The sequence below is a fragment of the Mesocricetus auratus genome, unplaced genomic scaffold, assembly GCF_017639785.1.
Source record: "Mesocricetus auratus isolate SY011 unplaced genomic scaffold, BCM_Maur_2.0 Super-Scaffold_100007, whole genome shotgun sequence".
NCBI classification, from domain to species: domain Eukaryota; kingdom Metazoa; phylum Chordata; class Mammalia; order Rodentia; family Cricetidae; genus Mesocricetus; species Mesocricetus auratus.
In genome coordinates, this window is record NW_024429191.1 from 34291741 (window position 1) to 34409359 (window position 117619).

A 117619-nucleotide genomic window follows, 5' to 3' on the forward strand; every position below is an offset into this window, starting at 1 on the left:
GCCTCATGTGCTGGTGAATCTCGTGTCAGCTTCACTGGATTTCCGAGTCCCTAGGAGAGACAACTCTGGGTGTGCCTGTGAAGCCCTTTCCAGAGAGGTTTCCCTGAAGAGGGAAGACCCACCCTGAATGCGGACAGCTGTCCCAGGGGCCGGGGTTCCAGGCTGAATAAAAAAAGGAGAAACAGAGAAAGTCGGTCAAGTAGCATTTTCCACTTTCTCTGCTTCCCCGATCCACTAGAAGTGAGCAGGCAGCCGAATGCACCCCAGAGTCACTTCCCTAGCATGGTGGGCTGCGTCCCCTCAAACTGGGGGCCAAAGTAACCCCTCCTCAAGATGCAGCTTGTTAGCATTTTGTCACCACAACGAGTAAAGTGGCTAACACGCTCACCTGTTACCCACCCAGCCCCACCTCACCCACCCTCACATCCACTGTGGGGAAACTGAGTCCTGCTCTGATTTCACCTATTCTACAGAGGCCAAAAGATGATTTGCAACCATCACTTGTAAACCACTGATTAAATACATAGAGTCTCTGCCATTCAGTACCTGCTGCAAGGATGCTGGGGGGTGGGGGATAGGAGGGTGAGAGAGACTTTTTTCTTTTTCCTTCTTTCCTTCTTTCATTCCTTCCTTCCTTCCTTCCTTCCTCCCTTCCTTCCTTCCTTCCTTCCTTCCTGCTTCCCTCCCACCCCCCTTTTGAGACAGGGTTTTTTTCTGTGTAACATTCCTGACTGTCCTGGAACTCTCTTTGTAGACCAGACTGGCCTTGAACTCACAGAGATCCACCTGCTTCTGCCTCCCGAGTGCTGGGATTAAAGGTGTGCGCCACTGCCACCCAACTTAAAGAGGCTCTTAATCATTCCTAGTTCTGGTATGACAGCAACTGAGGACACAGGAATACACAAATCCAATCAGCTCTCTGTCCCCCAAAGTTCATAGATACCAAGGCTCTCCTGTCCAATTGAGTGACCACTATCCGTATATGGGGGATCAAATGTAAGTTAATTAAGCTTAAATAAAAGCAATAATTTAGGAGCTGAGGAGATAGTTCAGTGGGGAAAGGGTTTACTGCCCAAGCATGATGATTTGCATTTGAGCCCCAGGATCTGAGCAAGAAGTCTGGTGTGCTACTCATACAATCCCAGTGATGGGAAGGCAGAGACCGGAGGATTCCCAGGACTTGCTAGTCAGCAAGTCTAGCTAAACTGGCCAGTGAGAGAATCTATCTCAAAAAGCAAGATGGATAACATCCGAGGAACAACTCCTGAGGTTAACTGCTGGGCTCCATACACTTGCACATGCATATACATGCACATGCGCATGCACATGCACTACACACAGAGACAGAGACAGAGACAGAGACAGAGCGAGAGAGAGAGAGAGAAACTCAATTCCTCAGTAGCATTAGCCACATTTCACTGTGATGTATAGCCAGGGTTACAGCTGCTCCTACATGGAACTTGAGGTTACATGTGTGCATCACCGTGTCCTGCTCTATGTGTGACTTTTGAGCCCTTGAAGAGTGGCCAATGAAAGGGGTCAGGAGGCCCCCCCATCTTAATTCACTCAGAAACCATTTTTTTCCTGTCTGGACTTCAGTTCCTGGCTACCACGTGATACTGCAAGTCAGAGAGGGTGCTGTTGGGTAGCACTGCTCTGGTGGCCGTGGCACGTGAATGGATGGTTACAATGAAAGGTGGGAAAGATGTTTTGGCAGGGAAAAAAATGCAGGGAGCTGTAGGTACCAGGTCAAATATTTAGATGGGACTTGGGGTCCTGGGAAGTCGTCCTCGGGAAATGACTTCTCCGCTGACACCTAGAAGTATCCAAGCAAGAGCACAAGGAAAGGTGTTCACCACAAAGGGAATAACGTGTGCACAGAAAAGAGTCCATGCGAAGTACTGGCAAATGCTCACCCCAAGTGTGGCCTGGAATTTGAAGAAGGGGGAACTGGAGTCACAGGTACAGGGGCCACACAAAACCCATGTAGAAGGTTGGGCCCGAGGGTGATCTGGGGCAGACTTTGCAGAATTCACTCCTCTACTGTGTCTGTGCCCTTGAGGTTGGGTCTGCGCAGGGAACAATGGAGGAGCCTCTTGGACCATTGCATCACTTTGCAGCAGGAAGTAAAGGCCAGACAGGGGAAGTGACTTCTCCCTGAGTAAGTTGGGGCCTTCCTGACTCCTTATCCAGTGCTCTACCCCACACCATACTCTCTTCCTCGTGACACTGGCCACTTGTCAAGAGCTCAGTAGTCACTTGTCCAGAGCAGGATGGTGCACATCTTTAATCCCAACGCCAGGGAGGCTAAAGCAGGAGGAAGTATGAGGCCAACCTGGCTACATAGTAAGATTCTGTCTCAAAAATTAAACATGGGGCTGGGAGAAGGCTCAGTGGTTAAGAGTGTCTGCTACGCCGGGCGGTGGTGGCGCACGCCTTTAATCCCAGCACTCGGGAGGCAGAGGCAGGTGGATCTCTGTGAGTTCGAGGCCAGGCTTGACCGACAGCCTCCAAAACAATACAGAGAAACCCTGTCTTGTAAAAACCAAAAAAAAAAAAAAAAAAAAAAAAAAAGAGTGTCTGCTGCTCTTGTGGAAGATCAGAGTTCAGTTCCCAGTATCCATATTGGGGACAGTTCTCATAACTGCCTGTCCAGTCCTGGGGGAGTCAGCAGCTCTGGCCTCCAAAAACACATTCAAACGTGTGTGTGTGTGTGTGTGTGTGTGTGTGTGTGTAAGTGTGTGTGTGTGTGTAAGTGTGTGTGTGTAAATATATACATACACGTGCATGCAAACACACACACACACTTACAAATAAATTAAAATCTCAAAAAAAATTAAACAAATAGCAACAACAACAACAACAAAACCCCCTCAAAGCAACAAGAAGTCTTATGTAAAAGCAGCTGCCATATTGGGCTATGTTGATATTTTTAATATCTCCAGGAGTTCTGCTGGACCAGAGGCAAAGAGCACAGTACATTTCCTTGGGCATAGACCTTCCCGTCAATAGAGAGTTTCGTGTTACTTGGTTCAGGTGTTCTTTTTTTTTTTTTCCTTTTTTCTTCCGAGAGAGTTCTCTGTATTGTTTTGGAGGCTGTCCTGGAACTGGCTCTGTAGACCAGGCTGGTCTCAAACTCACAGAGATCCACCTGCCTCTGCCTCCCAAGTGCTGGGATTATAGGCATGTGCCACCAATGGCTGGCCTGTTCTGGTGTTCTTATAAATGTAATATTTTCTACAAACATGGCCACAATAACTGTGAATTCATGGAACCTGGATTGCACCAGCACCTGACCATCAAGTTGCGGGGGGCCTTGAAAGGACAGGGAAGTTCAAGGAACTGGGCCAGCATGGGCCTTTGGCCTACACTATGTGGGAGATTGGTATGGTCTGTCCACGATGACGTGTTGGTCAGCTTCCCCAGCCTCTACCCACACCTCTTCCCTCTTCCCAGCCTGAAATTCTCCATCCCTTTCAGGCTGTGAGATGGGCACCAGGAGGAAGTAGTACTTGGGCTGAGAATTAGAAGAGCTGAGCTTGAGTCTTGGCTCTGAAACGTGACCCCAGGCAAATCCTTTCCCCTCTTGGATCCTCAGCTTTTCCTTCTACAACGTGCAGGCATCACACTAAACACTCACAGAGGGACATTCCATTCTGACATATAAGGAAATGTGAAAATTTAGAGGAATAAAAGGCAAGGCGGCCAAGTGGCAGGGAACACTGTCACTAGTGGCCCCTTTACCCACTCAGTGGACTCTCATGTAGACCAGGCCGACTCCCTATGAAACCAAGGGTGACCCTGGACTTCCAATCCTCACACTCCACCTTCCAAAAGCTGGGATGACAGGTATGCACCACCAGGTCATCTTTAAATTCTTTTGAATGAATTACTTCATGTGCCTCTGTAAGAAATGATTCATTATGGTCCGTTTCCAGCGCTTTGAAGGCTCAATATTGAATCACAAATCACTAATGATCCTGTCTTCCTGTCTTCCCTAGCTGGCAGCTGTGCCTGCATATCTAGGCACTCTCAATTCATTCTAGGTTTGAAAAGTTAGAGGCAGTCAGCTATAGGATCCAGCCCACATATTAGAAAGGGAGGGACTCTGGAAATCCAGGGTATGTATGAGATGAGGTTTTATTTCCTGAACCTGTAGGGTGGGGCATTTAGAGAGTGGGAAATACTAGACACAGGGAAGAACTCACTGTTTTGCACCATATAGTCTTGCCAGTTTCTGGCTCTGGACTTTAAAAACCAAAACCAAACAAAAAGCCCTGCCCCCACTTTCACTACTCCCAAGATTTTGATTATGAAGTGATGATCTTTGTTTCTCAAACACCTTGTAAGAACCCTAGGAGAGGCCGGGCATGGTGGTGCACGCCTTTAATCCCAGCACTTGGGAGGCAGAGGCAGATGGATCTCTGTGAGTTCGAGGCCAGCCTGGTCTACAAAGTTAGTTCCAGGACAGCCTCCATAGCCACAGAGAAACCCTGTCTTGAAAAACCAAAAAAACAAAAAAGAACCCTAGGAGACCAGTACTGGTATTTTACAAATGAGGAAACTGAGGCTTGTAGAGGCTTAAATTCAGTAGTATTGGGTGGTGGTGGTGCACACCTTTAATCCTAGCACTTGGGAGGCAGAGGCAGGCAGATTTCTGTGAGCTCAAGACCAGCCTGGTCTACAATAGTTCGCTCCAGGACAGGCTCCAAAGCTACAGAGAAATCCTGCCTCGAAAAACCAAAAACAAGCAAACAAACAAACAAACAAAAAACCAACCAGTAGTAAGAGGCACAGCTGGGGTGTTGACTCTGGTGCAGTTAGTATCCATGGGTTCTGCATCTGTGGATTCAACTAAATGTGAATGGAAAGTATGTCGGAAAAAATTTGCCTCTCTGCTTCACACGTGCAGAATTTGTGTATCATCACTCCCACCACAGAACCATGTGATGGCCTTTTACACAACATTGGCATTGTATTAAGTATAATGAGTCACCCAGGGCTGGTTTGGCAGCCACTGTGTTTCCCTGGATTTTAATATCTGAGCAGGTAACCAGTCCCCTGTAGACACCAAGGGCTGTCTATACTGCTTCTATCCTCACTTGAAGATAGAACAAGCTAGAACTCAAAAGTCAGATGAAGGCCTGGAGAAATGCTTCCAGGTAAGAGTGTTTGCTGCTCTTACAGGGGACCCACATCAGGTCCCTAGCACTACTTACACACTCATACTCTGTATCTTACAATCACCAGTAACTCCAGTTCCTAGGGATCCAACAATACCCTCCTCTGGCTCCATGGGCCCCTGCATGCACGTGCACCTACCACAGACACACATGAATGCACACAATTAAAAACAAAAACATCCAGGTATGGTGGCACCTGTCTTTAATCTCAGCACTCATGAGGCAGAGGTAGGCAGATCTCTGTGAGTTCAAGGCCAGCCAGGTCTGCATAGTGAGACCCTGCCTCAAAATATAGAAATAAACAAACAAACAAGCAGACAGGATATATTTAATTAGCCCAGTATGTTACAGTTTGAATATGAAAGATACTCTCACAGGTTCGTTGAGTGCTTGATACAGAGTGACACTCTTTTACAAGGTTCTGGAAATCTGAGCAGGTAGTTGGAGGAAGCAGATCTCTTTTGGGTGTGACTTTGAAGGTCAAACCTGGCCTCACCCCACTCCATCCCCTTCCCCTAGTGACTGCTTTCCGTCTGCTGGTCTGCTATGAGGTGAGCAGCCTCCCCCACACTCTCTTTCCTCCATGATGTTTGGCCTCATCACAGACCCAGAGCCAACAGAGCCAAAGACTGTGAACTAAAATTTCTGAATCACTTCAAAACTAAATTCTTCCTCCCTTAAGTTGTTCGTGTGGGTTTGCTGCTATACGCTTATGTGTGGCTCTTAAGCCTTTGGAACTGATTTGCAGGAAGGAAAGTTGACATGCAAGCAAAAGAAATCCCAGTATGCTATTAGCGTAACTTAATGGGTGATGCTAGCGAAGCAGGGAAAACCAGAATGCTGATGGGAGCACAGACAGTGAGGACAAGGCTCTGGACGGGCATTCAGATGGGATGAGGTCTCTATTGTGAACTGGACTGGAGGCCATGCATTTACATCTGAAAAAGAGCTTGTCTACACTTTCTCCATGCAAGCCCTGAGTCTGAATGAGCCTGAGTATGAAGGTGATGGGTTAATTCATTAATCTGGTGGATTTCAGCTGTGGACATTCAGGCTGCGGGGCAGTTATTGCTAGCTGCTTTTAGACAAGTTTAGGGTGAAATTTGGGTAGAAAGATTTTTTTTTTCAGACAGGGTTTCTCTGTGGCTTTGGAGGCTGTCCTGGAACTAGCTCTTGTAGACCAGTCTGGTCTCGAACTCACAGAGATCCGCCTGCCTCTGCCTCCTGAGTGCTGGGATTAAAGGCGTGCGCCACCACAATCCAGCAAGCAGAAAGACTTAAAAGCTGTAGTTTAGTCAGAAAAGCCCGCATAAAGTAGGGAATGAAGCAATTGTTTCTGAAGAGTTCAGCACAATTAAAAAGAGCTAGACACTTCATAGTGGGAGACTCAGAAAGAAGCCTTGAGGGTATCTCAGCTGTGAGCCAGACTCTGCTCATCCCAGATGAGGCTTATAACCAAGTACACTCAATGAAAAAAAATATTTTCCTTCAGAACAGAGGACCAACAGGCTAACACAGGGCAACATGGGAAATGCCTGCTCATTGCTATTGTATATTGGAAGCATGTAATGTCCTCTTTGATTCTCTAGGAACTCACAGTAAAGAGTCTACCTTTAATCTCTGAATGGACTCTGAATTTGAATTTACAGATAACGCTTGGATTACTAAGACTTCAGGGACTCTTGGAGACTTACTGAAAGCAGTTTGCACTATGAGGCGATATAGATATTGAGAACCAGATCTGGGATGTTACAGTTGAAATATCTAATGTCCCCTACAGGCTCATGTGTCAAGTGCTTGGTCACCAACTCTGTTGAAAAGCCCCTGAAAGACACAGCTACTCCTGCTTTTAGGACTGAGCCTGGATGAGGCAGGTTTCTGGGCCCTTCCAGAACCACACAGCATCAGACGTTGCAAGGTAGAAACTCAGAAGCAGAATCTTAAATATGATCCCAGGGGTCACCTGGGGATTAGGAGAGTTTGAGAGGTCCAAGCTCTCTGAGATGAGTTTTCAAAGTGAGAGTTATCTGTTTGTATATAGGTAGTCAACTTAACACAAACTAGGGTCTTGGGAGACTTCCTAGACGAAGAGAACCTCAGCTGAGGAAGTGTTTCCATTTGACTGATCTGTGGGCATGCCTGTGGGAGAGTCTTTACTGTGGGTGGGGCTACCCTTGGGCAGGTGGTCATGAGAGGACTAAGAAAGCAAACTACCAAGTCATGGAGCACTTCTCCATGTTCTCTGTGTCAGTTCCTGTCTCCAGGTTCTTGCCCTGACTTCCCTCAATGATGGACTGGGATCAATCTGAGTGCATAAGCCAAACAAACCCTTTGGTCTCTGAGTTGCTTCCTGTCCATGTTTTGTTTTAACAACAAAGAACCAAACTGGGAGCCAGGCGTTGGTTGCACCCGCCTTTAGTCCCAGCACTCGGGAGGCAGAGGCAGGCGGATCTCTGTGAGTTCGAGGCCAGCCTGGTCTACAGAGCGAGTTCCAGAACAGCCTCCAAAACAATACAGAGAAACCCTGTCTTGAAACAAACAAACAAACAAACAAAAAGAACCAAACTGGGCCAGTCAACTGTGGAGAACAAGAGTGTGTTTATGCTTGGTGGAGTCAGCTAAGTATCAAATCCTCAGCTTTGAAAAGGTTCTGTAGCAGCTGGCACTGTTACTGCCCCCTACCCCACTTGAGACAGGGTCTCTTTGTGTAGCTCTGGAAGTATGGAATTCACTACATACATCAAGCTGGTCTTGAACTCACAGAGATCTACCTCTGGCTCACTTGTGCTGGCATGTGCAACACCATACCAAGCTGTCATTTTTATCTGACATGGGAGCACGGTATCGAGAAGTAATAGAATCATACGCTGTCTGATATTCATTGGTCTAGTGCCCACCTGAGGTGAGTGTTTCTGCCTCCTTGTTCCAAGTCCCATGTATATTTAACAGTGATGGGGAACAAACTGCCCCACAGGGGATCTGATACCTTGTTAGGTTGGCTCTCCTTTACATAAGGCATGGGTCTGTCTCCCAAGATAAGATCTTAAGTAGCCTAGGCTAGCCCAAAACTCACTTTGTAGTGGGAGATGATGAACTTGTGATCCTCTTGCCTTCATGTCCCATGTGCTGGGATTACAGGCATGCCAAGTTTTATTTTTTCCCACTCTCAGTTTCATACAGTGCTGGGGATGGGACCCAGGGCCTCATGCGTGTAAGGCAAGCACTGTATCAACTAAGCTACATCCCTCCCCTGAGTGAAAATTTGTTGAGGATGAAAATGACTTGGTTCAATAAATGCTGTAGAGACATGAAGATGGTGACAGGTGTGTCTTGAGGAGGAAGAGTGGCTAGGGACAGAGTAACCATTTGAATCCACAGACTATCCCTCCCTATGCTATGGGCACACCTTGAACACTCTGGCTGCACTGAGGAGCTGCGAGCAAACGTTTCCAGACTCTGAGCAGACAGACAGACATCCCAAACCTCGTTGAGTCTACATGCACCTGTGCACCTGCTACATGTCAGACCTACGACTGTGTCTGACTCATCCCGTGACCAGCCCAGTCTCTGTCCTCCCCTATGAGAGGCAGCTTTCCTTATCTTTTCAGAGATCTTGGAATGGTTGTTGTGCACACATGGAATACAATGGGGGTTCGTTCATAAAGGACATGATTGGCCAGGGTCTCTCAGCCTCAGTGGTCTTTCAGATTATTGGGACCTGCAGTTTTGGCCAGAGTTTAGGTCGGCAACTCTCCTCCATTGCTTTCTCTGTGTCTCTCTGCCTCTCTAGATCTAGCTGTTTGTCTCTTTTTCTGAGACAGAGTCTCATGTATCCCACTCTGGCTTTGAATTCTCTGAATAGTCAGAGATGATCTTCAACTCCTGATCCTCCTGTCTCTACCGCTCACATGCTGGAATTACAGGTGTGTATCACCGGGTTTATGTAGGGCTTTGGACCAAACCAAATTCATGAGTTCTGAGCAAGTTTCCTATTAATTGCACTATATCCCCAGCTCTGGAAGCTCACCTTTTAATCGATTCTGATAAAGGAGTCCCAGGAACTGAGGGTTGACGCCCCCTGATCTTCAGTCTTAGACCACTTTTTGTACCAGGGAGGTGCCTTCTCAGAGCCAGGTCACAGACTAAGGGCATCAGATAATGCAGTCTGAGAGAAGAGAGCTCAGTTCCTCTGGAGGAGACTTTGTTGCTCCTTTCTGGGCCACAGAGCATCATGCATGATGGATATATAAGGAAAACTAAAACTCAAAGTCACTTCAAGGAAGTGGGGTATGTGTAATCCTGTCAGGATTTGAAAACTGGGATTCAGGGATGAGTTTTGCAAAATGGTACTTTCCAAGGAAACAGATACAAAGGGCTGTGTTGAAAGATGTTTTGTTAAAGGAGAGGATCCAAGGACAGATGTTGCAAGGCCATGCTGTCAAAGGAAGTGGCTTCGTAGCCCTCAGGTCTGGAACAAAGGTGCAAAATGAGCCTGGTGGTGGTGGCACACACCTTTAGTCACAGCACTTAGGAGGCAGAGGCAGGTGAATTTCTGAGTTCGAGGCCAGCCTGGTCTACAGAATGAGTTCCAGGACAGCCAGACTACACAGAGAAACCCTATCTGGAAAAACAAAAAACAAAGGGTTCAAAATGATTTTTATCAATGTTCTCACCGGGCAGAAGGGGAAACTGAGGCTCATGAAGGGGAAGGCGAGGCGCCAGGGCGCAGGGAGCTGTTGAGGAGTTGGGTGGGTCCCTCCATTCCTTCTGTGCCTTTATTTGCCCCTCAAGGGTGTAATATCTTGATATCTTTGTTCCAGGTCCTTGGGACATGTCCCAAGGTTAAAGACTGAGACTAAATCTGTGTGCCACACCTGCCAGACAGCAGGGGCTGCAGCCTGCGGGTGGCTGGGGTACATCAGAGAGGAAGGAGCAGTGTGATGATGTGGCCTAACCTCAGAAAGGAAGCCTGGTCACTGGGGAAATTCCCTGGTGAGGTCGCAAGTCTATGTAAATAACTAACGCCCAGTAGCCTGGACTTCGGGATGGGTGAGAGAGAGAAAAGAGGACAGACAGACAGGGTATGAAAAAGATGGAGAGGGGAGAGGGCCTGGATATACCTAGGGGTCCAGCAGCCTGCTAGGCTTCTGAAAGGCTTTATCTCATAGTCCCTGTAGCATCTTCTTGGGTCAGAGACTTGGAGCCTATGACCTGAGCCTTTGGCTCAGTGAGACAGTCCTTGCCTAGGAGAAAGTGTATCCTAGTTCCAGGGAGACCGGATCTAGAGCAGGTGGCATGATAATGATGATCACAATGACAGATTTGCTGCAATTGCTGACAAAGGTGACAGAGATGAGGCTTGAGTCTGAGAAGTCTTAGCAGTTTCATTTTGGGTTTTCATCTCACTCACTGGGGAATTTTATTTTGGGAATAGCCCAAAGGCATGAGACAGGTAGGTAGTGACCTTGACTCACCTTGGGCAAATCCCCAGCATGTTGCATTTTCTAGGCTCCTTGGGGGTTGTCAAAGACTGTTAACCTTCCTGGAACCCTCCTGGCGAGGTGTCTAGAATGGGAACATCTCTCTGGTCTTTGTAAATCTCTCTCACCTTGGGCCTTAAGCCTCTTTGGGAAGGGAAAACTTACCCAGGACTCCACTTCTTTCTTAGGTTTGGGACCACACACTACCTGGCTTCCAGGGGCTGGCCTGTTGGACAGAGAGCAACTGTCCTGACTGTCGGGCACTACATGGGACATACAAGACTCTCCTGCAGAACTTGCACAAGACCAGGCAGGTGCCCAGGACCAGGCTGTATGTAGTACACACTAGGATTGTGCAGCAAAGGGAAGTTGAATAAGCGCCAGTGTGTATGTGAATAGCAACTTTGGAGAGCTGGCTAGGTGTTTCCCATGTGGCCAGGGATGATATACTTCTGGTGTGCTTGTGGGCCTAATCAATTCGGTTTTATGTGGTTAACAATGTGCTTCTGGGTGTTCCGGCAGCTTGTCTAACCATGGCTAGTAGCATGCATCTGCCCCTGGGGGAATGGCTGGCAGTGATCTGGCTTTCTGTGTGACCTGTGGGGAATGGGACCAGGTATATACAGGGGAAACTGTGGAGTGGAGTGTCCCTGTCCTTCCTCCTTGTTTTATTGGGCCCTCCCAGGTCAAAGTCCAGGGCTCTTTCGCTGGGTGCCAGGGAGGGGTTTTTAGCTGGCACCATCGCAGACAGATGGTGATAGCTGAGAGGAAGGGGTGGGACCATCTACGGGAGGAAATGCATGTGCTAGAAGCTTCTGAGAACAGCTGGGTCTGGGGGAGGGGCCCACTCCCAGATAGCTGGAACTAGTCCTTACACAGGCTGTTTGGCCTCCATGGGGGCTCTAGTCTCACACTCCTGCCCCAACCCCACCGCTGGGTTCCAGGTAATGATACCTGGCTTCCTGTCTCCAGTCCCTCCTGAATTCATAGCAGGATGGGGGTGTGTCCTTTCTTCTGGTCACCCCTCCCTCTCATCTTCCTTCCCCCTGCACCCCAACCTGCCTCTTTGAGACAGGGTTAGCAGCTTCAATCGCTTTTCACCTTACTTGAGACAGGCTCGCTGAATATGGAGCTCACTGATTCAGCTAAGTCAGCCCACTAGCAAGTCCCAGGGATGCCTGTCTCCATCCCTAGCTCTCACAGTGCCACACCAAGCTTTCCTTTATCTTTTTTCTCTTTCATGTGAGTGCTAGGGATCCGAACTCAGGACTTCACTGACTGAAGCCACTTCCCAGTCTTTTTTTGTTTTGTTTTGTTTTGGTCTTTTTTGCTTTGTGTTTTGTTTTTTTGTGACAGGCTTTCTCTGTGGCTTTGGAGGCTGTCCTGGAACTAGCTCTTGTAGACCAGGCTGGTCTCGAACTCACAGAGATCTGCCTGCCTCTGCCTCCCGAGTGCTGGGATTAAAGGCGTGCGCCACCACGGCCCGGCTGAGCATGTCCATTATTAACAATGAAGAGCTAATATCATGGAGTCCGTCTTCTGGTACGAACAGTACTCTCAGAGATATACATGCATCAGTTTAACTTCACAACTCTGAGGAAGGCACACTTTTGCTGCCCCCTCTCAGAGAAAGAAAATAAGGTATAGGAAGATTAATGAATTCCCTACTGCTAGTGGTTTGACTGGGTCTTGAACCCACATCTACAGCCCAAGATGGAAGCTGTGGTATAGCTAGAATTTCCCTCTAGCCTCCCTCCAACTGTGAAATGAGGAAGTTTTCTCTGCTAGCCCTGCTGAGATGTCATCTTCAGGCAAGACATCCTACCAATAGGAACCTCGCCTTAGTTGCCTTACAGTGTCAGGAGAGCCCTGCAAAAGAGACAGTGGCTACTGGGATGAAGCTTCTCCTGTGGGCTTTGCTGTGGCTTGGCTCTGGCTTCAGTTGAGCTGGGAAAAGAAAACACCAGGAATTTCATAGCAGCCAACAGTTCCCTCACTGCTGTCTGTTAGCAGAAGTGTGAGCAGATACAGGGCTCTGCTCTAGGCAGGGCAACCCCCTCCCAAGCTGCCACTTCCTTCAGGTGTTTCCTTGCGGTTCTGAAGACGGTGGCTTCTGCAAAGGACTTTCCTGAAGGGAAAATGCATAGTCCAGTGAAAGTGACTAGGGGACCAGGGATGCAGGCATATAGCTTAGTTGGCAGAGGGCTTGCCTGGCAGGCACAAAGCCCTGGGTTGAGGCCCAGCATGGCAGAAACTATGAATGGTGGTACCTGCCTGTACTTTGTGAGGGGGACAAAAGTTCAAGGTCATTCTTAGTTACATAGAGAGTTTGAGGCTAGCCTGTGGTACAAGAGACCCTGTTTTAAAAACAAATGGGTTGGAGAGCTGGCACTTGTGGCTCTTGCAGAGGGCCTGGATTTGTTTCACAGCTTCTACACGGTAACTATAGCTCCAGGGGATCTAATGTCCTCTTCTGGTGTCTAAGGGGACCACGCACAGGTGTTGACGCACATACATACACATAAGAACCCCCCAACTCAACACATCTCCAGCCTTGAAGCTCATCTCAGAGGGTGACTTAGATGCTACAAGGTATGGGATGCTTATTAGAACCTCAGACCTGGGAGGGACTGTGGAGTTCCCATTCTAATTCCTGTGATGGCCAAGCACTTCCTCTCTTTGAAGTGATGGTTGCCTCATGGGCTACCAAGGGGGAGCTGAGAATTTCTGAGGCCCTTTCAGCTCCTAGAACCCCAAAGCCATCCTCCTCCAACTTTGAACTGCTGCCACTTTCCTTTTAGTTTAATCCCCATCATTTTTGTGCCTTGAACTTAGGCCAGAAGTGCAATCTCCAATGCTGTTATGGAGCAAATCACACAGAAGAGGCATTCACTGAAGCCCTGTAAAGACTAGAACCATCACTGTTCATAGCTCTAACTCCTAGCACTCAGCATAGTACACAACAGGTATCAGTAAGTATAAGGTAATAAATGAATGAATAATTAATGAACAAGTTGCTTCAGATTCAGAATGGCTGACTTTTGTATACGTTAGTTTGTGGGAGTTGGTGGTCCATGCCTACAATCTAGCACTCAGAGGCAGAAGCAGGAGGATCAGGTTATCTCCATCTCCATAGCAAGTCTGAGGCCAGCCTGGGCTACATCATGAAACCCAGCTTCAAGAAAAAAAAAAAGAAGCCAGGCAGTAGTGGCACACGACTTTAATCCCAGCACTTGAGAGGCAGAGGCAGGTGGATCTCTGTAAGTTCGAGACCAGCCTGGATAGGCTCCAAAGCCACAGAGAAACCCTGCCTTTAAAACCAAAAAGAAAGAAAGAAAGAAAGAGAAGAGAGAGAGAGAGAGAGAGAGAGAGAGAGAGAGAGAGAGAGAGAGAGAGAGAGAGAGAGAGAGAGAGAGAGAGAGAGAAGGATTAGGAAGGAAGAGAGGGAGGAAGGGAGGCTGTTGGCTGGCTGACGGGCTGGCTTGTTCTTGTTCTTCATACACAAGAATGCCTCACCACCCCCATGCCCACAAGCCTTAAAGACTTGCCTGGAACCTAGGAAAATCCTGACATTTCAGGCCCTCTGGGAATGGATACAAACCTCCATTTCTGTCACAACCACTTCATCCTATAAACACAGGAACCCTCCCTCCTATGAGCAATCCTTGAAGGGTGATTCACTTCAGCTGAAGAGAGCATGAAGTCGGTGGCAGGGTGGGATGGGGTGGGGAGGAGCAGGGCAGAGAAGGGCAGTTGGGCTCCATCTTGGATTGATGGCTGGCTCAGTTTACTGGCTTGTTATCATCTTAATTTTTCTTTCTTTTATCAGAGTTGGGGGAAGTAGGGGTTTCCACAGGCAGTAGTAGAATATAGACGGTAGAAGTAACTAGTAGGTAGGAGGTAGGTAGGTTGTTTGGGCAGCTTTAAGGGGTTTTCATGGGCAGTCGTGGAATGTAGGTGGTAGGTAGATGGTAGGTCTGTGCTATTAACTGGGCAGCTTTAAGGGGTTTTCATGGGCAGTCGTGGAATGTAGGTGGTATTCGTGGGGCGGCTTTACTCACATCAGCTTGTTTTTATTAGCAGACAACATAACCATCTTCTGGGCTTAAGAGGTTCACATTTTGTGGTAGGAAAGGCTTTTTTGCCATTGTCCTCATCACACATCTGCTGAGTTTGTGTAGTGTACCTGGTTAGCTTCTCCACAGTGCGTTCTCAGCCAGGTCTCTGTTGATAGACATCAAGGTTGTTTCTTTTTTCACACTAATAAAAATGTCACTGCAAACTGGGCGGTGGTGGCACACACCTTTAGTCCCGGCACTTGGGAGGCAGATGCAGTGTCTCTTACTGAACTTGGAGCCCCAGAGATCATTCTATCTTGATTCCATCTTTCCTATCAGCTGGGGTTACAGGAATTCACAGCCATAAACTGCTTTTTAAAAATTATTTTTATTTTATCTTATGTGTATGAGTGTTTTGCCTGTGTGTTTGTGTACCACTTCGTGCTTGGTGTCTGAAGACAGAAGAGGGCATTAGATCTGCTGGAACTGAAATTCTAGATGGCTGTGAAGGGCAGCCAGTTTTCCTAACCACTGAGCCATCTCTCTAAGTTCCCATGCACACAGATTTTTACCCATATGCTGGAGACTTGGATTTAGGTCTTCACCAGTATGTAGAAAATACCACTACCTGCTGAACCATCCCTTCAGCCCTGTTTTAAGGGTCTTGACATGTAACCTAGGCTCACTTCAAACCTTCTGTCCTCTTGCCTTGGTTTCCTACAGTCTGAGATCACAGCTGGCCAGTGACCAGCTGTACATGTGTCTATTAGGGTGTCATTCTTCTTTGATTTGGGAGTCTCTATGATCCAGGGCTGACCCACTTCTTGGGGTCCAAGCTCAAAGACATCATGGAGTCACCTCTTAGCTCCTGCCACTGAGCCTGGCTCAAGGTAGATGGTGACAAGAGCTGCCTTCAAGCCAAGTAGATGCTTGGTGGAACACTTCAGAGAATGTCTCACTGGATTCCCACAGTGCTATGAGAGAAGAATTGGAAGCCCATGCTATAGGTAAGAAAACAGAGACCCTGTCTCTGAAAAAAAAGTCTGACTGGAAAACCACTATCCGTTTTGTTAATTGTTAAATTGGCCAAATAAATACCCCACAGCACTCTTAGCTGACCCTCCCCAGCACCTGGACTCTGGCCTGCTAGGAGACGGGAAGATTTGACAAGCAAAGTACTCTTAGTTTCAGCCTCATCATGTCCAACCCTTCCTTATATAAACGGGAAAACTGAGGCCCAGTGAGGCCACTGAACAATGGCTGCAAGGTCACCCAGTAAGAGAATGACAAAAAACCAGACCCAGGATCTCCCAACTGTCCACACAGACAGCTTCTACCACCAATACCCTGAGTGCAAATACCTCGATGCCCTCTGCCCAGCGGACAGTCTCCCATCACAGTCCCTGGAAAATCTCAGATCCCAGTGCAGAGCAGAAGATAGCTGTGCAAAGAGGACAGAGAAGCAGCCGGGCGCTGGTGGCGCATGCCTTTAATCCCAGCACTCGGGAGGCAGAGGCAGGCGGATCTCTGTGAGTTCGAGGCCAGCCTGGTCTACAAGAGCTAGTTCCAGGACAGCCTCCAAAGCCGCAGAGAAACCCTGTCTCGAAAAACCAAAAAAAAAAAAAAAAAAAAAAAAAAAAGAGGACAGAGAAGCTGCTATGGGGCCTCACGGCGTATCTCCACCCTGTCTCTAGATGAATCTCCTGACGCCGTCATGTCCTTGAGGAGGTCAGAGAGGAAGTATGGGTTGGTTGTAAGGGGAGGGCATTTAGGGGGCAAGGATTGGGGGTCTGAGCCCCAAGGAAGCTGGGACTTCCCGGGCTTGCAGCAGGCTCCCACTCTGTATCTTCCCAAGAAGCAGGAGGAAGTAAAGTCCCATGATCCTCCAGTCTCCATCTCCCAGCACTGAGATTATAAATATACAATGCGCTTGGTTTTTTTGTTTGTTTATACATGCTTGCTTGCTTGTTTTCACACAGGCTCTTGGTATAGATCCCTGGATGGTTTGAACTTGTTATGTAGACCAGAATGGCCTTGCACCCATAGATATCTGTCTGCTTCTGTCTCCCTAGTGCTGGGTTTAAAGGCGTGCACCACCATGTCTTGTGGGTACCCAACTTTTTTTTTTTTTCCTGTTTTTCCGAGACAGGGTTTCTCTGTGGCTTTGGAGGCTGTCCTGGAACTAGTTCTTGTAGACCAGGCCGTTCTCGAACTCACAGAGATCCACCTGCCTCTGCCTCCCAAGTGCTGGGATTAAAGGTGTGTGCCACCACTGCTGCCACCGCCACCACCACCACCCGGTGGTACCCAGATTTTTAAAATGGGTTCTGGAGGGCTGAAGAGATGGCTCAGTGGTTAAGAGCACTGTCTGCTCTTCCAGACGTCCTGAGTTCAATTCCCAGCAACCACATGGGAGCTCACAACCATCTGTAATGAGATCTGGTGCCTTCTTCTGGCCCACAGGGTTACATGCAGACAGAAAATTGTGTACATAATAAATAAATCTTTAAAAAAAATATTAAGTGCCGGGTGGTGGTGGTGCATGCCTTTAATCCCAGCACTTGGGAGGCAGAGGCAGGTGGATCTCTGTGAGTTCGAGACCAGCCTGGTCTACAAGAGCTAGTTCCAGGACAGTCTCCAAAGTCACAGAGAAACCCTGTCTCAAAAAACAAAAAATAAATAAATAAAATAAAATGAATAAAAATAAATGGGTTCTGGAGATTGAACTCAGGTCCTCATGCTTATACAGAATTTGTTCTAAAGTTAGCCCTGTTTCTTCCCCTTTTTAAAAGAATGAGTAAGATTCAAGCTGCAGGCTCAGTCTAGAAGGGTAGTGTTATAAGGATACTTTGATCTCTCATTTTGTAGATAACAAAACAGAGGCCAGAGAAGGGAAGGGATGGGCCCGAGGTCTGAAGTCCAGAGTGTCATAGACACAAAGTGAAACTCCTAGCTCAGTCCTTTGCGGATTAGATGGCAACAGTGGGGAAGATCATCACTCTATCAAATTAATCCATCTCCTTTATCACGGAATGCTCACCTGGCACCAGTCACCACAGCCCGCCCTTCAAAGCATACACATCACTCATTTTATAGCCAGAGGCTTGGTATGTTTTGAGATGTGACAAAGCTTGAATCGGGGTAGGGGTTATGTCGGGGGATGGAAGCGAGGGAGGGCTGAGGGGGAGGTAGAAGGGGAGCAGGGGTGAATGTGACATGTGGCTGTGGTTCTCCAGCCACTCGGCCATGAGCAGGAGGGATAACAGAAGGGACAGCCTGGGACCCTCGATGGCTAAAGAGAGCCCCAGCTGAATGACAGCTTAACTCCACTCCTCACTCCTCCTTCTTAGTCTCTGAAGCTGGAACAATGGCTTGGTCAGGTCACGGCGGCTGGTGCTGCTGGCCACTGCTTGGCAGAGGGGCCACCAAGACCAGTTGCTCTAATCCTCTCCGCCACAGAGAGCTAGTAAAGCCTTCAGGAAGTCTCCAGAAGTGTCATCCTGGCATGGCAGAGAGAAAGCAGAGTGAGAAAGGAATAATTCTGGTCTAAATGCCCCAGCCTGCTAGTGGCCATCAGCCTAGACATGATCCACAGCATCTCCCTGTCACCAACACAGTTGCTGTACCAGGGCCAGAGAGACCTCTCCAGACACACACCTGTGACCCCCAGCAATCAGCGCTTTAGAACCTGACCTTGCAGAGCTGCAAGTCATCAGTGTCCTCTCTCCTGGGTGCAGCGTGGATCCCATCTGCCATCCCAGCTCCTCCTGGCCAGACAGCCCTGCTGCTTCCCACTGAAGGGCCTGAGGCCTCCATCTTGCCTCAGGAAACCAGGCACATTCCTTAGCCCATGGTGCCCACTGCTATGTGGCTATCATCTGAGAGAGAGCCACAGTGCACCAAGGCACAGGCCAGCAGCAAATCTGGTACCCCTCTTCTGGTACACCACAAGGGTCTGTCTGTAGTCAGGTCAGGGAGCCAGACTCTCTCCAGTGGCACCGACCAATCCCATTAGAGGGTTTCTATTACTTACAATGATTTTGGTTTTAGAGACAAGATTTTATGTAGTCCAGGCTCGCATCCAACTCACTATAGCCAAGAATGACCTTGATCTATCCATACTTCCAGATTATAGGATATCTGGCTACTTGGAAAATTCTGAGCTGGGAATATAGCTCAATGATAGTGTGCTCGCTTAGGATGCACAAAACCCCAGCTTCAATTCAGAGCACTATATCAAATAAATGAATAAAAACTTTAGGGCTAGAGAGATGGCTCAAAGGTTAAGTACTGACTGTTCTTCCAGAAGTCCTGAGTTCAATTCCCAGCACCCACATGCAGTTTACAATATAACAGGGTCTTATGCCCTCTTCAGGTGTGCAGGCAAAACACCCACATACATTAAATAAATCCTTTTTTTTTTTTTTCGAGACAGGGTTTCTCTGTGGCTTTGGAGGCTATCCTGGAACTTGCTTGGTAGTCCAGGCTGGTCTCGAACTTACAGAGATCCACCTGCCTCTGCCTCCCGAGTGCTGGGATTAAAGGCGTGCTCCACCAACGCCTGGCTTTAAATAAATCTTAAAAGAAAAAAAACTTTAAGGGATGTGGCTCAGTTAGCAGACTGCTTGTCGACCAAGCATGAAACCCTGGGTTTGGTCCCCAGCACTGGATGAGCCAGGTATGGTGGGACACACTTGTAATTCCAGCAAATAGGAGGCATAGGCGAAAGCATGGCAAGTTCAACATCAGTGTGCACTACAAAGTGACTTTAAGGCCTGGGTGACACAGTGACTCTGTCTCAAAATAAGAAATTTCTTTTTTTCTTTTCTTGTTTTTGTTTGTTTTGTTTTTCAAGACCGGGTTTCTCTGTATTGTTTAGAGGCTGTCCTGGAACTGGATCTTTAGTCCAAGCTAGTCCCAAACCCACAGAGATCTGCCTGCCTCTGCCTCTAAACACCCGGCTTTTTTTTTTTTTTTTTTTGAGACAGGGTTTCTTTATGTAACCCTGGCTATCCTGAAACTCACTAGTCTACAGAGTGAGTTAAGGCTAGTCTCAGACTCAGGGATCTGCCTGACTCTACTTCCTGAATGCTGGGATTAAAGGCATGCACTACCATACCCGCTTAATAAGAGATTTCTTAAGAAGGATTGGTATTATAGCTCAGTTATACTTAGCATGTGTTTCAATCCCCATTACCAACAAATAAAAAATAAATATTGAATTGTGTTCTTAAAAAAGATCAGCTTTAGTTGGGTGGTGGTGACATATGCCTTTAGTCCCAGCACTCGGGAAGCAGAGGCAGGCAGATCTCTGTGAGCTCGAGACCAGCCTGGTTTACAAGAGCTAGTTCCAGGACAGCCTCCAAAACCACAGAGAAACCCTGTCTTGGAAAACAAACAAACAAACAAAAAACCAAAAGCAAAACAACATGCAGGCAAACACACATACACGTAAAATAATTATTTTCATAGCGAAGACAATGAGGCAGGTCTCCCTTTATTTAGCAGTTCTCTGGATTTCATGATAATCCAAGAGCCCACTGAGCCTTACCTCAATGGCCTGGTGTAGAGACTTGTCATATTTCTCAATGAATTCCCTCCGAATGTTGAGCAGATCTATCTCGCTCCGGGAGATCATCACCCTGGTGAGGGTCTTCTCATCTGTGCCAGCACCCTGATGGAGCCGGGAAGGAGATACATGGGGCATGAGGAAGAGGCAGAGCTAGGTCAGCAGATGTCTGCCTGCCCGATGCTTCTGCCCTCCCAAACCAGGTGGGCTATTCCATTGCTATCTTCCACAGACAGTACCAATCAAAATCCCTTGTGTTGAGGACTGGCCAGACAGAGAGGTGGAGAGGGCCTGTGTGGGATGATCAGGCCCTGCTAAAACTCAACATCCTATTGGAACCTTAGAATGTAACCTTGGGAAAAGAGTCTTTGTGTTGTTGTGGTTTGGAGGATGTATCCTTCTCCAAATTCATGCATTGAAGGCTTGGTCCCCGATGCAGTGTTCAGAGCTAGAGATTTGGGGAAGTGGATCTTAAGGTTTCTGACTTCCTTGACAGGTCAGTGCATCGATGTATATACAATCTGGTGGCATTAGTGGGAAATGGTGAGGATGAAGTAAGTCCTGGGGGTGTTGGAGGATACACTTTGTCTCTAGTCCCTTCCTCCCTCTCTGCTCTAGGCTACCAGGAAGTGAGCAGCTCTGCCCTGCCATGTCCTCCTTGCCATGACATTCTACATCACCACAAGCTCAAAGGCAATGGACCAGAAGACCATGGACTGAAGCTTCTGAGACTGTAAGCCCAAAACCAGTTTTTCACCCTTTAATTTGATTTTCCTCCCAGATACTGTATCACAGAGATGGAAAGCTAATTACCACATCACTGTAATGAGTTAAAATGAAGTCATGTTGGATTAGGGCCCTAAACCCACTGGGTGGCATCTAAGAAGAGCGGCAGGACACAGGCATAGACACACAGATGAAGGTAGAGGCTGGAGCAGCGCAAACCCCAAGATACACAGGGATTCCTGGCAATCCCCAGGAGGCAGGGAGGGGTATGAGGAACAGGATAAGAAGGAGCGGACCTTGCTGATGATGCCTTGATTTTAGAACCATCAGAGATTATGTTCCAGTCATTCAGTTGTGGAAACTCCTTAGAGAAGTCTTGAAAACTAACATAGGATCTGGAATATGTGAGCACCAGGGCCCCCTCTCCTCTCTCCAGCTTTGCCACTTATCAGGTATATAGACATGGGCCAAGTGTAACTGCCCTGTACTGTTAGTTCTTTGTTCTTCTATGAAATAAGGGGTTACCATGGGCCCATAGAACTGCCATGGGATTCAACTGTGGCCTTGGCACACAGGGAGTTCTCCAGCAGTTGGACTGGATCATTCTTTGATATAGGGATCTACCTTGTGTACAACAGGGCATATTAACATTCCTGTTCACTCCCACCAGAAATTTGTTTGAATATTGCAAATATCCCCCGGGGGGGGGAGAGGGGCACAAAAATCACCTCTGATTGAGAAAGACAGGTCAATGCATTGATGCTGATAAACAGCAAAGCAGGGAAACAGCAGCCTGAAGTCCTCATCTGGGGATGGCACACATCTGTGCCTGTAGGTCTGGGAAAGACAGTGCTCCTAAACAGGTTAGATACCATACCTTCATGGACTTGTACAGTTTATCAGCAAAGAAGAGAGGCTTGTTCTTGACACTCTGAACTGTAGGGAAAGAGAAGAGAGAAGCAGGGAATCTGGTCAGAGGCTGTGTGCAGCTCTGCAGGGTCTGTAGGTCACTGCTAACTTCCATGCTTGGAGATGTCACTTCATATCCCCTCCACAATGCTGCTCCCTTTCCTGGCCCCTAAGTCCATCTCTTCCTCTCTCTCTGCCAAGTGTTGCATCTTTCCTACAGTGAAGATGCTTGAAGCTGACAGGGGCCAGCAGAATATGTAAATGGGATTTAAGCCCTAATGGATGTTGGATGCAGGACCACCAGTATAGAGTGCACTAGAAGCATGTTCTGGGAAGATGATTGAAAACTGAGTTTCAGGGTCTGGAGCGATAGCTCAGTGGTTAAGAGCACTTATTGCTGTCCCAAAAGACCCAAGTTTTCTTCCCAACACTTCCTTTGGGCAACTTACAACTGCCTATTAACTCCAGTTTCAGGGGCCACAACAACTTCTGGATTTCACAGGGTACTACACATGTGTGTTGCAAAACCAAACCAAAACAAACCCCCCAAAACAAAACAAAAAACCAAAACCCCAAAATAACACCTGAGTTTTAAACCCCACTCTAGAAATTCATATTCTAGAGACATTTTGAGTAGGAATGGGATGTGTATGTGGGGTTAACAGCTTCTGTGCCACTTGAGGACTAGGTAGAAAGGCCAGTTTCCACATCCTGTCACGGAGACAGAAGCTGAGACAGGTTCTGTGTTCTGCCCAGGGTCACACAGAAATTAAGTGGCAGCTTCTACTTAGCTCCCCATCTTCTAATCACTGTGCTGTCCTGTCTCTCTAGTGTTGCTCTTGGTGGTAAAGAGACACTGTAAGCAATACCTCCATTGATCTATTTTTTAAAATAAATAACTCTTTTAAAAAATATTTTATGTATTTATTGTATATACAAGTCTTCTGCCTGCATGCCAGCAGAAGGCACCAGATCTCATTCAAGGTGGTTGTGCCACCATGTGGTTGCCAGGAATTGAACTCAGGACCACTGGAAGAACAGTCAGTGCTCTTAACCGCTGAGCCATCTCTCCAGCCCCGATCTAATCTTTTTTAAAATATCTAAATAACTAAATATTTAGTTATTTTTATTTTATTTGCATTGGTGTTTTGCCTGCATGTCTGTCTGTGTGAGGCTGTATGAATTGAACCCGAGTCCTCTAGAAGAGAGGCCGGTGCTTTAACCACTGAGCCATCTCCCCAGCCCCCATTGATCTAATCTAAAACACTGTTCCTCCACATTTTAGAATTCCTGAAATTCAAGATGCATTTTGCAGCCGGGCGTTGGTGGTACATGCCTTTAATCCCAGCACTTGGGAGGCAGAGGCAGGCGGATCTCTGTGAGTTTGAGGCCAGCCTGGTCTACAGAGCGAGTTCCAGAACAGCCTCCAAAACAATACAGAGAAACCCTTTCTGGAAAAAACAAACAAACAAACAAACAAAAAAAAAAAAAAAAAAACCCAAAACAAGATGCATTTTGCAGTTGATGGAGAGAATTTGAAAGCTTTCTATCGCCACCTGCTGCTACAATAAGGTATATACAGAATGCAATATTACCCTTAGCTCTGTATGTATCCATATTTACACAGTGAGAAATGAGACCCAAAGGGGAAAGAGACCCTTCCAAAGTCAAGATTTTTGGGCTGTGAGGTGACTCAGTAGGCTAATGTATTTGAAACCAAGCCTAAGGACTTGACTGCAATCCCCAGGAACCGCATAGTGACGAGAACCAATTCTCTATAAAGTTTTCCTGTGATCTCCATACACATGCTATGGTATGTACACACCTGTGCATGTAAATAATAAATTGTAACAAAAAATCCTAAAAAACAAAAGCCCAGAGAAAGGAGGTAGCTCAGTGGCAGAATGTGGTGTAAGAGAACACACTTAAGGTGTGTCTAGGTGTATGCCCTGTGAATGAATGCATCTTGCACTCTATGTATGCATGTCCTGTGAGTCTCACAGGTGCATATATGGCATGTCTAGTGTGTGGTATACATGTATACACACACTCGAGTCCTGCAGAGCACTGCCCTTCTCTGCTGTCCTGGTCCTTTCACTGGAATGCCCGTTTCTCACCCAGTCCCTAGAGCCTTGAAGATGTTCTCAGGCTATCCCCCACAATCACCTTGGCAGGGGAGGTGATCTGAGGCAGGGTTTAGTTCCCAGTAACAGCAGCATAGAATGAGGCTAAGGCTACATTCCTCTAGGGAACCTGCCACATTCCCAGCAATGACCCAGTCCCTTCCCCTGGTTCCTGCCCATTACCGATAGCCACAAATGCATCCTTGACATCCCCAGACATCTCCTTCTTGATGACGTGCTCTATGTCATAGTTGGTCATCTTGATGAACTCCTGGAAGACTGGCCAAGAGAAATGAGGGGGACGTGAACACCAGCTAGGCAGGGTCACCTGACCTACCCCATGAGTCCTCATAGTACATTCACAGCACATGTTGGGCACTGGGCAGGGCTGGGGTGACAGGCAGGTTCTGGCCTCAGGGCTGTCATAAGGCTTGAAGCCAACTAGGCCATACCAGCACCTCCAGGTCTGGACAATAACCCCAGGTCTTGGCAAGTTCTGTTATCCCAGGTTGATGTGTAAAAGGAACTATACCTGGACCATCCAAGGTCGCCTTCCTCTCTGGGTTCCCTCTTATTCCTGGACAGGCTGGGGTGGCACTTACTACATAATAATCAAAATGACACCCAGGGGCTTTGGATGCCTCGCACAGGCCAACTACTTTATGTTTATTGTAGGTTTTGTATCCTGGCAACCATGTGAGGTACATGAAAACCCCAATTTTCAGATAAGGGGATCAGGGTACAGAGACACAGTCGCCTGCTCAGTCACACAGCTGATAAGTGGGGGACTGGAGTCAAGGCAACCAAGTGTCTGAGTATTGATAGATACACATGAGGCAGTAAAAGGCCCAGTGACAGGGGACTTCAGGATTGCCACTGCACAATGCCACTGTGGTAGCCTGCCCGTGCCATGCCATCCTCGCCCCCTCTGCTTTGTTACTGGCAAGCATCCCCAATGGATCACAACAGCACCCCTCAGAATCCTTAATACTGCATGTTTCTGAGGTGACATTGGCTGGCCATTCCTTATCCTAGGTGTTCTATCTGCTTTGGTATGGTGGGGAAGGCAGTAGGCTGAGAACAGGCTAGGACTCTGGAGCCCCTACCACTCTGCCACTGGAGGAGAAGGAACTAGGCATGTAGCTGCTCTGCTCTTCACAGAGGGCTGGGGTGCTCAGGTCAGATTTGGGGCTTCCGCTGCCATACTGGAAGTGGGGGCGGTACTCTGTAGGCTCACCTCTGCGGAGGTGGGGATAGCTGCGAGTGCACAGGACCGTCATGAAGCGAGTCTCCAAGGAAGTTTTGTCTCCACTGGGAGTGTCAGCTATTTCCTGCAGAGCCCAGGTGGGGCGAGGGTTTGGTGGGAGACAAGAGAAAGCCATGGTAAGTACCGACTGTCTGTGCCGAGGCTCAGGGCAGGCAGGGAGGGGTTAGGCCAGCTATCCAAGGGGATGCAGGCTGGTCCCTTCTGTCCTCAACTCTGGAGCACAATGGTTATCCCATCTCCCTTTGAAGCCTTCAGGACCCAGAGATGGGGCTGGAGCTGGGCACAGGGCCTTGGTCCTCCTACCCAGCCACAAGAGAATCCCTCTGGGGAGCATGGACAGGTATGTGAACAAGCAAAAATGTCCTAGCTGGTTTCCCCTAGTTAGGGTCAAGGGCAAACGCATCTTACTCTACCACAAAAGTTTCCACAATCCCCTAGCCAGCTATGATGCTATTTGAATTGTCTTTTAAAAACTCACTTTGGGTTTAAAAAGAAAATTAAAATGAGTCAACCTAAAGCCATAGCTGGTGATAATACAGTGTAAGTCATGTTTGAAATGAATGGCTAAAGCATGGGAAACACTTGCTTTGCTCTTGACTCCCGTTTTTGAGATTGGGTCACATGTAGTCCAGGCCAGCCTCAAACTCTCTATGAAGCTGAGGATGACATTGAACCACCGACCTTCTAATCTCCACTTGCCAAGTGTTGGGATTATAACCGTGCACTATCACAACTGGCCCTTTTAAAACTGAGTCCTCAAAAGGCCCGGAAGGGGAGAGAGAGAAGCTGTGAGGGAAGCCCCCGGGGTTGCCCAATCCTGTCCCACTCAGCCCCCAGCCCGAGCACAGCAGGACTCAGAAGCTGGCAAATCCCCATGGAGAACAGAACACTCACCAAGATCTCAGCAGCAACCTGAGAGCGGGGAGGAGAGAGAGAAGGGAGAGAGGGGAGGCAAGAGTCAGAGGCTGGAGTGATTGGCTGGAGGACCCTGGAGCCCCAAGGCCTGGCTCAGAGGGGTAGAGGTCCCAAGAGACCCCAGAGTCACGGTAAAGGACTGGGAGGGGTATCTCTTTTTCTGTAACCTCTGGGCTAGAACTCAGAAGACAGGCCTGGGAATTTGTTTTTCTGAGACAGGGTTTCTCTGTGTAACAGCCCTGGCTCTCCTGGCACTCACTCTGCAGACCAGGCTGGGCTCAAACTCACAGAGATCCCCCTACCTCTGCCTCCCAAATGCTGGGATTAAAGGCATGCACCATTATTGCCCAGCAGGAATAATTTAATTTTAAAGTGTGGTTCTCAGAGGGGAATGACACCTTCATGCTCAGTAACCAAGGGAAGCCCGAAGGCCCCAGTTTGTCTGACATCTGGGAGAAGGAAAACCCCCTTCACTAGCCTACAGAACCACCAGGAAGGGGGCAGGGGCAGGCACAGATTCTCTGTAGAGAATCAGTATCAGACTCTATCCTCCTCAGGTCATAGACAGGAAGGCAGGACAGCTGAGGCCTGGGAGTCACAGGCACGCAGCATAGGTGGACACTGCAAACATTCTCCTTAAGAAGAATGGTCAGTGGAGCAGACTCTGTGGCCAGGACTTTTGTGAGCCAAGATGCTCTGACCCAGAATGTCTGGGAATAAATCCAGCTAGTCTCAATGTGCCTGAACTGTCTTTAGACTTTTCCCCAGCATCCTACCAACCATCTAATTCTCCTGCATAGACCAAGATCCTAGTCTTTATTTAGTTTTGAGACAAGGTCTCACTATGTAGTCCTGGTTAGCCTGGAACCCACTATGTAGACCAGGCTGCCTACACCATTAAAAAAAAGACATCTATATGATTTACACAACCCAATATGTACATATGTATTGTATATATTAGTGCTTCTTTTATCTAGATAAAAAATACGAATACTAGGCTGGGTGTTGGTGGCGCACGCCTTTAATCCCAGCACTCAGGAGGCAGAGGCAGGTGGATCTCTGAGACTTCGAGGCCAGCCTGGTCTACAGAGTGAGTGCCAGGATAGGCTCCAAAGCGACACAGAGAAACCCTGTCTCGAAAAACAAACAAATAAAAAAATACTGATATTCTCCAGGAGGTACATACATGGACGATGTAGCTCTCAAGTGTCCAACTCATGAGGTCAGAGTTAGGTGGTTTCTTTACCCACCCTGGAATTTTAGGATCATATTCCCCATTGTAGAAATACTTTATTTCACTTTAAGTGTCAAGCAATGATGATCCCATTTATAAGGCTTATAAAGGGTTACTCTGGGTTTTCAATACTTTGTCACCTAGATGAATCAAGGGTAGGGGCATTGTGCAGAGTGAAGTAAGTCAGCTACAAGCAGACAAGCCTGTAGCATGATGTTTGCAGAGGGGTCAAATCCAGAGACAGAAAGCAGACTGCTCTGGGTTAGAGGGAGAGGAACCACTGGCTCATGGTCATGGGCTCAGAGTTTCAGTTTGATCAAAAGAAGAGTTCTAGGGGGCGGGGTAGCAGCGCTGGCTGTGCACTGTGAGTGTATTTGATGCCGCTGAAGATTGTAACTGGGGCCAGGGAGAGGGCTCAGCTGGTCAAAGCACTTGCCAAGAGAACCTGCTGAGTTTGCCTGGAGCTCATGTGATGGTGCACATCTGTAATCCCAACACTTTCATAGTGAGAGCAGGAGAAAGCTTGCAGGGCCGGTAGCAGTGCACAGACAGGAGAGCTCTGCCTTGACGACGCAGGAGGAGAGAACTCATTCCTGAAAGCCGCCTCTGACCCCTAGGCATCACTTCCCTCCCCCTTCTTTCTTTCAATAGGGCCTTTGAAACTCACCATGCAAAACAGGTTGGCCTAGAACTTGGCACCTATGCTGGGATGACAGGTGAGGTTTATTCTGCTTATCTTAACTGCCATAAGCAGGAAAACTATTTATATATACAAAAAGAAGGCCCAATTTGAATATCTATATTGAGTGATTACTACAGGGGAAGGGTAGATTTTTTTCTTAAGCTCTATTTTCTAAAGTCCTATGAAAGAATACATATTCCTTATGAAACGTAAACTTGCTGGTTGTCAGAAAATGAGCTGACACTGTCTCAGGATCTGCTCCTTATTTATGGAGAAGCTACTGAGCCTCTGTCAGTGCAGGGCTGTGGTTCAAAGGGTCCCTCCACTGCCTCCACCCAGGTTTTCTCTCTCTCCTCTTCCCTTGCAAAGCAGTTGCTGGGCCAGGACCACCACTGCCCCGCTGGCATCCAAGGCAGACCAGGCACCAGGTGGCAGCATTCCCTAGAGATGGTGTCAGGGTACAGGATGGATGCTGATGAAATCTAAGATCGAAAGCCCTTTGTTACACCATGAGGCTTCTCATGAATTTTAAATAAACACCTGTTGGATGTGTGTGTAAAATGTGGGCTCAATAAATGACGGTGGGTGGGGTTACTCCACGGCTAGCACCTATAAATGTGCTTGAATATAACTGAAAATACCCTGTTGACTGGGACCCTGGAGCGTCTATTCTGGAACAGGACTGGACAACTGGACCACAGTTTCTTGAGTAAGGAGCTATATGGGAGATGGTGGTGCTGGGTCCTGGAGGGTATTGTAGAAGCCAGACTGGAGTCAGTTGGACCTGTGTGTCAATCAAACTGAAGCCATTCAGAAACTGTCCCTGTGGGCAGGCTAAGGCTGCTTTTCTCCCCAGGAAAAACAACATGGTACACAGAAGAGTGTCAATGCCTGCTCAACACAGGGCACACCTGCTAAACTCTGTGACAAGGGTTTGGGGGGTTGCTGGTTTTTTGTTGTTCTTTGGAGACAGGGTCTCGGGGAGCTGAGGCTAGGCTCCTGCTCTTCCTGCATCAGCACCCCCATTGTTGGGGCATGCCTAACTCTGCAGTTTCGGTTTTGTCAGGCTACCCCAGGGATTGCTGAGCTGACACTGGTGTCTCAGCCCATGTCTGCTGGTGAAGCTGGGGGCTCAGCAGCTGGGACTCTGGGTTTGTCAATGCTCTTTCTAGTGACCTTCTGTAACCTCCGGATGCTAGCGTTAGAGTTGGTGGCATCTGTGCCCATCTCCAGCATGGGGCAGCTCTTGCAGCAGGTGGGGATGGGGCAGTCAGAACAGATGGAGACCTGGCTCGGGTCCATGGGGACAGTAGTGAGGGCCTCAGCGGGGGCTGTGCAGCCATAGTGCTCTCAGGGAAAATGACTTGTGGTTGCCCAGCCTCTAAGAGCAGCTTCAGAGAAGCCCGAGAAGCAGAGTGGCCAGGAACCCTGGTGACCCCTCTGTTATCCGGTCATCACTGGACACAGGATACCTGGGATACATCATCGGTGAGTGACAGAAGCGCCAGCCTTCAGGAGCTTGCTAAACTTTGCCAAGTCACTCCCTTTGACTTGGGTCTCATTTTTCAGACAGGAAACCCAGACATTTGGTTCTGAGGCCTCTTTCCCAGCAAGATTCCAAACCTACTCCTTCTGGGCCAGTTATCCCTGGGCCTGATCTGCTGTGTGACTTGAGAAAGCAGTCACCCTCTTGGCTTCCACTTCCCACTGTAGGCTGAGAGGTTTGACCTGAGTGCTGTATGATTGCCTTACAGTTCCCAGGGTCCCACTATCCACATGGGAAGGGCTGGTGATACAAGCTCTACCCTCCCAAGCTCACTTTGAAAGCCCTCAAGCATTTGCTTCCGACCTAACCATGTGTCAGTCAAACCAGCCATGTCTCAGCCAGGAGCCAGTCCCACCTGACAGCCATTGACTGCCAGGGACCAGCCAGCCGTCCAGTAGAGATGGGCGGGGGTCTCACCTGAGCATCTTCCCGGGCCTGGTCTCGGTTTTCTCCTCCTTCCTCGCGATTCCCCTGTCACAGGACCATCCAGAAGTCAGTCCCCAAACATTCCCCCATGAGCACCCTTCAGTCACCCATGGGTGACTTGCTTAGTCACCTCCATGTACCCCTTTCCATTTTTTGCAACACAGAAACAATTCCAAGGTAGGCCACGTGGTCCCTGGGTTATAGGATTACTATTACTTTGATCTATACAAAGGAGACCAAAAAAGTCAAAATACCAGCCATCAAAAAGGGATTCTCAGGTTGGCAAGATGGCTCAGTGGTTAAGAACACTAGTTGGGCTTCTAGAGGTCCTGAGTTCAATTCCCAGCAACCACATGGGAATTGTGGAACTCTAACGAGATTTGGTGCCCTCTTCTGGTCTGTAGGGATGCATACACAGAACACTGTATATATGATAAATAAATCTTAAAAAAAAAAAAAGAAAAAAGGAATTCTCACAGCACTTGGGAGGCAGGGGCAGGCGGATCTCTGTGAGTTCGAGGCCAGCCTGGTCTACAAGAGTTAGTTCCAGGACAGCCTCCAAAGCCACAGAGAAACCCTGTCTCGAAAAACCAAAAAACAAAACAAAACAAAACAAACAAAAAGGCGAACAACAGAGAGTTTTGAGGTGGATCCCTGAGGAGGCAAGGGGGTGGATTCTGCGGATGAATGGGCGTCGGAACCATGAATTCACTCACCGTGGCCAGAGAAATGAGTATTCTTCTGAAGTGGCCAGATGTGTCTGAGCTCAGGGCATCCTCCAGGGATTTGTGATAATCTGAGATAGGAAGAAAGGTGTGAGCAGCTGCAGGCTGGGGGGCTTGGATAGTGAGAGTCACACCCGAGCCAGGGCCATGTCAGCAGGAGAGGTAGGGATGGAGTGTGCAATCAGTTCTTAAGGCATCCGTCTTCCTGCTGATTTCAGGAGGCAGCTGGCATTGGTACCTACCCCTCCATACTCCTGTGCCAGCTCCCCATCTCTCCCATTCACTATCCATTCATTTTGTTGCATTGTTGGGAATTGAACCCAGGACCTTATGCATGCTAGGCAGGGATCTAGAGCTATTCCCCCAGCCCTCAACACCTTCCAGTGAAACCTCCCTTTTTTCCCTTACTCTCCACCATCCCTGCTACACAGCAGCCACTGAACCCCAAAGTATATCTGCGACTTCTCCCCCACTTAAAATGACTGTTGTCTCAAAGCCCTGCAAGAGAAAAGCTGTTCCTAGGTCTGACCAGAAGCCATAGCGTTTCAGAATGAAAATCCAGGACCACTTGATCAAAGCTTAAGGATCTGAAGACAATAGTAGTGTAGGGTACAACGAGTCAGGAGAGACTCCCTTTCATTAGCAGGCTAAATGCTCTCTCTGTTCCCCGAATTCTATCTAAATTATCTACCACCAGGACTACTCTTTTGGGACAGCCAACTTTCCCTAGATGCAGGGCACACTAAGAGACTTGCTAAAGCCCCATAGAAGGGCCGGAGAGACAGCCCAGTCAGTAAAGGGCTTGTCACACAAGCATGAGGACCTGAGTTGGATCCTCAGACCCACATTTCAAAGACAAAACAGGCATGGGAGTGCATACTTGTCATCCTACAGCTGGTAAGGGGAAAAATGAGGCTGGGGCTCCTTGGCCATCAACCTTGCCAAACTGGCAACCCCTAGGCCAGTAAGACACCCTGTCTCAAAAAGCAAGTTGAGGCCAATGACAGATCAACAGGTTAGGATGCTTGTTGCAAGCAGTCCTGATGATTCAATTCTTGGATCCCACACAGTAGAAAGAGAATTGATTCCCACAAGTCGTCCTTTGACCTACACATGCATGTGTATGCACATGCGTGCATACACGCGCATACACACACACACACACACACACACACACACACACATACACACAAGGTGGATGGTACCTGAAGACACACCTGAGATTGAACCCTAGTCTCCATCCATACACATATATATCCCTGCACACACACACAAAGCTTCATGGAGGCAGCAGGTCAGAGTTATGGCCTGATACTGACAGCTGGGGTACTCCCTGTTGCCCAGCAGCACTGGGCCGGCCCTCCCACACTCACCCTCCTTGTAGGCCTCATTGATGGCCCGGATTTCGGCATTGGTCCGAGTAGCCAGGATTTCAATAAGAGTCTTTTCATCCGTGCCAGCTCCCTAGAAAGCCCACACAAAGACATGACCACTGCAGTTCTGACCCTGAGTACCAGGACCCCCTACCCCCATCCTCTAGTATGTGCACGGTACCTCCATAGCTTTCTTCAGCTGCTTAGCATCATAATGGGCTGGTGGCATCATGAGCCCCAGGATCAGCCTTGCCAAATCTCCAGAGATCTCGGACTTCAGGTCGGCCATTAAATCCTGCAAGGTCAGAACCAAGGTCACACTAGTCTCAGATCCACACAGAAACTGTCACCATCTTTGACTTTGTCTCCACCAAGGCATCTCACATGCATATCACTCACTGATCACAAAAAAACCTGGGACACAGAGTGACCTAAGGGCAGAACATTCCAAGATGCCACAACCAGGTGGTGGTCTCATTACCATGAAACCCCTGGTGCCTAACTGTACAGAGCTGGCAGTGACAGGCTGAGCTTCACTAGGAGGCCAGACCAAGATTAGGGAGGAAGGACTCTTACCCGGCCAAAGTGAGATTTGAAGGTCTGTTGGATCTGCTGCCGCTGGGCGTTGCTACGGTGTGTGATGATGTCGATGATGGTGGCCTCGTCAGTTCCTGGGTCACCAAACCCACATGCCTCAGAGGAGGTTCTGTGGCTCAGTTTTCCCAGCATCCCCCCCACTGATAGTTCCCATCAATCTTTGTCAGGGTAAAGGCCTGGGTCGGATGCCAGGTGCTCCTGGCCCCTGTGGGCTCCTTGCCCTAGGCTCTGTCATGCCACTGAATGAGATAAAACTACAACCAGGAAGGTGGCAGGCACTGGGTGATGAGCACCTAGTTGGCAGTTGGGGTGGCAGTTATAGGTTGGGTATCGAATCCTGGCTCTGGCAATGGCTGCCTACCTTGGGAAGATCCCTTTCTCTTTCTGGGACTCTTTCCACATCTCTAACATGAACAGGACCCTTCCAACCTGTAACTTCAGCACAGTTGTCTTCAACTCCTTGACTGTGGCTTCTAGGTAGCCCTCTAAGCATACCAGGCTGGCTGAAGGCATTAGGACAGTACCTCCAGACTGTCAGGTCTGGCACGGGGATCAAAGCATTTGCCCCTGTAGTCTCACAGTCATAAAGATGCTAGGCAGGCATTAGTCTCATGAGAAGAACTCACTGAGACCCAGGAGGTGCAGGACCCCTTGGGAGTTGCTGCTGGGCATATGGAAGGAGAAAGGACAACAGAAGCACCTGCCGCCAATTCTCCCTCCCAGCAAGGGCTTTCCAAGCACAGGCCCAGTTGAGTACAGACAGCTGACTGTCCCCTTATGCAGTGGCTTTTCCTACAGTCAGCAAACACAGCCTAGAAGGGTCAACAACTGAGGTGCTCTCACCCCAGCACTGGAGTTTGGGTTCTTAAAAATCAAAGGACCTCATTTTACAAGCTGGAAAGCAAGTCCCAGAGCTGTTTAATGACTTATTCAGAGTCATACTGGGTCAATACCTAATGCTCAATGACCAGTACTTTCTTCCACACCAGGAGCCTGCTCAGAAGCTGTAGGATGGACACATAGGTGTCCAGGAAGAACCCAGTTCAAGTTCATTCAAACCCTCTTCTATCCCTCTCTCCCACCTGAGGTGGAGGGAGCTCCCATACACTCCTCCTCATCCTGCAGAGTCTAGCTGGAGGCTTCCTCCCTAGCCCCTTACTGCCAAGTCTGCCAGGCTGCTGCCTGCAGGCCTTCTCTGGTCCTTGTCATCCTTACCAATCCCCTTCATGGCTTTCCGCAGGGCCTTGGCATCAGCATCCGGATTGAAATCATTGGCTGCACACACGGTACCCCGCAGCTGTGAGGAGGGGAAAGAGGTTCAGCAGGTGTCTGGGGGCCCCTGGGGAGCCAGGTCCAGAGAAGAGCATGCAGAGTGTCAGGGGCTTTCCAGGCTGAGTCCCAAGCCAAGCAGCCTGGAGAAGGAGGCCAAGCGGACAAAGCCCACCCAGGGCTGAGAGAGCAGAGAGTCTCAGGCCTGGGGAGAGGTGAGTGCTGGACAGAGAAGTGGGCAGCTCCTGGCTCAGTCTCAGCTCCAGAGGCTGGGGCCCCTCAGTATCCCAGCCACCCTGCCCTGGTGACCTGATGCCTAGTGTAGCCATGGTTCCTCAGTAAGGAGGCAAAACACTCAGAAGCGAAATAGTTTCCAAATTTTAGTCATCACTCAGTGACATTCATGCTGTTTCCCGTATTTGCTCTTTCTTAATTATTTCTTTTTTGCTTCAATAGTTTTTGGGTTTTACTGTTGTTTTATTTTGTGTAGAGACAGGGTCTCACTAAGTAGGCCTGCCTGGTCTGGAATCCCCTAAAGAGACCAGGATGATCTCAAACTCAGAGATCTGCCTGCCTCTGCCTCTCTGAATGCTAGGATTAAAGTGTGCATTTTCATGCCCGATCTTTGCTTAAACAGTTTTAATTAGAATAATTTGGGGGAGGGGTGCTTGACATACTAAGCAAAATCTCAGCCCCGACAGATTTACCTTGAAGTGCATTTAAACGGACCAGGCTGATCTTAAACTTATAGAGATCTGTCTCTGCTTCCTGAGTACTGGGTTTGAAAGCATGTACCACCATGCCTATACTTTTGTATATACTTTTTATATTCTCTTATGCAAACAAGTATCTGACACATAACATTTAAAAAATACTTAACAAATTAATAAAAATATTTTTCAATGGTGGCAACTAAACTGAAAGCCTCACTCTTGCCAGGAGCATATTCTACTACTGAGCTATATTCCCCAGCTTTGAGATAAAAAATTATTTTATACTTTATATACCATTTCACACTAGGGAGAATGTATCCTATTTCATTAACACATGATCACCCATAAAAATAAATGTATTGCCTGCCCCCGTTCAGGTTAAAGGCCACCAAATCTAAGATGTTATTGCTTGCCAAGACCTAGGCTCTCTGTGTAAAAGGGCAGCCGGCTTCTACAACACAGATGTAGTATCAAGCCTTGCCAGAAGTACTGGACTTGAGGCCAGCTCCCCCGGCTCTCTGTGTAAAAGGGTAGTCAGCTCGCACAGCACCAATGTGGCATCAAGGCGATTTCTATTTACTTATCAGAAAGGCTGGTGGAACTGAAAAGGAGGAGATGGTCTTTGTGATGCTGGGTGTTAATTAATGCCTGCACCTCCATTTGCCAAGCCAAGCTCATTCTTCACCTGAGCTCTCCTGAGTGCTAGCATTTGCCTTCGAATTTAGGGAAGACTAGAACATCAGTGTTCAAGAGCCTTTAGGTCACCAGGACTGCCATGGATAAGCCCCTCATTCGAAAGGTTCAGGCATAGATGCCACCAGAAGGGTGAGGACCCAACAGTGTCTAGACTGGTTTGCCAGGAGCCTCTGTGAAACCTCTCATCCTGTCCTCTGTGAACCCCCAAGTGTGAGGGTGCTCAGGAGAACATCCCTGAAGCCTTAGTAATATGACCAGGGGTACCCTCTGTTTTTACTGAGGGCAGCTCAGTATGTGAAGCCCAGCTGCCAGGCCCAGGATGCAGAGGCTCCCATGGAACCAGCCCAGTCCCACTGGAGAAAGCCCTGTTAGTAGAGAGCAGGCAGAACACTTCCGGGCAATTAGAACCAAGGCAGGGATCTGGAAGCTTCAGGTGTAAGACGCATCAGCTCAGGTTAGCCACCAGGGGGCAGCTGGGGGCCAACCAGCTTCGCGGGACAGGTGCAAGCACAAGTGAAAGCCAGTGGTCAAGAGGTCAAGCAGGAAGTGGGGAGGGTCTGACCTCGACTCGGGCCACTGCACTAAGTTCCCACATCTGATAGGCCACCTGTGCTGCCTCCGGGAAAAACTGGCCAGCCGCACTGGAAGGGAGGGGTTCGGTGAGAGGATGGGAGGGAATGTCATCATGGGCAACACTCCACGCTTCCAGAACAGTCTTATGCCCAACACACACATGTAATCAACACACACACATACGTGCAAACAACATAGGGTGAGATACCACATATATTCTAACACAAAGACACTCGGGAACACTTGGTGACATCACAATGTACACCCTAATACGCATGCACGAACACACCTAACCCCAACACAAACCTATCTGGCTTTATTTCTTCTCCAGTATGAGTCCATTAAAGGACCCTCTAGTCCAGTGATTCTCTGTCCTCCCTTGAGATCCCCCTAACTTAGGCAGTGGAGTTTTTCCTAGCAGCCTCGTTGGTCTCAGATCCAAGTAGAAGAGTCCCTTCATCTCCTCTTTCTTCCTAATAACATGGGTGACTTTTGTCCAAATCACCTCTCAAATAAGCCAAGGGCAGGATATGGCTTCAAAACTCCCATATCTCTTTGTGTGTGTGGTATGGGATATTTGTGGCCTCTGTGGCTTGAGCATAGTCAACAGAAAGCTTTCATGTCCCTTCCTTAACTGGTCACTGAACCCTGGAGAAGGAAGTCAAAGCACCCACAATTTTCTTGGTATAGAGTTGGTCATGTCATGACATAGATTAATATTCCAGGAAGGGCCTCTGTAGCCCACCTGCCACCTCGACTCTTCCCCAGCTATCCACAGAATACATTGGCAGTTACAGAAAGAAGCCAGGCCAGTCTTCATCACCAGGCCTTCTCAGAGGTGGCTTCTCAAGACCCTCTCCTCCCAGCTTCCCCTTCCTTTCATAAAAAAAATACTTATTATGTATATAGTGTTTTGTCTGCATGTACCTCTGCCAGCCAGAAGAGGGCACCAGATCTCATTACAGATGGTTGTGACCCATCATGTGGTTGATGGGAATTCTGAAAGACCAGTTAGTGTTTTTAACCACTGAGGCATCTCTCCAGTCCTATCTCTCTCCTTTCACTTCTTTTTTTTTTCTCCTTTCACTTCTTGAGACAAGGTCTCACTATGCAGTCCCAGCTGGCCTGGAATTTGTTACATAGACCAGAATGGACTCACAGAGATCTGCCTGCCTCTGGTATGTGCCACCATGCCCAGCTTAAATCCCAAGTTCTAATTCTTGGTCCAGATAGCAGACTGACTTCCAAGTTCATACAGCAGAGGGTTCCACGAATAGTAGACCGCACTTGTTCAGACACACAGACCCCAAGACAGCAGAGACCGGAATGACGAAAGCCACATTCATCCTCGTTTGGCATGCCAGTCTCAGAGGAGACGAAAGCTCATTCAATCTGCCCGTCCACTAGGGACGGTCACCAGCAGAGTCAGGTCATCCTTCCATCCTGGGCCCGGAACCCACTTACTCATCATCTCCTCCACACAGCTTCAGCAGAGCCTTCTTGTATTCACCAGAGGTATCATTCTGGGGAAAGAGGAGGAAAGGTGACCTCAAGCACAGCCCTGTCTCTTCTTGGAGGGTGGTGCAGAACACTCACTCACACCAGCCCTGCCTCTCCTCCTGCCTGCAGTGGTTGAGGCCACCAAACAGTGCAGTGCCGGTCACTATCCAGCAATCAGCTCACTGGGAAAGACAGGAAGGAACAAGTCTCTGGAGTATGTCATTTGTCACATTTCCTGAGGTATAAATACTTCCAGTAATAACAATTCATTGCTATACTGACTTCATTAATGGGATTCCCAGATGTTTGCTGTTCTCCCATGGCCCTGGCATTCCACTGTCCCAGGTGCAGCACATCCAAGGGAAACATTTCATGGAAGTACAGGTCCATGAACAAACCCATGGGAAAACGCTCAAAGTGAAACAAATATTTGATCAAGCCACATGATGAGATAGATGTCTTATCCCTTGAGGCTTTGGAATGGACCTCAAAATATTAGCAGTTATGAGAATTTCCAAGGTAAAGACCCTGTGCAACAGCATCCTTGATTTTTCTAGATTTTTGCAAACTTATTTCTCCATGGGATGTCCAGTGCATGGCACTCATAAAAATCCTTGTTGGGCACCATTTAGGAGTACAAATTGGATCTTTTTCTCTGTTGGCTTATAAAACTACTACGTCTGATGATCTCTTGGTAAGGCCTCATGGGATGGCCACCCCTGAGATAGCACTAATCACCTAGCAGGCTCCAGGGTTCTCTAATTAATACTCACTTGTGGTCTTCAATGAACTTCTCTGCAGAGACTGTGGAAAGCCCCTGCTCTTGGGACAGCATCCTGGCCCTTAAATCTATTTACAAGCCCTGTAGGATCCAGCCAAGTCTTACTTTTTAAAGTTTTATTTATTTTTACATGTATATATAGCTGTTTGCCTGTATGTATGTATACCATATGGGTGCAGTGCCTGGGAGGCCAGAAGAAGGCATTAGATCCCCTAGAACTGGAATTATAGATAGTTGTGAACCCTCATGTGGGTGCTGGGAACTGAACCTGGCTGGAAGAACAGCCAGTACTCTTAACAGCTGAGCCATCTCTCCAGGCTCCATGCCTTCCTTTCTAGTTGCTCCTGTTACCAGCTACCCTGGTGCTTCTGCAGAAATGCCCTAAAGCAAGAGCTCTTGGGATGCCCAAGACCCATATGCTCCTATGTAGAGGTTCCCAAGACCAAGGTGGTGATTGTAGAAGAGCTCCCCTCCCCCCTCCCCACCACCCACTCACCTTGATCATGTTGTATAGGGACTTCTCGTACTTAGTACGGAAGATCTCCCGAATGTCAAGCATGTCCAGCTCACTCCTGGAGACCATAATGCGGATCAGGGTGTTGTCTCGAGTCCCCAGGCCCTGGAGGACACGAGGGCATGAGGGGCAGTACTCATGGGGGAATGTCTGACCATCTATCTGCCTTGCACTCTTGGAGTAGCCAAGAAGGGCCGGGCAATCTATGCTCTGAAATCTCTCACAGCAAATATTCATTTACTTCAATGTGTCATGGAATTATCACAGGTATCATCGGTGTCATATGGAAGAAACCCTGGGAAAGGCCGTCCTTTGGAACTCACCTAGAGGGAAACCAGCTGCCTAGTCACAATGACCTGCATTATGATTGTGGAGGACAGACGCCAAGGTGTTTTCTAAAGTGGTTTGATATAGGAATATTCTAGTTTGTTACTTATTTTTATGATTTAAAATTTTTCAGAGACTTATTTTACTTATATTTATGTATCTACTTGTATGTACGCCATATGTGTGCAGGTGGGATTAAAGTGGTGCGCCACCACCGCCCGGCTTAGCCAGTGCTCTTAACCCCTGTGGGACGCACCACTTCCTACACAGGTGGCCCGGGGCTATATGAGAAAGCTAGCTGAGCATGAACCCGAGTGAGCCGGCATGAACCCGAGTGAGCCGGCATGAACCCGAGTGAGCCGGCAGGCAGCATCCTCCATGATCTCCAGTTCTGTCCTAACTGTCCTCAGTGATGGACAGAAGGGTAAGCCAATAAATCCCTTCCTCCCTAAGTTGCTTTTGGTCAGAATCTTTTTTGTTATCTTGTCCACCCCCCACCCTACTCCACCCCTGGTCACAGTATTCTATCACAGCAGCAAAAATCAAACCACAGCAGGCTCTTTCTGGACACCAAGGATTTCGTAAAATTCCGGCAGTGTTGAGGGAGTAGGCAGAAGTTTCTCTCCCTCAACCTCATTCCCACTAACCCAGTACATACCTTCATGGCCTTGAATAGCCTATCAGCAAAATATTCCGGGGTACTGCGGATGCACTTAACTAAAAAAAAAAAAAAAAAAAGAGGGAAGGGGAGATCAGGAATAGTTCCCTCCCCTTCTCCCTTCCCTCCCACTTCTCTTCCCTCCTTCTCTAGCCTTGGATGTGTTTGGAATTACCCCACAACTGAGATATGTCCCACATTCTTTCATTACTTTTTATTTTTGAAACAATATTTGCTAAATTGCCCAGGCTAGCCTCAGATTTCCTCTTGTAGCCCAGGCAGGCCTTAAACTTGCAGTGTTACTACCCCAGCCTTCCCTGGTGATGGGATTGCATGCACCTGTGTGCTACCAGTTGTTCCTAACTCTTGGGGGCCACCAAGTTCAAAGGCAGGAAGACTCCTGGCTTCTGATGGCCCTCAGCCTCAGAGTACCTCTAGCTTTAAACACAAGGGAAGTGCGCGCACATGTGCGCCCGTGTGTGTGTGTGTGTGTGTGTGTGTGTGTCTGTGTGTGTGTGTGTGTGTGGTTGGGAGTGATGCACACTCAATAAATCCCAGCACTCTAGAGATGGAGGCAGGAGGATCAGAAATTCAAGGACATCTTTGGCTACACAGTGAGTTGGGGCCAGCGTGGGATATAGGAGATCCTGCCTCATGAAGGAAGGAAGGAAGGAGGGAAGGAAGGAAGGAAGGAAGGGGGCTGGAGAGATGGCTCAGTGGTTAAAAACGCCTACTCCAGCTGAGTGGGATACCAGGGAGAGGTCCGGGGTTTGAATCTGGACTCATCAGCTCCTAGCTTATCCTATAATCAAGGAAACTGTGATCCATTACAAAGCCATTCCTTGACAAGGGACTCAGCCTCTATGCAACCCAGTTTCTTCATCTGCTAAATGGCGATGGTGGTGTTAGGACCTGGCTTCTAAAGACTTAATACAGCGTGGTGCCTGGCAAGAAGACCCTCCAAGGTCTTTGATGACTATTATCTCAACCTGAGGTGGGTGTTTTCCACCCTTATCACACAGGACATTAATATGTAAGGCTGAATTCCTTCCCATCCCCAGCCTCAGCCATGCTGCTGGAATAAGCCTCTACCACCTGCTCTTCTATATTCTAACTCCACCCCATTGAAATCCCTTTCATTCCTATGCCCTTACTTCTGGGATAACATCCCAGACACCTTTGTGGCCCCCAGTACATACCTACGGCTAACATCAGCTTCTCAAAGTCTCCAGACAGCTCCCCTCGGATACTGGCTTCAATTGGCTTCCCCGTGGTCTTCAGATACTCATCAAACACTGAGAAAGACAGACAGACATGACCTCTAACAATGTTGCCATGACAACAACAAAAAAGAACAGAGACTTTTGAAGGGGATGACAAGATAGCCAAGAGTCAAATGCTAGCGGAAGTCTAGGGTGTGGTGGCTGGGAGGTGACACAGCTGTCATTTTCTGTTGTGCAGGACTGTATCTTGAGACAGGGTTAGTACTGACCTGGTAGTGACTCAGGTGAGGAACTACACGACCCACAACAGGACTAGTATTTGGTTTGGAGATGAAGTGGCTTCAGTACCATCAGTAGAAAAGAGTAGAGAAAGGGGTTCTCGGCGTCACCTGAGGAGGTGTCACAGTTTGGGAACTCACCCAGGCGGAGGTGCTGTTTGCTGCGATTTCCCAAGATATAAATGAACTGAGCCTCGTCTGTTCCCCATTTCAGCTCCCCCGCTTCGTACAGGTCCTGAGAAGGAAGAAGTGAGACGTAGGAAAGGACAAACCCCAGGAGACAGGACACACTGGCTAAGCCACTCTGAACAGCTGCCAGATCCTCAAGTTTCTGGTGACCTCTTGACCTTTGCACACTCCCGTCTTCCTTTCTGTGGAAGCTGTCACTCAGCCTTCACTGCCCAGATCAGACATGCCTCCTTCTTCCACAAATACCCCCGTGGTCTGTTAGATGAATGCTCTTTCCTTCTCTTCCTTTCCATAGCTCCCATAGTTTCCTCTTTCTGTGTGTGTGTGGAGGGTGGAGGGGTGTCAGAGGGTCAGCTCGGGTGTTGTTCCTCAGGAACTGTCCACCTTATTTGTTTTTGAGGTGGTGTCTTCAGCTTTTTACATGGGTGCTGGGGATTAAACACAGGCTACCTTTTCACTCCAACACACTCGCTACCCCTGAAAGAAGCCTACATCTTTTCTCTGATGAAACCCGATGAAAACCACACCGACTCAGGGACTTCTGGTGCTTGATACAAAAGACTTCATCCCTACCCCACCCCAAGGCCTCTGACCTCTCCCCTCCCATCAGGCTCTTGCCTGGGTCATAGAGACCTCCATCAGCATCATTTACCTGGACATCCTGTTGCACCAAGTCCTCGCTCACAACATCGTCATTCTCTCGGGTTCCCTGGATGGAAAGACAAAGGAGTGTGTTTCCAATATATGGTACCAAGGTGAGGCCCAGGAGAGTGACTGAACAGGAGAAATTCCCAGTGTCTATTTTGTAGAGTTGTACGAAGCCTCTCCCTGACCAAACAGGAGCCCTGGGAATGACTGAGGTTCTCCTGGTACCTCCACCCCAGACAAAAGTCCTGTACTTTGAAGACAGAGCTCTAGATAGCAAGGCCACAGGTCTTGGCACTCTCCGGGTCACTTCATGACAATAATGCCCAAGGGATAAAGGATGGTACAGGGTCTTACTATGTAGCCTTGGCTGACCCAGAACTTACTACGTAGACTAGGTAGCCTAGAACTTACACTGATCCTTTCGCCTCTACCTCTTGAGCACTGGAAATCTAGGCATACAATCACGTTCAGGCTAGAAGTGCATATTTGTGTGCTAATATTGTGGTCTCTCATCCTCCTAAACCAAGAATTTACCCATGAGGATTTGGGACTTGAATTCTAAGGTCCAGAAGGGAGTTTGACGTACATAAGGAGGGGAAGGATGCTGTGAATGAGGCATTTGGCTCTCCACAGGGCATAAGCCCTGTGTAAAGCAGAGTGTTGGGACAAAGCCTGGGCTTCAGAGTGGCCTCTTGGGCTCCAAAGGATGAAACAAATGGGGATGGGCAGTAAAGAAGACACAGCCTACAGGAAAGCCTTATACCCTGAAGTCATCTTAGGCTGCTTTTTTTGAGAAACAGTGAAAGGAACCTGTGGCTCTCATGAGGAGAGCTGTAGAAAAGGATATATGTCTGCACATAGACCTACCTGGAGCAGTACCACCAGCATCTTCTGAAAATGGCCTGAAGTGTCTCCCATGATGTCAGACTCCAGATCTCGTTCATAGGCTGTAGAAGGAACACAGGGGCTCTAGTCTCATCCCCCCCAAAGCCTCTGGGATCCAGAACAGAGGTCTTTTGCTCCCCCCACATGATTAGCTTTTTTTTTTTATAAACCCCAATCCAATCTGAATGGCTACCATGGCAACTGTCTCTTCACAGCTGCTAGGACTGGGACACATGAAATGGATTCTTCCTACTTCCATCCCCTTCCATCCCACCATATCATCATCCTCACCTGGACAGAGGGTTCTTCTACCCACAATGACAAGGCAATTGTCACAAAGTTCATATCTGATTGCAATACTCCTGACTTGTCACTGGACTCTGAGTAAAACATCAGTGCTCTTTTGGCTACAAAGTCTGCTGTGATGCTAACCCACCCTCTACCTCTCTAGCCTTATTTGGGCCACCTAACTCACTTCTGCATAAGACTTTATATACTGCTGTCCCTCTGCCAGAAGGACCATCTGTCATCCCATTCTCCATACAACAAGCTCATTTCCTCCTAAGATAGGTTTTCTGACAAAGGTCTTATCTTGGGAAAGTCTAGTTCTTGTTCATTTCTTTTGTAAAATCTGACCACTCTGTGTCATCATTATTTTTCTCTGAGATTCATGGTTCTTTCACAAGGCTCCAAGTTCCAGATACCAGAGACCACATTGTTTTTATTTATCACCATCTGCTGAGAACCTGTACACTGTCCAGTATAGAACAGGTACTGACAGCATGGATGGTGGATAGAGAGATATATATAGACGGGAAGTTTGATATGGATGAGTAGATGGATAGATGAGTGAGTGGATAGATGGATTGATGAGTGTATGCACAGGAAGATAGATTGGCGTTAGATGGATAAATGGTATATAGATGGGTGGGTGGATGATGGATAGAAGGATGGGTGGATGGGTAGGTGGTAAATGGATGGACAGATGGATGGATGGGTAAGTGGGTAGATGGATGATGGGTAGATAGATGAATAGATGAATGGTAATTAATGGGTTGATGGATAGTGAATGGATGATGGGTAAATAGATGGGAAGATGAATGAATGGTAGGTGGATGGGTTGATGGATGATGGATGAATAGGTGGGTGTTGAATGGATGGATGTTGGGTGGATGTATGAGAGGACAGATATATGTTGGATGGAGGGATGGTAGATGGGTGGGTAGTGTGATGATGAATGGAAGGATGGCTGGATAGGTGGATGAGTGGATGGATAACAGATGGTTAGAGAGATGGATAGGTCAGAGGGAAGGGAGATGGTTACTCTTTTAAAAATAATTTATTTCTATTGATGTTTTGCCTGCATGTATGTCTGTCTGTGTGAGGCTGTCAGATCTTGGAGTTGCAGACAGTTGTGAGCTGCCATGTGGGTGCTGGGAATTGAACCCAGGTCCTCTGGAAGAGCAGTCAGTGCCCTTAATGGCCGAGCCATTTCTCCAGCCCCCAGATAGTTACTCTTAATGTCCCCACCCTTGCAATCTGCGTATTCTTCCTGCCCATCTCACCATCTTTGTATGCAGCCACCAGTTGGTGCATCTGCTCATTGGTCCGGGAAGCCAAAATCTCAATGAGGCACTTCTCATCTGTGCCAATGCCCTGAAGGAGAGAAGGAACATGCTGGGTAGAGCAGAATGAGAAGCCTTAGCCACAAGGGGACCCTGGAGCAGCCTGAGCTATGACTATGACACCTCCTGCAGTCATGGTGCCTTTGGCTCAGCTTTTAAACATCATGTGGGAGATGTCATCCTAAAACTCCAGGCATGGGTTCTAGTCCCACCTGTACAGCAACTCTCATGGCTTCTCATTAAGATGAGTAATCTTAGGACTAAGGATGTGGCTCAGTTGGTATAATTCTTACCTGGCATGCAATAAGGGTGTGGGTTCGACCCAGCACTGCATAAAGCCAGGCTTGGTAGGCACAAAGCTCGAGTCTCAGTACTTGGGAGATAGAGGCAGAAGGCTTAGGAGTTTAAGGCCAGCCTGGGCTACATGATACCCTGACTCAATAACTAAATAAAAATTCAGAAATCAACACAATCCTGCATTCTTTTCCTCCTAGAATCATCACTGAAAGCAAGATGGGCCATTAGCAACTTTGCTGGAACAGTAAAGTTGACAGCAGAGATTATACCAGAATTGTCATTCCTGAACAAATCCTCACAGCCTGAGGGGAAAACAGAGTATGTGCCCTGCCAGAGTTCCATACCTAGAGAACATGGTGTTCATTAAGTCAGACTGAGTGACCTTTGAATTTACCCAAAGGAGGAAGCATGCTAGCACTTTGTACATAAAATGAACATTTATAAAACCTTCAGCAACAACAACAATGATGCCATCTTTCTGGCCACAACTTTCTCATCTATACATTAGGAAAGCTCTTTGTTGCGCTAAACTCTAAGGCTGGCTGGAAAGGTAGTATATTCTCACATGGTCAAGTGTATCCACTCATGAATTGAATCTATGTGTAGGAACTCAATGATGGCAAAGGTCATAGACTTTATAAACTGTAAAGTGCCAGGTATAATCAAGGGCTCTGTGTATACTTTTTAGGGGCTAGGGATGGAACCCAGAGATTTAAAGCAGGCATTCTACCACTGAGTCACACACCCTGAATCGGGGGGCTTTGTGTGTATATACACACACAAAAGTATATGCAAGCAGAGGTCAGAGGTTAACTTCAGGTGTCTTCTTTATCACTCTCCATTTTAGTTTTTCAAACAGGTGTTACTATACCTAGAGCTTGCTGTTTTGGCTAGACTGACTAACCAGTAGGCCCTGGTGATCACCTGTTCCCACTCCAACAACACAAGGGTTACCGGTCCCTGGCTTTTATGGGGGGTTTGAAGTCAGGTCTTCATGCTTGCAATAGCAAGCACTTACCTATGGAGCCACCTTCCCAGTGCCCCCCCCACCCCTACTTTTTCTGGGTCTTTTCTATAATCTAGGCTATGGCCTCAAACTTATCATCCTCTTGCCTCCACACCCCAGTGCTGTGATTGCTAGCCTGCACTACCATACTAATCAAGGGCTTCTTGTCCCTATTCCTAGAGGGCATCTCTCTGCCTTAAGCAGGTAAGTCTTGCTCATACCCGAACACACAGCCCCCAGGCTGCAACACTCCTACCTACCAGAGCCTCTGCAGACTTCTGGGTTTAACTTGGTCCTCTTGCAATAATTAGTTTTTATTGTGCCCTCAGCTTCTAGTGTGTTGGACAGCATTTGTCTCCACTTTCTCAGGACTATAACTCTTGGCATGGAGATCAGAACCAAGTACCCATTTTATAGGGTTGAAATTTCCCTAACATCTGTCCACATCTGTCAGGCTGGAGAAGACTAGGAAACCCATCTGGGACAGGCTGCCTCTTAAAGCAGGACACACGTGCTGGGTGGGAAGGGGCTGAGCACAAGCTTGTGGCAAAGCCCAGAACTTATCACCCACATCTGCACCCCCAGTGCACACTTAGACCCATGCTTCTTACCGAGATGGCGTCTTTAATTTCTTTGGCATCGCAATAGGCAAGCGGCCTCATCAGGTTCACAATCAGTCGCTCAAACTTCCCCGTCAACTCATACTTCAAGTCTGCAATGAGGTCCTGGGGATGGAGGAGCACCGTGGTAGGAAGGAGTGATAAGTAAACCCTTTCTCTGCCCAGTCCGAGGCCTAGCTAGTGGCCTTGCTGGCTCCAGCTCTTGGGAGGAGACACTGTCATCCATGGCCTCTTAAAGAAAACTCTAGAGACTCCAGGCCACTGCCCCAGGTTGCAGCTAGCAGCAAGCGGGCCACTCAGGTTCAAGGCCTCAGCATTGCCCCCCCCCACGTCTGCTCCAGAGTCTGTCTTTCCTAGGATATGGGAGTGTAAGAGAGTGACCGTGGCACAGGTCTGCTTTCTCAGTGCAGGCCTAACACCTGCCCAGCCCAAGGTACACAGATGACGCCTGAGACGGAAGGACGAGTAAGAGCAGAGGAAAAAGAGCCAGCATGAAGGCAGAGTTGGAGAAGAATGCTAGGGAAGGATCCTAAATAACAAGACAGGAAGTGGTGGCTCCCTTCCCCCTCGGCCTTCTAGTCGCCATGCTTACCTTGCCATAGAGGGACTTGTAACTCTGGCTGATTTCCTGCCTCTGCTTGTTGCTGCGGGAGGTGATCAGCTCCAGTATGGACTCTTTGTCACTGCCTAGGAGAGTTGAGGGCACCTCTTGTTAGTGACAAAGCAAGACAGTGCCTTCAGGTTCAGACTCCCATGTTAATGCACTTTCAAAATGTCCTTTCGAGCTTCATGGTTCGAACAGAGCATGCCCAGAGGCATTTATGTCACTTTAAAGTGAGCATGCTTGGGACTGTACTCCTAACACAAGCGCGTGCTCACTCAGGAATGGAACCACGGCTATGTGAATCTGGGCGGACTTGCATTAAAATGTTCATGCTTGGTGCTGGCTTGGAAATGACTGGCCGGCCTTCTTGCCTGCCTTGGGTAATAAATCTTCCTCCACTCAGGTCTCCACTGCTTATTTTGACTTTCTCAACAAGATGTAAGCCTACTGCACTCAGTTACACTGTCACCCTGCCCAGCCTGCCTCCAGGAAGCCCTCCAGGACTGCCTCCATTATCAGGCAGAGGCCTTGCAGCTCCTGTAATTATCCGCAGAAATCTTCTGCTCTCAAACAGGAGGCAACAGCAGTGGTTCTCAACCTGTGGTTCGAGACCCTTCATGTCAGCTATCCTGAGTATAAGGTATTTATATTACAATTCACAATAGTTGCCAGGCAGGGGTAGCACATGTCTTTAATCCCAATACTTGAGAGGTAGAGGCAGGCGAATCTTTTTGTATTCAAGGCCAGCCTGGTCTATAGTTCCGAGACAGCCAAGCCCCCCACAAACAAAACAAAACAAAAAACCAACAATTCGTAATAGTAGCAAAATTAGCTATGAAGTAGCAAGGTAATATAATTTTATGTATTAAACGGTTACAGCATTAGGAAAGTTGAGAACTCACTGGTCCCCACAGAGAGGAGTCATTGTATTTACAACACCTGAGCTCAAAGGGTCCCTGATTGAACTCTCTGCGGTACAAATACAGAAACCAAGGCACAGAGACAGGTAAGGATTTTCACAAGGCCTCACAATGCACTTGACTCAGAAAAACCCAGATGTCCTAACAGCATATATACTAACAACTGCAGATAAGCAAAGGTGGCAATAAGCACAAATTCAGGTCAGTGGGCACCCTGAAGAAAGAGAAAGGCAGGGGAATCACCACACACACACTTTTTGGTTGGACAATAATTAAATAAGCTGCTCCCATGGCTCAGAAGCAGAGTGCTTGTCTAGCATGTATGAAGTCCTGGGTCCAATCCCTAGCAACAGGAACAAAACAAAGCAAAACCACATTGCAACATTCCAGGCTCCTCCCCCACCAACAGCTGTTGTGCTGCCATTTCCATGGAAAGGAGACTTTCTCTCAAAGAAGGACCGCTCTTAAGACTTGGAAGTTCATGAAATTTACAAGGCGCAGATATTCAGGGACCTTATCCTTTTCAGAAAGTCCAGATTGATGCATGGGCCATAAGGCTCTTCCCAAGCTTATAACAGCAGTAACAATGGCTGGAGTGGGAAGCCTCTCTGGAGCAGCTGCCTGCAAGCTGGGCAGTGGCCACTAAGGAGGCAGCTTTCCAGAGACTGGGTTTTTCAGTCATGCAGCTGTTTTGGGGTCTCCTATGCTTCTATAAGGTAATCCCTAAAAACTCACTGGTTCATCAAAGTAGATTGTAGCACAAATTCTAATTGTACTTATAATAAAAACTTGGAGTCAGATATTAGTTGGGGGAAGGCGGGAAGCTGAAGGATCAGAGAAGCAAAGCCGCCAGCCATTAGAGAGTTCTCACCTCTACCAATGCTCAGACCACAGGGGTGATTCTGCCCTCAGATTGCGCTGCTCCCCAGACTGTCTCTGTCTCCACCAAACCTCAGACTGCACTGAGCTCCTGTCCCCTCTGCCTTTATATTTCTCTCTAGTTCTGGGATTAAAGGTATGGGATCCCAAGTGCTGAGATCACCTTGGTATGAGCTCCATGTCTCTTTTAGACTGGATCAATTTCATGTAGCTCAGGGCGGCCTGGAATTAACAGAGATCTGTTTGCTTCTGTGTCTCAAATGCTGGGATTAAAGGTGTGTGCCACCACTGCCTGACCTCTATGGCTAACTAGTGTGGCTAGCTTTGCATTCTGATCTTCAGGCAAACTTTATTTGCTAGATCACAAACAGAATATCACTACACTAGATGAGTGGAATGGTATCTTTGGTTAGCTGTTGGTGTCCTAACTGGGTAGACTAAAGTCTGTTCATGTTTCTCTAGGAAAAGCCACAGAATACTAGCGAATGGCTCGAGGTTAGACACATGTGGGGTGGATCGGCTGTGTCCCATGCACCTCCTCCCGGTAGGACCCACTCTTGGATAGCTGACACCCACCAAAGCCCTTCATGGCTGTGTACAAAGCTTCGGCATCCTGATTTGGATCAAAGTCTGGGAAGTCATGGACGGAGCCTCGGTACATGGCACTCTGTGGAGAAAAAAGCAGAGGGTGAGTTCCGACCTTGGACCTGGACCCAGGGTAGACTGTTAGCTCTGGTTCAGGCTGAGCTCTGTTCCCCAGAGAAGAGCAAGCACTGAGGTCACCTGGGAAGGGCGTGGCTGACTCTTCAGAACCACCAGAAGCAGCCAGCCCAAAGGACAGTGTCATTCCTCCAAGGGAGGCGGCTTGGCCAAGCCTCACCACCCTTCACCACCTGGCACTACTAGGACAGGTTAAAAAGCCTGGCTGAGTAGCAGGCTGGAAATGACCCCCGTGAGTGACAAGAGCCCCACCTGCGGTATATGTGTGTATCTGGAGGTCAGAGGTCAACCATAGGTGTTGTTTCTCAGGTGTCCTCTATCTTTTTGTTTGTTTTGAGATAGGGTCTCACTATGTGGTCCTGTTTGACCTGGGACTGCTATGTAGACTATGCTGACTTTGAATTCACAGAGATCCCCCTGCCTCTGCCTCCTAAGTGCTAGGATTAAAAGCATGCATCATCACATCCTTTCCTACCTTAGTTATTTATTTTTGTTAAGAATGGTTAAAAGCTTATCATTACCATGTTTAGAGGGTGGGAATGTGTCTGCCATTATGCATACGTGATGGTCAGAAGATAACTTCGTGGAGTCTGTTTTCTCTTTCTACCCTCCTGGGTACTGGTGATTGAACTCAGGACATCAGCCTTGTGTAACAAGCCTCTTTACACAATGAGACATCTTGCCTGCCCATATATCTTGTTTTTGTTTTTGTTTTTGTTTTTGGTTTTTCTAGACAGGGTTTCTCTGTATTGTTTTGGAGGCTGTCCTGGAATTCGCTCGGTAGACCAGGTTGGTCTCGAACTCAAAGAGATCCACCTGCCTCTGCCTCCCGAGTGCTGGGATTAAAGGCGTGCGCCACCAACGCCTGGCTTGTTTTTGTTTTTTGAGACAGGGTCTTTCTACATAGCTCCAGCTGTCCTGGAACTCACTGTGTAAACTGAGCTTGTCTGGAATGTGCAGTGACCACCCTCTGCTACGATTAAAGGCATGAGCCACCATGCCTGGCTCACCTTATTTTTCCAGACAGGGTCTCTCAGTGGCCTGGGGCTCACCTATCACAGGTGGCCTAGCTACTGCACCCCAGGGATCCACCTGTTTCTGCCTACTCCAGTACTGCTATTACAAGGGTGTACCACCAGGCTTTTGGGAGGGCTTGGGGGGCTGGGTTCTGGGTCTTGAACACAGGTCCTCATGTTTTACCTAGCAAGCACTTTGAGGAAGATGGGACCACCTTCCCAGCACTCCTAACAATTTTTCACAGCATTTTACAGTTTGCAAAGCCTCTTGTCTCCATTAACAAAATTATATTAACCACTGCAGGAGTGTTTAAAGTGGCTTCTACAACCAAACCCTGAGGAGCCCCACAGACCCTAGCCCTCTTCCCTGCTTCCCACAGCTGCACAAACCTAACAGCTGCCAGCTACTCAGGGGAACCCAGAGTTGCCCTCCAATTCAGTGCCAAGATGAGCACTGGTCCTGAGGGCCCAGTAAACTGAGCTGTGGACTGGCATCTCAGCTGGCAGGGTCCTTGCAGGCCAGAAGAGGAAGGCAGAGAGCCAGGAGACCTCAGACATCAGATCAAAGCTGAATGCACAATGGGCTGCTTCATGGAGGAGTCAGATGTAGGTCAGCCATACAGCATGGAGCAGTGCGGGGGTCTGAGAGAACCACCAGGTAAATCCAGTAGACAAGGCTGTGACTGGGCAGGCACACAGCGTATCTGTGCCCGGCCCTGGGCCAAGGACTGAAGATTCAGAAAGACCAAAGATCTAATTTTGTTAAGTCCAGTGGCAGACATGAGCCATAAATGGCTCTAGTAAACACCTAAAGAGAGAGGCAAGTTACAGAGAAAACAGCTAAGAACAACACCAGCTCCAAAAGGAGATCAGAAAAGGCCCTGTAGATGGAGGAGCGGAGGGAGGCCTGCTGATTGTGCCTTCAAGGACTGAGACCGGCAAAACAGGAGTCCTCCCATGGTCCTGTGTTCCCACCAGAGTCCAGCCAGACATCTGTCTGCCCTCTGCCTTCGGTTACCAAAGCTGCCTCTTCAGAGGTAAGCATGTGTGGGTGCAGGGCTGCTATTTAAAGTTCTCAAAGGGCGAGTGACCAGAAAGGGACACAGCCTTCTTCCCGCCATTCACCATTCGTGACTCCCTTGCAACCTGATCTCAGCGCTGGGCAAAGGAAGAGAAACAGGCCAGACAGCAGAGCAGGGAGGATGGCGCGTGCCAGCCCTGCCTCCCGCCTACACTCCCTTTGCCTTCTTCCACCTTCTAAGGCCTCCTGCATTTGCATTTGCACAGTCTGATCCAGGGACCTGTGGTCTAGTGTCAGGCCTGACCTGCACACGGCTCAGACACTGACCAGAGGAGGTCCTTAAGTCCCTGTTACCAGAAAAAGACAGTGTACAGCTAAGATTTTACATCCTAACCATTTGGTGTCTCTCTCTGTAGATTCTGGTCTAGCAGTGTCAGAAAAATAATTACCATCAGCTTCTACAGTGGAGAAAAAGGGGGCAGAGGGACTAGAATATCTACTTTGCAAAGGACTTTAAAGCCTTTTAGTCTAACCTTCCTTTTGATCCTTTGAGTTTTTTGTTTGTTTGTTTGTTTGTTTGTTTGACATAAAGTCTCACATAGCCAAGGCTGGTCTTGAACTCACTATGTAGCCAAGGCGGAGCTTGAACCCTTGATGCACCTGCCTCTGCCACCTGAGTGCTGGGATTACAGGTGAGCGACACCACATCTGGCTCTTTAATTCTTGACTCCACCAGGACAAGAGCTGTCATGAATAGGACATGATGGCACAGGACAAAGTGGATCCCCACAACCAGCACCGGCTTAGCAATGGAGACCGGAGAAGGCTTGCTAAATGTAACTAAGTTGAATGAAGGACTGAAGATGTTCTCTTCCGAGGTGAAGAATTCTAAAGAGGGAGGCAGGCAGGCAGGCAGGGGGAAGGTGATCCTGGGACCAGTGCTGGGGTGTCCAACTTTGGAATAGCTTTCTGGGAGCCGGGTCCTCTAGGGGTCTAACTGGGGCAGCCAGCTGCTACCATGACTCATGACATTTTTCTCTCCATCTGCCTGAGCCCACATGTCCCTCATCTCTCTGGCTCCAACCTCCTTGCCACTGATCCTGGGGCTCACTTGGAGAAAAAAAGGCAATGTATCTTAAAATTTTAAAGACCCAAGATAGAGAGGACAAATGACATGTGAGCAGCCAGCATGCCAGAGGCCTGACTGGGAAGGGGAAAGATGGCTGCTTCTAGCAAACCAAGCTTTCACCTCCCTGCCAGATGCCAGGATGGTGTGGCAGGTTATACATGAAGGCGTGACCATCACGTAGCTTAGGGCATCTTCCTCAGCTAATGACACCCACCTGTCTCTCCTTGAAGTCACACAGAGTTATTGTCCTGCACTGTGTCCCCTGCTGGAACGGCAGCTGTTGGAGAACTGCCAAGGTAACCCACTTTCAAGTTCTAAACAGGCATCAGTGCTCCACCATGCTTAGACCCCAAAGGCGTTTCACACACAGATTCTCGTTTCCAGGGAAACTAGAGCCACCCACTCATTCATCTGCCTATTTACCTACCAATCCACCCATTTGCCCATTTATGGTGCAATCGATCTTTCCATCCATTTACCTACCAAGCTATCCATCTATCTATCCATCAATCCATCCATCCATCTATCTATCTACCCATCTATCCATCCACCCACCCACCCACTCACTCACCCACCCACCCACCCACCCACCCACCCACCCACCCACCCACCCATCCATCCATCCATCCATCCATCCATCCATCCATCCATCCATCCATCCATCTTCATGACCGTCCATCCACCCAACTATCCATCTGTTCACTCATCTACCCACACATGCATGCATCCATCCATCTCTCACTGAGAATCTACAAGGTGCTGAGCCCAGGGACCTGTAAGAACTCAGTCTGGCAGGGAACTACATGGTAAATGCAGCCACAAAGCAGTCAGCTAAGTGTCTCACAGGGGCCAGAGAAGAAAACCTGTGAAGGCCAGGACTGCATCTGCTCACTGATGTCTTTCCCTAACACAGGACCTAGGACATCTAGGCATTGGTATTTGCTTCAGAAATAGATGTGTAAACTACTGAGAATACAAGCTGAGCAGATTAGAGCTGACTTCCTGGAGATGATGTCTGAGTTCCTGTGAGTTCTACAGAATGAGTAACAGCAGCCCTCTACCCCGGGGAGAGAGGCTGTGGAAATTACCACACAGAGAGACATGGCAGAGGGCTGGGAGGCAGTGAGAACATTGGGAAAAGGAACCCCAGGTTACAGTGCTTAGGAGCCAATACCCTGAGTCTGTCAATTTGTGTGGGGTACAATGAGCATGAAGCAGAAGATGAGAGCCTGTGGTCCTGTTGGCTACCCTGGGCATGCCCCCTAAGTCATGGGCAGAGCAAGGCTCTTTTTTTTTGTTTGTTTGTTTTTGTTTTTCGAGACATGGGTTTCTCTATATTGCTTTGGAGCCTGTCCTGGCACTCACTCGGTAGACCATGCTGGCCTCGAACTCACAGAGTTTAAAGGTGTGCACCACCAATGCCTGGCATTTTTTTTTTTTCAAAACAAGGCTCTTGCACCTGGCTTTGCTGTCTCTGCCCATTGAACAATTTAAACATGTAACCCATCTTCTGTGTAGGTTAAAAGAAGTCAAGCAGCAAACAGTTTCAAACTGATGCCTTTCTCAAGGACAATAGTAGGGATGCCTTAGTTTCTTTTTCTGTCAATGTGATAAAATACCCTGAACAAAAGCAACTTGAGGGGAAGGGGGCTTATTTTGGCTCAAGGTTCAAGAGCACTGTCCATCATAATAGAGAAGTTGGGGTGGCAGCTGATCATGTTCCTTCTACTGTCAAGAAACAAAGAACAGTAAACGCTTATGCTTAGCTCACTTTCTCATACAGTCTAGGGCCCCAGCCGAGGGAATGGTGCTACCTACAGTGGGTAAATCTTCCTACCTCAATTAACCTAATTAAGATAATCCTCCAGAGCGGGACATGATGGCATACCCCTTTAATCCCAGCACTCAAGAGGCAGAGGCAAGCAGACCTCTGTATGTTCAAGGCCAGCCTGGTCTAAACATTGAGTTCCAGGCCAGCCAGAGCTACACAGCAAGACTCTCATTTAAAAGAGGTGGGCAGTAGGGAAGAGAATCCTTCCATAGTCATGCCAAGGGGCTATTTCCCTAGGTGAATCTAGATCCCATCAAGCTGACTATGGAGACTAATCATAACAGGGAATGTGTTAGAGGCAACAAATGCCAAAATAGCTTCTGAGATGGTTCCCGAAAGCTCACAGCCAGACGCCCAAGTATCTGGGAGGAGACAAGAGGCATCTGCCAGGCTGCAGGCTGAAGACAGAGTACCAGGCATGATGCCCTCCCTATTACAGCTACTTCATCTCTGCCTTTCTCCCTCCATGCAACTCTGGACAGGGACTGAGAAGTCTTCCCGGTGCTTGCCTGCTGGCCCCATGATCCAAGATGTCACATGGTGATGGACACTGCAAGCTAAATGAGGCTTAGCTCTGGTTGCTAACACAAAGGTATAGGAACGTTCCCTCAAACCATCTAGGCCTAGCTCCTACAGGCCATGACTCACCCCATTGTGGAAGTTTATATTCTTAAATGCCCCCTGAGCAGCTGCCCAGGGCACCTGTAATCAGCCTGTCCTACCCCATGCAGCCAGGATTCTGGATGCAGATAGCAAGGATGGGGGGAATGGGGAGAAAGCTTTCCACTCTGAAATATTTAGCAGACCCTGTTGCCAGGTGGTGAGCAGCCTGGGCCCTGGGGCTCCAGCCTGTGAAGCCCCACCCCAGTTACTACAGGTGCCCTGGGCTTCCTAGAACACAAACAAACATTACCTAGACAGATGATTGCCTATGTGGGAACTCCAGCAGAGAGCAACCATAACCAGCTCTGATACCCACCTCATCCTGGAGCTATTGGGGTCCCAGGACATGCACCGCCTCTCTCTCCCTGTCTGCAAAGTGTTTTCATATTCACTATTGTATTCCAAAACCAAATCTCACTAAACAAGCCTCCTGGGGCCTTCCATGGAATCATAGTCTGCCTTCCTACCTTTGGATCCCAAGTTCACCTCTTTGAAAGGTGACAAGAGGGGAGGGAGAGGGAGCTGGGGTTGACATATGAAACAGGTTTCTTTCTAATTTAAGTTTAAAAAATTAAAAAAAAAAGGTGACAAGGACCAGCCATCATGATGGAAAGAGCTAAGGTGACTGGACCCACGGAGCGTGAACTGTGCTGGGGTGTGTGGGTGTGCCCACATGTGTGGGGCACTGTAATCAGTGCCGAGAGCAGGCAACAGACAAACTTCCTTCTTCACACCCACCCCTAGTAGTATCTTCCACAACCTTCTCTCTCTTGACGCTGCTGCCTGTCAGGCACCAAGAATTACCCTTTGCCCTGACTACACTGGAATATTTCTCAGTTCTGGCCTTCTAACCCAGCCGGTCCATCCTGGACCCAGAAGGGTGCAAAGACATCTGACTTGCGCCCACTCCCAGCCACCCTGAAACTTGCTTGCAGAGGGTCTATGGGCTCTGACCTAAACCTCTGAACCCCAAGTCTTGGCCTAACTGATCTTTTGGCCTGACCTGTTTGCTTGAGTTATTCAGAGCCCGGCAAGGCAAGTGCCTCCCAGCTGCTGGAACTCAGGAAGAGGGAACCAGCAGCAGTTCCTGTCCTGGAACTTTGCACACGCAATGAATACTTTCCCCAGCCTGTGGGACAAAGCATGCTCCTCAGGGGCTTGGAGAGAAGCTTGCAAGAGCTATTTTGAGAGTCTATCTTGCATCATATACACGCTACTCTATGCAAGCTGCGGCTATCCCTGGTTCACTGGATGTCATGTCACAAGGAGAGGTGGAGTGAAATTGGCTCTCAGTTCAGCCAGTAGGAGGCCTGCTCTGTGACCAGAAGCTCTAGACATGGGGTAAGCAACAAAAGGGGGCCTGCTGGGGTTCCCTCAGCTCATCCTCCCCTTCGAATGCCAGGTTTGCACTGAAAGGGGAGCCAACTGGGATCTCTCTCAGGCAAATCCTTACACAGAGGAAGCGCTCACACCTCCCTTAGCCACACAGGAGAGAATGTTCCATTTGGTCTCAAATTCTATCACCCAACAGAGTTCAGACAGTGTGAAAGACTGAGGTTAGAGTCTTCCTGGTCAGGAAAACTTAACCCCAATGGGTATGACATGGAACACACCTCTTCAGGGCATAAGCAACCCTCATTGTGATTTACTGACTGTCTAGTTGCCCATCTCTCTTCTGGGAGCCACATGGTTCTGATGGGGTCACTTCCATTTCCCACTCCAAAAAGCATGTCACCCAGGCCTAGCCAATGAGGCTAGAACCTGGAACCACTGGAAATAAGTTGCACTGTTGTATCTGGGTCTATGAAGACAGGAGAATGGAAGCCAGAGGCAGACGATGCCCATGCCAGGCAAAACCTCTCAGGAATGAAGCAATCTAGAAGTTGCCCACAGAAGCAGAATCCTCATTCTGCCAGCTAAGAGTTGGATCCAATCAGTCCCGAGGTCCTGAATTTCCCAATACTTGAGACAATTCACATCCCTTTGTACGTGGGATATTGTATGTCCCCATTGGTGACTTGCATATGAAGAGATGCACATTTACAGCCACCTCTGGTCCTTTTGCGCTGAAAGTACTGTGGATTATCTGAAGGTACTAGGGGTTAACTGAGGCCCCAAGAGTTAGCTGAAGGTAGCAGAGGCTAGCTGAAAGTACCCAGCTTAGCTAAGGGTACCTGGGACTCTGGGCTACTGCTGCTGGGGTTCCCAGACCTAAGAGCAGGGACCTTGAGGAGGGGAGACCCTTACCTGTCCTGTTTTGGCCATGGTCTTGGGGTTCTGCAGCAGAAACCACTGTGGAAAGAGAAAGAGAATTTGAAAGACCACCCCAGGACTCTGTAAGTCTCCATTCTTTGCCCCTCATTTTCCCTCCTGCTATTCTCATACCCAGAGACCTTGTAGAGCCAGGAACTTTGTTTTTCAAACGGCAGTGGCTGTATTAGATAACACACAGTCAGTCACAGCAGGGTGGGAGAGGGACCTGGAGAAGGGAGGCTGGGCATGACCACTGACCAGCACTGACCAAGGCCCTGCTGTGTGCCTGTTATCTCTCCTAATCCTTTTAGCAATCCTTACAGGCGGCAGGTGCCCTTTGTAAGACAAAGGAGACCAAGGCTGGGTACCACATTTAGTCCAAAGCCAAAGCAGTACTCCAGAATTCAGAGCCCTGGTGTGCTACCTGCACTCTGTGTGCCCTCTTTCCAAACCATGGAGAATGGCTTCCTAACCAGGCCTTCTGGCATCCAAATGGGAAGAAGCGGGAGGTCCCAGGTGTCTCCCTGAGGACATCATCTCAACTTGGGTATGTTGCATTCACTCATCATCTACCCCAGCCAGCAATGCTCTGCACCCTGAGAACACAGCAGGACATACTCAAGACTGGACAGTCCTATTTTCATGGGTCCCAGTGATAAATGCACCCACATGGATTTCAATAAGCACCTGGAGGAAAGACAATGTGCGGGACAAGAGGTAATGGGATGCAATTAATCCTGGGTGGCCAGTCAGAGGTCTCATACAGATGTTTGGGTAAGAGGCAGCAACACAGAGCTCGGTGTCATCGGGGTGGCAGCAGGCAGAAGGATGGTGACAGGATGGTCTGACCCAGTGCCTGATGTCACTGTGAAGACTTGGCTCAAATCTGATGGAACACAGCCATCACCACTGTGGGAGACTTGAACAAATGGGGCAAAATATCTTACCAGAACGGGTGAGGACTATGGGCTGGGGGTGTCAGAGACAAGGGCTACACTGATGGAACAAGGGACACAGGTGAATTCTTATAAATAGATGAGCAGGGGACAAGGAGCGGGTGCAGAGCAGAGCTTAGCCCTCAGGCACTCAGCAGAAGGGCAGGAGATACAAGCTGAGCAATCGGGAACCACGGAGGGATGGCCTCTGTACTCTAGGAGCGGCTGGCTTAAGCTGACCGCCTCAAAATTGTAAGAGTGAAAATACCTTACTTGCAAGGAATGAACTAGAAATGAGGGTGGATCCATAGAGACCTGCAACTCAGCACTCTCCAGTCCTACATATCCCCTGACTTTGGAGAACTCTCCCCTCACATCTAGTAGTCATGTGACAGGACTTATTGCTGATTTCTGAGTTCAAGGTTATGCTAAGCACAAACTGCCTGGGAGTGGTGCTGGGGGCTGGGGTCTGAACTGCTTCCAGCACAGAGCAGACATCTCAGGAGCGGTGGTATCTATGGCAGTGGTGGGCTAGGGCCTGAACTGCTTCCAGCACAGAGCAGTCATCTCGGGAGCGGTGGTATCCATGGCAGTGGTGGGGTGTTGGGTACAGGGACTTTTTTAGTTTGCCCCTATGTTGCCTCTGCTGGTGTCCTGCAGTCAGCAAGGGGCAGTCATCTGATGAGGTTGGGGTGTGGAGGGTGCACACGGAGATCTGTCTGCATTTGAAGCTCAGCTACAGGAAACCCTGCTGTTGCCCTAGCAACCAGGGGCCCCTTGGCATAAAACTGCAGCTCTCACCAGGAAATGAAAACCTCACATGAGAAGGGGTGACTTCTAAGATTGGTTTCAGAACCAGCCCTGGGGTTACCCCAAGTCTGGATACTCAAGGGGCAGCCAGTGAAGGAACGAACCCTCAAACTGCCAGAAACCCAGGGAGTGAAAGAGGCCCAGGAAGTGTGCTGACACTTGAAGGCTGAGGCACTTTCCTTGGCCTTGTTGCTGGAAACTTCAGCTGGCTGGTGACCAGGCCCATCTGGAAGGCAGCCCCTTTCCACAGAGAGCCTGCTCCAAGGCGGGGCCACCATGCCTTTGGGGGAAACTCCAAGGGCAGTTTCTGTGGGCCCCTTGGGATGGAGGGGGGAGCTGCCTCCTCTGTATGTAAAAAGTGAGTTCCTTTGATAATTTCAGATTGAAGTTTGGATGGTCAATCTGGTCCATTCCAACAGGAAAGCTAAAGGCTACAACATAGAGGCTAGCTGCCTGAGCACTGCCCTGCCCACATAATAACCTACAGCACAGGACCTCCAGCTGAGCAGCCACTGGCCAAGGACCCTAGCTGAGGCCTGAACCACCTGACCGCCAAGCCTTTTTCAAGATGGCTAGGACTCAGCCAGCAGCCTTGTCTACAGTCCCAGGTCCCAGCAAGCTTCCACACAGATGGAGAGAGACCCAGGGTATGTGGTTCCTGCTGGGTTCCCTCTCTGGACCTTAATGGAATGAGGTCTGTGCTGTGCACAATTGCCATCTTTGGGAAGCCCCATAGTCAATATGAATGACTTTTCTATATTTCAGTGAGCGGTTTTCACAACAGAACGCTGGGAAGGCTCTCTCCAGACCCCAGGACTCCTCAGCCCTCCCTCAGTCTCTAAGTTTTACCAACTTAACCTGAAAAAGGTGCTCAAGACTGGTTAAAACTAGCTTCTCTCTCAGAGCCCCAAGTCTCTTTCATCTGACCACCACACGAGTGATTGGATCATTCCAGAAAAACCTCCCTCCGGGGCAGTGACCTTAATGGCTTCTTCTTAAGTGGCCATCACCACTGCCTTGCCTGGTAGCTTGTGACCATTATGGGGTTTCTTTGGGGGTTGAGGGGTAGAGTCCTATTGCCCAACCTAGAGAATGGGCCCAGGCCACCGCGTCTCCTGAACTCTGACTAACATAAGTTGTTTAAACTGAAATCTTAGCTTGCTCATCTGCAAAGACATATTGGAATTCCGATGTGAACAGATGAAAAATGCTTAGCAAGACTGCTGACACACAGAAAAAAAACAATAAATAATCATGTTTATCGGGATAAGTTTAACATGGCAATAAATGAAGGCTTTGAAGTCAAGATCCCCATGTTCAAATCCTGACACTGCAAACACCTAGTTTGGGACTTTGAACCAGCTGCATTACTTCTCTCCGCCTCAGTTTAGAAATTTCCCACTTAGAAATGGGATAGTCGTAAGGTTTTCTTAGGATATTGCAAGACATTGTGCAAAAGCCACCCTTTCTGTGGGAGACTAAAATGCCCACCTGAAAGTAATTAAAAATCTCTTTTTAGATTTATTTATGTATATGGCTATTTTGCCTGTATGTATGTGCACCACATGTGTATTTGGTACTTACAGAGGTCAGGAGAGTGTATCAGAACCCAGATGGTTGTGAGCCAACAAGTGCTCTTGACCACTGAGCCATCTCTCTGCATCTGCAAAAGTAACTTTTAAAATATTTTTTTATTTATGCTTATGTGTACATGCCTGTCTGGATGAAAGTATGCCACACATGAACAGGTGTGTGTATGGAGATAAGAAGAGGGGGTTGGATTTCCAAGGGGCTGGAGTTATGACAGTTGTAAGCCAAAGAACCTGGGTTCGGGGAACCAAACTCTTCTGGAAGAGTTGTAAGTGCTCTTAACCACTGAGTCGTCTCTCTAGCCTTAGACTGTTTGTTTTAAACTCTGTTTTATTTTGTTTTTATTGAGGCAGGGTCTCTTGTATGCCTGGCTAGCCTTGAACTTACTATGTATCCTCAGATAAGGTGACCCTCAAGTTTCCACCTCCCAAGTGCTAGGATTACATGTGTACATCATGGTACCCAGTTTATACAGTGCTGGAGACTGACCCCAGGGCTGGCTTTCAGGGTGCCAGTAAACACTCTACCAACTGAGCCACACCCACAACCAACCAAATGTATTTCTGTGGCATATGTCAAGTTGGCCATTCAGAGGAACTGCAGACCTTTACAAATAGAACATGGGCTCTAAGACACGGCTTCCTTTCTTTGCAGGAAGCTGTTCACTTCTGTCCTCATCAGTAGACAGTGGGTGTAGGAGGAGGTATTTCTCATACTCCCTTTGCTGCACAGGAAAGATCTTATCTACAGGAGGATACAGGAGGTCTGATTGGTCCAGATAGAAATGACCACAGGTCACCCTGACCTGAGATTTCATCTTCATTATAGGCCTGGGCCACTTCTTTCCCCCTAGAAGCCCAACCCCATCCTCTGTTCACTTTACTGAAGGACTCTATCATCCTGCCCATGTTTTAGTGCCTATGTATATTAATGCATGTACAGAGGTACATGGTTGTGATTTTCCCCTCCTAAATTGTGTAATTTCAGTTCACTTCAAAGATGAAAATAATCAAAACTGGCAGGTAGAGCCAGGAATGGTGGTACATCCCTTTAGTCACAGAACTGGGGAGGCAGAGGCAGGTGGATCTCTCTAAGTTCAAGGCCAGTTTGGTCTACATAGTTTCAGGATAGTCAGGGCTACACAGTGCGACACTCAAAACTTGGTCAGAAAGATAGTTTCACAGGTAAAGGTGCTTGCCATGCAAGTCTGGTGACCTGAGTTTGATTCCTAGAACATAAAAGGTGGAAAGAGAAAACAGGGTCCACAAAATTGTCCTCTGACCTCACATGCATCTCTCTCTCTCTCTGTCTCTGTCTCTGTCTCTCTCTCTCTCTCTCTCACACACACACACACACAGCACCAATAATAAATTATCTTTTTAAATGGTTGAAACTTTGGAACAGCCCTACATCTAGCTGTGTGTGTGACAGAGGAGGGTTTGAAGGGTTATAACCAATCTCCGTCCCATAGTGCCTTCCAAGGCCAGGTCTTGTGGCTCAACATTTAATGCCCTAGACTACCCTTCATGACTTCTGTCCACTTCTCTCCCTAAGCCAGGAATACTCACCCTCTACTATCATTTCTCTACCCAACCTTCTAGAATCTAGATCAAGGTTTCTCCATTCTAGTTTTATTAATTCAACCTGAAGACTTTTTTCTCTAAAACACCAAAGGCCACTGCAGCCAACAAAGTTGAGAACCAACTGACTGGTCTCAGCTGTACCTCAACAGGGGAGCCAGGGAGATTTCCTCTCCCTGGAATCCCCATGGGGCTCCACATCACTCTCCCTTGACTGGCTTGTGGCCAGCCATTGAGGATTTGCCATTGTGTAGCTGGAGGTCACTGGCCCTGAATGCACCGTGGGGAAGGAAAAAAAATCTATCTTCAAAGAAAACCTTTCTGGGTTATCTGATTCTAGTTCTTGTGTCTTCAGGCTCTTCACAGCTCAGCAAGTTGTAGGTGACTAATGTTCATACATAGTAATTCTAATAACTTGCACATTCCACTGTCTTTCCCTTCCCCCTTGGGTAGAAAAACCAGTTTTGCCTCTAAGTGCATATATTCCTTTCAATATAAAGGTGGCTATTGATTCATTTTGAGCTGGTTACTAATAACTGCTTGCACTAGTCCATTGATTAGAAGTAGAATAAAACCTTGAGCAAAAGATCATTTTTATTTTACTGCATGTGACTCACAACTTGGCCCTTTTGGGGGAAATTACTGAACAGCTATTGTGCCTGCTGTCACCCTGTGGCCAGGGACGGCATTTCCTAAAGGTTGTCTTGCACCAAGAGGCTAAGAAACCAATCCTTCTAGGGTACTTTTCCTCAAAACCACAGACACCTCACTTTGCTCAAAGGAACCTAAATTCAAGGTGTCTCCTGGCATCCCTTCACCTGGAGCCTGCCTGTCTGTCTGTCTCCTTTACTTTAGCTGAAAGTATAGAGCTAAGTACTGCCCTGGACCTCTCCTCTGGAGTCACCTGACATACCCAAAGAACAAAACTGTGCGGAACAGATCACCCTGTAAAAGTGAATCCGTGAGGGCAAGCTGCACCCTGGAAATGAAGTGGTCAGCTGGTGGGAACCATATTGAGCTCCTAAAGCAATGGTATTGATGATGATGACAGGAGTAAGGGTTTCTAAGAACCACCTAAAGGAACCAGAATGGAGATAACGAAGGTGGAGGCCACATGGGAACCAGGACTAGCTGACTGCACATTTCCTGCCTCAGTTCTTCCTCTATTCAGACCCAAGGCTCATGTCAGTATCCTAAAAATGGGTTGGCGTCCCAGCCTCCCTCAGTTTGTCCTTCCTCCCAACTTGGTCACACTGACTAAACCATTTCCTTTTAATGCTTCCCCCACCACCACCATTACTGGTCTCTAACTGGTTTTTTGGGACCAGGTGACTGAGCCTTGCCAGCTAGGGCTGCAGAAGTTCAGGTTTACATGGTAAAAACTTCAGTTACAGCCATGAGAGGTTTCTGTAGTGACATCCTTGAGAAGTCACGGGGGACGGGGGATGGGAATAGAACCATTGAATCAAATTGCAATTGCTTTGCTCCCACGCTGTGACCAGAGGGGAAATGACCTGAGAAGTTGGGTAACTTGTACGAGTCCAGAGAGAAAAATTACTGATTAACTAGGGACTCATGAGAAAACAAAGCAAAACAATAAACCTACTAGCAACCTAGACTCAGTGGTGGGAGCTGGGGCTAGGTCAGAAAATTGGATAGCCAAGGCTCTTGCACGCAGGACTCTGGCAGCCCAATCCTGGAACCTGACCACCAATAATTATAGAGGAAAAAAATTGAACACTGATTATGACACATTGTGGGGGGGGCACACATGTACCATGGGATAGCTTGTGAAAGTTGGTTCTTTCCTTCTACCATGTGGGCCTGGGACTTGAACTCAGGTCATCAGGCTTGGTGGCAAGAGTCTTCACCTGCTAAGTCATTTCACTGCTGACTTCTCTACCCTTCAATTACTTTTAAAATGACATAGAAAAAGTACATGCTGTAGGTTGGGAAGTAGCTCAGTTGGTAGAGTACCTGTCCAGAATGCACAAGTCCTTGGGTTCGATCCCTAGCACCAAATAAGCCAGGCACGATAATACATGCAAGCAATCAGAGCATGTGGGAGATAGAGGCTGGAGGATTAGAAATTCATTATGAGCTATATAGTAAATTCAAGGTCAGCCTGGGCTACATGAGACACTGTCTCAAAGACAACCATTTTAATAACAGAGTCTGAGAACTTTCTGTACTCCAGAAAGGTATGGCCCTCCTGGTATAAGTCTACTGTACTTTGAAGGCTTTGGCTTTCAAAATCCCTTTCAGGCTGGGTATGCAGTTTAGTGTAGACTATTCATCTAGCATGTGTAAGTCCTTGGATTTTTTCCTAACACCAGGAAAAGATGAATCTAGAAAATTCTTTCTCTTTTCCTATAGGCTCTCCCCAGGCAGATGGAGCAGCTCCTACTCCCAGCTGATGAAGCAGGATGGAGCACCCTGTCTTGCTCCTCCCCCCCACTTCAGACACTCAGGTTTCTTCGAGAGCAGTGTCTTCCAACTCCTGACCAACAGTCATTGATCCCCAGCTGGACAGGGCCCCAGGCATTCATCCGACTGCCCCAGGATCAGAAATTGCCTGGTGTGGGTTTGAATCCCAGGTGAAGTCATGTCATGAATGATAAAGTCTAGCATCTCACAGTAGTCAGGTGTCCCGAGGTCAAAGCTCCAAGGTGCTGTTTAGCAGCTGGTGGTGGAAGGACCTGAGTTCAAATCCCCAGAGTACAGGTAAAGCCCTGCACAGCAGCCAAGTCTACCATCCTACTGCAAGATGGGAGGCAGAGGCAAGAGGATCCCCGATAGCTCATAGGCCAGAGGCAAACAAAAAGGGAGAGCTTGTTTGGGGGTAAAAACAGCTGCAAGATGGTCCAGCATGTGAGGAGCCTGATGACCTGAGTTCTACCCGGGACCCCTGACATGGAAGCAGAGAACCAACTCTGGAAAGACGTCCTCTGACCCCCACATGCATAAATGTACATATACAGATAAATAAACATACATGTAAAGAAAAATATTTAAAACAGAACCCTTGTAAAGGTTATGGTTAAGGTGCAAAGAATAAAGACGAATTGGGTTCTTTTATTTATTTTTAAGACAGAGTCTCTGTAGCAGATCAGGTTGGCCTCAAACTCAGAGATCCAACAGCCTCTGCTGGAATTAAAGCAAAGGCATTGGCTTCCACACCTGGCAAGAATGAAGACACGATGAGTGTGCACAAGAGGACTTTGCACAGAAAGTTTGTGCACAGGAAGGGCTGTGCAAGGGCTTACAACTAGTCTTTACTTTTTTTTTTTTTTTTTGGAGATGGGGCCTCCTGTAATCAAGTTGCTACCTAGCTCAGAGTGACCTTGAACTTTGAACGTCGAGATCCTGCAGTCTCCACCTCCAACTGCTGTGACTGTAGATACATACAGTTTATGCCTCCCTGGGGAAGGAATCAGGGATTCCCCTATGTAGGGGAACACATTTCTAGCCATTTCTTTACATCTGAGGGCTAGAGTGTATCTCTGTAATGGCTGATACCAGCATTTAACAAAGCAAGGGTTCCCTGAGTCTGCTCAGCTGGAAGGATTCCATCAGTGACAAGGACGACTTTAAGGAGCATCTGCAGGAATGGAGAAAGAGGAACCAGAGGCTCAGGTAGCCTCCTGGGTACCACACCCTTCTGAGGTTACCACAGCAGCACTAGCTTCTCTACACAGAGCACTCCACAGTTTACAGGGCACTTGCATATCTGCAGGCTCAGGGAAGGTTATCAGTCCTTTTACAGTTAGGGGAATCTGGGCTCATAGAAACAAGTCAACCCTGCTCTACAGAGCCAGCCTTGGTGGGGGCTCCTTAGTCCTCCAGGAGAGGATATTCCGAATGCAAATGGAATGCAGAGTGTAAATAGAAGAGGCTGGATTCCAAGCCAAAAAGCAGCAAGCTAAGATACAACTCTCACTTCCCATCCTCCACATGGGGAATGTGTAGAGACCACATCCTCAGTTTTGACCCTACTCAGGAAGTCTATCTAGGGGTGCACCGGGCCGCCACTGTGCCTGCATGGCTCTGTAAAGAGCCACCACCCAGGCCCAACACATCTTGCCAGCTGGGGGCTTGGGTATAGGTTTCCTCCTCCAGCGAGGAAGGAATCAGGGTGAGGAGATGCCTCGCTGGTGGGTGGAGGGGCAGAGATGGGGTGGGGCTGGGCCTGGTGTCCTGGGAGCTGCAGTGCAGATGAATGCATGGTCTCTGGCAGCTTTCCAGTGCTGCAGTCCCCCACTCCCAGCCCCACCCCACCCCAGCATCTCTAGTCTCCGAGCACATCCATGTTCTGTCCATGGACAGCTGCATCCCCTGCCCAGAAACAGCAAATAGGTTCGGTATCCCAGCTGAGGGAGGCTCGCACAGGAAGTAAGGGGACGTTGTGAGCGACAGTCACAGCTGCAAGGGGAGAGATGAAGGCCCTCTCTTCCCTCCATGCCCAGCCACACCCAACTCTTAAATCTGAGAGCAGTTGAATTGGCGCGGGGAGGGGGGCACCGGAAGTGACAGCCACTCAGCAGACTGCTATGGGGAACAAGGGCCCAGAAAGAAAAGAGGCCCATCCAAGGGCCCCAGGCAAGCTTCAACCCATGGACTTGAAAGAGAGTTGCCCTGGGTCTTCTGCAAGGCTCAAGGCCTGCAGCCAGAACAGTAGGGGCAGAAATGGCTGCAATTGGGGCAAGAAAGCCTTCGAAGTCGAACTATCTTGTCTGGGGGTGGGGGCAGCAGCGTCATGATGGAAAGGAGGACAGATTCTCAGGGGACACCAGTAGCTCTTACAAACCTAGGAGGCATATGCCCAAATTTGGAAGCGTCTGGGAAGACCCACTAGAGTTTAGACAAAAGGAAGGGGCGGGAGGGCAGAAGCAGAGGCCAGATTCACTCTGCTCAAGCTTTTCACCACCCACACCTGTACTAGCAGCCAGATCAATCCACTTTCACAGCGAATGTTTACCTAGAAAGGGGTTTACCAGCGACTGGGAGAGGGAAAGAGACCGGCTCAAGGTCACACTGCAAGTTGGTGGTGGGGTCTGGATTCGAGGTCTTTAGAAAGCATCTAAGGTCCTGGAGCTTTGGGAAGGCACAGGGTTGGCTTAGGAGAAGCAGAAAAAAGAATGGGGCTTCTGCCTCCGGCTAAGAGCCTCAAGACTCCGGGACAGGTGAGCAGTTGCGTATTTGGGGCCAGTTCATCAGAGCCCTCGGGATGGACAGCTGGTTCTTCCTCAGTGGGCATCAGGGAGCCTCTCTCCGCGACCACACAACGAGCTGTCCGGTGCGCAGCTGAGGATTCAATTCCTCAAAGCTTTCAAAGTTGGGCAACTCACAACCTCCCCTGAGGGTCTCTACATCCGGGTCCCCAGTCGTCCCAAGTTTTTCCACCCGTGAAGTTAAGGCGATCAGGCATCCCCCGCCTTGAACCACACCCTCTGTGGGGCCGGGGCTCCACCAGCTCCCCTCCCCCCGCAGGGGCGCTGTCACCCCGCGCCTACACCTCAGATTCACTCCAGGGACACACCCAAACGCGACACCCCGGGGTGGCCACACGGCAGCAGGGACCCATCCCCGGTCCCCGCAGCCCAGGGCTCCGTGCCCTGCAGCGACTTTGCACACTCACCGTGCGGAGGAGGCCTTGGATAAGGGCGAGAGATAGACGCAGCTCGAAGCCCGTTAGCCTAGCAGCAGCCGCAGCGCAGACTGGGCTCACCGTGGCACGGGACACGTGGCGCGCAGGGGCCAATCGGGTTCGCTCGCTGCCCGCTCCGCCCCGCCCCGCCCCACCCCGGGTGCTTCACTTTTGGAGTCTGGGTGTCACCAGCTGCAGGGGAAGGGCGTGGGGGAGGGCGCTCTCCTGGGGAACCTGCCACCACCTACCTGGGGCGGTTCAGAGCCCAGACCTCTGACGCCTCCAGAGGGAAGGGGACTTGGCAAATCAGAATTAGAAATCAAGCTAAAGTCCTGTTCTGGACACTTTCTCCCACATTCTTGCCACTCTCCGAAGCTTTGTTGAGAAACGGAAAATTGACGCTTGTTAGAATCGAAGTTGAGACCTTCCCGGACTGATCAGATTTCACGCTTTTCCGCGCTATTGGGTCAAAGTCACCTACTTTGCAGGGAAGGAAAGCCCGGAGGAGACAGTGCCTCACCCAGGGTCATACCGCTTGCAGATTGTGGTGTTGGGAATCGAATTTAGGGCAGGTGGCTCCAGAGGGATCCCTTGGCCTTGAGTGCATTCTGGTGAAAGAGGGTTCACCAAGGAGACCAGAAGTTGTCGTCCAGGTCTGTGTGGAAAAGCTGCCGTCTCTGGGAGTCCCTAGGAAACAGATGACTCGGCTTTAACAGAGATGGCCCCCTGCTTGGTGACCACTGATCGGACAGCAAACTGTTCTGTGTGTCAACAGGTTCTTCTCTGAGTTTCTTTAAAGGGTCCTCCTCAGAGGCCAGTGAGTTGATGTAGCAGACAAAGGTGTTTGCTGCCAAACCAGAGTTTGATCCCTGAGACCCACATGAGGTACATGCCTCCTAGCTCTAAAAAAAAAAATGTAATTTTTAAAGTTAAAAAAATAGTATCTTCGGGTTCTGTCACTAGTTTAGAGACTTACGAGGCTCCAACAAAATCTGATTGGAAAAACACATTTCACTCAATGGGCATTTATTGAGTGCTTGCTGCAAGCTAAAGTGAGCAGAAGGGCTCAGCAACTCTGCCCCACCCTTGGGACCTTCCAATAGATGGAAGTTTTGATTGCTTTTCTGGGAAGCCTGGGGCTAAGGAGGAGGAAGCAGGTGAGGTGAAGTAAGTTGGGAAGTCTAACCTTCGGAATGGGAATGACACGGACTTAGAGCTTTTGAGAAGAGCGAGCTCAAGTGGCAAGTGTTATCAGCCGAGCCTGTATTCCAGTCGAGCCTGTGTCCCAGCACCCAGAGGCTGAAGCAGGAGGAGCAAGAGGGTGTCATCATTGGCTTCATATCAACTTCAAGGCCAGCCTGGGCTACCTGAGACTCTGTCTCAAAAACATGCAGTGCTGGGCTCTGGGTTGTAGCTCAGTTTGTAGAGTGTTTGGCAGGCACGGAGCCCTGGGTTGGTTTGCCAGCACCACAAAAAAACTGGGTTTACTGATGCACACCTGTAATCTCACTATTCAGAAGGATCAGAAGTTCAAGGCCATCTTCAACCACATAGCAGGTCAAGGACAGCCTGGCCTACTTGAGACTTTCTCTCAGAAAACCAAATAAATAAATGTAAAGAAGAAAATGAGAGATGTCGTGGGGGAAGAAGACAGAAGAGGGCTGAAGCCCTGCCGAGACGGGGGTCATTGCACACAGTCATGGCTGCTGTCATTTACTGAGGGCTGGCCCTGCCGACAGGGGTCATTGCACACAGTCATGGCTGCTGTCATATACTGAGCATTTTTCTTGAGTCACACTGTTGTATACTCCCTCCTTGCTTTAAATTATTGTACTTGTGTGTACGGGTGTGTGCGTGCACTCAACTTTGAGCACAAGTGCCATAGCATCCATGTAGAGGTCAGTGGACAGCTTGCAGGACTTGGTTCTCTCAGGTTCCTGCAGATCTCGAGAGGAGAACTCAGGTTGTCAGGTTTTCAGGCAAGCCCCTTTACCTGTTGAGCCATCCCTGTACACCTTTTAATTATAATGTCATATCTAATCCCAATAAGTCATTAATTGGATATTTATATCTATTTATTCAACACCTACTATGTGCCTAGTCCTATTTCAGAAGCTTTATCACCAAAATAAGATCTCTGCTCTCATAGTATGCATCCTAGCCTAGAGGAGATGTACACACCATAGCAATGACAACAGGTGAGCCGGGACAAAAACTGTGACCAAAAAAGGGGGAAAAACTGCCGGGCGGTGGTGGCGCACGCCTTTAATCCCAGCACTCGGGAGGCAGAGGCAGGCGGATCTCTGTGACTTCAAGGCCGGGCTGGACTGACAGCCTCCAAAACAATACAGAGAAACCCTGTCTCGTAAAGACCAAAAAAAAAAAAAAAAAAGGGGGGGGGACAGGTGACATGTGCTGGGTGACAGATGTAGTACTTAGTAGGGTGTTTAGCAAAGGCTAAATCCGAGAGACTTGGGAAGGATTTAGAGGAGATGAAGTCAGTAGAACTGAGTAGACATATGTTGGAAACAGCAGCACTCTATGTGCCGGGAGACCAGAAGGGTTCCAGGGAGTGGAGCCAGCAAGAGACAGAGACAGAGGAGGGATCAACTCATGTAGGGCCTGGAATCCTTGGGGGCTGGCTATATGATAATACGGCTTTCCTCTCCTTGCAATTAAGGCAGGACCTTATGTGTGGTAGGCAACACTCTCCCATTGAACTGCATCCCTCCATGTTGAGCTTGCAGAGGACCCACAGGTCTGATTTTCACAGTGGCTGCACCATCTGATGTTTTTCCACAGCAATGTAAAGTGTTCAGATTTCAGATTTCTCCACATCCTTGCCAACTTGTGTGTGTGTGTGTGTGTGTGTGTGTGTGTGTGTGTGTGTGTGTGTGTGTTTTGTTAGGGGTAGAACTATGGGCCTGGTATGTGTTAGTCAATTACTCATAGTTATAACTCCAACCCAAGACCTGATTTATTTAGGCGTTGCTTGTTGTTTGACAGGGTCTCCTGTAGCCCAGGCAATGTAGTCAAGGATGCCCTTGAACTCCAGATCTGCCCCCACTCCTGAGTGGTGGGATTACTGATCTTCACCTGCATCACCCAATTTTATTTATGTGGACTAGGGATCTAACCCATGTCTTTGTGCACACTAGGCAATCTGTCTACCAACTGCTGAGACACATACCTCCAACCCAGGTTTCTCACTGTCTCTCTGATCATTGCCATCAGTATATAAACAGACTCTTACATATTCATGGTTGGGCATGCTGGTACAATGTACACCTCTAATTCCAGCATTCAGGAAGTAGAAGTAGGACCACCAGGGGTTCAAGGCTATTCTCAATTACTTAGTGAGTTCAAGGTCAGCCAGGGATACATGAGACCTTGATGGAGAAGAGAAGAGGCAGGAAGGGGTAATGACTGGAGTGATATCGTAGAAAATGGGATAGGGTGCACAAGTCTTACAAGGTCTTACTGCTCAGCCTGGGCTGTCACTGAACTGTAATCCTGTATTGGCCTCCCAAACCTGGGAGTATAGGTGTGCATCTCCACATCCCAATAGTACTGATTACATTTTATTATAATTGAAAATGTTTAATTTTTTCTCTAGATTTTAATATTTTTGCTAATTTATTTTTTAACATTCCAATCCCAGTTCTCACTCCCTACTCTCCTCCCACTCTCCCCACACCCCCCTCTCCCATCTGCTCCTTGGAGAGGGTAAGGCCTCCCCTTGTTGAGGCAGGAACAAGTCGTGTGGTATCCTCCCCCCCCAGGCTGAGCAAAGTATCTCTCCATATAGAATGGGCTCTACAAAGTCAGTTTGTGCATTACAGTTAGAACTTTTTTGTTTTGTTTTGTTTTTTCGAGACAGGGTTTCTCTGTATTGTTTTCGAGGCTGTCCTGGAACTAGCTCTTGTAGACCAGGCTGGCCTTGAACTCACAGAGATCCACTTGCCCCTGCTGGGATTAAAGGCGTGCGCCACCAACGCCCGGCTTACAGTTAGATCTTGGACCCACTGCCAGTGGCCTCATATCCCCATCTGTCAGACCTGAGTCAGTGATCTCTCACTAGCTCAGGTCAGGTGATTCTGTTGGTTTCCTCATGATGGTCTTGACTCCTTTGTTCATATTTTCATTACTCCCTCACTTCTATTGTACTCCAGGAGCTTGGCCCATTGGTTAGTTGTGGATTTCTGCATCTGCTAGCTTCTCTGGGATTGTGGATTGTAAGCTGGGTATCTTTTGCTTTGTGTCTGGTATCCACTTACGAGCGAGTACATACTATATTTCTCTTTCTGGGTCTGGTTACCTCACTCAGGATGCTTTTTTCTAGTTCTGTCCATTTTAAGGATGTCATTATTTTTTACGACTGAGTAGTGCTCCATTGTGTAAATGTACCACATTTTCTTTATCCATTCTTCTGTTGAGGGGCATCTAGGTTGTTTCCAGGTTCTGGCTACTACGAATAATGCTGCTATGAACATATTTGAGCAAATGTCCTTCTGGTGTGAGTGTGCCACCTTTGGGCATATGTCAAAAGTGGTATTGCAGAATCTTGAGGTAGGTTGGCCCCTAATTTTCTGAGAAATCACCATACTGTATAATTGATAAAGTTTCTTGTATCCCAGGATGGCTTCAAACTCTATGTAGCTAAGAATAACCTTGAATGTCTGATCCTCCTGCCTCCACCTCCCCGGGGCTGGATCATAGGCCTGCATGGCCAGTGCCTTCCCCTTCCACCTAGTGTTCCTAACTTGCTGGACAAGTAATCAAAATGATCACTTCTACCTGAAGCTGAAGAGGCTGAAGCAGGGTTAAAAGCTGGTTCCCTCGGCTGCATAGATGAGGCCTTAATTCAGGAGCAGAAGCAGCCAGCAAGCATGCTGGCTAATTAACAGTTGCCATTCCTCGGCTGAGTTCATTGTCTTTGCTTCTTGGAATCAGTCCTGAGAAAACAATCTGAGATAGGAGGAAACACTGTGTGTGTGTGTGTGTGTGTGTGAGTGTGTGTGAAGAGGAAGCCCCTCTTCTGTGGGACTGTAAGTGTGCAGGTGTTGCAGCCTGGCAGGCTGATAGAAACAAACCCTGGAAGGAAGCAGGCATCCAGATGACATCATGCTTTTGGAATTCTCCCAGGCCCCTTTCTTCACAGACTGGCCCATCCAAAGGGGTCTGTACGGTAGAGGGTGAGACACCATGACTCGGACCAGAACAATGCCCCAGGCCTGGGGATTTTCTTTAACTCTCTTCTCTGGGCTGTAATTTGAACTCTGTTTATAGGAAGGGACTCTGGGAACACTACCTGGAGAAGCTGAAAGTGGACAGACACTGCCACCTGCTGGCCAGTTGCTGGATGGTGGCCAGGCAATGAGTTGCCTTCCCATAGATTCCCACATTGAGGTGACTCCGGAATCCTGTCTGATAATAACCTGGAATGCTCTCCAGCAGAGCCCTCAAGGCCTCTCTCAGGACCTGCATAAGAGTTAAGAATCTTAAGAAAACAAGGATGTGAAGCTGGAGGTGGGGAGGTGGGAGCCAATCTGGAGCAGTTAGGGGTCAATAAGGTAAAAATGCATTGTATGAAAACTCTCAAAGAATTAATAAAAATATAACAATAATAACAATAACAATAATAATAATAGAGTCAAAGATTGATTTTCTGGCTGGGCAGTGGTGGCACAAGCCTTTAATTCCAGCACGTGGGAGGCAGAGGCAGGCGGATCTCTGTGAGTTCGAGACCAGCCTGGTCTACAAGAGCTAGTTCCAGGACAGCCTCCAAAACCACAGAGAAACTTGTCTTGAAAACCTAAAAAGAAAAAAAAAGATTGATTTTTCTCCATAGTTCCTGACCATTTGTCATGAAGATTGTTTCCTGCTGTGGGATCTTGCAATATGAAGACACCCACTTTACGACAGGAGGTCCCTTGAGGCTGGGGTGTGGCTCAGTTGGCAGAGTGCTTGCCTAGCACACATATGTAGCCCTGGGTTCCATTTCCAGCCCTGAAAGAACTGAGCTGGGCATGAAGGCGCCTGCTGTAATCTTAGGATTTGGGAAGGGGAGGCCGAAGGATCACAGGTTCTAGGTCGATCTTACCACACAGCAGAGACGGGCGGATCTCCATGAGTTCCAGGGCAAACAGGACTACGTAGTGGGACCCTGTCTCAAAACAAATCGGCATCCTCCCAAAGGACCCACAGGTTTTAAAAACAGCACATCTGAGCTGGGCTTGGTGGCACATGCTTTTTATCCTAACATATGGGAGACATAGCTAGGCTGATCTCTGTGAGCTCAAGGCCAGCCTGGTCTACATAGTGGTGAGTTCCAGGCCATCAGAGATACATAGAGAGACCCTGTGTCAAAAAAAAAAAAAAAGAGCATCTGTGCGGGGCACAACCTATGAAAGGGGTCTGCAGAACAGGCCTGGAGTTGCTGTGCTTGGGTGTCAGGAGGCAGATGTGGGGGTGCCAGTCCAGAGTACTACAATACACTGCTGTGGACTTAATGAACATTTGTGGGCTGCATTGTTTAAAGTACATTTTTCTAGATGCGGTGGTACATGCCCTAATACCAGTACTCAGGAGGTGGAGGCAGAAGGGTCAGAAGTTTAAAGCCAGCCTGGGAGGCCACCATCTCACATGGAAGTTCTTCAGGACAGTAGGGAGTTGTCCCCTCCTATGATGATACCTTCTGAAATAATCCTGAGGAACTTGAGGAGCCTCCTAAGGAGGAGACATTGTTGACATTTGTACCTGGTAGGCCGTGGAGATGCCTCGGTAAGTAAAATTTCTTGTTGCACAATCTTAATGACCTGAGCTCTATCCTGGACTCCAGAGTGGAATGAATGAATAGACTCTCTAAAGCTGTTCTCCGATCTCCATGTACCTACTATGGTATGCATGAATTGTCCCCCTCCATTAAAAACAAATAAATACGAGATCTAGCATATGCAGCTGCTGGTTTGTGGGCTTCTCTCTCTTAAAGGGATTTGCTGGGATTTTGGGGTCCAGGTCTCCTGTCTAACAGACCTGGCTGTCCTGGAACTGGCTTTGTAGACAAGACTGGCCTCCAACTCACAGAGATCCTCCTGCCTCTGAGCTGGGCATGGTGGCACATGCTTTTCATCCTAACATTTGGGAGACATGAGATTGACGAGATTAAAGGTTTGCATCACCATGACTGGCTCCCAGATTTATTCTTATTTTATGTGTATGCATGTTTTGCCTGAATGAGTATCGGTATACTATTTGCATGCAGTCCCCAGGGAGACCAGATGAGGGTATTGGATTGCCTGGAACTGGAGTAACAGCTGCCTTGTGGGTCCTGGGAATATTTACCTGGGTACTCTGGAAGGGTAGCCAGTGATCTTACCTGCTGAGTCATCTCTCCAGCCCTGTAAAGGGTTGGTTCTTTTGTTTGTTTGGTTTTGTTTTTTTTGTTTTGTTTTGTTTTCTAGGCAGGGTGTCCGCTATGCTGCCCAGACCAACCTTAACTCTCCATCTCCGTCCCCTGACTCCAGAGATGAGATGACAGGAATGCACCACCACGCTTTCTGCTCACCATCAGGTTCCCACACTTTTGAAGTCTGGCCGAGGTCTGCAGATCTGCTGCACCCTTCCTTGTGAATTTCCTTCCTCTGTTATTTCTCCTGAGACAGAATCTTATTCTTGCTACATAGCTCAGGTTGGTTAGCCTGGTACTTGCAATGATTTTCTTGCTCAAGACTCCCAAAGTGGTGAGATTGCAAACATGGGCTGCCATGTCCAGCTGGAGATTTTCTTTGTGGTTCTACAGTTTCCTTCCCTTTGCATCTTTGCTTGTGGACTACTGTTCTGGCATTGTCAAGTTCTTACATGTTAGTTCCTTAGGAGCCACCACAGTGAGTTCATTTCTTCAGTGTCTTTCCCCTTGGCGAATCTTCTGAAGACACTTCTCCCAGATGCCATCCAGGCCCTGCTTGGTGACATCATTGGAGCCCAAGCAAGGCTGTGGCAGCAATCACTGGTGTTGGAATACCTCCGGGGATGCAGCAGTGCTCCTGCTCCTCTGCTGCAGCAACAGCCTGGAAAAGGTCCTCTAATGGAGTGACCTTCAGAGCTGTCATTGATGCCTGGTCCCTGGGTTGAATCAAAGCGGTGGCAGTGGAGAAGAAAGAAATGGCAAGATTTTCAGGGACACTGCTCAGTTTGCAGGGGGCTTGTCTAGCTCACATGAAACCCTGGCCTCAGTCCCGGGCACCACCGTAAACAGGGTATGGTTTCCATGCTGTGATCCCAACACTTGGGACATGGAGGCAATAGGAGCCAGAGTTCAAGGCTATCATCTCCAGCAAAGATAAGGCCAGCCTTGTGCCGCAGGACATCCTGCATAAAAATATAAACCACAAATCCATCCATATAAGGAGGATGTGTGGGAGATTTGTCAACAACAAGGACATCTACAGACATCTGCATGTCATTTAATGCTATAGAAATCCAGAAGTGTCTTGGAAGAGGGGCTGGGAGAAGCCCCAGGGTCATCATTGCTCCTGTAGTGGTAGGCTGGCAATGTGTTGACTGATGTAGCCTTGAAGGCTCTGGCTTCTCCCTGTACCAGATCGTAAAAGACTTGGACAGGTAGTTTCCAACACTGTTCCCAAGACTTCTGCTGGAACCGGAGTGTAGCTCTGTTGGTGTAATACTTGACTAGCATGCAGAAGGTCCTGGGCTTGATCCCCAGCATAAATCAGACATGGTGGCACAGGCTCCTGTTGATACCACTGGAGAAGCGGAGTCAGGAAGATCAAGAGTTCAAGGTCATACTCAGCTATGTAGTAAACTTGAGGTTATGGTGTATGTGAGACCCTGCTTCAAAAATAATAGGGCATCGGGGGTGTAGTAGTCTTTGAAGTAAAAAGCAAATCAACAGAAAAGCTCTGGGTTTCTGGTTCTACTACAGTGTAACTAAGTGTGGTGGTTTGAATGAGGAAGCCCCTCCCACATAGGCTCATATGTTTAAATGTTTGGTCCCCGGTTAGTGGAACTGTTGGGGAAGGATTAGGAGGTGTGTCCTCACTGGAGAAGGTGTATCACTGGGGGTGGGCTTTGAGGTTTCAAAAGCCCTTGCCAGACCCAGTCTCTCTCTGTCTCTGCCTGTTGCTTGTGGATCAGTATGTAAAGCTCTCAGCTACTGCCCACCGTGATGATCATGGACCAACTTTCTAGAACTGTACTAAACACTATACCACTAGATGATCATAACTGCAAACTCAGGATTAAGGTACTTTTCATTATGCTAAAAACATCTGTCACAGTTTTCCAGATAAAAGGAAGTATGTTAATGCTTTCAACCAAATCATTTCTGACATGAGTATACTGCCATTCTACAATGCAAATTTCAGTACAGATCATAAATAGTGGAAACGCTAATGTGTCTAAAACTTATGTTTTCACAAACTCAAAGGATTCTTATAAGTTCTGGGGAGCCACCCAAACAGGTCAGATTCACTCCAGATAAATATGACTCAACCTTTCCCTGGTTGCAGGACTCCCTTCCCTCATCTTGGGACCCCCTTGGGAGCCCCTCCCTCATCTCATGATCCTCCTCCCCTCAAGTACCAGGACCTAAGAAAAATATTTTTTCTTAAATTTAACCTTGTCCTCTGCTCTGCCAACATCTTGCCAGGTCTAAGAAAGTTCTATATCGTCTGGACTCCGATGAAACAACAAGTTACCCCAGGAAGTGGCAGCACCCCAGCTTTCTCAGGTCCCTCAAAGATGGTTGATGTCCCCCAGGACAGCAGGAAGTAGTCTTGAGAACTTGACACCCTTATCCCTAACCTGCCATGCCTAACTCCTCACCTTTTTAATAATAAATAAAGTTGGGAATGTAAGGACTCAGCCATTATGCTGGCCTGCCCCTGGCAGAATGCACTCAGGCAGTACCCTGGTCAGCCCAGGGTTTCATGACTACTTGTCTGGACACAGGTGCAAAGGACCCCTCTAAAAGACAGACCCCTAACCACTTATACTCTCTCTCTCTCTCTCTCTCTCTCTCTCTCTCTCTCTCTCTCTCTCTCTCTCTCTCTCTTTCCTGCTCTCTTTTCCACTTCTCTTTCCTGCTGTTTCCCTCAGGCAGACAGGACTTTTCCCGTTTCCCTCTTCTGTCCTCTCTGTCTCTGTGTCTCTTTACCTCCTTTTTCTTTCCTTCCCCCACCGTTTTTAATAAAACTTCTCACTTAAGCTCTGTTTGCCTGGCATATTTGTCCCCTGCCTGCCATGGAATCTGCCAAGATCCCCACGAATTTTATCCTAACATCTATGACTTTGAGATCCCCTTTCTGGGATTCCAAGATACCACAACACATTCAAGGGTATAGTGAAAGATCACATCTCCCTAAAACATCCTGTGTGTGGGATAAAGTTCTTCTATACTGGGAGACAGCCTGGTGGGTAATATATCTCCCTTGCAGGCATGAGGATGTCAGCTCAATCCTCAGAACCTACATTAAATCCAGATGCAGGGGCATGTGCCTATGATTCCAGTGCGGAGGAGACATAGAGGGAGGATCCCTAGGGCTGCATGGCCAGCCAGGCTAACCTAACGGTGAGCTTCAAGCCAACGACAGAACCTGTCTCAATGGCTGTTGTTGTTGGCTATCTACTCTTTACTCTTTATTTTAAGGGGCCTGCCACTCAGCTCCCGAAGAAATCACACACCGAGGCTTACTCACTATAACCTCCCAGCCTTAGCTTGGCTTATTTCCAGTCAGCTTTTCTTAAATTATCCCAACTACCTTTTGCCCATGGGCTTTTTCCTTTCCTTACTTCTGCAGTGAGAATAAATAGAAGGAGAAATCCGGGACTGATGTCATCCTCTCATTGTCCTGTCCTGCTTCTTCTTCTATTTATTCTTGCTGACCGCCAGCCCCGCCTGGCCTTTTTCCTGTCTCACTACTGGCCGTTCAGCTCTTTATTAGACCATCAGGTGTTTTAGACAGGCAACGAGTCACAGTTTCACAGAGTCAGATAAATGCAACACATCTTTGCATCATTAAAACAAATGTTCCACTGCATAAACAAATGTAACATATCTTTTAAAAATAATATTCTACAATAGATGGCATTCCTTAAGATGACACCTGACCTACACACCACACATAAATACACACACACACACACACACAAATGAATACACAAAGTACATTACAAAAAATAAAAATGTAGGCTGGAGAGATGGCTCAGTGGTTAAGAGCACTGACTGCTCTTCCAGAGGACCCAGGTTCAATTCCCAGCAACCACATGTCAGCTTACAACTGTCTGTAACTCTAGTTCCAGTGGATCTGATACCCTCACACCAATGCACATAAAATAAAGTTAATAAAGTATTAAAAATAAAATAAAAATGCTTTTAACCCTGCATGCAGCTTGCCTAATTAGCTAGCTGTTATCATTAATGTTTGCTTTCTTCATGATCCATTAATTACTGTTGGTTTTGTCTTCTTTTTTTCATTTTCTTTTTTTTTTTTTTTTTTTGGTTTTTCGAGACAGGGTTTCTCTGTGGCTTTGGAGGCTGTCCTGGAACTCACTTTGTAGACGAGGCTGGCCTCGAACTCACAGAGATCCGCCTGCCTCTGCCTCCTGAGTTCTGGGATTAAAGGCGTGCGCCACCAACGCCCGGCTTTTTTTTTAATTTTCAAGACAGGGTTTCTCTGTGGTATACCTTTGAACCCTGTCCTGGGTCTTGCTCTGTAGACCAGGTTGGCCTGTGAGTTCCAGGACAGCCTCCAAAGCCACAGAAAAACCCTGTCTCGAAAAACAAAAACAAACAAACTAAATAAATAACTCATTTATCTAACCTTATATCTAGCCATTCACCAATTCTATCCATCCACCTACATACCCACCTATCTATTCATTGATCCATCCATTCATCAACTTTCCCATCTTTCCACTCACCCATCTAACCCCCAATCTAGCCATTTGCTATCCATCTGTTCACTTATCTGCCCACCCACTCCATCCATCCATTCACCAATATGTATATAAGGCCACAAAGTGCCAGGTGCCTTTCTAAGGCTCTGGGAGTCAAGCAAGAGTAATCCAGACCTCGCCCAGCTTTGAGGGCCACATGCTCACCCCAAAAGAACTAAAGGCAAATGGTCCTAGAGTAATCACACTGTGGGTAGAGTAATCACACAGTAGGGTAGAGAGGAGCAGGTGCTCTGAGAGCCTTCAATGGCCCCTCGGCTGGACTTAGGATCTATAGCACACTCAAGGACATCAAGGCTCACTCCCCAGACCTTGAGCAGATCGCACATGCTGGATATCTGGGAGACACGGATACTATCCATGTGAGGTTTATCCCCTGCAAACTCAGCTAGAGTGGGTGTTCTGGACAAATCTTAGCACATGCTTCGAGACTGTTGAGTCTGAGACATCAGTTAAAACACTTGCTCTCCTTATGCATCTTCCAACCTTTTGGATCAACCACTGAAGAAACTGTCCTTAAACAGATAGGGAACCTGAGCCTGGACAAGGTAAGGTCAGCCAGCAGGGGGCAGAGCAAGCAGTGAGGACCAAGTTCAGCTAGCTTGAGGCTGCCCTTCACCAGGCTAGTTGCTAAGCTCTGCAGAGAACCCTGGAGAGATTCTCCAGGCACAAGCTCTCCTTAGGTGCAGGGAAGCAAAAATCTAAATCTAAAAGTAAAAAGCCCAAACCAAAACCGTTAAAATACGCAAAGTGTAAAGCTGTAAGAAGGAAAAAGAACTCTTAGAACTATGTTATATGCTCCCTCCCCTTTGTTTGAGATGACGTTTCACGTTTCATGTGGCCCAGGCTGGCCTTAAACTCATTCTGTAATCAAGGATGACCTTGAACTTCTGACCCTCCTGCCTCCACCTCCTTAGTGCTTGAGATTCGTTTTGTGATATATCACTGGGCTTATGTGGTGCTGGATTGAACCCTGGACTTCGTGTATGCCAGGTAAGCACTACATCCCAGCCTTAGAATTTAAGGTTTTTCTGTGTGGTTTACTCTTTGAGAAGGTTCTTTCTATGTCATTTAAGGGAAAATGCTTTTAGGGACCTCAAAGGTCAGTGTCTGCCTGCCTTTGCTGCATGAAGCTGGACACTCACGATCTGAGGCTGAATGAGCCAAGCTTCTGCTGTAGTGCAAACATAACCACCGGCAGCACATGTGGCCGTGTTTCAAGACGTCATATGGACACGGAAACACCAAATACTAATTTTCTTTCATTTAAAAGCATTACTTTGAGGGTAGTCATGACTTTAATCCTAGCACTTGGGAGGCAGAGGTAGAGGATCTCTGTGAGTTTGAGGCTAGCCTGGTCTACATAGTGAGTTCCAGGCTAGCCAAGGCTACACAGTAGAACTCTGTCTAAAAAAAAAATTAGTTAGGAGGATTGAAGAGATGGCTCAGCAGTTCACGGCACTTCCAGCTTTGTCATAAGGGCTGGAGTTCTCTCCCAGCAGCCATGTGGGGAGACTCGGAACCACCTGCAACTTCTGCAGATCCAGTGCCCTCTTCTGGCCTCTATGATTACCTGCAAGTACGCCTACTCAAGTGCATGTGCACACAATTGTGTGTGTGTGCACATGCGAGTGTGCATGTGTGTGTCTGTCTGTGTCTGTGTGTAGTAGTAGTAGTAACACACACTTGTAATGCCAGTGTGTGTGTGTGTGGGAGCATCAGAAGTGGAAGGCTACCCTGGGCTACATAGTGAGTATGAGGCCAGCTTGGACTGAATGAGATCCTGTCTCAACAAACAACAAAGTTAAAGGTTTAGATTTTCTTCCCTCAAAAATTATGCAGAGAAGTTGGAGAGATGGCTCAGCTGTTGAGCGCACCAGCCGCTCTTCCGCAAGACCCAAGTCTGATTCCCAGCACCCATATGTTGGCTCACAACCATCAAGGGCACCAGGCAGACAAAAAAATCCCATAAAATAATAATTTGAAAAATTACGCAGAGGCAGCAATAGCCAGCATTAAGTCTCACTTTCTCCCACAGCTATACTACTGTTTTTTGTTCTAGCCCCTCCCCGTGACCCTTCTGTGACCTCAGTGCTCCCTCTCAGTTCCCCCTTTCTGGTCCATATCCCTGTTTCTTTTCTTAGCAGGGTTCTGATTGGCCCCATTCTCCATGGCAGGGGGACCCTGGGAAGGGACTTTACTTGCTGTCCTGGAGAAGCCAGGACTGGAGATTTTGGTTGGTCTCTGCCCTCCCCTGCCACGGCTCCCTGGCTACTTCTCTGTTTTGCCTGCTGTCCCCAGCAATAGTCTCCACAGGCATGCATAAACATCCACCAGCACACATACACACACACAAATTACATGGGATTATTTTTCTAAAGAGACTGGAGAGATGGTTTAGCAAGTGAGAGCACTCGTTGCTCTTCCGAAGGACCTGAGTTCAATTCCTGGCATCCATGTCAAGTGACTCGTATCACTTTTGACGCCTGCTCCAGGGGACCTGACACCCAGCTCTGGCCTCTGCAGGCACCCACACATGGAGGCACGTATACATATACATAAATGAAAACAAACTGTTTAAAAAGTGTGCAAGACCCCTTCTGCAGCCCACTAGAGGTGACCTTTCTGACAAATTCAGTATAAGAAAATGATCTGTTCAAAGATGACTACATAAGATATTTCAATTAGAATTGTTTTAGGGCAGCTTAGAATGTGAAACGATCCAAATCCGATACATCATCGGTACTCAACCTTCCTAATGCTGTGACCCTTTAATAGTTTCTCGTGTTGTGGTGAACCTAACCATAAAATGATTTTCGTTGTTACTTAATAGCTGTAATTTTGCTACTGTCATGAATTATAAGTATCTGATATGCAGGATATCTAATATATGACCCCCAAAGGGGTTGTGACCCACTTCCCTACACTGAACTGTGGGACAAACCTTCTAAGAACACAGCATGTAAAAGGATTCGCATGTCCTGACAAATGTGGTTTGAATAAGACATGTCCTGCACAGGTTCACATGTTTTGAACACATGGTCCCCAGTTGATGTCACTGTTTGGGAAGGTTTTGGAACCTCTAGGTCACTTCCTTGTTGGATGAAGTATGTTGCCGGGAATGGGCCTTCAGGCTTAATAGCCTTACCCTCCTTCCCCAATGCTGATGCCCCATGACAAGCTCTCTCCCCCTGCAACGCTAAGTTGAAACGAGCCCTTCCTCCCTTAAGTTGCTCTTGTCAGCAAATTTTACCACAGCAGCAGCAAAGTAAAACACAGGATGAAATAGATCCTCACTGAAAAGAACATGAAAATATAGTTTTATTTTTAACAAAAAGATTTAATTTTCACATTAAGACCTTAGATAAATATGCTTTAAAATATTTACACTGCTTAGCACTACAGCAAATTCAACTGTTTATCTGGCTGGATGTGGTGGCACGCGCCCATGTCTCCAGCACTCAGGAGGCTGGGGCAGGGTGGCTTTGAGTTCAAGGTTAGGCTACATGGTGAGACCCCCATCTCAGCAGAAACAGTCCTGTATTCCTTCTTCTTGGATTGTGTCTTTTGCACTTTTTCTCTGAGGAAGAATTAATGGGTGTGATAATAAGAACTTGATGGGTTGGTGAGTTGTCAGCAAAGCTGATGATCTGGCAGGGGGTGCTATCCCCTCTTTGTCAGATGATCAAAAATGGGGCCAGCTGCCATGAGAGAAGTCTTGAATGCCCTCATGAGGACGGAGTGGGTGAGTGGGGGGGGGGCGCAGGGGCACGGCGACGACTCTATTTGCTTGTTCCCTGGGCCAGCTAAGGGAAGGCACTTCTTGGGCGATTCTGGCAGCCCAACCTCTGCCATCAGTGTTGTTGCCTATATACATGTATCTCCTCCTGCCCACCTGGTCCATCCTGGGAGAAGAGCAGAGGCTTGCCCTCTTCTCCACAGACTTTGGGGGCAGTGGTGAGTCTGGGAGCCATGGTGGGTCTAGGCCCTGTGTCTATACCATGAGGACAGAGGCCTCTGAGGTGCAGCAGAGGGCAGGGTAAGATGGAGGAGGAGGAACAGGCCCCCCCGGACTCAGATAGTTCAGTGGCTTCTCCGTCTGCTACAGCAGTGGCCATTCTGAGACTCCTTCTCCAGATCTTGAAGTAGATCTTTCTGGAACTGCCTGTGGTACAGACAGAGCAGGGGTTGCCTGAGGGAGCTTGAACCAACTGATTACCCCAGGAATCATTCCTGAGGCAGGGGTCACCAGCTCTCTCCAAGGTGTTCCCACAACCACCTCCCCCCACTCCGCCTGCCTGTATGTGAGGGGAGATTCTATTTGTTGACAAGTGCCAAATCCTCACAGGTATAGCTCTGGGTGGCTCCAGGCCAAGCCTTACACCTAGCTGGGTCACCTTAGGTGACACAGAGTTTCAATTTCTTCATCATTGAATGGGGATAACAGGATCTAGCTCTTAGGATCCGGAGGAGGATTCCCACCAGGAAATATGTCAAGTATTCAACTGCCTATGACAGGGGACATTATCACTCACTTACAAACCTCAGGACCTATTTGATGCACACATGCCTGCTCAGGTGGATTGTGTCCTGTTTCCTGTTTCCTCTTTCTCATGTTGAGAACCTGGACTTCCTGACTCCCAAGGAAAGAGGAGTCATGTTCCCAAGATAGGTCCTGGGCTCACTTATCAATCCAGTCCCTAGGCTCTTCCGGGTCTCTCCCAGTTGGAGATTCTGGCAGAAGGTTAGGGGTGGGAGAAAGGGGGTGGTTACCTTGATATGGTCAATCTGTTCCCAGCTTGGAACTGTAGGTCCTCAACCTCCTGCCGCAGGGTGGTGTTTTTCAGGGCTAATATCAGGTTCTTTTCTTTCTGTAACAAACCGAGAAGGAGCTCGGAAGGCTGTCTCACTTAGCACAGCGGGCGCCATCACCCCTCTCCTGGACACGGCTTCTTTCTAGACTAGCATTTCACTGTTTGGAGCAAGACACTAACTGGAAACAAGGTCAGAGTAGAGGTGGACTGTCGACTTGATCTTCGCTATTGGAGAGTGTTAAAAACTAAAACAGTGCTGGTACGATGACTCAGTGGTTAAGAGCACTGGTTGCTCATGCCAAGGATCCAGGTTGGATTCCCAGTACACACATGGCTTCTCATAATTGTCTGTAACTCTTCCAGGGAATCCAACATACTCTTCTGACCCCTGTGGGCACTGCATACACACGGTGCACATACATACGTGTGGGCAAAACACTCACATACATAAAAATAAATCTTAAGAAGAAAAAAGGTTGGGGGCTGGAGAAATGGTTCAGTGGGTAAAAGCATTGGCTGCTCTTCCAGAGGTTTTTGAGTTCAATCTTCAGCAATCACATGGTGGCTCACAACCATCTCTAATGAGACCTGCAGGCAGACATGCAGGCAGAACACTCTACACAAATAAAATAAATAACTATATAAATAAATCTTTTTTAAAAAATGGCTCAGGGTGTAAAGGGTGTTTTCTGCCAAGCTGTACAACCTGAGTTCAACCCAGCAACCCACATGGTGAAAGGAGAGAACTCACTCCTGCAAGTTGTCATCTGACCTCTTCCAAATGCATGCCATGGCATACGCCCACCCACCCAGATGTACACAATCTAATAAAATCCCAAACAAATCAATACTACGAATTGACAGAACCTAAGGGTGACATTGCCCCAGGCTCTAAGGCCTCAATTCTGGTTCCTCAAAGGACCTCCGTTCTCCAGATCCACCTCTGTTGAGGCTAGCTAGCCTCCTCTGCCCGCCTGGCCTCATCTCCACCCTCAGCCCCTGCCTGTAGTGCGACAGCTGCCACCCCTTCCAAGGAGCAGGGGGCTGATGGGGCCCCAGTGCTGCCCTAGTTAGAGCAGCCCGAGGACCCAAGAAAAGACAGGAGTCGGGTGACAAGGAGCTGCTGCCTGACCCAGACCAGACTTCTGGCAAGAACAGAGACAAGTTGTCAGGGGCAGGTTGCGGGGTGAGGGGCAGGGTGTGGGATAAGCCAGAACTGGAAATACCCAGAAAGTGTCAGCCTGCTGCCCGCCCAGCACTGACCAGCATCTCCAGGAGGAGGAGCTGCTTCTCCAGCTCGTGAATTCGCTCATTCTTCATTTCAATAACATGGTGCAAACTCTCCAGCTCTTGCTCCCAGAACAGGCCAGGGCTCCCATAATCCTAGAGAAGGACACAGAAGGACCCCATCAACCAGCAGGTAGCAAGGGACATGGGTCTCCGCTGCCCCCCTCCCTATCCTATCAACAGCTCACTGCATTGGTTGTGATGTCCCTGCCACAGTCAAGGTTGCATTTCTCTTATCTCCTTCCAGGGGCACTCTTGGAGGCATGTGTCTGATGGGCACACACAGCTGTAGTTCAGTAGGCCGATGTGCTATCTTGTGTCAGGTTTGCTAGTTGCCCCCAAGTTCCCTCTGGAGCCACATAACTGTATGCTCCACCATCTGACCCTCTTGGTGTGATTTGAGGACCTTCTTTCTGTGGGGCTCTTGTGAAGGAGGATGTGTCAGGTTTGAGGCTTGCCCTCTATGGCTGCCTACCCATGACCTTCCCACAGTGCCAAGGATAAAGGCCTGCCAGTGTTCTGCACCCACCTGCATGTGTTTCTTATAGAGTCGGCTAAGGATGGACCCTTCCACCGCATTCATCTGGGCCTGGATGGCCTCCTGTGATGAGGCTGGCATTGCATAGGAGTTCTGGAGAAGGGAGCAGGAAGAAGACAGCAAACAGTGTGGCTTGTCAAGATGATCCTCTCTATGTCAGTTAAAAGGGAAGGACTGAGGTTCTTTGGTGTGCTTCTGGCCTGCACCAAACACCATCCAGGAGAGCAGGCTGAACCCACCTCTACCAGGGCTTGAAACATTCCAGCTCCACCTCTCATTGTATAGCCTTTAATGGCTCTTGTGATGGTTAATATCTATTGAGACTGTGACGGGATCTGGAACCACCCAGGAGACAACCTCTGGGCATGCCTGTGAGAGTGTTTCTAGATCAGGCTCACTGAGGAGAGAAGAGCCGCTTGGAATCTGGGTGGTGCTGTGCCATAGGCTGGGGTCCTGGACTGAATAGAAAGGACAGAGCAGGCTGAGCACCAGTGCTCATTGCTTCTGGGCTTCCTGACCACGGGTGCAACGTGACCATCTGCCTCAGCTCCCGCTGCCACGCCTTCCCACCAGGATGGGATGACTCAAACCACGAGCCAACACAAACTCTTCCTTCCCTAAGTTGCTTCTTGTCAGGTATTTGATCGCAGTCATGAGGAAAGTTAACTAATACTGATCCTATAACTCTTGGGATGATGTCCTGGTTATTTCAGACCAATGCCAACCTACATTCAAAGCTCAGCCAAGCTGGGCTCTACCTGGTTTCCATCCTCCACTTCTGCCTACGCAGGGACTCAACATCACACCAGACCCCCAACCTCAGGGCGCGTTCTCTGTACCTTTCCCCTGCAGACATCTCCTCAGCCATTGCCTTTGTGGCGGAGTCCATCATCTTCCTATGCTCCCAGGCTCAGTCCCACGCTATGGCCCTTGCCTCCTCCTGGCCTTTCTACAGCTCTGGCATCCTGAACTTCCTTGGCCACCCTGTTTTCTCCCTTCCTTCATGCTTTTGAGCAAGTTGCTTGATGCTGCCCAGGGCTTCCCTTCACTGAAGGATCCTAAGAATCATCCAGGATTAAACCTCTTCCCTCTGGAAGTCTCTCTGAACATCTGTTTTCATGCCACCATAGTCCCTGGGCCTCTTTGCTAGTCACATTCTACAGTCCCTGCCATTTCCAAGATCCTCCTGATGGTCCTTGGGAAATGCTCTACTTTCATTTCTGTTGCTATGTGATAAAGCATCCTATCACAAAACAAGGTAGGGGCAAAGAGGATTCATTTCTACTTAAAATTCCAGGTTACTATCCATCATTGTGGGGAAGTCAAGGCAGGAACTTTAAACATCTAGTCATATCATGTTCACAGTATTTAAAAAACAGAGAAATTAATGTATACATGCTCATGTGCTTTCTAGATTGTGCTAGCTTGGTCTCTCCACCTTTACATGGTTGAGGACCCTCTTTATTCCCTGGGTGTTGGGTGATGCACACATTAGGCTGGGTCTTCCCACATCTGTTAGCTTAATTGAGGCAATACCTCCCAGGCCAACCCAATGCAAACAATTCCTCATTGAAACTGTATTCCCCAGCTGTGCTAGGTTGTATCAAGTTAACAATCAATAAAGCTAATGTGTTGGAGATATGGCTCAATGGTTAAGAGTGCTACCTTCTTTTTTAGAGTTCAGTTCCAGCACTCATGTGATGGCTCACAACTGTCTGTAGCTCTTTCCAGGGTATTCAGCAACCTCTTCTGGCCCCCGAGGGCTTTGGACATACAAGTGGTACATAGGCATTGATACATGCAAAATCATACACATAAAGTAACATAATAATAAATTAATTCCCCCCCCCAAAAAACCACAAAGCAGATAACACCATAGGAAAGGAAGCCAACCCTGATAGTATGCCAAATCTTCTTCTTTTTTTTTTTTTTTTTTCGAGACAGGGTTTCTCTGTATTGTTTTGGAGGCTGTCCTGGAACTCACTCTGTAGACCAGGCTGGCCTCGAACTCACAGAGATCCGCCTGCCTCTGCCTCCCGAGTGCTGGGATTAAAGACGTGCGCCACCAATGCCCGGCTATGCCAAATCTTCTTAATCAACTATCTGGTCACCACATCAAAGGGCCAGGATGTACAGAAAATAAGCTCCTCAGTTCCCCTTAACCTACCAGCATCATCTTTGGCTGCTTTGGGCCTCCGTGTGGCTTCCTTGCTGTTTCTCCACTACCCATACCCATATGGCCAGGCCTTTCTCACCTGCAATGGGGCTTTGGCCTCTTGGATGGAGACACTAGAAGTGTCTTTCTCCCGTGCACACGATGTCTGTAGGGCTGTGAAGAAAGGAGATGCCTATAAACTCAAACACTTTCCACAAAACCTCTGTCGATCTCCTGAGGTTTAGAAGGTTCTCATGATCACCCCAGAGCCCACCGAGCCCAGGAGCTGAGCAGTGAATGAACTTCTTCATCTTTCTCTTTCCCAGGCTGGCTCAGGAGCTGTGCTGGTTAAAGTATATTGTCAACTGGATACAATCTAGAGTCACTTAAGAAGAGAGGAGCCTATGTGGTGGTGGTGGCACACACCTTTAATCTCAGCACTTGGGAGGCAGAGGCAGGCAATCTATGTGAGTTCAAGGCCAGTCTGCTCTACAAAGCGAGTTCCAGGACAGGCTCCAAAGCTACACAGAGAAACCCTGTCTCAATAAAACAAAACAAAAAACAAAAAGAAAGAAAGAAGGAATGAAAGAAATAAAGAAAGAGAGAAAGGGACTGTAGAAATGGCTCAGAGGTTAAGAACACTGACTGCTGATCTAGAGGTCCAGGGTTCAATTCCCAGCACCCCTATGGAAGCTCCCAACTGTCTGTGACTCCAGTTCCAGGGGATCCAATACCCTCATACAGGAGGAAAAACACCAATTCATATAAAATAAAAATAACTTATAAAAAGAATATGGTGTCAGGTGGTGGCATATGGGAGGCAGAGGCAGGTGGATCTCTGTGAGTTCGAGGCTAGCCTGGTCTTCAAAGAGAGTTCCAGGACAGTTTCCAAACCTACAGAGAAACCCTATCTCAAAACGAAGAAGAAGAAGAAGAAGAAGAAGAAGAAGAAGAAGAAGAAGAAGAAGAAGAAGAAGAAGAAGAAGAAGAAGAAGAAGAAGAGGAGGAGGAGGACCCTTCCAGATGTGGTGGTATATGCCTTTAATCCCAGAACTTGGGAGGTAGGCAGGAGGATCTTTGTGTTCAACCTGGTCTACAGAGACAGTTCCAGGAAAGCTAAGGGCTGCACATGGAATCCCTGTCTTGAAAAACCAAAAAGGAAAAGAAAATAAAAAGGGGCCCTCAGCTGAGAAACTGCTTAGATCAGATGGGTATATCTGTGGACCATTGCCTTGACTGCTAATTGATATGGGAGGGTTCAGTCCAGTGTGGTCTGACAGGAGGCCTGGGCTATTGCAAGAAACTAGTTAAACGTGGGCAAATGAGAGTCAGAAAGCAGGCTAGCAATAAGCATTCTTCTGTGGATCCCTTCTCTAAGTTCCTGTCCTAACTTCCCTCAATGATGGAGTATGACCTGGAAGGATAAGCCAAATAAACTCTTTCCTCTCCAAGCTGCTCCTGGTCAATGTTTTATCACAGTCACAAGAGGAAAGCAGGACCAGAGTCAGACATTCGAGGGGCTTAACAAATCCTGGGGAACAGAAATGTCCTATCCTGAGAAAGTGAGCTCTACCAGAGCAGTGGGCACTCACATGTCCCTAAAGGTCAGTCGCAAGGACCCTGCAGCAGGGATCCTGCAGCAGAAACGACAGTGTCCTGGATCCTGCAGCAGGCATGATGATGTCCTGCTGCAGCAGGCCAGTGGAAAGGCATACAGCTGAAGCTGCATCATGAAATATCAAAAAGGACAGGGCATCTGTGGCAGGAATCCCCACAGTCCTGCCTCCCCTTCTTCAAAACTGAGAGACTTCGGGACATGACAGCATGTGGCTCAAAGTCTATTGCTTCAGCTGTGAAGAGGGGCCAGGTTGTCTCTACGGGCAGGGTCCGGGGAAAGAACCCTGTCAGGTCTTCCCAGATGGGCAGGGCAGAGTGGTGGAGCACCACCCATCCCACCATGAGTCTGGTTAGAGTTAGGACTCCACCTTCCCAGAAAGCCTCTTGGGAAAATGCCTGTCTAATTGATGACTCAAAAGAGGCCAATCAATGACCAGGCAGAGAAGTGCAACAGGGGTGATGGGGAAGGGAGTTAACACCAGCCAAAAGGCCAGGGTTACAGAGAGCAGGGCCACAGGGGAAAGAGCCCACAGCCAGATATGGTGGTTCAACCAGTAGTTGGTTGACTGAGAGGGGAATTACCAGAAGTTCAAAGTCAACCTAGGTTATATAGTGAGATCTTGATACAAAAAATCCAAATAAAACCAGGTATGGCAGCACATGCCTTTAATCACAGCGTTTAGGAGGCTGAGGTAGATGGTTCTCAGTGAGTTCCAGGACAGCCTAGTTTACATAGTATGATCCAGGTCAGCTAGGACTATGCAGTGAAACCTTGTGTAGCCCAAACAATGACAGCCACCATCATCAGCAACAAAAATACCAAATACATCTTTGTTTGCTTGAGTTAGGGTCTCATTGTGATGATCTGGGTTTGGTCCCCAAGACCCAAGCAGAAGGAGAGAACTAACTCACCAAGGTTGTCCTCTGATCCTCCTCCATGAATGTTGCGCTATGCGTGCACCCACCCCCAAACAACATGCATGCACATGTACACACACACACCACACAAATAAATGCAATATACTTTATAAAAAAATAGAATTCTGACTACTGGGAAGATCCCCCACAGGCATTCTCACCAGGCTCCATAGTGGGTTACTTCCCATCTATATATTTATTTTACTAAAAATTTTAAAACAATGTCCGCAGGTTGAGGTTTTTCCCATGTAGCAGCCTTGTAGAAGGTGGATTTTAGACAGAAACTGGCAGAGTGGATAGATGCTGAGCAACAGGTCAGGCTTGTGAGGGGGTGTGTTTAATGTCAAGGGGTTCTAATTCTTTTTTTTTTTTTTTTTGTTTTGTTTTGTTTTTCGAGACAGGGTTTCTCTGTGGCTTTGCAGGCTGTCCTGGAACTAGTTCTTGTAGACCAGGCTGGTCTCGAACTCACAGAGATTTGCCTGCCTCTGCCTCCCGAGTACTGGGATTAAAGGTTTGTGCCACCACACCCGGCTGGAGTTCTAATTCTATTGCCAAACATTCTGAGCCAATGTCAATGTTTCAAGAGTTTGGAACTTGCTCAGACCTCTGTCGTAGTTACTATGTTACTTGGAATGGAAGGAGGATTGAATGCCAATGGAGAAGCAAATTTTCATTTAAAGGATCACTTTAAGGAATCAAATCTAGCTGTCTAGACTCTGAAGAAGCAAGCAAACCCTTGTGTGTTATGATATGGACTTGCTTCATTTTTTATGAGACAGGGTATCACTTTGTAGTACAGGCTGGCCTCAAATTTCATCAACTTCCTGAATGTTGGATTACAGGCATGAGCCCAGAAGCCTGGCCTGGACAAGCCTTCCTTTCTGTAGCTTTACTTGGTAATATGTTTGATACAGTGTTAAATGCAAAGAACAAAAGCTGGAGAGAGGCTCAGGATCACAAGGGCATGCTGCTCTTACAGAGGACCAGAGTTCAGGGCCCAGCACCCACAAGCACAGCTCATGATTACCTGTAACTCCAACTGCAGGGAATCTGACGCCCCCTTCTGGCTTTGGAGGCACTACACACACACACACACACACACACACCACACGATACAAACTTTACACATGAATTCCGCATGATCACAATGCTTATAAAAGAAGTAATTCTGGATCCAGGTGTGGTGGTGCACATCTTTAATCCCAGCACTCAGGAGGCAGTGACAGGCAAATTTCTGTGAGTGCAAGGCCAGCCTGGTCTACAAAGTGAGTTTCAGGACAGCCAGAGCTAGGTAGTGAGACTCTGTTAATGGAACAAAACAAAAAAGAAGTAATTCTGGAGAAGGGTCAGGAGTCTGTATGTTCATTTTCAAAGTCAGTTTCAGTGTTGTTAAAACACATATACCTTTCCCAAAGTAGCTATACAAATGCCCACAGTACACAAAAAGATGCCAACCAGTTGGTAGTTAAATAAATATCAAAAGTCCAATAAACTAGGCATGGTGTCATATCTCTATGGTGTCATCATCCCTGTGACCTCAGTACTTAGGAGGTTGAGCTCAGGCCAGTTGACTTAGTAACATCCAGTCTCAAAAGCAAACAAATTGGCTGGGTGTGGTGGCATATGCCTTTAATTCCAATACCCAGGAGGCTGAGGCAGGAGGATCACTGCAAGTTGGAGGCCAGGCTTGGCTACTAGTATGTTCCAGGTCATCCAGGGTTACACAGTGAGCTTATGTCTCAAACAACAGCAATAAAACAAACAAAACTCCAAAACAAAAACTCTCAACGAGATGCCACCTCATGCTCACCACAGTGATGACAGCAACATACATTGACAAGGCTGGGAGCCACTGGGACCCTTAGACCTTGCTGGGAAGAGCATGAAGTACAACCACTGCTCTAGAAAGAGTTTGGGAATTTCTCAAAAGATTAAGTTTTACTTACATTTAAAGTGAGGTGAAATGAAAACACCAGTCCAAGTAAGTTCTTGGGCTAGTGGTACCATTCACAGTGGCTGGAGGCAGAGACAGCTGGATATCCATAATGAATAAGTAAATAAAGTATGGTATGTCTATTCAGTGGAGTATTACTCAGCCATGAAAAAGAAATGGAGTCCGGATGTATGTTGTAATATGGAAGCATCTTGCTGGGTGATGTAAGCCAGGCTACCTGATACCATGAAATCAGGGAGCAGGTTAGCAAGTTGACAGAAGCTGGTGGGAAGATTCAGAGTGACTACTCCTGGGTGTTCCTTTTTGGGGTGAGGAGAATGTTCTGGAACTGAGTGGTAGTAATGATTGCATGCATGGTGAATGCACTAAATGTCACCAGTGTCACACATACCAATGCTGTAGGTATGATTTGCTAATCTGAAAAAATATACATGAACTTAGTCATTTCAATTCTAAAGTATTTAAAAACTAAGAATGTGACAAAAATGGATTTAATTAAAAAATTATTGTGTGTGTGTGTGTGTGTGCCTGTCTGTGGTATACATGACCGTAGTACCTGTGGAAGTTGGAAGAGAGGATTTGTTCCTTCAGGACTGGAGTTCAGTGGTTGTAAGCTTCTAGGTATGGTTGCTGGGAACCAGAGGACTCAGGTCCTCTGGAAGAGCAGTGCATCCTCTCAACTGCTGAGCCATACCTCCAGCCTTTGCTCCATTTTTTGAGACAGGTTTTTGCTGTGTATCTCAGTTGGCTTTTAACTCACTATGTTGTCCAGACTGGCCTTAAATATATAGTGGTCCTCTTACCTTTAGCCTTGTGTTTGATGGGATTGTAAACCATGGGCCAAGTCTGACTATCCTAGCTGTAATTTCTTTTATATCTCTGTGTGTATATGGTATGTGTTAAGCACAGATGCAAGCAGGGGTCAGAGGGTAGCCTCAGATGCTGATCTCGTTTGCTGCTGTAGATGTTAGGTTAGTTGGACTGTGAGATCCTGGGGATTCTTCTGCCTATACCTCCAATCTCACCATATGAGAGCAGGGATCATAGGTGCACATTGTGGTCCATCTTTACACGAGGTCTGGGGATTCGAACTCAGGTCCTTACACTTGTGCCACATGCATTTTTATCCATGGAGCCATCTGCTAGCCCCATTCGAGCCATCATTGTAGGGATGGAATTATAAAATGAGTGATTTCACCGGTCTAGTTTTTCCAGACTCAGGACACCTCCCATTTTGACACACGGTTTGGAGTAGCCCAAGTTGGCCTCCACTTTGTGTGTAGCAGAGGTTTACCTTGAATTCCTGATCCTCCTGTTGCCTCCATCTCCCAACTGCTGGGATTATAGGCGTGTGCTGCTACGCCCACCTAAAGTGCGTAGACTTCCTGCCGATGCTTTTAAAATGAAAGAAAAATGGGTGTGGTGGGGAGGATGCTCAAATAAAGGAAAGCAGAGCTTGGTGACGGAGTGTTAAAGGCACACCCCAGGAAAATCCCATCACCCCTCTGAGGCCCCTGAGGAGTCTCCGGTGCCCTCTCAGTCCTCACCTGGACCAGCCTCCTCATGCCTTCCTTCCAGGATCCTTCCCTCTTCGCGCAGTGTCTCCAGGAGTTCTGTCTGTGTCTCTTCCACCTAGAGGGAAGGGTGGGGTCAGGAGTGAGTTGGGATGGGCTAATGCACACAGTCTCTCAACTGCCCACTGCATACAGCCTGGGGCTATTTGGAGCTTCGAGATCAGCACCCCACCTCCCTCCTCTATGAATGATGGGAGAGGTGGGGAGGCAGGAGAGAAACCCTCTGAGACATAGCAGGCCCTGGAGATCCTGTCATCCTTAGGCTCAGATAAGTTACCAGAGGACTGTCTAGATAGAAAGGGTCGTGAGAGTCTTTTATTGTTCATGCTCCATGGGGCAGGACAGGCCTCTGCTGGTCTACGTGGAGCATTGCCCCCCCCCCTCCACGCTCCAAATTCTAAAGGCTACAGTTCATTTCTGGCTTATGTTGTCAGGTCCCTGATCTGTCCCACAGAGACCAGCAGCAGTCCCCCTTTTCCCGGCTGGCCACTTGCAGCCAGACTCAGTGTCCCACACCTGAGGTGTGTGGCAGTCCCACTGCTCTCTGGGGACAAGGCTCAGTGATCTATCACAGCTGTCCCAGGAGAGCCTGTGTACCCTGGGAGCAGCTCCTTTCCCCCACCTCCAGGCACTGGTGTCCTTCATTCAAATAAATCTTACAGTTAAGGATGCTGGGAATCCAGGAAGGAGAGGGCCAGCTCTTTCAGGCTGTGGTCTGATCTCCACATGGTCACTGTGGCATGCATGTACTCCTTCCCACACACAAAAAGTAATTAAACGGACTTTTATTTATTTACTTACTTATTTGTGTTTGGGGGTAGCATGTGTGTGTGGGTGGTGTGTGTGGGTGTGCACCAGCCATGGTTCATGGAGCAGGGAGCAGCTTGTGGAATTGGTTCTCTCCCTCCAGTGCTTGGGTTCTGGGAACTTCAGCCTTGCCAGCAGCATCTTCACATACTCTGCTTTCTCATTGGCTCCCACAATCCTTTTAAAAAGCCACCCGGGGGGCCTGGAGAGACGGCTAACTGGTTGAGAGCACTGACTGCTTTCCCAGAGAACCTGGGTTCCATTTCTAGCACCCATTTTATTCCAAGGGACCTGATGTCCTCTTCTGGCCTCTCTGGGCACCCATATGCTTATGCCTACCTGCCCTCCTACCGCCACCCGAACACACACACAGATGAAAACAAAATAAACATTTTAAGCCACCAATTTAAAGCCAGACATGGTGACGTTTGCTGTAATCCCAGTAATGAGGCAGTAGAGACAGGAGGTCCAGAAGTTCAAGGTGAACTTTGGTTTCATAGAGAGCTTGAGGTCAGCCTAGGGTACATGACATCCTCTCAAAGAAACAGGAAGAAATAGAAGGTCACCCAATGTAACAAAGCAACCCGTTTCAAACTATACAGGCTCATTTGCAGAGATCCAAAATTTGAGAAGTTTGAAGACTGAGTTTGTTTCCTGTACACAGTTAAAGACAGCCAGTTGGATAATGGTGAGAAAGCACTCATGCACCTGCCCAAGGTTTTCCCCACTGCTTCAACAGCAAGGGGGGGAAACTGAGGCAGAGAGATGGGAAGGGCCCACGACTGAGCTGGGAAGGAGGAACAGGCAACTCTGGGCTGTGGCTTTAATCAGAATTTCATATATCACTTTCCTCATGCCTGTGACCTTTGACCCCTGACTAACACAGCCTGGTTATTGCACAAAACTTCTTGCATGTTTTATTTCCAAATAAATTCCAAATTTCAAGCCTCTGTGTCATGGCCTCTGCTCTCACACTTACTATTATCTATCCTGAATTTCCAAACTCCTAAACATCTCCCAGCATGCCAAGCAAGTGTTTTACCAGTGAGCTACACTCTAAAAATGCTTTGCAAAATCACTTTACATTTTACTTAGCAAGTGTGGGGATGTGTGTGTCAAACACTTGTGTGGAGGCCAAAGGTCAACTGGCTTTCCCCCCACCATGTGGTTCCTAGGGATTGAACTCAGGTCATCAATCAGCCTTGGCAGCAAGTGTCCTTATCTGTTGAGTCATCTGACCAGCCTGTTTGTTTTATTTTTATACATGCATCTGTGTATCTGTGTGTGTGTGTGTGCATGAGTGTGTGTGTGATGTGTGTGTGTGTGCGTGAGTGTGTGTGTGCCACAGTGCATGTGTGCAGAATAGAGGACAACTCTGGGGAGTCAGTTCTTTCTACCCTGAGTCCTTGGGGTCAAACTGAGGTCATCAGCCTCAGAGGCAAACACCTTTACCTCCTAAACCATCTCACCCCTAACAGTTCCTTTCTCTTTTAAAAATTAAATTTTATTTTTAAGTAAAATTTTAATTTAAAAGTTTATTTACTTATTTAATATGTGTGAGTGTTTTTTTCCTGGATGTGTATCTGTGCCTGGTGCCTGATGAGGTCAGAAGAGGCCATCAGATCCCCTGGGACTGGCATTGTAGACAGTTGTGAGCGGCTTGGATGGTTCTAGAAACTGAACCCAGGTCCCCTGGAAGAGTTGTCAGTACTCTTAACCACTGAGCCAAATCCCTGGCCCCAAAGGTTTTCTTCCTGACAAAATGATTATGAGATATTTATAAAAATAGCCAAAGTAGGGCAGACGAGATAGCTCAGTGGGTAAAGGAGTTTGTGACCAAACAGAACAACTTGAACTCAATCCCCAGGAGACACACGGTGGAGGGAGAGAACTGACTGCTGTTAGTTGTCCTCTGTCCTCCAATAGTGTGCCACTGAATGTGCGTACACACACACACACACACACACACACACACACACACACACACACCGAGTAAATAAAAAAAAAAACAACATTGTGAAGCTCCAGCTATGACAAACAAGGAAACTGAGGCCTCACGGGGGGGCATATCAAACTAGGTTTCCTCTTGACAGGGTGGTGTGCATGCCTATAATGCCAGCAGTCAGGAGGCTAAGCAGGAAGATTTCAGGTTCAAGGCTAACCAGAGTTAAACGAAAAGTTTAAAACAAACATAGGACCAACCCAGGTCTGGAGAAAGACTTGGTGGTTAAGAGCACTTGCTGCTTGCTCTTCCAGAGGACCAGGGTTCAATTCCCAGCACCCATATCAGGTAGCTCATGATTGCCTGCAACTCTAATACCAGGCGATCTGATACCCTCTTCTGGTCTCCCTGGGAACCTGCATTCACGTGGAATTCACTTGTATAAACATACATGTATATATAAATTAAAAAATGAAACTAGACAAAAGACATGATCACATGCTCCAATCGGCGTAGACCCGTGCAGACAATTACTAGCTAAAGTGATGGAGAAGGCTGGGGTTCTAGGAGCACCTAGCTCTGCGTTCAAATCCTAACCTCAAAGCTGTGTGACCGCACAAGCTTCCAGACCTCAGCTCCCTCAGAATGGTAGAAATACCTGCAGTGTCTAGTACAACACAGAGCTCAGAATGCAGGAGGTTTTTGCTTTATGTCTGAGAACCACGGCAGGTACAGTCTCTGCAGAGCTGTGGCAGAGCTCTCAGCTTGCCTCCAGAGTCTCAGAATGTCATCTGAAACAAGGTTACAAACTCAGGCAACACTGTAGCCTTCCACATAACAACCACTACAGAGAGGAGACATTGTCTCCAGAAACATCTGCCAGCTGCAAGAAGGTCATAGCCTTCCTAGGACCTGACAAAACCCTCTCCAGGCTAGCACCTACACAGTGACACCTAGTCTCTGCTCCCCATCCTCTGCATCCCTGTTACAAATGGAGCCCAGGGCTTGTGCGTGGTAAGCAGGCACTTTGCCACTGACCTACATCACCCTTTCTTAAACATGAATACACAATGTAAATTATTTCCAGTTACACAGGAGCCAGCATTTTTTATAGAAATTAGGGAGAATACAGAAAAATGTAAAAGTAAAATCCTGTGATACATAGATAAGTCTGGAATATGGCAGTGTAAATCATACACCTCTATAACCATGTTTGGAACTGGAGTGTTATGTATGACTTCTAATACCTTAGTTTTTCAGACATTATGAATATTTATCATGTTTGAATAATTGGTCTGTGAATATGTTAATTATAATGACATAGGTGAAATTGGGGATAAACTTAGTTTTTTAATCTTACTGTGAGACATTTAGGTTATTTCTTTCTTTAAAAATTATTTTCTAGGAGCCGGGCGTTGGTGGCACACGCCTTTAATCCCAGCATTCGGGAGGTAGAGGCAGGCGGATCTCTGTGAGTTCAAGACCAGCCTGGACTACCAAGTGAGTTCCAGGACAGCCTCCAAAGCCACAGAGAAACCCTGTCTCGAAAAACAAAAAAAAAATTATTTTCTAGGGGCTAAAGAGATGGGCAAGTGGTTTAAAGTACTTGCCACTCTTCCAGAGGACCTGGGTTTGATTCTCAGCACCCACATGTGGCTTATAATTATCTATAACTCCAGCTCCTAGGGAAGCCAACATCCCCTTCTGATTTCTTTGAGCATGCGGTACATACATGGTACATACATGTGCGTGGAGGCAAAATATTCATACTCATAAAATAATGTAAAAATTTTAAATTCTATGTATAGTAGTGTTTTGACTGCATGCGTGTCTATGCATTATGGGTGTGGTACCTAAAGGGTTGTGGCTCCTCTGCAAGTGGAGTTACAGATGGTTGTGAGTCACCACATACAAGTGCTCAGATTCAAACCTGGGTTCTCTGGAAGAGCAGCCAGTGCTCTTGCTGGCCATACTTCAGCCCCTTATTTCTATTTTTGATTTCTTGTTTGCTTTTGTTAAGACAGGGTCTCATGTAGCCCAGGCCGGCCTTGAACTTGCCGTGTAGCTGAAGATGAACTTGAATTCATGATCCTCTTGCCTTTACCTCCCAAGTGCTGGGATTACGGGTGTGAACTGCCATGCCCAATTTTCTTTTCTTTTAAGACAGGTCCTGGCTGGCCTGGGACTCACTCTGTAGATTAGGCTGGCCTCAAACCCAGAAATCCACCTGCCTCTACCCCTCAATGGCTGGGATTAAAAGTGTATGCTATCATGTCTGACATTATTTCCATTTTTTAAAAGATGCATTTTATTTTTAATCATATGCATATGCGTGTATCTGTGTTAGGATGTGGATGTGAGCACAGATGTCCAGGGGTACCAGAAAAGGATGTAGGCTCTTCTGAATCTATCTGGAGTTACAGGCAGTTGAGGGCCACTCAGCTTTGGAGCTGGGAGCAGAACTTTGATCCTCTGAAAGAGCAGTACATGCTATCAATCACTGGGATATCTCTCCAGCCCCTTTATTTCTATTTTATGAATTATCCAATTATGTTTTATGAGTACACTGGTTTATAAAAGCTTGAGCAAGGGTGGGACAGAGCTTAATGGCGGGGTTTGTACAAGGTCCTTGGGTAACCCTTTCTTAGTGACTTTTCGCTGTAACTAAATGCATGACAAGAAGCAGCATGGAGGAGGAAAGATCCACTCTGGCTTAGAGTTTGAGGGGCCCAGCCCATCATGGCAGGGAAGGTCTGATGGCAAGTGTCTAGGATGAATGGTTCTATTGCTCCTGAAATTAGGAAGCAGACATTGGACCACAGGAAACCTAAAAGCTCTTCTGGCTTTGATATGTCATAGACGGGAATCTGGTAAGGTGACGTCATCTTGCCATCTTATCAACCATCAGCCCTGACCTGTGTTTGCTTTGAACAGGGAGGGGGCTGGAGGTCTGACATACTTAGCTGCATGAGCATCCTGGAGGAGGTATCTCCAGAGTAGAGGGAAGGAGGGTACTTGCTAATGGGATGCTGGCAACCTGGAATCTTTCACACCACCCTGCTTCCCAGCAGCCCAGGTCAGGACAATACAATGGACAGGCAAATGCCTAGAATGGTGTCTCTCAGCCTTCCTAATGCTGTGACCCTTTAATATAGTGCCTCCTGTTGTGTGTGGTGATGCCCCAACCATAAATTATTTTTGTTACCACTTAATAACTGTAATTTTGCTACTGTTATGAATCATAATGTAAATATCTGTGTTCTCTCTCTCTCTACTTCCCTGTCTCTCTCTTTTGTTTTTTATTTGTTTGTTTTGGGGGGTGGTTTTTTTGTTTGCTTTCTTTGGAGATCAGATTTCTCTGTGGAGTCTTGACTGTTCTGGAACAGAATGCACTCTGTGGATCAGACTCGCCTCAAACTCAAAGATCTGCCTGTCTCTACTTCCTAAACTCTGGGATTAAAGGTGTGTGCGGCACCGCAGCCCGGTCCAAAGGGTCTCAATGCACAGGTTGAGAACCATTGGTCTAGGAGGAGAGATTGCCATCACAACTGCCACCTCCCATCAGGATGCCCCCCCTGGCCTTCTAGTTTCACTGCAAGCATAAGAAGTCCCTTTTTCAAGAACAGACGCTATAGGTTGACCAGGGTAGGGCATTTGCAATCAGAAAGTGCAGAAGCCATATTCGTGGCTATCATAAGGATGGGCTTGACACTCTAATGGGGCTGGTTTCATACATTTGCTCATCTAAAAGTAGAGTCAGGTGTGACAGCTCATACCTGTTATCTAAGGCAGGAGAATCTCATGTTCTAGACCAACCTGGGATACATAGTAAGACTCTGTGCCAAACAGAAGCAAGCTCTCTTGGAATATAACAGTGGCCTGGGTAGTCAGTGGACAGAGAGAGAAGCCTAAGGACCCAGAAGGGCAGTTGAAGAGTGGGCAATATCCCACTTCCCCGAAGGTGTTCCACCTGTCCTGGGAAGACTGCTCACAGGATAATGGGTGGTGTAAGTCTGAACAGTGATCACTCAGCTTTATGGCACAGCCTTACTCTTCCCAAGGAAGGTTTTGTTTAGGTTTTTTTAAATTTTTTTGAGACAGGTTCTCATGTAGACCAGGCTGGCCACCAACTTGCTATATAGTAAGGATAGCATTGAACTCTTGATCTTCTTGCCCCTATCTCCCCAGGGCTATGATCATTGCTTGTTTCTAGGCAGATTACAGACTTCTCTTTGTTGTATGATCTATGAACACACATGTCAGATGTAGTCCCTGCCACCCAATGATGCATGTGATGGACTAAAATGACTCTCCTGGGCCATTAACTTGAACTTTCACCATTTTAGGCTATTGCTATAAAAACTATGAGCTGACAGGAAGCACAGACTCAAGCCCGACTCCAACGGAGGCCTATGTGGGTGTGTTTACAGGAGGCTGGAATGAATAGTCAGGTTCTTGGGGAAAGATTCTAGCCTCCTATAAGTCCAACCACAAGTCAGAAAGCAGAATTAAGAAGATGTATGAGCTCAGAAGACATGTCACCAAAGGTTGTTTCTCAAAGGCAATGGTTCCTAGGATTTTTTTTAGTCAGATTGTTATACAGACTACCATCAAACTTACTATATAGCTGAAGATAACTTTGTATTATTTGTTTGTTGTTTTTGTTTTTTCTGTGTACCCTGGTTGTCATGGAACACATTCTGTAGCCCAGGCTGGCCTCAAACTCAGAGATCCGCCTGCCACTGCCTCCCAAGTGATGGAATTAAAGGGGTACACCACCAGTCAACTTCAAACTCTTTTTTTTTTTTCTGAGACAGGGTTTCTCTGTGGCTTTGGAGACTGTCCTGGAACTAGCTCTTGTAGACCAGGCTGGTCTCAAACTCACAGAGATCCACCTGCCTCTGCCTCCTGAGTGCTGGGATTAAAGGCATGTGCCACCACTGCCTGGCTAGGAATTTTTTGGTGCATTTTAGGTTGAAAGGTCTAGCTAGATGTCTAACACAGAAATGTGGCTTTGAGGGTGCTCTGTGTATGGAAGTTGGCAATGGATTCATCCAGGATGATTGATTTATAGAACATTATTTTCTGGCTAAAAACATTACCTCAGGGGCCATGTGAGGGCCTGGGCTGCTGTTGATTGCTGGAACAGAGGCCATGTGCGTGCAGTTGTGATGTCAATAATGGCTAGGGTAGAAGGTACAGTGACAGCTGCTGCATGATCAGGCCAGCAGCTTCTCTCACGCTCCCTGACTAGCATGCCTTTGGCAACCCTGGGGAAAAGGTCAAATCTGCCTGGGACCCCCACCTGCATATCATGGTTAGTCAGTGAAAGTCTTATCCCTACCCACCTTCAAGTCCCAGCCAAGATACCACTGTTTATGTGACTCTTGCTGATCTAGGGACAAAGTCACTGTGCCCCAGGTTAGGAGAACACAGGAAGTCCATCACAGCAAAGGCGGAGGGCTGTGAGGAACCAATGCATGCACACAAACCGGCTAAACAAGAAGGACAATAGCCAGGACCTTAGGTGGCCATTAGAAGAAGGAGCTGCAGGCTAATTCTCATGGGAAAATGCCCCTTGTAGAGAGAGCACCAGAAGATAGCCATAAACAAGAGGTTCCCAGAGTTAGGGCTGGAGAGATGGCTAAGTGGTTAAGAGCACTTGCTGGCCTTCCAGAAAACTGGAGTTCCGTTCCTAGCACCCATGTTGGCAGTTCACAACCTTCTGTAACTACAGCTCCTGACAGATTTGTGCAGGGTGCTGGCATACGTGTGGCATGGCCCCCCTTACACACACACACACACACACACACACACACACACACACACACACAAATCTTGCTAGATTTATAAAGACAGTCACCCTCATCTATATGAGATATGTGAAGAAATCAGGCTATTTCTTCTTCTTTTTTTTATATCTTACTAATTCTTTGAGAATTTCATCCACTGTATTTTGTAGAGGCTATTTAAATCTCCCAATTTCTTCCTACCTTTCTAAATTTTAAAACAGTCTTAAACTGCAATGATAAGAATAATTAAGTTTCCATGGTGGACTTGTAAATGCTTGCCATCTGGGGCTTGTATCAACTCTACATCTGGCCTCTGCTTGAACCCCTCCAGTAATGAGGAACTCACTACTTTCTCTCTCTCTTTTAAAATAAGGAACGATTCATGAATTTGCGTGTCATCCTTGTACAGGAGCCATGCTAATCTTCTCTGTGTCGTTCCAGTTTTAGTACATGAGCAAGCACTCTTTTTTTTTTAAACCACTTCTGCACAAGAAATGGAAATCTGGCTGCTTTTAGCTTGTCCCAGGGGCCAAGATCCTGCGTCCTAGCTCAGTAGAGGACAGATGCTTTTACTCCTTGAGAACAAAGGTTCCAAGGCCAGACCTGCCCTCCTCAGCAAGCATGAATGTCTGTTGTCCCCACAAACTCCGTTGCTTCTTTTGGTGAGCCACAGGCAATGGCATCCTTAGATCACAACTTTAATTCTATGTCTTACTACCTGCCAGTCAGGCCCTTGGAGTCTTTAGTACACTCAACCTCTCATCAACTTTGTAGAACAAACCTAGACATAGGAGCCAATGTTGTGCCTTTCTTAGCCTGAACCAAGGAATCCAGGTCACTGGCAAGGTCACTCAGTAGATCTGTGACTTAAGGCAAGGCCACCGGTGATCCCAACCCAGTAGAGTGGACATACAAATGTTTGCCAAGTTCTTTTTTTTTTTTTTTCGAGACAGGGTTTCTCTGTGGCTTTGGAGGCTGTCCTGGAACTCGCTCTGTAGACCAGGCTGGCCTCGAACTCACAGAGATCCGCCTGCCTCTGCCTCCCGAGTGCTGGGATTAAAGGCGTGTGCCACCAACGCCTGGCTGTTTGCCAAGTTCTTTAACATTCTATGTACTTATTACATTCAGACATGTTTTATTATGTGTTTGATATGACTCAGTGGGTAAAGCTACCTTCTGACAGTACTAACAACCTGAATCTGATCCCTAGGAAGGAGAAAAGCTACTCCTGAGAGTTGCTGTCTGACCTCCACACATGAAGTGGCCTGTGTGTTCACACACACACACACACACACACACACACACACACACACACTCACACAAATGCATGAAAAAATTATCTACATAGGACATGGAAGAAGGGAACCTATGTAGGGGGGATGAAGTGTTTTCCTGTTGCTTTTTTTTAAAAAAAGGTCACACTGTATAGCTCTAGCTGGTCCGAACCAAAAAAAGGTCACACTGTATAGCTCTAGCTGGTCCGAACCTTGCTTGTAGACCAGGCTGAGGATGACCCTGAGATTCTGACCTTCCTACCTTACCTTCCAAGTTCTGGGATTACAGGCATCTACCATCATGCCCAGTTTATGTGGTGCTGTGGATGCATCCACTGAGCTCCATCTCCAGCCCCTATTCCCAGAATATCAGCATGTCTGGAGACAGGGGTGACTTAGTCCCAGGCGTGGCCTCTTGGTAAGTCTAGAGTGCCTGGTCAGCCGAGCCACGAGCACAGAGCTCATCAGATTCTCAGATCTATGTGCTGGGGGTACTAGGGAGGTCCTAACCATTGGGAGCCTGTCCCAAGCTTGGTGAGTTCTCATAAAGACTGGCACTGCTGCCAGCCACCCTACTCTGCAGAAGCCCAACATCCTGGGACTCCTGCAGGTCTGACTTCCCTCAAGCTCTTGGCTTTGATTGGGGGAACTTCTGCCAAACTTCCCCACCGAAGAAGCCTTCCTCTCAGTCCGGGAGGCTCTCCTGCTGCATGCCAGGCTAAGCCTTGGCCTGACTCCCAGTTGGCCCTCGGTGCTCTCTTCAGCACCTGCCCCGTGCTCCGTACAAGGCAGTGGAGGGCGGAGGAGTGGCTGTGGGTGACAGGCTAAGTGGGTTGTGAAGAAAGTCAGTCATATACATGAGACAGGGTCTCTCTATGTAGTTCTGGCTGTCCTGGAACTTTCTGTGTAGAGCAGACTGGCCTCAAACTCACAAAGACCCACCTGCCTCTAGCTCCTGAGTGCTGGGATTAAAGTTGCTACCACATCCAGTAAGTCATCTGTATTTTTTTAATTAGGAAAAACATTTTTTTAAATTGTGTGTATGGGTGTTTTGCCTGCAGGCGGTTGTGTGTCACATGTGTGCTGGTTGCCCACAGAGGCCTGAAGAGAGTGTCAGAGCCCATGGTACTGAAATAGTTTTGGTTATGAACTGTCATGTGGGTGCCCGGAATTGAACCTGGATCTTCTGGAGAAGGAGTCAGTGCTCTTAACCACTGAGCCCCCTCCAGCCCCCTCACCCTAGCATCTGACTCCCATCACTCCTCTCTGAGCCTCAGTGTCCACACATGTCACGTGGGGGAAGCTTCATTCCACAACTCAACCTGTTTCTCAGTGACTTGGTGAGGCTGAGCAGGAAGTGAAATTCTCAGAGTGAGTCATTACTGTGGTCTGACCCTGTACCCTGAGCCTCCATACCGGTGTCCCATCCCCCAGGGGTATTGCCATCCTGCTGGGATGGATTAGGTGCTCAGCACTTGATACCTGCATTAGAAATTATACAAAAGCATCAAGAAGGAGAAGTAGGAACTGGTGTAAACTTAGCCAAGAAGCAGCCCACTGTCCTACTAACAGGCATGTGATGACAAAACCCAGCAAGCACACTTAGGCCCAGGGAAGACATGCCAGGCTGTGTGATGCAACCAAAGTGAAGGCTTTGTAGCCACTGGAAGCCAGGAATGGTAACCTATGCCTATGATCTCAACATTGGGGCAGCTAAGGAAAATTGAAAGCTTGGGGCTAACCTGGGCTACATATTGGGACCTTTTCTCAAAAACTAAACAAAAAACATGCAGCCTGGCATGATGGGGCATGCCTGTAATCCCAGTACTTGGAAGGGAGAGGCAGGTAGATTAGTAGTTCAAGGCCAGTCTTGGCTACGCAACCAATTTGAGGACAGCCTGGCCTATATATGACCCTATCTCAAAAAGGGGAGCTGTGGGCATGGGGGAGTGAGAAATGAAAGAAAGAATGAAAAGTCATTGGAAGCGCAAGGGAGGGTCCAGAGAGAAAGAGATACTGACAACGCTAAAGGCAGACATAAGCAGATGTCAGATACAAGAACCGCTATTCATTGCAAAATTAGCCATTTTCACGATGAGGGTTCATCAGGTGCTGTCCATCCCCATCTGGCTGGGATGGAAGGGCTGGTGGAGAGCAATAGGAAATAGCCCAGGACTCCAGGGTCCCTGTTCCCTTCTCTGGGCCTCCTGCAGTCCTCTCTGTAGACACAGTTCTAGATCTGGGCTCCAACCCCCTGGGGCTTCTCAAACCTCAAGGGGGCAGAAACCTGAGTCAGTCTCTTGGGCCCTAACCCAGCTTCAGGTCCCTGGGGGAGGGACAGGAAGGGAGGAGAGAGCTGCAGGAGACAACAGATCGCCTCCCTTTTTGGCCCCTCCCAGCTACCCTAAGGGCAGCCCACGCACTGCTCTGAATTTGCAAGAGGCCCTGATCCGCTTCCCAGGCTCTAAGGGGCGCAATGATCCAAGGCGAAACTCCGTTATGGGGCAGACTGTGTCTAGCAACCTTTGTGCAGACCTGGGAGTTCAGGTTCCCAACAGGTCTCAAGCGATGCTGGCGCTGCAAGACCTTAGCTCAACACTCTGAGAGTCAAGAGTCCCGTCCTCAACCACACAGTGACAGCCCCACATCTAAGATCATTTGTCACAGACACACCAAGTCATCTCCTCGCCGGGACAGCAGAGATCGGCTTCAGTTTGCCTGGGGCTGAGTGTGTCAATTCGACTGCCGGCTGCCGGGTTGGCTCGGCACGGGCGGGGACAGATCAACCCGTCCTTGCACCCCGGTCTCTGTGCCAGCCCCTGACTGTTGTCCATTCGGTGTCCTCTGCCGTCCCTCAGAGCGCCCCCCAAGGCAGACCTCCGTGTCCCGGCGCCCAGTACCTTTTCCGCGCGCTTGCTGCGGCTGGTTCGGCTGTGCCTGCAGCCCATCCTGCTTCGTGCGTCCCGCCGGTTGTGAGTCTCAACCAGCCGCAGCTGCAGCCGCGCGGGCTATGCGCCTTAAATGCCGGAAGAGCAGGCCTGCGTGGGGCCGGGGCCGGGGCCGGGGCTGGGGCCGGGCCAGGGCAGGTGCCAGAGGCGCTCAACACCAGAAGCACCTGCGGCCGGGGGCTCGAGGTATCCCGAGGAGTAACAGATCCCTGATGAGGAAGAGATGAGAGGAAAAAGAACAAAAACAATTAAACCAAGCGTGGTAGTGCATACCTGTAATCCCAGTTCTGGGGAGAAGGCAGCAGGGGGATCACAAGTTCGAGGACAGTCTGGGGGCATACGGGGTGGGGGTTCAAGGTCAGGCTGGGCTAAAGGATACCCTGTCACTGAGCTATAGCCAGGTTGTTTGTGCAAAACAGTTCCTCAACATCAACCCAAACCCTGTGTCTCACAACTGCCTGTAAATCCAGCTAGAAGGCTCAGTGGGTAAAGGCAGTTGCCTCCGAACCTGGCCTGGGCTCCATCCCTAGGACCCACACATGGAAGGAGAGATGGACAGGTATGCTATGGCACACACACTGCCCCCATAAATAAATACATCTAATATTTTTTAAGCTGAAAAGATCAGTCAGGGTGGCTTGCATTGGTAGATCCAGCACTTGGGTGGCTGAGACAAGATGATAACCACAAGTTGGTCAGTTTGGGCTCCAGAGTGAGACCTTGCCTCCAAAGAAAATTAATTAAAATTAAAAAGTGCCCTGAGAAGATGGCTCAGTGAGTAAAAATTACTTGCTACTAAGTTGATGACCTGTCAGTTCCCAGGACCCACATCATGCAAAGAGAGAACCGAAATTTGTCCTCTGGCCTCTGTAGATGGGTCATGCACATACACCTCTCTCTCTCTCTCTCTCTCTCTCTCTCTCTCTCTCTCTCTCTCTCTCTCTCTCACTCACACACACACACACACACACTCAATAAATAAACAAATAAATAAGTGGAATAAAAATATACCTCGAAGAGTGACAATGTTAGTTATAAAGCCCAGATCCCAGGTAGGATGCTCTCCCAAACCCGACTTTTGTCATACCCTGTAAATAAATGACACCCACTTTGATTGTAAGGCTTCCACGAGGCTGGGTCAATAGCTTTTCCCAGCTCACAAGATCTGTGACATGTTCTTCTCCCCTCGAGACAGACACAGCAACCTTGCCAGCAGACAAGTCGGAAGGATACAGCAGGAATAGGGACGATAGGGCCAGAATCTGGGACAAGAACTCTTATCTGTTTCCTCTGAGCCACTGGCTGAGGTTTCTGGGAGCAGCACATGGGAAGACAATAACAGCTTTGGAAATCAGCCCCGAAGAGTCCTAGGTGCTGGTTGGAAAATTAGTGTCAGGGCTGCAAACTCTTTGAAAGGTGTATTGGCAAAAGAGACTCAACATAACACAAAACCCCTCCACATAGTATAAAACAATAGCAAGCTGGACGTGGTGGCTCCTGCCTGTAGTCCGAACACCAGGGAGGCTGAAGCAGGGGAGTCACTGTGAGTTCCAGGCAAACCTGTACTACATAATGAAACCCTGAGTCTTAGTCACTGTTTTATTGCTGTGAAGACACTATGACCAAAGTAACTCTTATAAAAGAAAGCATAAGCCAGGCGTTGGTGGCGCACGCCTTTAACCCAGCACTCGGGAGGCAGAGGCAGGCGGATCTCTGTGAGTTTGAGGCCAGCCTGGTCTACAAAGTAAGTTCCAGGACAGCCTCCAAAGCTACAGAGAAACCCTGTTTCGAAAAACCAAAAAAAAAAAAAAAAAAAAAAAAAGAAAGCATGTAATTGAGGGCCTGCTTACAGTTTCAGAGGCTTAGTCCGTTGTTGTCGTCATGGCAGGGAGCATGCAAAGGCACTGGAGCAGTAGCTGAGAGGGCTACATCCTCATGCAGGCAGATGGGGGCAGGGCGGGACGGGTGTGTGTGTGGCTGTGTGGTAGGGAGGGTGACACTGGGCCTAAGAGGGCTTTTGAAATGTCAAAGCCCACCCCCAGTGACACACACCTCCTCCAACAAGGCCACACCTCCTACTCCTTCTTAAACAGTCCACCAATTGAGAACCAAATAGTCTAATATGTGAGCTTATGGGGGCCATTCTCATGCAAACCACCACAGGGATGTTTATTAAAGCATCCAACGTGTAGGTGAGAAGGCTCAGTGGGTAGAAGGAGTTTGTCACCACCTTCACAGCTCAATTCAACCCCCAGGACACACAAAGTGGAAGGAGAGGGCTGACCCCCTAGCATAAGTTGCCCTCTGACCTCCACATGTACCTCACGGTGCAGAACACCCTAGTAACGGACCTACCTCCCGTTGCTTTTTTCAATATATTTGTTTTATGTGTATGGATGTTTTGCTGCTTGCTTGCTTGGTACCTATGGAGGTCAGAAGAGAGCACCAGATCCCCTGGAACTGGAGGTGAGAATGGCTGTGAGCTGCATGTGGGTGCCGAGAACTGAACCCGGGTCCTCTACAAGAGCAGCCAGTGCTCTTAACTGCCGGGCATCTCTCAAGCCTCTTTCTTGTTTTCCTATTAAAAGAGCATGCTGGGTGGTGGCACACGCCTTTGATCCCAGCACTTGGGAGGCAGAGACAGGTGGATTTATGTGAGTTAAAAGTCATCTTGGTTCTAACACAGCCAGAGCTGTTAAGACAGAGAAACCCTGTCTCCAATATCCCCCCCAAAATATTATATTTATCATCATCATCATCATAAATATTATTATAATAAAGAGTTGTCATTATTAAGATAAATATAATATTTTGGGGGTTGAGACAGGGTTTCTCTGTATTGTTTTGGAGGTTCTCCTGGAACTTGCTCTGTAGACCAGGCTGGTCTCGAACTCACAGGGATCCGCCTGCCTCTGCCTCCCGAGTGCTGGGATTAAAGGCCATGTGCCACCAACGCCTGGCCAAATATAATATTATATTTGTAATTACTATTATAAGTGTGTGTGTGTGTGTGTGTGTGTGTGCGTAGGTCATGGAACAACTTAAGGGAGTGGACCAGTTCACTCCTTCTGTCATGTGGATTCTGGGGATTGAACTCAGGTCATCAAGCTTGGTGACAAGTTCCATTACCCAGAGAGCCATCTCACTGGCCTAGGTTTTTGCTTTTTTTTTTGAGACATGTGTCCTAAGCTGTCTTCAAAATCACTATGTAGCCAAAGAGGACCTTGAACTTCAAGATCCTCCTGCCTCTACCTCCTGACTGCTGGGATGACAGGCATACACCGTCACATTTGACTCCCAAGTCTTCTAAGTTTTCAACAGATGCTGGGAAATTTTCATGTAAAATGCAAAATAATGGTCTCCGTCTCTGTCTGTCTGTCTTTCACATGCACACCTTCAACTCTACTTCCATCTCTACCATGCCAGCTAAGTAAAACACTTGGAGGAAGTATCATTACATCTGGTCCAGGTGGACAGATGATGGAGCAGGGCATGGAAAAATACCATGGAAGCAGAAGGAATGACTGAAGACTGTCTGGGAGCATGAAGGTTGGGCTGCTGCCCCAGGGTGCGATGGCTGCACTAGGCTCTGCAGTTTGGGTGTGGCCTCTTCTTACCCATGTGGAAAATAGTATTTCTCAGCCACTCACTGGGAGGCATTTTCAGGGGTCTCAGTGTCTTGGTGTGGCCAGAGTGCTGGGTGAACGAGGCACATGGGGAAGACATGTGCAGACTCCCAGTAGCCTTGGTGATCTGGGCCTGCTGGTTTGACTTTATCTTCTAGGCAAGGGCAAGACGTGTCAGATGGGTATTATGCAAGGTCACTGGGGATGGAAAGTACTGGCCCTGAGTAATAGAGCAGTTACTTGAATGGTTCTTGGGGGAGCTGGTGAGGGCGCAGAAGGACTGCCTCCCCCAGGTCCACTCAGACCCTGTCCTGACTGTTACGCTCTGAGAACGCAGGATGCCAGAGTACTTCTCTTGGCTCTCAGCCTGAGAGTTGCAGCCAGTCAGGATATTGTGGTTACTGGGGCCTCTGGTTACAACACATTTATTTTAAAAAAAACATTGCACTATCTCTTTAATCAGGGCCCTGGACAGGATCTAAGGACAGTAGCAGGGACCAGCCCCCTGGGGCAAGTCTTAATGAAGTAACTGCACAGGAGGCTTGGCATCCCTGGGTAGCTGGGGGCCCCCAAGTTCAGGTACAATTTGAAAACAGGGTAGGGTTACAAGAAGAAGCCCCAACCCCACCTCTTCAAGGCACTTTGTATGTGGGCCTGTGCCCATGTGTCCCCGTCTGTGGAAACCAGAGGACAACCTCAGCTGTCATTTCTCAAGCACTTTCCATCTTGCTTTTTGAGACAGGGTCTCTTACTGGTCTAGAACTGGCCAAGGAGGCTGGACTGACTAGGATCCACCTGTCTCCACCCCCTCAGTGCTAGGATTATATTATAACCCAGCATACCCAGCTTTTTGAAACATGGGTGCTAGAGATGGAATTATAGTCCTCATTGTTATATGGAAATTTTAACTGCCTGAGCTATCTGCCTGCATTTATTTATTTATTTGTTTGTTTGTTTGTTTATTTATACAGGTCTTGCGACACAGACTTGGATGGCCTAGGATGCACTGTATTAAACCAGGCTTTCTCTGCCTCCTGAGGGTTGGGATAACAGTCATGTACTACCACCAAGCATCTTTGGATCAGGGACATTTGATAGCAATGTAGCATCTTCCAAGCTGTCTGGAAGATCAAGGAGCAGATGGTAGAGGGGTCAGAAATGTGCCTCCCATTCTCTTCCCAAAACCCACTACCCGAGACTGTCCAATCTGTTATCGATGCGGGGTGTGGTTTAACAGAGAGTGAGTACCCACTGAGATGCACAAGCAGAGGGAACACAGGTGAGCATTGTTTGTAAAACTATGAAAGGGGCCGCTTGGGGAGGGATCCCCAGGGAATGGATAACCAGAGTCATTTAATTGGGATTGGACAGACTTTTGCGTTTGGTCCCTTTTCAGAGGTAGGTATTCCTCCTTAGCTGAGTTGGAACTGGTTTCCAGAGAACTTCATTCTTAGATCTAGAGAGATGGCTTAGAGTAGAAAGACTTTGCCATGCAAGCATGAGGACCGGAGTTTAGATTCCCCAACACTCACGTTGTCCTAGTTGAGTTTTCAGTGCCTTAGCAAACACCATGGCCAAAAGCAGCCTGGGGAGGAAAGGGTTTGCTTGGAGTACACTACCAGGTAACAGTTATAAAGGGAAGTCAGGGCAGGGGACTGGAGGCAGGAAGTAAAGCAGAGATCATGGAGGAGGCTGCTTACATGGCTGACTAGTTGACTTTCTTCTACAACCCAGGACCACCCACATTGAGTTGGTCCCTCCCACACTAATCAGTAACAGAGAAAATGTCCCTATCCACTTGCCTACTAACCAATCTGATGGAGGCATTTTCTCAACTGAAGTTCCCTCTTCCCAGATGACTCTAGCTTGAGTTAAGCTGACAAAAGACTAACCAGCACACATGTAAATGCCTGGTGAGTGTAGCAGCTGCCTGTAATTTCGGCACTCAGAAGTTGGGGACAAGGGATCCCCAGAGCAAGCTGGCTAGCCAGACTAGCTGAATCGGTGTGCTCTGAGTTTCATTGACCAACACTGACTCGATATAAGCTGGAGAGTGATCAAGACCTGATGTCTATCTTTGACCTCCACACGCATGTGCACTGACATGTGGGAGCATGCATCCACACTGTACACGTACACACACATGCATGAGCACGAGACACACACACATACACACACACACACACACACACACACACACACACACACACGAACTCTGCTACGCAACAGAGAGGAGTCAATAGCACTTTATTGTGTGCTGAATTTGTGCTATCTCCCATGTTAAGTGTCCTTCCTGTAAAACAAAAACAAAGCCAAGCTCCCCAAAACAAAGCAGGGAAAACAAAACTGAAGGACACAAAGAAACTTGGAGGCCTCAGTCTCGACTATGACCTTGATGTGGGGACTCTGAGTGTGGGTTGTGGACAGAATCTATCAAGTTGCATACATTAAATGTTTGCAGTTTTTTGTGTACCAATTATACCTCAACAAAACTGTTTTTCTGCCAGCCAGTGGTGGTGATACACATCTTTGATCCCAGCACCCCAGAGATAGAGGATCTCTGAGTTCGAGGCTAGCCTGGTCTACAGAGTTCCAGGATAGCCAGACCTACACAGAGAAACAAACCCTGTCTCGAAAAAATAAACAACCAAAAGTTTTAATTTTCTTTCTCTTTTCTGTTTTTAATTTTAAGAACTTATTTCATGTGTATGTGTGTTTTGCCTGCATGCATGTCTGTGTAACATGTGTATTCCTGGTGTCCTCAGAGGCCAGAAGGTGATGTCAGAGCCCCTGGAATTGAAGTTATAAGGGATTGTGAGTCTTGATGTAGTTACTGGGACCAAACTCCGGAACGCTGGAAGAGCAGTCAGTGCTCCTAACCACGGAGCCATCTCTCCAGCCCTTCTTCTTCATTATAGAGAGTGCTGGTGACAGACTCAGCCCGGCAAGGAAGGCACAGCAGAGTGCGTGGTGACCACGACCCACATGGGGACAGACCATCGATCAAGGAAAGCTCCTGCAGGAAGCAGAGCCAGGCTATAGCCCTCAAGCTTGCCACCCAGCTAGCCACTCCATCCAGGCCTCACATCCTGAAAGGTCCACAACATCCCAAAACAGGGCCACCAGCTGGGGAACAAGTGTTCGAACATTTGATCCAATTGGGGACATTTCATGTCCAAATCACAGCAGCCTCCAAGGACCACACCCTTCAATCAGTTCCCAGCTCCCATGCCCACTGCTTCACCAGAGGCAGATTAAGATCCCATCAGTGAATTTTGTCATTGATGAGGTCAGAGCCTCATGTTCCAATCACTTCCCCAAGTCCCCTTCTCTGCATATTGCTTCATGAATACAGGAGTCCTTGGAGAACATTCCAGAAGCACACTGTACTAGGGTCCCTGGCTTTAATCTCCATCACCTTCACCGACTGAGGATTTACCTTGATAGGTTGGACTCTTTGTCTACTCAGTCACTTTTAATCTTCATCACCAATGAGGCTGGTGATGTGGGTTACTATATATATATATATATATATATATATATATATATATATATATGTTTTTTCCACTGCTCTGAAGCATCAGCTCAGGCCTTGGGGCTATAGCTCAGTTGGCAGGGTATTCGCCTAGAATGTGTGAGGCTCTACTATGTTTGAACCCTTGCAGAAACTTTCTAATAAAGAGAGTGAGAGAAAGAAGAGAGGGAAAGAGAGAGGGGGGAAGGGGAGGGGTCAGCTTAGGTTTTAAGAGGGTAAGTCCTTTAGAGTCATCCAGGAGATTTGAACCTGGATCTGTAGTATTCCAGGAGTTGAGCTCTAAACCACCAGAATAAGAAGGAACAGCACCCCATGGTCCTCTGAATGATTCTTTGTGGGAATCTGGGGCAGGGGTGATAAAAACACCAAGTATCGGTGGAGAAACAAGCCAGGTTGAGTACAGCCAGCAAGGGCTGCTATTTCTAACCTCCCAGAAAGGATTGTAAGTGGGGGTGGGGAGTGGGGGGTGGGGGTGGGGGGGTGGGGGGGATGGGGGGCAGGGCAGAGCAATGATAAGAGGAGCTGGAGAGCCCTTCAGCCTGCAGCCTCCAGCTCACCCTGTCACTCGATTGCCCGCCTGCCCGATGTCTAAATAAGGTTGAGGCTCACTGTAGCAGCTAAAAATAAACTACTCCCAGTCCTGCCTGGCGACCTCCCCAGCCTACAGGGCTCCTGGTGCTAGTGTTAATTCCAAATAACCAATTCCACGATTAACCAATTAAAGGAAACTTTATTATAGAGGTCCCCCCCCATGTCACCAAGTTGGAATTTGAGAGAGCAGCCCTGGGGCAAGCTTTTTGAGGTGCATTTTGTAAGAAAGAGCCACACGGCTAGGTAATAGAATACTGCTGTAAGCATTTTTACTGGGGCGAGATAATTGGCTGTTAGAAAAATACAAAGAAAAAGCAAGAATAAAAGCAAAAATAAGCATCATGTAGGTGAGGAGTATCATGGGGTAGGGGGTTCCCATTGTAGACCAAAGTATCCTGATTTGTAAGACAAAGCATAGTCATAAATCAGGGAGTCATCAGTTCACTTTAAAACTATGTCTGTTTGGCTTTGGTTTTTTGAGACAGGGTTTCTTAGTGTATCCCTGGCTGTTCTGGAACTCACTCTATAGACCAGGCTAGTCTTGAACTCACCTGCCTGTGCCTCCTGAGTGCAGGGATTAAAGCCGTGCACCACAACCAGCCAGTTTAAAAACATGTTTTGCATGGTACAGCAGGTTTAGGAAACAGAAACTTTTTTTTTTTTCGAGATAGGGTTTCTCTGTGTAGCTCTGGCTGTCCTGGAGGTAGCTCTGTAGACCAGGTTGGCCTCGAACTCACATAGATCCATCTGCCTCTGCCACCTGACTGCTGGGATTAAAGGCGTGCGCCACCACCGCCCAGCTCAGAAATTAGAAATAGACACCTATTCCTGTAAGGTATGGGGACAATATTGTGACTCCTTAACAACAATGTGGCTTCTGCTCTGGTTTGTAGTAGCACTGGCTTTCTGAAGACTATCTTTGCAGGAATTGTAGAGCCAGGTCTCCTTGGGGACTTCAGAGGACCAGGAGTTGAGGATCTCTTCCCAAACCTAAGTAAGCATTTCTTTCCCTCACTGAGCTTTCTTGGGTCTGTCTATCCTACGGATCTTTTTTAGTTCGTGAAATCTTTCATAAAGACTGCAATTAACTGCCCACCCTTATGTGTGGAGAGTGCATGTAAGAGTCCGGATTTCCTTCTTACTCTTGAAAAATCCCCTGGTAGGTCCCTGTGCACCTGCGGAGAAAGCACGAGTTGGGCCGTTGCCGCCCCCTGCTGGGAAATGGCGTGCACTGCACGTGGCTGTAGCGACCATGAATCATTTGCAGTCATGAGGTCAAAAGCAGATGCTGCTACTGGGGCACTGTCTGTTGTGCAATCTCAGAGTTGGATGCCCTGGTATTTCTCTGCCTGGCAAATGTGTGCGGAATGAATGAATGAATGCGACAGACTGTATGGGGCTTTGGAAACTGTAGAGGCCTCTCAAAGGGTTTATGACGATGGATTGGTAAATTAATATATTCTCTCTTGGAATCCAACTCTCAAGGCTTAAGAAGGGACTTCTTAATGATCAATGCAGGTTTTTGTAAAAACAGCTGGGCATGGAGACTGGGAAGACTTCACAGTAGGCAAGGATGAGAGCTGAAAGTTGGGGGAAATGGTAACCACCGCCCGGGGGCATATGCACCCCACCCCCACACGCGTACACACATACATGCTCATGCTCACTCATGTGCTTGTGTCATATACAGCAGAAAGACAGTGGAAGGAAGAAATGCTTGGACACCCACCTCTTCTTGGGCAACTTGGCAGAGCTAGATTGTTGACCTGATTTGACAATACTGAACTGGACCACTTGGGAGGCCCCTCGGAATTCATTCCCTCACCAGGCAGAGAACGGGGAAGAACTGCGGCCTTGTCCTTCCTGCCCTGTTGTAGTAAGCAGAGGGGGAAGGGAGAGTTGCCTAGGGGCTCTCTTTAGGAAGAAATAGACACATAACCCAAGACTGGGAAAGCTAGTCTAACCATGACACCTGCTACTACAGGGACAGAGTACAGTTCTAGTCCACCATGAAAGTCACAGCCGACACTGCCATTATCAAAAGACCATGACAGCCTT

At 48.0% G+C, this 117619-nt stretch overlaps 2 protein-coding genes, 2 long non-coding RNA genes and 1 pseudogene across 5 annotated transcripts; 2 read left to right on the forward strand and 3 right to left on the reverse strand.

Moving 5' to 3' along the window:
• Nucleotides 1-17809: 17809 nt before the first annotated feature.
• On the reverse strand, nt 17810-68314 carry Anxa6 (annexin A6). Of its 2 annotated transcripts, XM_005067754.4 has the most exons (26): nt 68205-68314; nt 57646-57690; nt 49595-49685; nt 47208-47302; nt 46607-46720; nt 44633-44723; nt 43050-43129; nt 42187-42243; nt 41487-41580; nt 41044-41139; nt 39845-39903; nt 38842-38964; nt 37529-37587; nt 36054-36132; nt 34029-34110; nt 32793-32887; nt 32398-32511; nt 32217-32307; nt 30835-30914; nt 30110-30163; nt 26210-26227; nt 25286-25379; nt 24232-24327; nt 21894-21952; nt 20273-20395; nt 17810-18221 (listed from the first exon to the last, which is right to left on the reverse strand). In XM_005067754.4, the coding sequence occupies exons 2-26, from the start codon at nt 57661-57663 to the stop codon at nt 18162-18164; spliced, it is 2022 nt and encodes a 673-aa protein (XP_005067811.1). In that variant the 5' UTR covers nt 57664-57690; nt 68205-68314; the 3' UTR covers nt 17810-18161. The 2 variants fall into 2 exon arrangements, with proteins under 2 accessions (XP_005067811.1, XP_005067812.1); XM_005067755.4 differs by lacking the exon at nt 26210-26227.
• LOC121141334 lies at nt 48563-50200 on the forward strand. The gene is made up of 2 exons (XR_005878217.1): nt 48563-48855; nt 49481-50200. It is a non-coding gene; the product is annotated as an uncharacterized LOC121141334 (long non-coding RNA).
• On the forward strand, nt 57627-60920 carry LOC121141335. Its single transcript, XR_005878218.1, has 2 exons — nt 57627-60043; nt 60162-60920. It is a non-coding gene; the product is annotated as an uncharacterized LOC121141335 (long non-coding RNA).
• A 15172-nt stretch (nt 68315-83486) lies between the features above and the next one.
• Nucleotides 83487-108009, reverse strand: Ccdc69 (coiled-coil domain containing 69). Its single transcript, XM_040748673.1, has 7 exons — nt 107762-108009; nt 95020-95104; nt 89084-89157; nt 86820-86921; nt 86267-86386; nt 84963-85060; nt 83487-84354 (listed from the first exon to the last, which is right to left on the reverse strand). The coding sequence occupies exons 1-7, from the start codon at nt 107807-107809 to the stop codon at nt 84273-84275; spliced, it is 609 nt and encodes a 202-aa protein (XP_040604607.1). The 5' UTR covers nt 107810-108009; the 3' UTR covers nt 83487-84272.
• LOC121141721 lies at nt 103952-104051 on the reverse strand (annotated as a pseudogene).
• Nucleotides 108010-117619: the final 9610 nt, after the last annotated feature.

Excerpts from the sequence above, each read along its gene's own strand:
- Anxa6 (XM_005067754.4), bottom strand. Across the intron at positions 32,308-32,397 it reads AGCTGAAGAAAGCTATGGAG|GGAGCTGGCACGGATGAAAA; the intron begins GTACCGTGCACA and ends TGGGCTTTCTAG. Across the intron at positions 30,915-32,216 it reads CAATGAGGCCTACAAGGAGG|ATTATCACAAATCCCTGGAG; the intron begins GTGAGTGTGGGA and ends TTCCTATCTCAG.
- Ccdc69 (XM_040748673.1), bottom strand. The coding sequence starts at position 107,809 with ATGGGCTGCAGGCACAGCCGAACCAGCCGCAGCAAGCGCGCGGAAAAG. Across the intron at positions 89,158-95,019 it reads GCATGAGGAGGCTGGTCCAG|CCCTACAGACATCGTGTGCA; the intron begins GTGAGGACTGAG and ends CTTTCTTCACAG. Across the intron at positions 85,061-86,266 it reads TCCTCCTCCTGGAGATGCTG|AAAGAAAAGAACCTGATATT; the intron begins GTCAGTGCTGGG and ends GGTTTGTTACAG.